We start from the raw sequence: 109,786 nt of genomic DNA on the forward strand, positions 1-109,786 counted from the left end.
AAGGGCAGAATTGTGGTAATTATTCACATTAAGTGTCACATCATTGATTTGATTATATATATATATATAGACTAATGCTAAGTTACATGCATATAACATAGAGGGATCTATATATATATATATATATATCAAATTCTGGTTTTCATTTAAATTTTCCAACTCGATTCTGGAAAATGTTCTAGACTTTAACAAGTGTCTTAATCTTGTAACAACATTGTCACCTTTTTCATAAATTCATTCAAAACTTCTCTATGAAGATTGAACATGGAGGAGAGATGCCTTCAATCATCAACCCTCAATGACTCATAAAGTCTTTATCCCTTTTTTTTCCCCTTTTCTTTCATTCATCTCTTTGGTATAAAAGATGCCTTCAATTGTCACCACCCATAAAGTCACTATCTTTGTGATGTTTAATGTTGATTTATTGACGCCATATTGCTCACCAATGTGAACTTTTTTAATTGTCAACTAAACTTTCATGCCATGTTGAATTATTATTATTATTATTATTTTCAGTAGAAGCGAAAACGTATTGTTGAAGTAAAAACTAGAACAAGAGAGTTTTAAGAAAAGAAAAAATCTTAGCAAATTAAAGAAATCCAAAAAGAACAAATTCCTTACGATATGTATGTTTCTCAAGTGATATTCTATATACTTGAGTAAGTCTCAAGCATCTTCATACGTACCAAAATATTTAAGAAAACATTTAAATCCTCTCTCTTTAATCATTTAATGCAAACAATTTAATCATTTAATTTATTGTGAATACTCTGCGGGGGTTAAAAAATAGAACTCACAAAGCATGAAAATCAGTCAAAGAGTCACTCTCAAATTAAACCAAAAATGATAATAATTCTATGACTGGATAATTGGAGGGAAAAAAATTCTCAGCATAAAAGGAAGGAAACAACTCTAAAATTGAAGCAGGGAAGATTAATATCCTCAAAACCTTTAGCTTCAATAGAAATGACTTGATATCATAATATACCCCCATATGAAATATTTTATCAAATGTCATCAATGATATCACCATCACATTTCACACATAAATAAATTTATGTGATCAATATTGAAATGATTTTGGCCAAATTCGTTCAATTTGGATTCCATAATTGACACTTGACAAAGCGGATTGCATAATGCATAATGCATATTGCAAAAACGCGAAAGATTAATGAAAAGGACACACAGCTGGACTTGACAACCCCTTGTAGTTAATTGCACTCAAATAATTTGTGTAAGAAAAGATATATTTAAAAGCACAAATGAAGTTTCCTTCCGAAAAAAGGAAAGGGGAAAAAAACAAAGTTCCTCTATAAATGGGGCTGAAACGAGTAGTACGTAGGTGGGTGACTCTTTATACCTTACGTATAGAGCTAGAGAAATTATTCATCCAAGATCTTGGACTTTTTAAAAAATATGAGAAAGTAATAGTATAATGTTAAAAATACTATTGTATTATATGGTGTAACAGTTTTTTTAACTTTAAGAAAGTCCAGAATTTTAAATCAGATGAGCTTTCTCTAGTCTAAGATCTTGGAAACTATATACATAAGTTTTTCAATGAAGATTTCTGCATTTTATTAAAGTGCAAGAACAACTTCCAGCACGTACTTTAATAAAGTGCGAGAACCTTCCTTAGAAAATATCTCTCTCTCTATTACACTACATGGTGTAATATCAAATCCACAAAAAATCTGCATTTAAGCATCACACTTAAGAAGTTCTATATGTATATATAGCCAATATCTAGTAGTAGTTCCTTTAGTATAATATGGTAAAGGACAAATTAAAAGATAGAAAAAACATAAATTTTAATATATGACAAGAAAAAATACACTGCATTGTATTGTATTTTTTTTTTATCTTTTAACTTATCCCTTATTTTTATAATATAAGGGAAGGGATCCCTTCTCGGAAATTTTCTATATATAAACACCAGATCAAACTACGTATTGGGCTTGGGCAGTCTGAATTATTGAGCATCATCTTACCGAATTTGAATGGTGTGTGTCTGCACACACACACACATGCAGACACAATAATGCAATTTGTTGTGCTCAGCATTGCATCAAATCTTACGCAAGATTTTTAGACAATAATTAGGGTGTTGCTGTTGCCATTGCTGATGCCGCGATTTGGCCACCAACAAATACCAATAAGCAAGTTATAACCATGTGATATATATATTCACCCCCAACTTACCAAATTAAAAGGAAATTAATCTCTCATTAATTTTCTTAAGCTCGTCTCTATTTGTCGGTATTAAAGTTGTCATAATTAATTTGGTTAACTTTAAATAACAAATAAATAGGCAGGCTAATTAATTATTTCTCTTCAAAAGTCTAAAGGAACTTTCATTACCCCAGTTGAAACTTCAAGCAACTGATATATTACATTCATGGGGAAAATTGATTCTACTTTTGCATAAGATAAATTATGTTTATATGATTTTTCAATTCTATAATAAAAAATCTATTATATTTTTAATAATTTTATTAAAATTATTATTTAAAATTTATATTTATTATATATTACTAATTTTTATTTCATAATTACAGTTTTTTTTCCACAATGTTATAACTTAAAAATTACAGCACCTCAATCCCAAACGCATCCTATATAATCATTAAAAAAAAAGTCTTAGTGTTGAGCTAAGTTACACTAAATAATTTATAATATATGCTTGCATACAATTAAGATTTAATTACATATTATTACTTATTCAATAATTGTAAATGACAAAAACATAAAAAGACCGACACAGAATCTAAATAAAAAAATAATAAAGTATTTCAAAACTGAGATAAAATTTGCGGATAATTAATTAAAATTCCATGCCCGTGTCAACTTTATCTTCCTCCCTAAGCAAAATCCTGATTCGCCTTTTGATTAAGATTCTTTGTCGTTTGTTTAGCAATTTTTTTTCTTTTTTAAAATTAGGCTATAGATCCGTAGGACATCACCTACTTATGATAATAATTTAAATAGAGTGATTTATGCACTGAATTTCTCATTAGAAAACAGCTTAGACAATACATGTGCATGCATGTCTTTTTATTTTTCTTTCGAATGACTTTTCGAATGACAGAAAAATAATTGCTTATGAAAAATGTCGGACTCCAATCATTTTCTGTTAAATGCAGGATCTAATTAATTAATTTCGTGCACTTCACATGCAAGTTATTGCTTTTTTTCCATATCATCCAATCAAGGGCTGCCTTTTTTTTTTTTTTCGTTTTTCTTTCTTTCTCTTTTTTTATTTAAATTTCTAGTGACACGACCCACGTACGTAGCTATTTAATTAAAGCATTATTGGTGGTTCGAGGGTCACAATGTATATTGCATACAGAAAGTCATTTTCTTCATGACAATGACATTTAATGTAACGTTTTTGGCCTGCTTTATGTTATATACATTGATATTGACTTATTATTTAAAAAAAAAAATGATATTGACTTATTTTGGATCACCATTGTCCAACAATTAGTAGAATAAGAATTGTAATGGCTTGCCAAACTTCCTGCATTTTCCCCAACATGGGGATGCACATGAACTGAAATTAACTCACTAGCTATAGCTAAATTAGCCTTCCATTATTTCCCAAACGTCAAGACACATCGAAGCAGCCACTGGGTTTTATTGTCCGGTGCCCTTAACATTTGTTGAAGGTGTGGGTTCAAAGTCCTCACGAGTAGATTTCTCCAAATTTTATAGTCTCTCTCTCTCTCTATCTATATATATATAGAAGTTTGATAGTTTGAGATCTTAAAATGTAGAAAAAATTCGGAAAAGCTTTAAAACAGTGGAGTTCTAACAGTTTAAAATTTAAAGTGCTTAAATCGCATGATTTATGTATTTTTCTAAACATTTTCACACTTTAAAATTTCAAATTAAAATATTTCTATATATAAGTAGTTTTTTAGTTCAGGATCTTAAAATATGAAAAAAGTACATAAAAATTTTAAAACAGTAGAGTTTTAAATACTTAAAACTTAAAGTACTTAAACTGCATACTTTAAGTATTTTCCTAAATGTTTCTGTACTTTTAAAATCCCGATGAGCACATGTTTTGTTTCTCTTTACATTTGTATACATAGCTAGTTGTTGTCGTCGTCGTCATTGCAAGCTCTGCCCAATAAATTAAATTTTAGTTAGATGTCATGCACAGATTAAGATGCATGAACTTGAGAATTTTGGGTAAGTTTCACTCGGAATCGGAATGTTTTGTACTTATCCACAGCGTATTATTTGGCTGTGCCACGTGTACAGTTAACATAGTGATGACGATAAACCCTACAGTTATATATATCATATATTATATATAAAAATGAAATGGATATATTTGCATGTATATATCGTAAACAGTTTAGATGATAGTGCCGTAATGTCTCATATAAAAAATTCAGGAGCGGGATGACGATTGATGCATAACATTATTGATATACAACAAAACAATTGTGATTGGGACAAGATAATTAATTGCATAAACTATTTGTCAAATTATTGAAAGAGAATAATCACTTTTCTTGTACGCCACGACTCTTAAATTAATTGATAAAATAGTTGGAAGATAATTACCTTATATTAAAAAAAAAAGTTGTCACACTGAGTGTTTTAACTCAAGCCCTCAATGTTGAGGGAGGGATTTCTGGCTATTGAACTAATAACCCAATGGCTCTCCAAAACTTTTATTTTGATCTCTTAAATTTTTGGTAAAAACTTATATACATAAATTATTTGAAAATCATCTGATCAGATTCTTGATAAATATACCTTAATATTAAAAAAAAAAAAAATCCCAACAACTCATTCCAGTACTGGTATTAAATTTTCTTAACAATTTTCAACCGTCACCTTCAAATTTTACTAACATCACATTGAATGAATGAGCAGTATGGAAATTAAATGAGAATTTTAATTTTATTACTTGTTAGTCATTTTCAACAAAAAAAAAATATTAATAGTAATAAATAATAAATAAAATCTCGGACCTTCGTGAGTCCAACCGGTTTGGCTCCACTTCATTGATCGATTCGGGTCCTACTATCCACGCGCTCTAACACTGCCGCAACATCAAAAATCCCTCTCCTATGGAGTTGGTGCGTGACCTGACGCGCTCAGAAGGCACTACAAATTTCAGCGAATCTAGAATTTTCATTGGATGACAGCTTTCAATGGCGACAGCTAAGCCAACTAACCAATACGTAATGGAAAGCGGGAGTGCGCACCGAACAGAGCCAATAGATATTGATGATGCGTGGGCTCCACTTTTGCTTTTAATCGGACCGTCAATCACGTGGCAGTGTTAGCGATGTAGGTGCGCGACCGTCACTCTATCCAACTCCCGATCGAAACAGAATTTGAACACTTTGAGTTTGACGTTGACATTTGACGAATTGACATTCCCGTGCGGCAAAAGTCCAACGATGTTCGCTAATCACAAATCTCTAATCACTAACTTCGTTTTCAATTAGAACGGATTTATTAATTCAAAAAAAAAAAAATAGAACGGATTTATCACCATTTAAAATAAAAAGGAATTAGAAACGGAGTTAGGATGGTGGCCACAATTTTCATATGTCATGTATGACCTCACCTTTGTAATTAGGATGTATATGTAAGCCTTGACAATTTAAAATTATCAGAACAAATCTATGGAAGATTAATAAAATTAAAATTTTTTAGGATTCCCTTGGTTTAGTAAAACGAAATTGAGTGTATATATATAGTATAAAAAAATTAATTTTAAAGAGGAATTTTTTTCAAATAAATTATCAAGAAATCTACTCTACCATACGAGTAAGAGGGCGTAAACTATTTTCCACAAAATTAAGGGACTAAGTAAAATTATCCAGCTATTAAGTAAAATTATCAAGCTAAGAGGTCTTTTATGAGCCATTCCTTTGTATCAGCACATAAAGGATACATTTTAATTAGGGATGACAAAATGTTATGATTGGGATCGAACATGTCTTTTGTCGGGTGGTTTGAGTTTGTTTCGGGTTGATCCTAAAAGTTGGATTTTATTTTTATATTTTTAAAAAAATTTAATTATATTTAAAAATTTATAGTTTAAAATTTTTTTATTTTTATTGGATTAAACTTTAAAATTTGGACTTAAAGTATTTTAAACTTTAAATATAAGTTATGAGTGGGTCAAATAAACATTAAAATATGTATTTTAATTAAAATGAAATATATTTTGAAGAATTAAAATAGTAATTTGTTAAATAAAAATATTTATAGAATAAAACCGTGTTGGTTGGTTGATACAAAAATATGTATGTAGGACCTTTGCAAGATTTGCCATGCTAAGTATAAAACACATAAATAAAACATATGAAACATGTTCTTCTTCTTCTTCTTCTATAACATAATATTTATTTTGAGTTTTGACCAAAACTTATTGATGACATTATGATTATATATAGTTTTTTCATTGACCGTTCTTTGCTAATTACAATTTTAATTAATAATAAAAACTTTGTGCATAACAACATCGGTGGTTTCAATATAAAACTTAATATTTTACTCGAAAACTCAAATTTCACATTTTTTTATTTAAATATTTCACGTTAGTTAATTAAAATTCAACTTATATTTTTTTAAAAAAGTATATATAAGATGACTGGTAATTACATCATAATTCAAGTATCAAATCTTTTGTATTATTCTTAAAAATACTCATATCTCTTAAAAGAGAAAATTTCTCCACTCAATTATTTAATAATTAAAAATATTTTAAGAACAAATGTTCTTCCACTAGGATAAAGCCTTACCGGTTGTACTTAGTAACATTATTCAAGAACCCGTAGGCATAGAGTTCTCTTCGCATAAATCCCTCTGATGTGCATCACATACAGGAGATATACGGTAAAGTTAGAATGAACTAAAAAGGATTCCTAATGCAAAGCAACTTTTGTCAAGTTTCTTTCACTTTCTCCCGGCAAATGTCTAGGTCATTGAAAAACAAATATTCTTCATCTTTATTGATTCTTAAAAGGATAATTTTTAAAAACCTCCCCTGAGGTTTGGACTTGTTGCAAGTAGATGGCGAGAATCTGTTTATTTGTAAAAAATCCCCTACCATCAGTTAACTTTAACATTGACCGTTAGTTGACTGTGCAAAGACAATATTACCCTCAACAACAATTTGTAGACGGAAATAACTAAAAAAAAAATTAAAATTGTTGGCACGAAAAGCACAAACCCTATTTTTTGATAATTTTATCCTTGTCAATTCTAAAAATTTACAATATCATAGGTAAAGATTATAACTATTTTATTTTCAAGTTTTTAATTTTATCTTTTTTGTAGAAACTTTAAGAAAATATCAATAATTTAAAGAGAATTTTTTAAATTTTAAATTTTATCTTTCTTGTAGGAACTTTAAGAAAATATCAATAATTTAAAGAGGGTAAAATAACCAATAATTTTAATTTTTTTTTAGTTATTTCCGTCTACAAATTATTGTTAAGGGTAATATTGTCTTTGCACAGTCAACTAACGGTCAATGTTAAAATTAACTAACGGTAAGGGATTTTTTACAAATAAATCAATTCTCGCTATCTACTTGCAACAAGTCCAAACCTCAGGGGAGGTTTTTAAAAATTATCCATTCTTAAAATATTATAATCTCATAGTTAACATATTTTCTTTCCAAAATTAATTGTCAAATAAATAGGGGCAAAAGTGACTTTTAATTCTCAAATAAATGAGGGAAAGTGGAAAGATTCCCTGCACAGACATACCATGCCAACTTTCAACTTACATCACCGAAGAAAGCCCACAGCTAATACAATGAACGCGCACACAGAATAACACACACTCTTTCTCTTTCATCCGAACCGCTTTGTTGTGGAGCGCGTAAGCCGATAAGAATGTGTTACAGCATAGCAGATGATTCGGGTCGGATTGATCCACAACCCGACGCATGGCCAAATAAATGAATATAATTACATTGAGATCCCTAATTATTAACAAAAACACATGTATATACATTGTTTTTCAGAATAATCCAACCATCAGAATCAAGAGGTTTATAAAATATTAAAATCAATGATTTGAGTATTGTATTCATATGCCCGCCGAGATCAAGAGAGTTTTTTTTTTAATTTTTTTAATTTAAATATACTATAATATTTGAAAATACTAACAATATACCTCCACTAATAATGTTATATTAATATTTCATAAGGAGGTGAAAAAATATGAATATAATTTTGGAAAAACATATTCAGTTGAATTGAGAATACTCAAAATTATTTTTGAATTTAATGACAAAGTTGAGGAATAAATTTAACAAGTTGAATTATGTAGTAAATTAATTATTAATTTACGTAGTAGAATAAATATATTTAATTTTAAATATGAGCATTTTGTACTTCCACATAATTTTTAGGCTTGTATGATAAAAAGTCTAGTAAATCAAAATCATATTTTTTAATATTTTGATTTTTTTTGGCGCATATCTAATTCAGTTTCCCGTGATTTTGTAATTTCAGCTTTATCCAAAAACATGACATTCAAATCATGACGACGAGGACTTATGTGAAACAAAACATAAACTAAATCTTATATTAAATTATTCTTAAAAATTAGGGACTTCACTATTATTACTCAAAATATAATTTTCTTTATTTGTAAAAGACGAATTAATGTCGGCTCTCGGGTTCCCTGCTTTATAAACTGAAACTGAGTAACTACGATGAATTGAACAAGAAGCTAGCTGCATCCTTTGATCCTTTCTCCTTGAGCTCCCAAAAAATTGCCATTACTATTTCTTCCCAATGCACTAACCTGGGCTCCTTTTGCAAACTCTTTAAACTAGTCCCATTTGCAATTGTTTTTTTTGCCTCATTTCAGGTAATAACCAGTGAATTAGTTATTTTGCCATTGTTGTTTCATGGGGTGTTGTTCATTGTTCTTGTTTTTTTGCTCTATTTGGTTTTTGCATTGAAGCATGTACAAACGTTCTACTAACAAGCTGTTGCAAGCTGTAAACAAAAAAATGGGATTTTTTGTTCAATGACACTATAATCTAAAGTACTATTAGCATACTTCATTTGATGAATAAAACTGATTTTTTGTGTCTCAAAATAATTTGATAGATCTATATCTTTGCATATATCACATAAATGATCGGGAATTAGTTTCCCATGTTCTTGTTGATTAAGCCCTGTATATGAATAGTTTATGTGCCAGCTTGTTATTCTATTATCCATACTTTTATTGGTACGTTGTGTTTTGTGTTTTTCCCTCTATAATGTTTATTATTTTTTTCTTGGATATCCTCAGAATGGTTGCTGCAAGAATGGGCCAATGGTTGAATCTTTTAGTATGTGCACTCATATTACTGAAAGCTGACGGCTTTAATGTAGGAATCACATATGTTGAGAATGCTGTAGTGAAAGGAGCTGGTAAGATTAGTGCAAATACAAATTGATTCTTCATTTTGTGATTTTTGTTATTGTGTATCATATTTTGTTGAATGCTTGATATGTTTTTTGCAGTTTGTTTGGATGGTAGCCCGCCTGCTTACCATTTTGATAAGGGGTTTGGTGCTGGGATCAATAATTGGTTGGTTCACATTGAGGTAATGTCCTCTTCTATGTAGAAGTGTTTGTTATATTATTCGCTCCAAGTTCAATAGTTACAGATGAAGAGTGATCAATCTTATAAATTATGAAAATAAGAACTCTGATGTCTACGTTTGCCATTCAATTCAACACAAAGTTTCAACATTTTTTCATTCTAATGTATGCATGGACATTTTTTCTTGATTCAACTTGCCTTTGGCTTTGGATTCTTAGGGAGGAGGATGGTGCAACAATGTCACAACTTGTCTTGAACGTAAGAAAACCCGTTTAGGTTCATCTAAGCAAATGGTCAAGGTAGTTGCATTCTCTGGGATGCTGAGCAACAAGCAAAAATTTAACCCAGGTATGACCCTTTTGTTTTACTTATTGGTTTCTTCTTGTCTCCACACTCTTGAGCTTCGATTTGATTGATACAAGTAAATAAACTCCACTTCATTTTCCAGACTTCTACAATTGGAATAGAATCAAGGTTAGATACTGTGATGGGGCATCGTTTACTGGAGATGTGGAGGCTGTCAATCCAGTAAGTTAATTTTCACCTAAATTCTTCAGTTAGATTTTTCTTTTATGTATGTAAAAATATATATTTGGGTTCTCTCTTTGTGTGATTTTTTAATTAGTTAGTGATTTGATTAGGCAAATAACCTTCACTTCAGAGGAGCAAGGGTTTTTCAAGCTGTCATGGAGGATCTAATGGCTAAAGGGATGAAAAATGCTCAAAATGTATGATTTATTATTATTATCATTATTGTTATTATTATTATTATTATTTTTTGGTTATGGTCATTAGATTGGTATTTTTGATAACTCATTAGGATTTATGACAGGCTGTTCTTTCTGGCTGCTCAGCTGGGGGATTGACTTCAATTTTGCATTGTGATAACTTCCGAGCTCTCTTCCCTGTGGGTACTAAAGTAAAATGCTTTGCAGATGCTGGTTATTTTATCAACGCGTAAGCTCATTTTGGATTTTCTACCGTGGTCTTTCATCGAACTTTATTTAACAGTTGCTTCAATTGTGTTGCTTTTCTAGACTCTAATTCTTGAGTGTTTTCCAACAGGAAGGATGTTTCTGGAGCAAGTCACATTGAGCAGTTTTATGCTCAAGTGGTCGCAACACATGTACACACTCTGTTTCTCACTCTCTGTCATGCTTACACAGACAAACTAATGTTCTTAACTTTCTTATGTGTGTAGTAAAATATGCACAGCTTATTGTCACTTAGAGGTCATTAAACTTGAGCATTCCGCTTCTTCCCATTGATCGTGAATTGAAATACTCCTTTGTTTTTTGGTTATTGTTAATGATAAGAAAATCCTTTTTCTTGAGGATAAAGTTCATTTAACTGTGTTTACAATCCTTGATTCTTATTTTCTCTCTTTTATAGGGATCAGCTAAGCATTTGCCAGCATCCTGCACTTCAAGATTGAGCCCAGGACTGGTACGTTTCACAATTTTGATGTTTCAACTTGTCTTCATCCTTTCATCTTAGTTCCAACTGGTTCCTTCATTTTAAAATGACAGTGTTTCTTCCCACAATACATGGCACGGCAAATAACAACACCGCTATTTATCATAAATGCGGCCTATGATTCATGGCAGGTTAGCTCAGTTTTGGCCTTCAAGAAGCATGATGAATGCTCAAATCATTACTATCGTTTTAAATGAATGCATGAAAGTTTTTCATTGTTATATGTTGTTGTGAGACAATTTTGGACTTTCCTGACTCCTTTTCTCTTAGAACAATGAATTTGTGAGATGATCCTATTCCTAGAAGTAAGATTCATATGGTTCAGACAAGTCAATGTATGCATCTGCATTCAATTTTCAGACTCGTGCTCAGTTCATCACATATGTTCGCTAAACATTCTCACTGTTATTTTAGAAAATAAAATGGCATTGACACATGAGTTTCTTGGAAGGTCATTTGTCAATATGTAATGATGTGAATTGAAGTTTTGAGTAAATGTCTAAGAATTTTTTCTTCAAACCTTTTCCTTGTAATGATTGGATACTAAATGACATTGAACATGTATTATCAAAGTGATTTCTCCCTCAAATCTAATTACTCTGTTTACTGTTTGTGAATTATATGATTATGCTGCTTTAGATCAGCAGTTCTCAGCAGTTAGTGAGGAGCATTCCATCTTTCCCTAAGAATCCATGTGCTTCCGGGATTTTTAATCGTTTAAAACTAGATATTTTTGTATTCTTAACTACAACTACCTCCTTTCATTTTCTCTAATCCTTGGACACATGGTTTATTGTACAGATAAAGAACATTTTGGCACCAGGTGTTGCTGATCCACATGGAACTTGGCATAGCTGCAAGCTTGATATAAACAACTGCTCACCTACTCAGCTGCAAACAATGCAAAGTAACTTCCAAAAACCTTTAAGATGTATTGTATTTTATTTATTTATTTGATAATTCAAAGCATTGCTAAGAACTGACAGTTATATAATTTACTTTGGATCTTATCTCGGGGTTTGCATTCAGGTTTCAGGACACAATTCTTAAATGCATTGGCTGGACTGGGCATCTCTTCATCCAGAGGGATGTTTATAGACGCTTGTTATGCCCATTGCCAAACCGAAATGCAGGAAACTTGGTTAAGAACTGACTCTCCGGTGCTGGGTAAATCGGTATGAATGCTTCATTCTTTTTTTTTCCCCCTTCACATCTTGACGATTTAATTCCTTTTTAATGATTGAAAATCTGTTCTCACAGTCAATTGCAAAGGCAGTGGGAGACTGGTATTACGACCGAAGTCCATTCCAGAAGATAGATTGCGCTTACCCTTGCAACCCCACTTGCCACAACCGTGTTTTTGATTCTAATGTTCACTCAGAAGTTTAGATTTGTGTCAAAACACAACAAAATTTAAGAGCCAAGGTCATTGAAAAGTCATGAGCTTGAGTAAGAAATAGATAAGAGTAATGATTGATCAAGTCATTGAAATAAACAAAGGCAACCACTGCACTCAACTTGTGTGCTGGGTGTCTTACATATTTTTCATGTAACTTATTGTTATAAACTCAGTGAAATATATTAATTTCTTATTATTGGATTATTGGCGGTAAAAGACCAATTATTTTAGATTGATTTTGTTCAACCTTTTTCAATGTCTTAAAGACCCTTCTTTTTCTTTGAACCTTGCCCAGTCGGTATGAACTATTATTTGTATTGCATATATAGTTATTTTATTTCATAAAAATCAGGTTTATTTGTTTCTTCAAAAAAAAAGTTAACTCTCAATTCAATTGGTTAACTCTTAACTACTGTCATTTTAACAACAGTTAAAAATATAAATATAAGATGCTCATGGGTCTTAGCCCCCCCCCCCCCCCCCTTTTTTTATTTAAGCACTACAGTTATTCAAAATTTATAAAATTAAATACTCTACAAATTTTCATAATTTCAAAAGTATACTACACAATCAATAAAACAAATCAATATTTTAGTAGTCATTTGAATACTAACAAAATCATCAATTGAAGATGAAATCAAGATAACTCTTAATATATACTTGCCATGCCTTTACGAATCATCTATCAATTACTAGTAAGAGGAACGATCTGGTACACGCAGTCGTGCACCTTATAATATGCAACTTTACGCATGCTAATATCTAGGAGAGAGAGTTATGGGATCCACAATACACTTCTCTATCTCAAAACTCAGCTCCACATCTCTCTCTCGCAAATCTTGACATGCACAGTCGTGCACTATAAGATGTGCAATTGCGTGCACTTAAACAAAATCTTTAATATCAAAATGTTAGTAATAATAATTAATTATGTAACTTTTTAAAATAGTATGTGTATATTTTTGCAAGCGGTGTTATCTAAGATGTTTCTCCTCTAACATAATTGTATCCATTTAATTTGAACAAAGAGTAATGCTATGATTAGACATTGTGATACAAAGAGTGTTTATGGCTGTGTCATTTTTTTCCATTGCTATTGCTTCAAATGCACTGACCTCATCTTCCACGATGGGACAGTTGAAACTTTAAAGCATTTTCCATTTGCTGCTACTTCGACTCCACTAGCACCATCTTCCGCGATGGTACAGTGGAAAGCATTCTCCATTGCTATTTATTCGAATGCACCAACCTGCGCTTCTTTTGCATTGTCTTTAAACTAGTCCCATTTCAAGTTTTTTTTCCCCCTCTCTATTCTTTTCCCTATTTCAGGTAATAACCAGTGAGTTAGTTATTCCGCCGTTGTTGTTTCTTTTGATATATTTTTTGACATGGGGTTGTTCATTTTTCTTGTTTCTTGTTCTTTTTGGAACTTCCATTGAAGCAAGTAAAATCATTTTACTTGTAAGCTGCTGCAAGCTGTTAAAAAAGATGGCAATTAGTTTCTCATTTTCTTGTTGATGAAGCCTGTATATGAATAAACTACGCGCCAGCTTGTCATTTTGTTATTCAAACCATTATATGGCATGTTCTGCTTTCTGTTTTCTGTTTCTTTCTTTTTTTTTTTTTTTGGGAAAATTTTCTAAATACTTAATTTTTCTTTTTCCCCTGAATATCTGCAGAATCATTGCTAGAACAACGATGGGCCAATGGTTCAATCTTTTAGTATGTGCACTCATAGTACTAAAAGCTCAAGCAGGCTTTAATGTATCAATCACCTATGTTGAAAATGCTGTAGCGAAAGGAGCTGGTGGGGATTAGTACATATTTATATTGATGCTTCATTTTGTGATTTTTCGTTATTGCGTACTACAATTTGTTAGCTGTTTAATATGTTTTGCAGTCTGTTTGGATGGCAGCCCACCTGCTTACCATTTTGATAAGGGGTTTGGAGCCGGGATCAACAATTGGTTGGTGCACATTGATGTAACGTCCTCCTTCTCTATCTAAAAACATTTCTTATATTCGCTGCAACATTAAATGATATGGATGAAGAGTAATCAATCTTACATATTATAGTCATAAGAATTCTGGTGATGTTTACATTTACCATTCATGCTATGTATGTATCATCTACCTTTTTGTGATTCAATTTGCCTTTGGCTTTGGTTTCTTAGGGAGGAGCATGGTGCAACAATGTCGAAGATTGTTCTAAGCGAAGGGATTCCTCATATGGTTCATCTAAGCATATGGTCAAGGAAGCTAATTTTACTGGGATACTAAGTAATGAGCAGAAATTTAACCCAGGTATGACCTTTTTGTGTCACTTGTTGATTTGATTGATGCAAATCAATAAATTCCCCTTTCCATTTCTAGACTTCTACGATTGGAATAGAGTCAGGGTTAGATACTGCGATGGGGCATCGTTTACTGGAGATGTAGAGGCTGTCAATCCAGTAAGTTAACTTTCGCCACAATTTTCTTATATACATGTTTTTGGGTTCTCTCGTGTGATGTTTAGTTAGTCGGTGATTTGATCAGGAAACAAACCTTCACTTCAGAGGAGCAAGGGTTTTTGAAGCTGTCATGGAGGATCTATTGGCTAAAGGAATGAAAAATGCTCAAAATGTAAGATCATTCTGTTTTTGTTTTTAAAAATATGTTCATTAGATTAGTATGTTTGATAACTCATTAGCACTTATGACAGGCTATACTTACTGGTTGTTCCGCTGGGGGTTTGACTTCGATTTTGCATTGCGATAACTTCCGAGCTCTCTTTCCCGTTGATACTAGAGTAAAATGCTTTGCAGATGCTGGTTATTTTGTGAATGCGTAAGCTCCTGTTCTTTCACCAAACGTGATGTAGCAGTTGCTTCAGTTGTTTTTCTTTTCCGAAATCTAATTACCCAGTGTATTTTTCAATAGGAAGGATGTTTCTGGAGAAAGTCACATTGAGGAGTTTTATAAACAAGTGGTCGCATTACATGTACACACTCTGTCTCTCATCCTCTTTCACGCTTACCGACACAAAATAATGTTGTTACATCTTGTGTAGGGATCGGCTAAGCATTTGCCAGCATCCTGCACTTCGAGATTAAGTCCAGGATTGGTGAGTTCCACCATTTTAATGTTTCTACGTTCTAGTCTTCATCCATTCGTTTATGGACTGACAGATTCCTTTTAAAATGACAGTGTTTCTTCCCAGAAAACGTGGCAGGGCAAATCAAGACACCACTATTTATCATTAACTCAGCATACGATTCGTGGCAGGTTAGCACAGTTCTTGAATATCTAAGATTAAATGTCAGAAAATGTGATACATAAGCTTAGTGCAAGAAGGTAATTTTTTGTACTTAGTGACATCTCAAGCGAAGCTTGATTCTTGGGCCTTCTTGTACATGCAAAAAGAGACTGGCGGAAGATTTGACACATTTTTAATATGTTATATCCGAAGCCATTGAATAGTTTCAATAAATTATGTGCAATTTCAAACTGGTAATATTGTTACGAGCGGAAAATGACATACACAGATATCGAACATTTTGGTGCCGGAAGATGCTGATCCAAAAGGAGCTTGGAGCAGCTGTAAGGTGGATATAAAAACCTGCTCATCTACTCAGCTGCAAACTATGCAAGGTAATTCCCCAAAGCCCCGGATTACTCCTTTCCCTAAAGACGTTTTTTCATTTTATTGTTGATCATTGAAAGTGTCAAGTCTCTTTGTATACCTTTCAGGTTTCAGGGTGCAATTCCTGAATGCATTGGCCGGACTTGGCAACTCTTCATCCAGAGGAATGTTTGTAGACTCTTGTTATACTCACTGCCGAACCGATTATCAGGAAACTTGGTTTAGTGCGGACTCTCCGGTGCTGGATAAAACGGTACGAGTTATGATTTCATCATTTTCACTTGTTTCCTTTAACATCTTGAAGTACTACCGATTCCCCTTTTTAATGATTCAAAATATGTTCTACGCAGCCTATTGCAAAGGCGGTGGGAGACTGGTATTACGACAGGAGTCCATTCCAAAAGATTGATTGCCCTTACCCCTGCAACCCATTGCCAGAGAGTTGCTTTTGAATGGACCTATTAATGTAATGTACACACACATAAAATTACAGATCTTGTGTCAAAGCAGAACAAAATTTAAGAGTCAAGATCATTGAGTAGTCATCAATGAGCTTGACTGAGTGAGAATAAAATGGATAAAGAGTATATGATTGATTGATCAAGTCAAAGAAATAATTAAACAAAGGCAAACCACTGCACCATGTGCTGGGTGTCTTCTATCATTTTCTTATGTAATTTATTGTTAGAACTTCAGTGAAATAAATATTCATTACTTGTTGTTGGATTGTTTGCAGTAGAAGATCAATTATTTAGAAATCATTTTGTTTAATTTAGTAAGGGAGAATGTCAATTTCTCCCCTTCTGTAATTAATATATACCATTTATCCTCCTATTGTTTTTATAATATCCAATAACCTTGATAGCATAAGTTCACAATATTGTCATTATTTTCAAATACATTTATATTTATATTTATTATAGATTAAATAAATTGCATAAATAGAAATTAAAATGAAAAAAATTAACTATTAAAAACAAGAAATATATATTTTGATATGAACAAAAATAATATTTTTTTTGCTTGTACCTTTTGATTTTGTAAAAGTTTTCTTATAATAAATATTTTAAAATATTTTAAAATTAAATGTAAAAACTTCAAGAAAAATATTTTATTATTTATTTTATAATAATTTTTTATTTATCATCAAGTTTTCTTATAATTAGTTTTTTATCATTTTATAATAATTTTTGTTATATATTTTTCTATAAGAAACTGATTATAAAATAAAAAAGTACAAGGAAATATTTTATTATTAGTTTTTTTCACATCAAAACATATATTTCTTATTTTTAATAGTTAATTTTTTTCATTCATGTGATTTATTTTATCTATAATAAACATAAATAAAAATGTATTTGAAAATAAGGACAATATTGTAAACTTATACTGTAAGGCAGTTTATTGGCTATTATAAAAACAGTAGAGGATAAATAGTATATATTTATTACAGTAGAGAGGAAATTGATAATCTCCCAATTTAGTAATGTCTTAAGACCCTCCTTTTTCCTTTTAACCTTTCATAGTAATGGACTATTATGTGTATGCATAGTTATTTTTTATTGCATAAATACCAAGTTTAATTAAAGCTAATATTATAAAAATAAAATGCTCTTGGATCTTGGCAACTTTTTTTCCTTAAAAAAAATACACTAATTATTTATTTTTTTAAAATTAACTACTCTAAAATTTTTTATAATTCCAGAAGTATTTTATGCAATCAATAAAATAAGGAAAATTGTCATTGCCCCACCGTCCTTTTACCTTTTGTTCATTTAAGCACACAAAATTTTAACATGTTCTTTGCACCATCTTTCTTTTTAAATTTATATCAATTAGCCACTTTTACACTAACACCGTTGAATAATTTAAACGAAATAACAATTTTACCCCTAAATAAATTAAAAGACCATTTTATCTAATTTCTGGATTGTCATTTCGTTTAAATTATTCAACGGTGTTAGTGCAAAAATGACTAATTTATACAAATTTAAAAAGAAAGGTGGTGCAAAGAACATGTTAAAATTTTGCAGCGGTTAAATGAACATAAGGTAAAATAAATGTGGTGTAATAATAAATTTCCATAAATAAATAGTAAAATAAATGTGGTGTAATGATAATTTTTCATTAAAAAAATAGTATTTTTTTTGGGGAAAGAAACAAATAATATTTTTTGAACAAAAAAATTCATCAATTTGAAGTTCAAATCAAAATAACACTAAAAGTTCACTCTTCATGTCTTTAAGAACATAGATCAATTATATTACACCCCAACATTTGAGTTCATACTCCCAAATATCCCCCCCAAAAAAAAATAATGTGATAGACATCTATCCATATCTTAAATTTCATCTTAAATGATGTGTCATTCAATAAATTAATTTTTTATAATAATTAAAAAATTAATTTTTATAATAAAAAACCTTTCAATAATTAAAAAGAAAATACCAAGAAACTCCAGCTCTTGACATGAGCCATAAAAAAAAAAAATTATAATGTGCCGTCAAGATACATATCTTATTGGGTTTAAAAATGGAGTGACCTGATTTGTAGACGGTCCAAATTTGAAGACGGTCCATCCTTGGCCCACCCCACAATTTCACCATTGCATACTTACATTGACAATGAATACTCTTCTCTCGGGGTTTTTAATTAAAGATGCCCAAAAAATGGGATATTTAATTAAATATATCTTATGGTTGAAAATTATTTACATATATTTTTTTATACATTACATTATCTAAAATATCCTTAAAGAAAATATGAAACACATATAAAATATAAAACACATAATTAAAGATGCCCTAAAAATGGGGTATTTAGTTAAATACCGACTATTATCGTGTATTTAAATTAAATATTCCTTGAATTATGTGATCATCCTATTATATCACATAAATTGTACAAAACTATCTTGTTGTCTTTGAATATTACACTTAACAAAAAATAATTTAACATTACCAGTTGGAAATACCTGACTGTAATCTTGTGTATATGAAAATACCTAATTATAGTTGTGTACCTATAAAAATACTTGACTGTATTAATGTATTTTAGCCGCTCATTCCTTCAATATATATGAACACCCTGATATATAACAAACATTATACAAAACTATCTTCTTTCTCAATAATATACTTAACCAAAAAAAAAAAGTGAATACTGATGTAAAATCATCTTTAATGATATCAAATGTCAACAACATCTCCATTGCAACTATTACATCTCATGATAACTAATCAAAAAAATACCAAAATCACAACAGAGTTTTTAAGGGTATGACACTATGTAGTTGGTTTTAACGACATGTGTCCAAATAATTTGACAACCAATGCTTTTCAAAATTGTTTAACATTATCCTATTGACAATATTTTTTGCTGTCAAGGCCATGGGTTAGGACCTCCAAGTACTACAACAAAAATACTTCACAATCACTACTAATAAAATTCATATACATCAATAATAAAGTCACCATTCTTATTGAAATATATATATATGATGTACTCAATTGCATCCCTTGATTTTATTGCGGGATATTATGTACTCACTAGGATGATCTTTAATTATGTCTTCCACTACATCTAGTGATAATCGATTAGAAGTCTTTGCTTTGAAGTATTCAGATTCCTTAATTTTCAGTTCCATTTATAAACATAAAATATTTTAATTATAATATAAAACGACTGAAACGTTGCATAATAATATATTCTAAACCAATAAAAAAAATTACATGACACACCAGTCGAGTAAAGCATTCATTACACGACTATTGTCGAGTAAAACATTCATTACATGACTATAGCCGAGTAAAGTATTCATTACATGATTATAGTCGAGTAAAGCATTCATTACACGACTACAACAAGCATCAAATATGTTTTGACTTCTATATTTCCTTGGATTTAAATCATTTCATGATAAAACATAATGCTTACAACATAAAACTAAATAAAAGCTAAATATGTTTGGACTTCTATAGCTCCTTGGATTCAAATCTCTGTACATAATTTTAAGTGAATGATAGTATGGAAAAGAATTTACTTTAATATGGCTTGTCAATGAATAGAGAGAATGAAAATTTTGTTTATTATAAAAAATATAGTGATGGACCATTAAAAAGCCAAATGGACATTTAATCATTAACATATTATTTGAAATCCATTCAATATGGGTAAGAAATAACTAGAATTGTAAATTGAAGATTCTATAGCAAATAATAGAGAAAACCCAAATTGCGACAAAATGAATGCATACGGAGCTGAAGAAAATTAATATATAATTCCCACGGATGAAGTCCAGCTACAAACAACAAATAAAATTAAACGCATATCTAATAGATAAATCAGTGTAGCCATAACCGAGTAGTCACAAGGATAATATTTGCTCTATCCAATTCCCTTTGAATATTTAATTAGGAACTCCGATAACCATTACAAGGAGAGTAAGCTCCCTTGAAATCACTCTCTTCAATTTCAAATCCACAAGTTCAAAAGGCTTCATTACATGAATCAGGAAGAAACATTATCAGCAAGCATGCAAGTGAAACAAATAACTCGGCTAACTACAACAATGACCAAAATCACGTGAGCAATTTTTTTTTAAACCCTAATGCATATAAACCCAACAATTATGAATCCTAAATTCTCTTTATGAAGTAAAAATTAAGTGTAAATGTGGTAAATAACCTTTAATTCGGTGAATTTCCGGCCTATAGTTTGGTGAATTTCCAATGAAAGTAGCGGATTTGTGGTGTTAGAACCAGCAGCAGAAGTATCTTGGGCGTTGAAATATTAGATTTTGAATTGGGCTAATTTTGTAATTGCACATTGAAAAAAAGCATATATGAGAACATTTGAATTATGATGGTGTATTTAGGTAAATACCCTACTTTCGGGGTATGGCGTGGACAAATTCCTGCTTCTCTCTCAATCTCAAAAACACAACCTTCGCCCTTCGGTTGCGGTTGCAGTGTTAATGGATTGGAGTTTTGTACACAAAACTTGGGAAAAATGGGCTTCTACCAGTGTTGGCTCTTCCGGTAATGTACCCTCCAAGAACCCCCTCAGGCTTTTCATTATTTTAGTTATTACCACGTTAGATATATTAGATTTATAATTTATATAATAAAAGGCTGCTGATCATGCCAATGCAAGAGCTATAGAGTAAGCAGCCATTGATTTTTGTTTGTAAATTTTGCTTGTAGTTGAGCCCTTGAAGGCGGCTTTGCTTATCAACCAGGACCCCACTGGTCCCTCTCGTTTGTTATCCACTATGTCAGCTTCGTGCTTTCTTTTTTTTTTTTAATATATATTTTAAATACCCTTTTATATATATGTTTTTCTGTTCATAAGCAGTGAAATTTTGAAGCTTCGTTATGGTTTGTGCAGTGCAGAACAAGAAAGGTATCAAGGCCGACGCGATTGACTTGACTGAATTTGTTCATTTTGTCAAACTCAATAAACTTCAGACTGACTGCTTTGTTATTGGACAAAAAACCAATGTAAGCTATTCGTGTCTCCTTTACATTTGTGAGTGAAATTCAATTGTTGGGCTTGAATTTTGCGGTGAATTATTTATTATTGCTAGAGTTGCTAGTAAGTTGATCGTAATGGTTTTATCATATTAATGACAACTAGTAAATAGAACCGCACTTCGTACGGCTTTAAAAAAAGAATTTAGTATTATCTTTTTTTTATTACTTTACACTTGATGAAATTGATAAAAAAATATGAATTAATTTTTTTTAAAGATGACGCAGCCTTATAAAATTAATGTTATTCATGAAAGTTAATTATTTTGTTGTTAACTTTAAAAATATATATTAATGTGTATAGTTAAGTGTACATAACCTTTTCATCAATAAAAATTATGTTCACACTAATCAACTCTCCATTCTTTTTTGTATTAACAGATTCCCACATCTTACAAAGTTTAACACTTATCATCCAACTATCTTTATCATTGTTTAACTCATGAAGAAAAGAATACTCCATGAAGCACACAATACAAAAAATTTAAATAAGTTAAAAAATAAAAACACAAGAACATTTCTAAAGAGGATGTTGGTTAAATAATAAAAAAAATCCAAACATAACAAATCTTAAATACTTAATATTTATAGAGTTTGAAGAAGCCAAAAGACACTAAATAAAAGGTTGCATAATTAAATATGAGATTATGGCATTAAAATTAGGTCTTAGTAGCATTGGTGAGGGAAGATGAAGGAACCTTCCTTCCTATATTAATTAGTTGATGTATTTTAAACCACTAAAGTTTAGTTGTTGGTTTAATAAAATAAATGAATGTTTCAAAACTATAATTAATTTATTATTAATGGTTACATATTGTTAAATTTAAATAAAAAGAAAAAGAGACATGTAATCTTTTATAATCTACTAATTATTTTCTATTTTTAACATTTTGTAATGTAATTATTTTTTAATCTCAACCAATATAATAGATAATAGAGAATATAAAAAGATGAGAAACAATAATGCCACAAATCTTAACTACTTAATATTTATAGAGTTTGAAGAAGCCAAAAGGTACTAAACAAAAGGTTGCATAATTAAATATGAGATTATAGCATTAAAATTAGACCCTAATGGCATTGTTGAGGGAAGATGAAGGAACATTCCTTCCTATATTAATTAATTGATATATTTGAGCCACTAAAGTTTAATAGTTGGTATAATAAAATAAATTAATGTTTGAAGACTTATAATTAATTATTATTAATGGTTACATATTATTGAATTTAAATAGAAAGAGAAAGAGACATGTAATCTTTTATAATCTAATAATTATTTTTTATTTTTAATATTTTGTAATGTAATTATTTTTTTAATATCAACCAATTTATTAGATAATAGAGAATACAAGAAGATGAGAAATAGTGATGCCACATCACCTCCTCTAGTCCCAACTTTATATATATATATATATATATAGATTATAGATTTTAATATTTTGTAATGTAATTATTTTTTAATCTCAACCAATATATTAGATAATAGAGAATATAAAAAGATGAGAAATAATGATTCCACAAATCTTAAATATTTAATGTTTATGGAGTTTGAAGAAGTCAAAAGGCACTAAACAAAAGATTGAATAATTAAATAGGAGATTATGACATTAAAATTAGGCTCTAATGGCATTGTTGAGGGAAGATGAAGGAACATTCCTTCCTATATTAATTAATTGATGTATTTTAAGCCACTAAAATTTAATTATTTGCATAACAAAATAAATGAATGTTTCAAGACTTATAATTAATTATTATTAATGGTTACATATTGTTGAATTTAAATAGAAAGAGGAAAAGACATGTAATCATTTATAATCTAATAATTATTTTCTATTTTAATATTTTGTAATGTAATTATTTTTTAATTTCAACCAATTTATTAGATAATAGAGAATATGAGATGATGAGAAATGGTGATGCCACATCACCTCTTATAGTCCCAACTTTATATATATACTAGAAAATATAACCGCGCTTCACGCAGCTTTGAAAAAAAAAATTAGTATTATCTTTTTTTCTTACTTTACACTTAATGAAACTGATAAAAAATATGAATTGATTTTTTTTAAGATGAGGCAGTCTTATAAAAAAAAAGCTATTAGCTAGCAATACAAATAAAGAAGCAACGCAAGATAAAGAATAAAATGAGAGAATATATTATAGAGTGATTTTATTCATTCCAATTATGTGTGTACAAAACAAAAAGATGAGCTCTCCTTTTATAGTTACATAATCACTCCATGAAATTAATGAAAAATTATGGATCATAATTCCTTGTGAGATAGTGGAAGTTATAGGGAAGCTAAATGTTGCTAATGGGAGATAGTGGGGAGACTAAGAGATATATGTTATGAACATCTACATTTATTTTAATAAATTCATAACACTCCCCTTGGATGTTCATTACAAAGAATATGCCTCATTAAAATTAAAATCTTTACATAATTGTTATTGTGTAATAACAATCAAATAAACTATGAGAAGATGAAAAGTCAAATCTAAAAGAAAATTTCTCTATTTATTAGATAATAGAGAATATACAAAGATGAGAAATAGTGATGCCACATCACCTCCTCAAGTCCCAGCTTTATATAAATATATAGATTGACGCAGACGTAGTTACCTCGATTCATGAGAATATGACAATTTTTATAAGAGGAAAGGAGAGAGTCGTTCTCTTAATCAAGAAAAATACCATTAAATCTAGAATATAAAAATTAATGACTGAAACATTAACATGTGCGTGATCTATGGTCAAATATTCTAAATCCTTGAAATTAAAATAATTTGAAAAATTAATATTGAAAAAAAATAAATGAAATTGTCACTTTCGATCACATAATCAATGAAAATCAGGATATAATCAACACCTATTTATTTTATTTCTAAATTATGACTTTTTCATTATTATTCAAACAAGGGAGTTTTTCTTTAAAAAACTCTCACCATAATATAAGTGGCTTAAACCTTTTTTTGTTTTGAAATATAAATTAACTTAAAAGCAAACAAGTAATAAAATTATCTTTTAAGAAGGCTTTATATATGTAGAGGGGACTAGTCCACCTATGTCAATTCTTCCAAGTTAGTGAAATTGTGACTTTATTTAATTAGAAGGAGCAACAACTTCAATCTCTATTTATACGTCATTATCCTTTAGCTATATTTGTGCGACTTTATTTATACGTAGGGAAATGAGTTAACAAGTTATATTTTCCAAGCACCAAGGTAAATTACTCCTTAGGTCATTATGGTCAATAAATGAGTCTTCATTTTACAATTAATAAATGTATAAAATATTTGAACTAATTAATAGTATAGTATTATATATGTTAAATTCTTCAAAAAGTAAGATAGAATGTATACTTGATAATTTCGTTCTACTAATTTAAGTTAAGTTTATTGAGTATTCCAGTTATTTTAAGCTAAAATGGACATTTTCATAATTTTATCACATAATCAAACGAATAAGTGTATATTTTAAGATGGTAAAGATAGTCAATAGGTAAACTTAAAGGAAAAACTAATGGCAAGGTTGGTTTAATGACTTTTCAAAATATTGGTGGTGGAATAACGATAATTAATTTATGGCTAACCCTATGTTACGATTGGATGTAACATACACTCAAAGGTAAAAATAGCTGTTAGTACCCCTACATTTTATGGAAACTACATTAATTGAATTAAAAGAAATACTTTTAAATCTTAAAGAGGAAATGAGAGAAATAAAACAGGAAATAGGAAAAATAAAAATAGAATTATCAACAATTCAGATAAGTCAAAAGAAAAATAAAAAAGTTGAGAAACTTGAAATAATAAAATCAGGAATAATAGGGACGAGCATTGAAAAACATATGACAAAACCTCAACCAGGAAGCTATGATGACTGGTTTATAAAAACCCAGTATCCAAAAATATTAGAGGAATCAGAAAAGTTAAAAGCAGAATTAAAAAGAGAAGAGAAGGGAAAAGAAAAATTAGAGATAAAAGAAAGTACACCTAGTGACACAGAATAATGGAAAATACATTAGAAGAATTAACAGAAAAATTTAGTGATATTAACCTTAGTGATTTAGAAGAATTTGAAAAAGAATATCAAATAAAGATGAATTTCGCTGGAGGTCCAGAATTGAAACCTGATATTGGAGAACCCAGCCACAGATATGAAACAAATAAAAAGAAAAATAGGCCTTTTTATGAATACTATCCACCCATTAAAAATACCCCTTGGAAAAAAGATTACCAACCTAATAATGACCATTTGATGCCAATAAGCAATGCAGGTACATTTTTAGACTTAGATTGCAAAATAGACCCCCGAAAAGCTTTAGTAGAATGGGGAATGCAAATGAAGTTATTTTTTATATTCAATGGATCTAAAGATGATTGGAATGTAGACACTGAAGAAGAAAAAATAAATATATTAACAGATATTCTAATAGCAAGTTTTACAGGAAATGTATTTAATTGGTGGAAAGGATTAAGTGAAGATACACAAAAATTAATAAGAGATTCAACCAAAATAGCATTAGGAAAAGATAAGGGATTAGGAATAGAAAGAATAATCGAATATATTGCTAGTGAATTCTTAGGAGAAGATTGGTTACAAAATACAGAAAATGAAGCAAAAAATGATAAATTAAATGCTAGAATGAAATTAATAAACCTGACAATCTGTAATATGTGTTTTGTAAAAGAATATACATGTGAATTTAGTAAATATTATTATACACAATTCATGAGTCATGAAGACCAGAACATTTATAAAAATTTATATTATTCTAAATTACCTTATCCATGGAATGGATATTTTATAAATGAATATGAAAAACATACTAATAAAAGCGATAGTAGAATCCCGGATACATTAGGATCTAGGATTAGATTTTTAAATAACAGATTAAGTGAAATTTGTATCCAAAGAAGTTTAATAAAAAAGAGTAAAAATATAACAAAAATATGTTGTGAAAAGACAGATATGCCTACCCAATGGGGATGTTATGTACCCCATAAAAAACGAAGAAAATCTTATAATAAAGAAAAGAGATATAAAAAATATAATAATTTTAAGAAAAAATATAAAAAATCAGGAAGAAAATATTATAAAAGAAAATATAAAAACCAGAGAAAAATATTAGATAAGTCCAAATGTAAATGTTGGAATTGTGGAGAAATAGGGCATATAAGTACAGATTGTACAAGAAAGAAAAAAGTTAAACTCTTAAAAGAAGATTTTGAAAATATAGAAAGTGACTTAGAAGAAATAAATAATTTATCTGATTATATAGGAGAGGAAGTTTATATGGCAGAAGAATCTGAAAATGAATCAGAATAAAGAAGAGTTATTAGATAATGAAAAAATAGAAGATATAGAAGAAATAGAAAAAGAAGAAAACAAAAGTGGATACAGCCTTGTTGCTACTTTTAACAAAGAAAAATATAATAAACTTTTAAAATTAAATATGGAAAAACCAGAGTATGGAATAATCCATAGATTTAGAGATATGTTTAAAAGAAAACGAATAATATTACATGAATATTATGAACAAGAAAAAGCTGTGACAATTACACAAGCCGAAGGAAACATTAGATTTAGTTTAATAAATAAAAGATCCATAGATTTAGCACTGAGAAAAATAAAAAGTGAATCAACTAAAGAAAAAATTCAATATGTATATCTTGCTGAAATACAAATCTTAATAAAATCTCTTTTTAAAGAAGGAATAGATAGCCCAATAGTTTTATCATTGCATGATCAAAGATTTATAGATCCTAATATAGGACATCTTGGAACAATAGAAGGAAATTTATGTTATACTAAATTATTATTTACTTGTCACCCTAGATATTGTGTACATATTAGAGATAAAAACATAGACGAAACATTAAGCTTACACTTTAAGCTATTAAAGAAAGATTTAATGAAAGAAGGTAATAGAATAATGACAATACATTACTCAGCTTTATACAGTTTCTGTAATTCAAACTACGGAGAAATATATGGTAACAAACCTTACATCGAGATAAATAAAGATTGTGAAGATATTGCAACATTTATAGAACCTGTAATCCAAGATTATAAAATCCCTATAACTTATGAATTAAATATCGATGATAAAAAACAATTTTTAAATAATAGTAATGAAAACTCCATTATTCCTATAAGCTTTGCTGGAAGAACCTTAATAAGAGGAAGTTCTTCTAGAAGATTAAACACTGATAAGCAAATAATTAAATCAGTACCAACAAATAATGTGATAAAAATACTTGGACAATACTTTAACGGAATAGATTACACAGCAAAAGTACCTATATTATTAGACACTGGCACAAGCCATAATTACATGAATCACACAAAAAATAAAGGACTCTTAGTAAAAGAAAAGGAAATTCCATATGAGTATACTGACTTCAATGGGAATAAACATATTTGTAAACAAGAGGTTAAAGTCCCCATAATAATAGAAGGACTTAGAATAATAGTAGCCTGTTATATAGACTCATTCATGACTACAGACCCAGAAAAACATATAGTACTGGGAAATAGTTTTTTAAATGATTTAGAGTATTACAAAATTGAACCTAATAAGATAACTTTCTTAATCCAAGGCCAAACAATAATCTGTTACACATGTTAAAACAAGCTTATGTAAAATACCCTATGTCTGTATATATACAAATAAACATAACCGAAAAAGATATAGATACTTGTGCTTTGTTAGACACTGGTAGTGAAATAACCATTATGAAATCCTTTTTATCTAATAAATGGGAATCAAATGGAAAATTAAAAATTATTGGTATTACAGGAGATAAACAACATGTCAATCAATCTATTTTAAACTTTGAAATCTTACTAGGAAGTAAAGTAGTACGTATTAACCAAATATTCCAATACAATAATATGGATTGTGATATCCTTTTAGGAAATGACTTCATACAGCAGTTCCAATATTACCAACAAACACCCTATATGATCACTTTAAAAACCCCTTGTAATCATATTCTACGCATCCCTCGCGAGTTCAAACCCTACAGAGTTCAGCCAGCCCAGCGTGGTGATAAGTATATTTATGAAAAACATTATTTAATCCAAAAAGGACAAAGTTATAATATACAATTAGAAACAATAAAATCACAGCTTGAGCAAGTTTATAAAGAAAATCCTTTAGCATTATGGAAACCAGATCATCCTAGAGCAAAAATAGAATTAATAGAAAATAGGATTATAAGACTTAAACCTATGATGTATACAGAAGAAGATAGAGAAGAATTTAAAATTCAAATAAAAGAATTATTAAATTTAAAACTTATTAGAAACAGTAATAGCCCGCATAATAGCCCAGCTTTTATGGTCAGGAAAAGAGCAGAACAGGTTAGAGGAAAAGCAAGAATGGTAATAAATTACAAAGAACTAAATAAATATACAAAATTTGATGGATATTTTCTCCCAAATAAGGAAGTACTGATAAATCTTGTAAAAAATAAAACATATTATTCAAAATTTGATTGTAAGTCAGGATTTTGGCAAATAAAAATGGAAAATGATAGTATCCCATACACAGCTTTTAGTACCCCACAAGGTCATTATGAATGGTTAGTAATGCCCTTTGGATTAAAAAATGCTCCACAAATTTTCCAAAGTAGGATGGATAAAATATTTAAAGACTACAATTACATTATAGTCTATGTTGATGATATATTGATAGCTTCAGAGACAATAGAAGAACATAGACACCATTTGAAAGAATTTGCAAATACATGTATAAGAGAAGGGATAGTACTGTCTAGTAAAAAAGCAGTAATAGAACATAAGAAAATAGAATTTTTAGGAATGATACTTGATAAACAAGGAATCAAACTCCAGAGCCATATAGGAAGAAAAATAATTGAGTTTCCAGATAAATTAGAAAATAAACAACAAATACAAAAATTCTTGGGATGTTTGAATTATGCAGAAGGATTTATAAAAGACCTATCAAAAAAGAGAAATACACTCCAAAAATTATTAAGAAAAAATAATACTAGGGGATGGAATGAGGAACATACAGAAACTGTAAAAAATTTAAAAGAAGAATGTAAAAACCTTCCGACTTTAAGACTACCAGATGAAAAAGATAGATTAGTAATACAAACAGATGCGTCTGACCTATATTGGGGAGCAATACTCAAAACTGATATAAATGAAATTTGTCGATACACCAGTGGAACGTTTAACCAAGCTCAGGTTAATTATCCTGTACATGAAAAAGAACTCCTTGCAATATACAAAGGGATTAAAAAATTCTCATTATTTTTGCTCCAAAAACAATTTACTGTAGAAACTGATAATTCTCAGGTAAACTCCCTTATTAATAGAATTTTACCAAATGAACCTCAGTATAGAAGATTGCATAGATGGCAAGTTTATTTGTCATATTATAATTTCAAAATTGTCCATATAAAAGGAATTAACAATTTTCTTGCAGATTTCTTAAGCAGGAACATAGAATTTGGAGAATGAATCCCGAAGTTAATAGAATCATCGGGAAAATAGAAGCTGAGGTACAAAGGCTCAAAACAGAAGCATCTGATATAATTGATGCAATAAACTATTTGAAAGAAGCTTCTGAGGCTCATGAAAAAGGAGTAAATTTGTTAGAGTCATACATAGACGACCTAACAAAAGCTCTCTCTATAAACACGAGCCCAATAAACATTAACCCAATAAATATCGGAAGCAGTAGTGGACCCTTCAGAGAAGATAAACCAATCTCTGACCCAATTCCTAATAAAGTCATATCCATAGAAGTCGAGTCTCCAAAATCAGAACTTCCAAAAAAGTTCATAGAAATAAACAATCCTTATACAGAAGAAGAGGAGAAACCCCTGAATTCAAAAGAAGAAGAATATAAACAATTTTCTACATGGGTATACTCCACTTGTTCCCACAAGAATACAATTTTCAAAGCACCAGGAAAAAATATGTATCCAAGAATGATTGCTACAAAAGGAGCAGACCCACTCCTTGTTGGAAAAATAGCGAAATACGGGTATTTAGATCTAGTTTATCCAGATATAAATCTTCAGGAGATAGCCAGTCTTGATGACTTGTTAATAAAAGAAGTATCAAGGTTCGCCCAAAAAAGACCCATATACCTAAAATTCTACACTATAAGCCCAGAATACTATCAGAACGTAGAATATCAAGCCTTTTATATGATCTCTATAGGTCATCTCACTAAGAATTTCAAGGTCGAAGTTGGGACAGATTATACAAATGTTCCACACATAAACGAACCGTGGATCAGAACACGAAGAGCCAGAGGAATAAAGGCTATATGGAGCATAGCTAAGGATTTATACAAAAGAAACTTCAGAACCATCATTAAATTCCAGAACTACATTCTCATAACATCTGAAGACAGCCATACACCGTCAAATCTGCTATTAGACTTCATCAATGAAATAAGCACTATGCGTTTTCCCAGTAGCAGTAAAACTATGGAGCAAGCTTTTCAACTCATGGAAGTGGCAGACAGCATAAAGAAGATGCCTGATAAGAAGTGGCAGACAGCATAAAGAAGATGCCTGATAAGAAGTGGCAGACAGCATAAAGAAGATGCCCGACAAAAGCATAAAGAAGATGCCCGACAAAATAAGGAAAAAAGTAAGTGATATGTAACGTCAGCAATGATGTAAGAAGCCCAATCATAGAAGGGCAATAATGTAATAGAACGAAGGCAATATTGTAAAAGTCCCAAACATAAGAGGGCAAGAATGTAATCTTTTTTCATTATAAAATAAAAGAAAGGAGAAAGAAGGCTCTCAGAGCTTCCATTACGAAATCAATCTTTTCCAAAAACTCTCTCAAAAATGAAGAACTAAACAACTCTTCAGCTCAAAATCCAGAAATCAAGGCATCAGAAATCATAAACAAAACAACACCATAGAAAGGAAAGAGAAACCTAAATTTGTTCAAAATTTCCGAGCATAACGATCAAAATCCATACAGTAAGGCCGCTCGAGTCCGCTGATCCCGTTGAGGCAAGGAGGCCGTTGAGGGAATAAGGACAACCAGGCTGAAGGTCACTGGAAAAGGATCGGAAGGCAGAGAAATGAGAACAACTCTAGGTAATAATTCTCAAACCTTATCTGTTGGTGGAAGTTTGTTGATGATTGATGATGAGGAGATTTATGGAAGAAGAGCTGTCAATTTAGACATGAATAACGATATTTTACTTGGGAATTCTAAAGAATATATGATAAACTCTAGCACTAGAATAACATATAATGACTATATGATGATAATAGACTTTAACTTAGGATCTTTTAAACAAAGTTCATATCTTTTAAGTAAAACAGAGCTAGTTAGAACAGAAGATCTACTAGCAGTATATACTCTTAATTTACCAAAAGAAATAAAAAGAAAAATTATAAACCAAATCGAAACAGATAATTTAAAACATAATATAATTATGTTAACAATAGAACAAGGAATTAACATAGCTTTGGCATATATAGAACATGAAAGTCGAGAAATTGGACCATCATATATAAATTACGTTGAAAATTCAGATAACGAAGAACTTGAAATATAGGAATCTAGTAAAATAAGACAAATAAACTGGTTGTAAGGTATATCGGCAAGCAACCCATAACGTAAATTGGATAGACGATCCCTATTGGGCGTTAGTATCCTCTGCACTTTGGGATAACAAGCCACGTACCTGTAATTAGAATATTTTATAAAAATAGATACCCAAAGGGAAATTAGATACTATTTTAGTATAATAAATAATAATATATACTTTATACAGATAGAATTATTTTATGATATGACTAATAATCCTGCATATATTTTAGAAACTAATAATAATTATTATGATTTTTATTTTCCTAGTTTTCTTAATAATATACCTAGAATTATAGAAGGAGAACAAGTTACTGCCTTATATGTAAGGAATAACAGTAATAGCTATGATATGTATACCTTATAGAACAAACATTTTTGTAATTCGTTATTCTATTATTTTTTGTTTAGTCATATTTTCATTCTTTACCTTTTTGGTTTATTTTTATTTTTTATTAATTTGTTAATATTAGTTTTTTTTTTAGCACACAGTGCAAGATGGTATCAGAGCCATAAAAACAAATTTATGGACCCAATACAGTCAATAGTTAATAGTCTGTATACATTAAAGGTATATAATAAAGAGGAGATAAAGAATTTGATAAAAGCTTTAAAAACTGATAAAAATAATATAAGAAATATAGAAATGGAATTAACTGAAGAACTTATAGAAAGAAATATAGATACCACGGGAGGAGAAATATTGATAGAAAAGAAAATGAAATTTATTGATAAATTTATACAATTCTTAATATATTGGTATAAAACTGAAACATTATGAACCAAGCAGTTAACACAATACAGGAATTAATAAACAGCACAGAGCATATGCATCTAGGATGGGAAAATATAGTAAGCACATATATAAATTTAATAAATCAAAAAATAGACTTATTAGAGCAAGAAAGAATAGGATTAATAAATTTAGGACCAGAAATATATTCTGAATTTATAGATCTATATGAGTTTGATAACCACTTGTTGCTATTAAAAGAAATAAATACAACTCTAGAAAGGATAAAAAATAGATGTAGAAGAGATGGAAGGAGACAAATACTCCCTCAATTATAGAAAATAAAGAAACATCAAGGGACTCAAATGAAAACTACCAAGAAGAATAAAACAAAAAACGTAAGGTACATTGATCGCAACTTAGGCGCTCCCTTAATTTATTTAGGTGTGCAATTGAATTTTGATATGTACTAGTGGTGCAAAAAAATAATAAATTCAAGTTGAGTCAAAGGCATGGTAAGAACGCAGACTCCCCAAAGCCCACGACATAGATTATCTTTTTTTTTAATTTATAAAATTAAAAAAAGAGTTAATGTTGACTTCGTTTTACCCAAAAAAAAAAAAGTATGACACTATTAGGCATCAATTTCAAAATAACGCGGTTTGATCAACTCCAATTTATGATGTTATTATCAAATGAGAAAATTTTCTAATTTTTAGAAGTCGTTTCTTATCAAATAATCAGGGATTGAAATAAATAGCATAAAATAACAAAAATAAGAAAGTTAAGTTGATGTCCACTGATTTGTGTAAGTAAAAAGTTTGACTCTTAAAAAGACATTAATTTCATGAGAGACAATAACGCCATTATGATCCTCTCTATAATTAATGATGTTATTTTCAAATAACAAAATTATCTAGCTTTTGGAAATCTTGGAGTGAAACTAATTTGGTCGGTTTCTTGATTAATGATTTGATGGTCATCGAATAATGCATGACTTGGAAAGATCTTCCCCCGTTCTTCAAGTTATTATTTGACTTTGTTAGTAAAATGAAAGAAAAACATAAAGAGAAATTAAACAGAAGCTGTACTCTAGAAAATTCCGGGAAATTTACAAAACAAGCCAAAAAAAGAAGGCATTTTTCAACTTTAACCCCTCAAATTTTTTTCTTTCAACATTAGCCAAATCACCACATTTTGGACGAAATTACCCTCCTCATTCTCACGTTTCCCTCAAGCAAATTCCTTCCCCTCTCACCAAAATCTCATCACCGGAAGTTCTATAGATTGTCGGCGGCAGCGTACATCGGCAGTGGAGAAAGTTGTTGGCACTTGAAAGAAGCTAAATCACGTTGAAAATCTTCGGAGATCTCCAAAATCAAAGAAAAAAATTGAAAACCCTAGGTGAGTTGTTATTGCCATTTTTCTTGTTGTTGTTGTTGCTGTTGTTGTTTGGGATGTTGTTGTTGTTTGGGTTGTTGTTGTTGTTTGGGATGTTGTTGTTGTTGGTGGTGTTTTAATGGCGGTGGTGGGTGAGATGCATGTGGGAAAGGGAAGAGAAGAGAAAGGGGGGAAGCCAACTCGCGCTGCGTCGCACGCGAGATGCGCGCGGCGTGCGCACCTCGCGCGCGCGAGATGGGCGTGCAGCGCGCATCTCGCGTGCGACAGGCGCATCTCGCGCGCGCGATGTGCGAACGCCGCGCGCGAGATGCGCATGTCGCACGCGACATGCGCGTGGCATGCACACCTCGCGCGCGCGAGATGGGCGTGCCGCGCGCATCTCGCGTGCGACATGCCCATCTCGCGCGCGCGAGGTGCGCGTGTCGCGCCCATCTTGCGTGCGACAGGCGCATGTCGCGCGTGCGAGGTGCGAACGCCGCGCGCGAGATGCACATGTCGCACGCAAGATGGGCGCGACACGCGCACCTCGCGCGTGCGAGATGGGCATGTCTCACGCGAGATGCGCGCGGCACGCCCATCTCGCGGGCGCGAGGTGCGCATGCCGCGCGCATCTCGCGCGCGGCGTTCACACCTCGCGCGCGCGACATGCGCCTGTCGCACGCAAGATGGGCGCGACACGCGCACCTCGCGCGCGCGAGATGGGAATGTCGCACGCGAGATGCGCGCGGCACGCCCATCTCGCGCGCGCGAGGTGCGCACGCCGCGCGCATCTCATGTGCGACAGGCGCTGCGTCGCACGCGAGATGCGCACGTTGCGCCCATCTCGCGCGCGAGGGCGCGGCCTCGCGCGAGCGAGTTGCGCTAGGCTCGCGCGAGGGAAGCCAAGCGCGCGCGAGTTGCGTGCAGGCAAGCAGCTCGCGCGCTTGGCTTCCCTCGCGCGAGCCTGTCGCACCAAGAGGCAGCACCTCTTGGTGCGACGGGCACCACCTGTCGCACCAAGAGGTGCTGCCTCTTGGTGCGACAGGCTCGCGCGAGGGAAGCCAAGCGCGCGAGCTGCTTGCCTGCACGCAACTCGCGCGCGCTTGGCTTCCCTCGCGCGAGCCTAGCGCAATTCGCTCGCGCGCGGCCGCGCCCTCGCGCGCGAGATGGGCGCAACGTGCGCATCTCGCGTGCGACAGGCGCTGCGTCGCACGCGAGCGAGTTGCGCTAGGCTCGCGCGAGGGAAGCCAAGCGCGCGCGAGTTGCGTGCAGGCAAGCAGCTCGCGTGCTTGGCTTCCCTCGCACGAGCCTGTCGCACCAAGAGGCAGTGCGCAGTGCTGCCTTAATTTTTTTTTCTTTTGTTCATAATTTTTTAATGTGTGATACTTTTAACTTGTACCAGATAAATGGGCAAATCAAAATTAGCATTGCATAACCCACCCAGACCGATTAAAGAACCGGGAATGATGAAGATACCTTATGTTGATCACTTCCCTGGGCGTATCAGGAGTATGTGCAAATTAGATGTCGTTGTTAATGCCATCCGGGAAAAATTAACAAGGCAACAGTTGAAGCTATTCAAAGACGATATATTTGGGCATTTCCTACAGTGCCGGAGCTATCCGTTCAGTGGCGTGATTGTGCACAATATATTGCTTCGGCAAGTGTCACATGGCGATGGAAATGACAAAGATGAGTTATGGTTTCAAGTTGGCGACCATTTGATACGGCTATCGATTGGAGAGTGGTGCCTAGTAACGGGACTTTGCTATGGCGAAAAAGTATTCCTGACGAAGCATAAAACAAATCATAGGTTACTTAATAAGTACTTTGGAGGCAGGATTCGCGATATAAATCTTGGCCAGTTCGAGGAAATATTTATGAACTTACGCTTCAAGACTATGAATGACACCGATGCGCTAAAAATTGCCATGTTTTACTTTGCTGATAGAGTGCTACACGGAAGAAAGGATCATTGTCAAATCAATTTCAATTTACTTAATGAGGTAGATGACATAAATCATTTTCGAAGTATTCCGTGGGGTCGTTTGTCATGGGAAACAATTTATAAAAGCATTGATAATGTATTGAACGGCAAAGCCAAAAAATTTAAGAAGGCAAGCGCAGAAAATCCATTGCATAGAATTGAGAAATACAACTTTTACGGCTTTACGTCGGCAGTGCATGTGAGTGAAGAAGTTTTTTTTATAACTTAGTTTTGTTATAATAAATATTTAATGACACGTTTTTTTACTTCATATCTTTCCTTGTTGAAGGCATGGATTTTTGAAGCGATCGAAGGACTACCATTAGAGTGGGTAGAGAAAATTAAGAGGAAGGGTGCTCGGATCGTGCGATGGAAGCCTGTGGCTTCTTCAAATATTAACTTCGGCGAAGTGTATTCATACCTGAACGAGCGTCTTGTAAGTCATTTATATGTATGTCTGTATATAAGTATTACATAATATATGGTTATACTAATTGGAAATTTGGTAATCTTTACGACAGGATGACACCATTTTCCAAACCCTGAAACCGGATGCAAAGGAGAGAGCCACAAATTATTGGAAGAGTGTCGAGGATTACGTGCCATATTTGCCAAGTTGGGTCCGTAATGTGGGTATCATCTATAGTATCATTGAAAACTGGGTGCAAAGTCATTTATATGTTTGTTTTTTAGGTATTTATTGTTTTCTGTTTTACTTGGTGCAGCACCAGCCTTCAATCAATGCGCCATCCAGTACAAGGCCAAACGAGGTGGATCCTGACCCCACGAGCCCAATAGGACTGGAGCAGAGTCCTGTTGAGGATGCCGGTGCTGCCGACGACCATTATGAATCCGCACATGATTCAGATGACAGAAATGAGCCAGAGGTAACTTCTGTCGTCCTGAACATTTACAATGCACATATACCTATCCGACATTTTGTCATTACTTTCTTATTTGCGTAAATTGTAGGCAAGGACTAAGTTCCGCAATGATTATTTCGTTGGACGACTGGATAAAATAGAGTCTTCCATTCACGAGTTGAGGTCGGAACTTCAGACTGGACACAGTTCCATTAACGAACTGAGGTCAGAACTTATGGCGGAACGCAGAGAAGCACAACAATATAGAGCAGCGGTCATGGAGTTTATGGCTTCATTTGGCGCGGGTGCTTCAAAGGGCGCGTACAGTGATTCTCCGTTTGGCCCCGCACCCTCGGTGAGCAAGTTTCGTATGTTTTCGTTATGTTATTATGATTTCAAACCCGAACTTATGTTAATATGTTCATCTCCTCGAAACAACAGGCCCCAGATTGCTATGGTCCGAACGTTGATGCTGGCTATGGTACGCATACTGATGCTGGTAATGACGACGAGCACACCCCTATGTCCTTGTACAGTCTACATGGGGACATATGTGATGACAGTGTACAGATATTCACAGAGGCACCTCCCGGCGTTAGTAAGTTTGGGCGTCCGTACCGACCGTCGTATATATTTGGCAGTCCTTACTTCATTCCTCCTTTCAAGAGAGTTAGGAATGTCAGGGCTCTACCCGCACTCAACATTACGGACTATGAAATTGATGAAAGATCGAGTGTGGATATGAATCCGCTTAGGGGACTAGAAGACTCAAGACTATGTGAGGAGTTTGATCAGTGGTTTGCCGGCAACATTTCCGTGGATCGGCCTGTCCAACAGTCTCGAAATTTCTTTGAAATACTCATGGGCAATGCTTCGATGGGGTGGCTTGGTGACGAGGTAAGCGTGTTTAATGGTCAGTACATTACAATACACAATAATATTTCTGCTGGCATGGATATTGATATAAATTAACTTGGTATAATCCCTTCACAGCATATTCACACGTATTACCGCTTGATCAGCGAGAAGCAACGGCGGTTTCCAAATGCACTACCACAACGCGTCACGCATACAGATACATACTTTTGGGCATGTTTTTAAATTTTATAATAATTAATTATAATTTCGATGTTTTAAATATCTCGAAATGTTATTAATTTTCTACTCATCGTGTAATAGGTGTTCCTAAAGCAATTATGGAACAATGGTAGTTGTGATGTCAATTCATTACAATATGGCAACAACTTGAGCAGCTATATGGATGGGCGGGAAGATCTCATGTCCAAACCGTTTACGGATGTCGATATGGTAAGAATTGTCACTCAATCTTATGGTAATTGTGTATAAAATATACTAATTTACCAATTTATTTATGTAGATATTCATCCCTGTGAATTTGGGCGGCGATCATTGGGTACTAGCTCGAGCGGACCTTCGCGCGAGGAGGATGCGGATTTACGACTCGTTGGTTACCTTTCGCAAGGACAAAACATATTTGCGTAAATTCAAACCTCTTCAGGTCGTCTTCCCTCAATGGCTTCAAGATGTTGGATTCTACAACCTTCGATCTGAGCTGCAGAGTGCCGACCCTTGGAAAGTAAGAATCGTTAAGGATGTGCCCCAACAATCACCTGGAAGTGGTGATTGCGGTGTATTTATGTTGATGTTTACAATGTATTTGATGTTCGGGCTAAAACTTGATTTTGATAGTAGCCACGGGCATTACTTCAGGAAGAAAATTGCTGTAGATATATTCACGGGCGATATTGCCTTGTAAGTCGTTGTATTGTATTAAGACTTGATGTATGGATGTAGATTGTTTTTCTAATAGATATAAACTTTTGATATATTCATATATTTAGCTATAAGTAATTATTGATCAACTTTAGTACTCATTATGCAAATGAACATAACATAATATACCTCATTACATATAATTGTAATATAAATTATAATAAGAGTTCATAATTCATAATTAGTTACAACGACACAGTCAGTTTGGATTTGACACAATGGGATTTTTACATCTCTTGCGGTTATGACCTGGTTGGTTGCATCGACCACATCTCACAGTTCTTCGGTTAACATCCTCACCGATAGAAGGAATTCTTAACTCTGGACGACGACCAGGTGGTGGTGCTTCGATCGGTGGGTTAACTCTGATTTCCTGGATTTCTTCTGGAATGTCCCAATCTGTCATGTCCCCAACCGGTTCTACTGGTTCTGCATATGCCATGACCAATGAATCTTTAGAGTAATAATCAGAGCAAAGACTTATGTAATCCACACGGACGATCAGACAAGCAGCAATTGCATGCGCACAAACAAGCTGATCGAGTTGGAATACTCTACAGGAGCAAGTTCTTTCATGAATGTCAACTATCCCTTCCTTCATACCACCACCCAAAACATGAAATCGATGCTGAGACACTGGTCGAACGGTCATTCTTTCGGCCAAAATTCTCCTTTCGCCGACTATCTCATCTGCCCACGTCGTTAGACGAGTGCTCATCGATTCAGCGACAATTTTCCTATCATAAAACCATTGCTGTAATGTTTTTCTAAAGTGATCAACAAGATGAGTAATAGGAAATTTTCGCGGTTCCCTCATTAAAGAATTCACGCTTTCTGCAATGTTGGTGGTAAGTATGCTGTATCTCCTACCTTCAAATTCGGACCTTGCCCAATTACACGTGCCCACATTATTCTCTAAGTAATCAGCCGCGGCCGAGTGGAGCATCCACAACCCTTCAAGTTGTCTTTTAAATTCTTCGTGTCCATATGCCTTTGCTGCATTAATAAAAGCTAGCTCGAATTGATCCCAAATAGCTTTGGACATCCTGAATTTAGACTTAATGTTGCCTTTGACATGGTAAAAACAAACTCCATGACTAGCAGTGTGAAATGCTTTTAAAACGGCTCGCTTGATGGCAGTGCATCGATCAGAGATAAATACTAACTCTGGCCTATCGCCAATCACTCCGTGTAACTTCGTCATAAACCATTCCCAAGCATCATTGTTTTCTGAATCCATGACCCCAATAGCTAACGGATACAGTTGATTATTACCATCCAAACATGTTGCTACAAACATGCTTCCACGATATAGCCCCTTCAAATGAGTGCCATCTACAGCAATCACAGGCCTTATGTACTGTGTGAAGCCCTTAATGGAAGATCCAAGCGCAACAAAGTAGTATAAGAAATTATCATCTCCATCCCGCTGGAGGTGTGTCACTGTGCCCTCATTCGCTTTGGTCAAAACGTGAGAGTATTTGGGAAGTAAGTTGTATGACTCTGCAGGGTTCCCTCGTACTATTTCAAGACCGACTTCTTTAGCCCGATATGCTTGCTGATATGTTAACTGGACCCCGTATTCTTGCTGCATGTCTGTTCTAATGTCATTCGGCGTGTATATCCATTTATCCTGAATAAATTTATCCGCAATAAGATGGCCAACAACCCGACTCCTAACTTGGCGGAGGCCACTAGGCAAAACCTCATTAGAGCACGTATGAACATTGTCAACTCTTCTCACTACCCAAGGAACATTATGCTCATCCGAACCTCTTGTTGCGCGAAGACGCCAATTACATGATTCCGAAGAACAATGAGCCTCAAAGCGTGTCGTTGTGGACCGTGCAATCTTGAAATCAAATTTTTCCCGCAAGGCCACTTTGCGCAATTCCAGTATTAACTCATTCTTCTCAACGAACAACTTTCCCACACCAATGTCGGCAGAATTACAGCTTCTAACTAAGTCTGGAGCAACCAAGTTTGAAGGCAAAACTGGAGCAAGACTCACCAGAGGATCAACTGTTGTCCTCCTCCTCGAACGGGCCATCGGAGGAATAGGTCGATTCTCTCTATTGTTAACAGGAATATCATACTGATGCTCATCCTCATTATTGATAGGAATATCGGAATGACCAGTGTCCCTATCATCAACTTCAGTATTGGAGTTCATGCCTTGCACATTATCAGCTTCTGTGTTGTTGGTGTTATAACCAGGATCATCATAACTGCGGAACTCATTATTTTGAAATGGAGAGTAATGTTGCCCTAACAATGTCCCTAATGGTAACACATTATCTTCAACATCCGCTATCGTAATGCCATTATCATCAATAGTGTCATTGTTTTCGTTGACTGGTGAGTAATGTTGTTGGAACGACATTTGTTGTGGTAACACCTCTTCCTCAATATCAGGGACAGACTCGTTTGCTCTAAACGAACTTTCACTTTCCACAAGTGGCTCAGGATTTTCGGCCGGAACTCGAGGATGTGTGGTGACAAATATAGGGATGCATCCATAATTGACCACATCAGAGGCCATGTGCAGCACAACATTAACCATTTCATCATTAAATATATCCATAGGTAGTGAACATGCACGATACATTGTGTTACTAGATCTCAAAGTTGTCTTCATCGACAAACTATATTCAATAGGATTTATCTGTAAAACTTCATACACCCTTGCCATAAATTGCTCAAACGTACAATCTTTCCGAACTAAAAATGCTGTATTCTTCGCATTCACGTACTCCGTACGGCCATCTGCTAATGTCTCCCACCAACCGTCATAACATAATTGAAGTACAACGGAATCCATTAAACCTAAAAAAAAAGGAGAGAGCAAACGAGATAAGATTTCACGCTACAAAACCTAGTAAAAATGAATATGCAGTACATTTATGTGGATGATATGAAGTATACAATTTTTGATTTACTTCGTCTCATCGTAAGCTTCGAAATGATATATTATACGCCTAAAACGGACACATGTAGCCGAAGTTATTACTTTCGGAAAATAACTTAAATTTAGTGAGACAGGCAGTGGGACATGTGCCTGTCTCACATAAAACCAGCAAATTTATGTGAGACAGGCGCCTGTCCCACTTGCCTGTCTCACATAAAACCAGTGGTAACAAGTGAGACAGGCGCCTGTCCCACTTGCCTGTCTCACATAAAACCAGTGGTAACAAGTGAGACAGGCGCCTGTCTCACTTGCCTGTCTCACATAAAACCAGTGGTAACAAGTGAGACAGGCGCCTGTCTCACACGCCTATCCCACTTGCCTGTCGCACATATTTTGGTGAGACAGGCAAGTGAGACAGGTGCCTGTCTCACATAAAACCAGTAGATTTATGTGAGACAGGTGCCTGTCTCACTTGTTCTGGGCTTCTGTTTCACTCGATTTTTCAGGGGTTTCAATGATTGATTTTCATTTCTCAACTCAAACTAACTACTTTAACAAGTCACATTGTTTTGTTAATGAAAAATAACAACATTTGCAATAAAAACTCACATCAATTTCGAACTCAAATGATAAAATCAATAGATTAAAAGTTTAGGTTATGGTAAGAGTATAAACTAACCTTAAGAAGCTTTCCAATTGATAATTATATCTTCAATTATGTAATACTTGTTTGATGAAATTTGCTAATTTATTGAGAGTAATGGAGTTTGTTGAGTGATGAAATTTGTTAAGTTGAAAAGGAAAAAATGGTGGAAGTGCTGGAATTAATAAGGGAAAGTGGCATGCCTTTGTAAATTTGATGAAAATGATGAGGGTAATGTAGTCTAAAAATAGGGTATTTGGCTAGTTATGATAGAAAAAAGTTTGAAGGGTTAAAGTTGAAAAATGACTAATTTTTTTGGCTATTTTTGTAAATTTCCCGAAAATTCCTCGGCGGCCTAGCAGAAAGGTTTTTAAATTCTGGTCTTCTGAGATTAAATTAAGTCACAGTTTAAGTTATCTCAAGAATATGGGTTTGGTCAAATTTTTCTCAGTTATCTCAATATTGTTGCTAATTCATTGGCTAATCAAAGACACAGTTGCAAAAATTCCTCTTGGAGAAAATTGAGGAAAATCTTCTTGAAGATGGCTAAATTATAAAAAGATAGTACATGGTGGCCGGACGGATTATAAATTAAGTAAATATATATAACTTCTTTAAAATTAAAGCTTCATAAGACATAACTAATGCTCTGTATGATTTTATTATTGGCTTCCGAAATTGCACGATGGGACAGTTGAAAGCATTTTCCATTTACTACTTCTTCGAATTGACTGTTAGGAAATTGGTAAGTGAAGCAAGATCGCAACTAAAATAAAATTGGAAGAAATAAAGAATAAGCACAAAAGAGAATACCAGAAATAACATGGTTCAGCTTTTAGCCTACGTCCATGGGCGAAAATAGAAGGAAGTATTTTATTAGTGAAATAAGGATTACAAATGTTGTAATATTTTGGCTCACTACCCAAAACCCCAATACACCCAATCTCTCACTCACTAATTACACAAGAGTATTAAAACTCTTAATCTTTCACACAATTCTTTCTCTTTTACAAAACAGAGAAGAGAAACTTAAGGAAAAAATGGAATGAATTTGCTCATTCTCTTCGTTTCTATTTATAGAGAAAGCTTTGGCACTATTCATCAATTATATATTATTATTTTCTTTAGACGGCACCTCCCATTTTTTTCTTTCTTTCTTTCTTCTTTTTCTTCTTTCTCTTTTATTTCCTTAAATTTGATTTTGGCTAGGCCACCACCGGCTTTGACATTTCTCCCGCTTGGAGATTTGATTGAGAATCAATCAATCTCCACACCATCTTTTCTGCTTCGCCATAATCATGTTACCCACGTTTCTGCTAGGCCACAAGAAGATCTACTCCAGACAAACTTATCAGTATTTATCGACTTAGTCAAAACATCTGTCAGGTTCTCCTTCGTATGGATGTTCTGTAAATCCACATTTCCGTCTTCCACTACTTCTCGAACGAAGTGATACTGAACTCCTATGTGCTTTGTCCTGGAATGAAAGGCTGGATTCCTTGCAATGTGCAAGGCACTCTGACTGTCACAAAACACAGAAATTTTCTCTTGTTTGTGCCCGAGCTCCTCCAATAACCTTTGTATCCAAATAACTTCCTTGCAAGCTTGTGTAGCTGCCATGTACTCTACTTCTGTTGTAGATAAAACCATAACAGTCTGCAGTTTCGAAACCCAGCTTACAGCTGCTCCTGCAAATGTAAACACATAACCAGTAGTGGATTTTCTTTTGCCCAAGGATTTTCTTTTATCAAGATCTCTTGCAAAATCTGAATCCACATAGCCCCTGGCAGTAAATTCTGATCCTCCATAACATAATGCAACATCTGAGGTTCCTCTGATGTATCTCAGAATCCTCTTCACAGCTATCCAATGTTCTCCACCCGGATTTGCCATGTATCGACGGACTGCTCCCACTGCTTATGCAATGTCCAGTCTAGTACATATCATAGCGAACATCAAACTTCCCACTACTGATGCATACAGTACTCGAGACATTTCTTTCCTCTCCGCTTCATTGCTAGGACACATACTTGAGGATAATTTGAAATTAACAAGAAGTGGGGTAGAAATTGACTTACAATCTTGCATGTTGAAGCGCCGCAAGATTTTCTTCAAGTAATTCTTCTGCGAAAGCCAAATTTTCCTGTTATTTATGTCTTGGTGAATTTGCATCCCTAGAATCTTGTTTGCTGGTCCCAAGTCCTTCATTTCAAACTCCCTAGCCAACTGTGCCTTCAATTCTTGGACTCGATCTTTGTTGGGGCCTGCTACCAACATGTTATCCACGTACAACAGTAAAATAATGAAATCATTATCTTCAAACCTCTTGTAATATGCACAATGATCTGAACTGAGTCTATTGTATCCAAGGCTTATAATGAAGGAATCGAATCTCTTATACCAATATCTCGGCGCCTGTTTGAGACCGTATAAAGATTTGTTCAACCTGCAAACCAAGTTCTCCTTTCCTTTTTTTGCAAAACCTTCTGGTTGGAGCATATATATTTCTTCTTCAAGTTCTCCATAAAGAAATGCAGTTTTCACATCTAACTGCTCTAGATGTAGGTCAAATATAGCACACATTGTCAACACTACTCTGACTATTGTGAGTCGAACCACCGGTGAAAATATCTCGTTGAAATCAATACCTTCTTTCTGAGCATATCCTTTCACCACCAATCTCGCACAATACCGCTCCACTTGGTCATTGCCATCACGTTTGATCTTATAGACCCATTTATTTCCAATGGCTTTTCTTCCACGTGGTAGTGGTACAAGTTCCCATGTCTTGTTCTTGTGTAGAGCTTCAATTTCTTCCTGCATTGCTGTCATCCACAAAGCAACATCTGAGCTTTCTAAAGCTTCATAGAAAGTTGATGGCTCTCTATCTTCTGTTAGAAGACAGTATGCAACGTTGATCTCTGTGACATACTTCGAGTGCCACGTTGGTGGTCGTCTCTCACGAGTTGAGCGACGAACTTCTGGAGCCTCGGACTCGACTAGTTCTTGTTCCTCGTGCTCTGGTGCTGCTTCAGAAGAATCTGAATCTTCTGGATTATTTTCGACATATACCGGCACAATCCCTGATTTTTCTTTTACAGTGCTATCACCTTCATCTTTCATTTGCAGTTGATCTTCTACAAAAATAACATCTCTGCTGATGACGATCTTGTGGGCAGTGGGGTCCCACAGACGATACCCCTTTACTCCATCAGCATATCCCAAGAAGATACATCTTTTAGATTTTGTATCCAGCTTTGTTCTTTCTTGGGCATTGTACATCACGTACATAGGACATCCAAATACATGTAGGTAGGAATAATCAGCTGGCTTTCCAGTCCACATCTCCATCTCTGTCTTCAGCCCAATAGCTGTAGATGGCGATCGATTTACTATATAACAGGCCGTTTTGGTTGGTTTTGCCCAGAATGAATTGGGTAAATCAGTAGTCTTCAACATAGCTTTTATTCTTTCTGTAAGAGTTTTGTTCATCCGCTCCGCCACTCTGTTTTGTTGAGGAGTGTATGCCACCGTGAACTGCCTCTGAATATCTTTTTGCTTACAGAAAGCAAGAAACTCGCCGTCTGTATACTCTCCACCATTATCCGTCCTCAAGCACTTGATCTTTTTACCAGATTCATGTTCCACCCGCGCTTTGTATTCTTTAAACACTAGAAATACATCTAACTTTTTCTTAATTGGATACACCCAACATGTTCTGGAATAATCATCAATGAAAGTCACCATGTACTTTGCACATCCTATGGATATATCCAATGATTCCCAAACATCAGAATGAATCAAGTCTAGAATGTATTTACTTATAGCAATAGATCTACTGAATTTTAATCTATGCTGCTTACTTGTAACACAATGCTCGCAAAATGGTAAACTTACCGATTTGAGCCCCGGAAGCAATTTTTGCTCAGAGAGAATCTTCAAACCTTGTTATGATATGTGGCCAAGTTTGAGATGCCACATCATCGTTGACTCTTCTCCATTTGATGCGACACACGTATCAGCCTCCTGTAGTGTTTCTCTTTTAAGCATGAATAGATTAGCACCGATCTTTTCTGCCTTCATCAATACAAGCGCTCCTTTAATAATTTTCATAATTCCATTCTCCACATGAGTTTTGTACCAATGACTATCCATTTGTCCCAAAGACAATAGATTTTTCTTCAGGCCGTTGACATGTCGTACCTCCTCAATTGTGCGAATTGTACCATCAAACATTTTTATTTTGATAGTACCAGTACCAGCGATCTCCAAGGCATGATCATCTCCCATATATACAGATCCTCCTTAAATAAGTTCATATGTGTGGAACCATTCTCTCCGAGAGGTCATGTGCCAGGTAGCTCCTGAGTCTATAAGCCAGACATCAGATAGTCGTTTTCTGCCTTCTGAAATAGTTGTTGCCTCGCTGTAGAGAATTTCACCATCATTTGAGGTACTTGCTACACACCCCTGAGCATTTGATGACTCAGGTTCTTTAACCTCTCTTATCTTTTGGTTACTCCAACACTCCTTTTTGACGTGCCCTTTCTTGTCACAGTTATATCATTTAACATTCTTCTTACTTCTGGATTTTAATCTACCATGATTTTGACTCCCACTGAGGCCACATTCCGTTGATCTCCCTCTCGTCACCGATAGCGCCTCCGCTTGCTGTGAACTTGCTTGTCTGTTTTCTTTATTTTTCTGCCTGCTCTCCTCATTTAATACGGAGGCTGTAAAATCGTCGAAAACTAGACTGTCCACTGGATTGTTGTTCGTCAGGTTGATGATGAGTTGATCATACGAATCTAGTAGACTTTGAAGTAGAAGCTCTGCACGTTCATTTTCCTCTATATTATGACCCAACGTTGTGAGTTGTGAAAATAGAGTCTTTAAGGTGTTGATGTGGTCGGTCATCATTGTAGATTCTGCCATTCGAAGAGTATAGAGTTTTCTCTTCAAGAAGATTTTGTTGTGTAGTGACTTGGCCTCGTACAATTTTGTGAGAGTATCCCATATTTCCTTTGCTGTACTTTTCTCTACCACACTGGATAATATTCCATCTGCAAGTGCCAAGTGTAGATCAGAAATGGCGTTGCCATCTATCTCGTTCCACTTGTCATCAGCTATCTCCATGTGCCTTTCTCCAATTGCTGCCAAGCAATTATTTTTCCTCAATACAGCTTTTATCTTCATTTTCCACAACGAAAAATTATTTTCGTTAAACTTCTCAATTTTATACTTTGCCGCCATTTTGTTGATAAATATCGCACACAAGTTAGTGTACCACCTTGAATAGTTGTGAGTATGTGTGAGAATTCACACTAGGAAAGTTCCCAAGAAAGACTGGAGGAGTCACAATAGTCCCACTTAAAACCCAGACTCCTTAAGCTCTTATCGTCTTTGTGACAGAACTTTCCTAGACATGTACAAAAACCACACAGTTGTTTTACTCACACCACTATTCCCTGCTTTGCACCGCAAAATTCTTGGACCGCTCCCACCGTTTCATGTGAATAGTACAGTATACGTGAATAGTATAGTATATGTGAATCATACAGTATATGTGAATAGTATCGTATACGTGAACAGTGCCATATACGTGAATAGTACCCCTGACGTGAACAGTACCTGACTCCAAAAAAATACAACCAATAGCTCTGATACCACTGTTAGGAAATTGGTGGGTGAAGCAGGACCGCAGCTAAAATAAAATTAGAAGAAATAAAGAATAAGCACAAAAAAGAATACCATAAATTACATGGTTCGGCTTTTAGACTACGTCCACGGGCGAAAACAAAAGGAAATATTTTATTAGTGAAATAAGGATTACAAATATTATAATATTTTGGCTTACTGCCCAAAACCCCAATACACTCAATCTCTCACTCACTAATTACACAAGAGTATTAAAACTCTTAATCTCTCACACAATTCTTTCTCTTTTACAAAACAGAGAAGAGAAACTTAAAGAAAAAATTGAATGAATTTACTCGTTCTCTTTGTTTATATTTATAGAGAAAGTTTTGGCACTATTCATCAATGATATATATTTTTTTCTTTAGACGGCACCTCCCATTTTTTTTTCTTCTTTCTTTCTTCTTTTTCTTCTTTCTCTTTTGTTTCCTTCTTTGGGCTGCTGCCAAAGCCATGTTTATTTCTTTGGGCGGCTGCGAAAGCCAATTTGATTTTGGCTAGGCCACCACCGGCTTCGACATTGACTAGTATCATCTTCCTCGATGGTACACTAGAACGCATTCTCCATTGCTATTTATTCAAATGCACTAACCTGGGCTTCTTTTGCATTGTGTTTAAACTAGTCCCATTTTAAGGGGTTTTTTTCTGCTCCTCTCTATTCTTTTCCCTATTTCAGGTAATAACAAGTGAATTAGTTATTCCGCCGTTGTTGTTCCTTTTGATATATTCTTTCACATGGGGTTGTTCATTTTTCTTGTTTCTTGTTCTTTTTGAAACTTCCATTGAAGCAAGTAAAGTCATTTTACTTATAAGCTGCTGCAAGCTGTTAAAAAAGATGGCAATTAATTAGTTTCTCATTTTCTTGTTGATGAAGCCTGTATATGAATAAATTACGCTCTCGCTTGTCATTTTGTTATTCAAACCTTTATATGGCATGTTCTGCTTTCTGTTTTCTTTTTTTTTTTTGTGAGAAAATTTTCTAAATACTTAATTTTTCTTTTTCCCCTGAATATCTACAGAATGATTGCTAGAACAACGATGGGCCAATGGTTCAATCTTTTAGTATGTGCACTCTTAATACTGAAAGCTCAAGCATGCTTTAATGTATCAATCACCTATGTTGAAGATGCTGTAGCGAAAGGAGCTGGTGGGGATTAGTACATATTTATATTGATGCTTCATTTTGTGATTTTCCGTTACTGCGTACTGTAGTTTGTTAGCTGTTTAATATGTTTTGCAGTCTGTTTGGATGGCAGCCCACCTGCTTACCATTTTGATAAGGGGTTTGGTGCCGGGATCAACAATTGGTTGGTGCACATTGATGTAATGTCCTCCTCTATGTAAAAACATTTCTTATATTCACTGCAACTTTAAATGATATGGATGAAGAGTAATCAGTCTTACATATTATAGTCATAAGAATTCTGGTGATGTTTACATTTACCATTCATGCTTGTATTCATCATATACTTTTTTGTTGATTCAATTTGCCTTTGGCTTCGGGTTCTTAGGGAGGAGCATGGTGTAACAATGTCGCAGATTGTTCTAACCGAAGGGATTCCTCACATGGTTCATCTAAGTATATGGTGAAGGAAGCTAATTTTACTGGGATACTAAGTAATGAGCAGAAATTTAACCCAGGTATGACCTTTTTGTGTCGCTTATTGATTTGATTGATGCAAATCAATAAATTCCCCTTTCCATTTCTAGACTTCTACGATTGGAATAGAGTCAAGGTTAGATACTGCGATGGGGCATCGTTTACTGGAGACGTAGAGGCTGTCAATCCAGTAAGTTAACTTTTGCCAAAATTTTCTTATATACATATTCTTGGGTTCTCTCGTGTGATATTTAGTTAGTGATTTGATCAGGAAACTAACCTTCACTTCAGAGGAGCAAGGGTTTTTGAAGCTGTCATGGAGGATCTATTGGCTAAAGGAATGAAAAATGCTCAAAATGTAAGATCATTCTGTTTTTGTTTTTAAAAATATGTTCATTAGATTGGTATGTTTGATAACTCATTCGCACTTATGACAGGCTATACTTACTGGTTGTTCCGCTGGGGGTTTGACTTCGATTTTGCATTGCGATAACTTCCGAGCTCTCTTTCCTGTTGATACTAGAGTAAAATGCTTTGCAGATGCTGGCTATTTTGTGAATGTGTAAGCTCCTGTTCTTTCATCAACCATGATGTGGCAGTTGCTTCAGTTGTTTTTGTTTTCCGAAATCTGATTCCCTGGTGTATTTTTCAATAGGAAGGGTGTTTCTGGAGCAAGTCACATTGAGGAGTTTTATAAACAAGTGGTCGCATTACATGTACACACTCTGTCTCTCATCCTCTTTCATGCTTACCGACACAAAATAATGTTGTTACATCTTGTGTAGGGATCGGCTAAGCATTTGCCAGCATCCTGCACTTCGAGATTGAGTCCAGGATTGGTGAGTTCCACCATTTTAATGTTTCTACGTTCTAGTCTTCATCCATTCGTTTATGGACTGACCGATTCCTTTTAAAATGACAGTGTTTCTTCCCACAAAACGTAGCAGGGCAAGTCAAGACACCGCTATTTATCATCAACTCAGCATACGATTCATGGCAGGTTAGCATAGTTCTTCAATGTCTAAGATCCAATGACAGAAAATGTGATACATAAGCTTAGTGCAAGAAGATAATTTTTTGTACTTAAGTGACATATCAAGTGAAGCTTGATTCTTGGGCCTTCTTGCACAAGCAAAAAGAGACTGGTGGAAGATTGACACATTTTTGATATGTTATATTCGAAGCCACTGAATAATTTCAATAAATTATGTGCAATTTCAATCTGGTAATATTGTTACAAGCGGAAAATGGTATGCACAGATAAGGAACATTTTGGTTCCGGACAATGCTGATCCGAAAGGAACTTGGAGGCGCTGCAAGAAGGATATAAAAACGTGCTCATCTACTCAGCTGCAAACTATGCAAGGTAATTCCCCAAAGCCCCGGATTACTGCTTTCCACAAAAGACCTTTTTCATTTTATTGTTGATAATTCAAAGTGTCAATTCTCGTTGTATACTTTTCAGGTTTTAGGGTGCAATTCCTGAATGCATTGGCCGGACTTGGCAACTCTTCATCCAGAGGAATGCTTATAGACTCTTGTTATACTCACTGCCGAACCGTGTTTCAGGAGGCTTGGTTGAGTGCTGACTCTCCGGTGCTGGATAAAACGGTACGAGTTATGATTTCATCGTTTTGACTTGTTTCCTTTAACATCTTGAAGTACCATTGATTCCCATTTTTAAGGATTGAAAATATGTTCTACGCAGCCTATTGCAAAGGCAGTGGGAGACTGGTATTACGACAGGAATCCATTCCAAAAGATTGATTGCCCTTACCCCTGCAACCCATTGCCAGAGAGTTGCTTTTGAATGGACCTATTAATGTAATGTACACACACATAAAATTACAGACCTTGTGTCAAAGCAGAACAAAATGTAAGAGTCAAGATCATTGAGTAGTCATCAATGAGCTTGACTGAGTAAGAATAAAATGGATAAAGAGTATATGATTGATTGATCAAGTCAATGAAATAATTAAACAGAGGCAACCACCGCACTCAACTTATGTGCTGGGTGTCTTTTATCATTTTCTTATGTGATTTATTTTTCTTATGTAATTTATTGTTGTAACTTCAGTGAAATAAATATTCCATTTCTTGTTGTTGGATTGTTGGCAGTAGAAGATCAATTATTTAGGAATCATTTTGTTTCATTTTAGTAATGTCCTAAGACCATCCTTTTTCCTTTTAACCTTTCACAGTGTGAACTAGTGTGTATGCATAGTTATTTTTTGCTGCATAAATAACCAAGTTTAATTAAAGCTAATATTATAAAAATAAAATGCTCTTGCGTCTTGGCACCTTTTTTTCCCCCCTTAAAATAATACACTAAATTACTTAAATTTTTTAAAATTAACTACTCTAATTTTTTTTATAATTTCAGAAGTATTTTATGCAATCAATAAAATAAGGGAAATTATCATTGCACTACCTTCCTTTTACCTTATGATCATTTAACCACCACAAAATTTTAAAATGTTCTTTGCACCACCTTTCTTTTTAAATTTATATCAATTAGCCACTTTTGCACTAACACCGTTGAATAATTTAAATGAAATGACAATCCAGAAATTATATAAAACGGTATTTTAATTTAATTAGGGGTAAATTTGTCATTTTGTTTAAATTATTCAACGGTGTTAGTGCAAAAGTGGCTAATTGATACAAATTTAAAAAAGAAAAGTGGTGCAAAGAACATGTTAAAATTTTGTGGTATTTAAATGAACATAAGGTAAAAGGAAGGTGGTGCAATGATAATTTCACGTAAAAAAATAGTATTTTTTTTTGAAAAAAAAAATAATATTTTTTGAACAAAAAAATTCACCAATTTGAAGTTCAAATCAAAATAACACTAAAAGTTCACTCTTCATGTCTTTAAGAACGTAGATTAATTATATTACACTACAACATTTTAGTTCATACTCCCAAATATCCCCCAAAAAAAAATGTGACAGACATCTATCCATATCTTAAATTTCATCTTAAATGATGTGTCATTCAATAAATTATTTTTTTATAATATTTAAAAAATTAATTTTTTATAATAAAAAAATCTTTTAGTAATTAAAAAGAAAATACCAAGAAACTCCAGCTCTTGACATGAGATATTAAAAAAAAATTATAATGTGCCGTCAAGATACATATCTTAGTAATGGCGTGATATCATTTGTAGAAGGCCCAAATTTGAAGACGGTCCGTCCTTGGCCCACCCCACAATTTCACCATTGCATACTTACATTGACAATAAATACTCTTCTCTCGGGGTTTTTAATTAAAGATGCCCTAAAAATGAGGTATTTAGTTAAATATATCTCATGGTTGAAAATTATTTATATATACTTTTTTATGTGGTACATTATCTAAAATGCCTCTAAAGAAAAATATAAAACACATAATTAAAGATGCCCTAAAAATGGGGTATTTAGTTAAATACCAACTGTAATAGTGTATTTAGGCTAAGCATTCCTTAAATTATATGATCCTCATATTATATCACATAAATTGTACAAAACTATCTTGTTGTCTTTGAATATTACACTTAACAAAAAATAATTTAACACTACTAGTTAGAAATACCTAACTATAATCTCGTGCCTATGAAAATATTCAACTATAGTCGTGTACCTATAAAAATACCTGACTGTATTAATGTATTTTAGCCAGTCATTCCTTCAATATATATGAACACCCTGATCTATAACAGACATTATACAAAATTATCTTCTTTCTCAATAATATACTTAACCAAAAAAAAACATGAATACTGATGTAAAATCATCTTTAATGATATCAAATGTCAACGACATTCCCATTGCAACTATTACATCTCATGTTAATTAATCCAAAAAATGGCAAAATCACAACAATGAAGTTTTTAAGGGTATGACACTATGTAGTTGGTTTCAACAACCTGTATCCAAATAATTTGATAGCCAATGCTTTTCGAAATTATGTAACATCATCATATTGACAAAATGTGTTCACGTCAAGGCCATGGGCTAGGACCTCCAAGTACTACAACAAAAATGCTTCACAATAAAATTCATATACATCAATAATAAAATCACCATTCTTATTGATATATATATATATATGTGTGTGTGTGTGTGTGTGTGTGTGTGTGTGATGTACTCAATTGCATCCCCTGATTTTATTGCAGGATATTATGTACTCACAAGGATGATCTTTATTTATGTCTTCTACTGCATCTAGTGATAATCAATTAGAAATATTTGCTTTGAAGTATTTAGATTCCTTAATTTTCAGTTCCCATCTGCATAAACATAAAATATTTTAATTATAATATAAAACGACCAAAAAGTTGGATAATAACATATTCTAAACCAATCAAAAAAATTACACGACACACCAGTCGAGTAAAGCATTCATAACATGACTACAGTCTAGTAAAACATTCATTACGCAACTATAGCCGAGTAAAGTATTCATTACATGATTACAGCTGAGTAAAGCATTCATTACACGATTACAACAAGCATAAAATATGTTTTGACTTCTATATTTCCTTGGATTTAAATCATTTCATGATAATACATAATGCTTACAACATAAAACTACATAAAAGCTAAATATGTTTTGACTTCTATATCTCCTTGGATTCAAATCTCTGTACAGAATTTTAAGTGGATGACAGTATAGAAAAGAATTTACTTTAATATGGCTTGTCAACGAATAGAGAGAATGAATGAAAATTTTGTTTATTATAAAAAATATATTGATGGACCATTAAAAAGCCAAATGGTCATTTAATCATTAACATATTATTTGAAATCCATTCAATATGGGTAAGAAATAATTAGAATTGTAAATTGAAGGTTCCATAGCAAATAATAGAAAAAACCCAGATTACGACATAATGAACGCATACACAGGCACAGCTGAAGAAAATTAATATATAATTTCCATGGATGAAGTCCAACTACAAACAATAAATAAAATTAAACATATATCTAATAGATAAATCAGTGTAGCCATAATCGAGTAGTCACAAGGATAATATTTGTTTTATCCAATTTCCTTTGAATATTTAATTAGGAACTCCTATAACCATTACAAGGAGAGTAAACTCCCTTGAAATAACTCTCTTCAATTTCAACTCCGCAAGTTCAAGAAGCTTCATTACATGAATCATGAAGAAACATTATCAGCAAGCATGCAAGTGAAACAAATAACTCGGCCAACTACAATAATGACCAAAATCACGTGGACAATTTATTTTTTAAAACCCTAATGCATATAACCCCAACAATTATGAATCCTAAATTCTCTTTATGAAGTAAAAATTAAGTGTAAATGTGGTAAATAATCTTTAATTCGGTGAATTTCCAGCCTTCAGTTTGGTGAATTTCCAATGAAAGTAGTGGATTTGTGGTGTTAGAACCAACAGCAAAAGAAGCACAAACTTACAGCAGCAGAAGTATTCTGGGCATTGAAATATCTGTGATTTTGAAATATTAGATTTTGAATTGGGGTAATTCTGTAATTGCACATTGAGAAATTTTAGGGTCTAGCTATGGTACCACTGTAGTATCATGTGTCAGTATAGTTGGATTCAATGGTTGGATTCAGCTGTGGTATGGTACCGTTGTGGTACCATAGTTTTGCTCGAAATTTTGAATTATGAGGATGTATTAGGTAAATACCCTACTCTTGGGGTATGGCGTGGACAAATTCCTGCTTCTCTCTCAATCTCAAAAACACAACCTTCGCCCTTCGGTTGCAGTTGCAGTGTTAATGGATTGGAGTTTTGTACACAAAACTTGGGAAAAATGGGCTTCTACCAGTGTTGGCTCTTCCGGTAATGTACCCTCCAAGAACCCCCTCAGGCTTTTCATTATTTTAGTTATTACCACGTTAGATATATTAGATTTATAATTTATATAATAAAAGGCTGCTGATCATGCCAATGCAAGAGCTATAGAGCAAGCAGCCATTGATTTTTGTTTGTAAATTTTGCTTGTAGGTGAGCCCTTGAAGGCGGCTTTGCTTATCAACCAGGACCCCACTGGTCCCTCTCGTTTGTTATCCACTATGTCAGCTTCGTGCTTTCTTTTTTTTTTTTAATATATATTTTAAATACCCTTTTATATATATGTTTTTCTGTTCATAAGCAGTGAAATTTTGAAGCTTCGTTATGGTTTGTGCAGTGCAGAACAAGAAAGGTATCAAGGCCGACGCGATTGACTTGACTGAATTTGTTGATTTTGTCAAACTCAATAAACTTCAGACTGACTGCTTTGTTATTGGACAAAAAACCAATGTAAGCTATTCGTGTCTCCTTTACATTTGTGAGTGAAATTCAATTGTTGGGCTTGAATTTTGCGGTGAATTATTTATTATTGCTAGAGTTGCTAGTAAGTTGATCGTAATGGTTTTATCATATTGATGACAGTTGACGCAGACGTAGTTACCTCGATTCATGAGAATATGACAATTTTTATAATAGGAAAGGAGAGAGTCGTTCTCTTAATCAAGAAAAATACCATTAAATCTAGAATATAAAAATTAATGGCTGAAAAATTAACATGTGCGTGATCTATGGTCAAATATTCTAAATCCTTGAAATTAAAATAACTTAAAAAATTAATATTGAAAAAAATAAATGAAATTGTCACTTTCGATCACATAATCAATGAAAATCAGGATATAATCAACACCTATTTATTTTATTTCTAAATTATGACTTTTTCATTATTATTCAAACAAGGGAGTTTTTCTTTAAAAAACTCTCACCATAATATAAGTGGCTTAAACCTTTTTTTGTTTTGAAATATAAATTAACTTAAAAGCAAACAAGTAATAAAATTATCTTTTAAGAAGGCTTTATATATGTAGAGGGGACTAGTCCACCTATGTCAATTCTTCCAAGTTAGTGAAATTGTGTGACTTTATTTAATTAGAAGGAGCAACAACTTCAATCTCTATTTATACGTCATTATCCTTTAGCTATATTTGTGCGACTTTATTTATTCGTAGGGAAATGAATTAACAAGTTATATTTTCCAAGAACCAAGGTAAATTACTCCTTAGGTCATTATGGTCAATAAATGAGTCTTCATTTTACAATTAATAAATGTATAAAATATTTGAACTAATTAATAGTATAGTATTATATATGTTAAATTCTTCAAAAAGTAAGATAGAATGTATACTTGATAATTTCGTTCTACTAATTTAAGTTAAGTTTATTGAGTATTCCAGTTATTTTAAGCTAAAATGGACATTTTCATAATTTTATCACATAATCAAACGAATAAGTGTATATTTTAAGATGGTAAAGATAGTCAATAGGTAAACTTAAAGGAAAAACTAATGGCAAGGTTGGTTTAATGACTTTTCAAAATATTGGTGGTGGAATAACGATAATTAATTTATTTAGGTGTGCAATTGAATTTTGATATGTACTAGTGGTGCAAAAAAATAATAAATTCAAGTTGAGTCAAAGGCATGGTAAGAACGCAGACTCCCCAAAGCCCACGACATAGATTATCTAATGATTTTTTTTTAATTTATAAAATTAAAAAAAGAGTTAATGTTGACTTCGTTTTACCCAAAAAAAAAAAAGTATGACACTATTAGGCATCAATTTCAAAATAACGCGGTTTGATCAACTCCAATTTATGATGTTATTATCAAATGAGAAAATTTTCTAATTTTTAGAAGTCGTTTCTTATCAAATAATCAGGGATTGAAATAAATAGCATAAAATAACAAAAATAAGAAAGTTAAGTTGATGTCCACTGATTTGTGTAAGTAAAAAGTTTGACTCTTAAAAAGACATTAATTTCATGAGAGACAATAACGCCATTTTGATCCTCTCTATAATTAATGATGTTATTTTCAAATAACAAAATTATCTAGCTTTTGGAAATCTTGGAGAGAAACTAATTTGGTCGGTTTCTTGATTAATGATTTGATGGTCATCGAATAATGCATGACTTGGAAAGATCTTCCCCCGTTCTTCAAGTTATTATTTGTCTTTGTTAGTAAAATGAAAGAAAAACATAAAGAGAAATTAAACAGAAGCTGTACTCTAGAAAATTCCTCGGCGGCCTAGCAGAAAGGTTTTTAAATTCTGGTCTTCTGAGATTAAATTAAGTCACAGTTTAAGTTATCTCAAGAATATGGGTTTGGTCAAATTTTTCTCAGTTATCTCAATATTGTCGCTAATTCATTGGCTAATCAAAGACACAGTTGCAACTCCTCTTGGAGAAAATTGAGGAAAATCTTCTTGAAGATGGCTAAATTATAAAAAGATAGTACATGGTGGCCGGACGGATTATAAATTAAGTAAATATATCTAACTTCGTTAAAATTAAAGCTTCATAAGACATAACTAATGCTCTGTATGATTTTATTATTGGCTTCCGAAATTGCACGATGGGACAGTTGAAAGCATTTTCCATTTACTACTTCTTCGAATTGACTAGTATCATCTTCCACGATGGTACAGTAGAACGCATTCTCCATTGCTATTTATTCAAATGCACTAACCTGGGCTTCTTTTGCATTGTGTTTAAACTAGTCCCATTTTAAGGGTTTTTTTTTTCTCCTCTCTATTCTTTTCCCTATTTCAGGTAATAACCAGTGAATTAATTATTCCGCCGTTGTTGTTCCTTTTGATATATTCTTTCATATGGGGTTGTTCATTTTTCTTGTTTCTTGTTCTTTTTGGAACTTCCATTGAAGCAAGTAAAGTCATTTTACTTATAAGGTGCTGCAAGCTGTTAAAAAAGATGGCAATTAATTAGTTTCTCATTTTCTTGTTGATGAAGCCTGTATATGAATAAATTACGCTCTCGCTTGTCATTTTGTTATTCAAACCTTTATATGGCATGTTCTGCTTTCTGTTTTCTTTTTTTTTTTTGTGAGAAAATTTTCTAAATACTTAATTTTTCTTTTTCCCCTGAATATCTACAGAATGATTGCTAGAACAACGATGGGCCAATGGTTCAATCTTTTAGTATGTGCACTCTTAATACTGAAAGCTCAAGCATGCTTTAATGTATCAATCACCTATGTTGAAGATGCTGTAGCGAAAGGAGCTGGTGGGGATTAGTACATATTTATATTGATGCTTCATTTTGTGATTTTCCGTTACTGCGTACTGTAGTTTGTTAGCTGTTTAATATGTTTTGCAGTCTGTTTGGATGGCAGCCCACCTGCTTACCATTTTGATAAGGGGTTTGGTGCCGGGATCAACAATTGGTTGGTGCACATTGATGTAATGTCCTCCTCTATGTAAAAACATTTCTTATATTCACTGCAACTTTAAATGATATGGATGAAGAGTAATCAGTCTTACATATTATAGTCATAAGAATTCTGGTGATGTTTACATTTACCATTCATGCTTGTATTCATCATATACTTTTTTGTTGATTCAATTTGCCTTTGGCTTCGGGTTCTTAGGGAGGAGCATGGTGTAACAATGTCGCAGATTGTTCTAACCGAAGGGATTCCTCATATGGTTCATCTAAGTATATGGTGAAGGAAGCTAATTTTACTGGGATACTAAGTAATGAGCAGAAATTTAACCCAGGTATGACCTTTTTGTGTCGCTTATTGATTTGATTGATGCAAATCAATAAATTCCCCTTTCCATTTCTAGACTTCTACGATTGGAATAGAGTCAAGGTTAGATACTGCGATGGGGCATCGTTTACTGGAGACGTAGAGGCTGTCAATCCAGTAAGTTAACTTTTGCCAAAATTTTCTTATATACATATTCTTGGGTTCTCTCGTGTGATATTTAGTTAGTGATTTGATCAGGAAACTAACCTTCACTTCAGAGGAGCAAGGGTTTTTGAAGCTGTCATGGAGGATCTATTGGCTAAAGGAATGAAAAATGCTCAAAATGTAAGATCATTCTGTTTTTGTTTTTAAAAATATGTTCATTAGATTGGTATGTTTGATAACTCATTCGCACTTATGACAGGCTATACTTACTGGTTGTTCCGCTGGGGGTTTGACTTCGATTTTGCATTGCAATAACTTCCGAGCTCTCTTTCCTGTTGATACTAGAGTAAAATGCTTTGCAGATGCTGGCTATTTTGTGAATGTGTAAGCTCCTGTTCTTTCATCAACCATGATGTGGCAGTTGCTTCAGTTGTTTTTGTTTTCCGAAATCTGATTCCCTGGTGTATTTTTCAATAGGAAGGATGTTTCTGGAGCAAGTCACATTGAGGAGTTTTATAAACAAGTGGTCGCATTACATGTACACACTCTGTCTCTCATCCTCTTTCATGCTTACCGACACAAAATAATGTTGTTACATCTTGTGTAGGGATCGGCTAAGCATTTGCCAGCATCCTGCACTTCGAGATTAAGTCCAGGATTGGTGAGTTCCACCATTTTAATGTTTCTACGTTCTAGTCTTCATCCATTCGTTTATGGACTGACAGATTCCTTTTAAAATGACAGTGTTTCTTCCCAGAAAACGTGGCAGGGCAAATCAAGACACCACTATTTATCATTAACTCAGCATACGATTCATGGCAGGTTAGCATAGTTCTTCAAAGTCTAAGATCCAATGACAGAAAATGTGATACATAAGCTTAGTGCAAGAAGATAATTTTTTGTACTTAAGTGACATATCAAGTGAAGCTTGATTCTTGGGCCTTCTTGCACAAGCAAAAAGAGACTGGTGGAAGATTGACACATTTTTGATATGTTATATTCGAAGCCACTGAATAATTTCAATAAATTATGTGCAATTTCAATCTGGTAATATTGTTACAAGCGGAAAATGGCATGCACAGATAACGAACATTTTGGTTCCGGACGATGCTGATCCGAAAGGAACTTGGAGCAGCTGCAAGGTGGATATAAAAACCTGCTCATCTACTCAGCTGCAAACTATGCAAGGTAATTCCCAAAAGCCCCGGATTACTCCTTTCCACAAAAGACCTTTTCCATTTTATTGTTGATAGTTCAAAGTGTCAATTCTCGTTGTATACTTTTCAGGTTTCAGGGTGCAATTCCTGAATGCATTGGCCGAACTTGGCAACTCTTCATCCAGAGGAATGCTTATAGACTCTTGTTATACTCACTGCCGAACCGAGTATCAGGAGGCTTGGTTGAGTGCTGACTCGCCGGTGCTGGATAAAACGGTACGAGTTATGATTTCATCGTTTTGACCTGTTTCCTTTAACATCTTGAAGTACTACTGATTCCCATTTTTAATGATTGAAAATATGTTCTACGCAGCCTATTGCAAAGGCAGTGGGAGACTGGTATTACGACAGGAGTCCATTCCAAAAGATTGATTGCCCTTACCCCTGCAACCCATTGCCAGAAAGTTGCTTTTGAATGGACCTATTAATGTAATGTACACACACATAAAATTACAGATCTTGTGTCAAAGCAGAACAAAATTTAAGAGTCAAGATCATTGAGTAGTCATCAATGAGCTTGACTGAGTAAGAATAAAATGGATAAAGAGTATATGATTGATTGATCAAGTCAATGAAATAATTAAACAGAGGCAACCACCGCACTCAACTTATGTGCTGGGTGTCTACTTACAACATAACGTTTACAATGTGCTGGTTTATTGTGAAATTTCAAAAAAGAGATGAAGAAATAGTTTTTTTCTTAAGTTTTTGCCAAATGTATTGATAAGGTTAGGAGTTGGTATACATACAGATGTTGTATGCACGAAGCATGCTGTGAAGCATGTTGTGAGACATTGTGGATCAATATGAATGGTTATTTGTGACTTTATTATGACAGTGCTATATTTATAGCAAGATATCTAAATAATTTTTTGTATTACTAGAATGTTTGACAGTAAATGGAAGTCGAAAGGTGATGCAGCGGAAGTTTAATGTTCAAAATATTCCGTTGATTCTAGAGAATACCGGAATAAAAGAACAACTAAATTCACATTGATTCAAAAGAATACCGCGAACTTAGGGGTTAAGACTCGTTGATCCCACAGAATACCGAGAATTAACTGTTCAAATACTCACAAAGAGATTTGAAAATTGAAATATTATTGAACTCAAAATTCTCTGCCTTCAAAGGCTACAAGAGGGAGCTATTTATAGTAGTAGTAATTATCCTAATTCATGAAGTAAAACAAAATCCTAAATTGAAAGGGAAACAAAATTCTAAATTAGAAAGGAATTTAAAAGTCTTAAACTTTAGTTAATAAGGAAACTAATCCTAGTATAATATGGATTCCTACTCTTCATCATTCCCCCCAGGGTGGAGAGAAATCGCCCTCGAATTCGGATTGTCAGCAACAACATCTTCATCATGATCACCTCTGTAAGGAATAAGATGCTTAACATTAAATACATCTGCGGTGCGGATATGACTAGGAAGCTTTAATCTGTAGGCATTAGGATTTATCTTCTCTAGAATCTCCAAAGGGCCGATTTTCCTGGCAGAAAGCTTGTTGTACTCACCAACGGAGAATCTATCTTTAGTTAGGACAGCCCAAACAAAATCTCCTACTTGAAATTCCAAAGCTCGACGTTTTTTGTCTGCCATAATTTTATAACCTTCGGTCGTCTGCTTCAAAGACTCTTGCGTAGTTTCATGAATCTGCTGAAGCTGCTTAATAAAGTCTTCTGCTTTACCGCTTTTGCGAACTAAATCTGGAACTGGAGCCAAGTCGATAAGAGCTCGTGGATTATATCCGTAATTCACCTGAAAAGGGCTTAAACCAGTACTACGCTTAACTTCACGGTTATAAGTAAACTCGACTTGATATAACTTCTGATCCCACATCTTCAAGTTATCACCAACTAGACTACGTAGATGGTTTCCTAAAGAGCGGTTGACAACTTCAGTTTGACCATCTGTTTGTGGGTGGTAAGCACTACTAAAATTCAGGCGAGTGTTGGTCAATTTCCACAAAGTCTTCCAAAAATGGCTAAGAAATCGTGTATCTCGGTCAGATACTATAGAACTTGGTAAACCATGCAATCTATAGACTTCCTTGAAGAATAGGCGAGCAACAGTCAAAGCGTCTGTAGTTTTCTTGCAAGCAATGAAGTGAGCCATTTTCGAGAATCGATCAACAACAACAAATATTGAATCCATACCCCTCTGAGTGCGGGGTAATCCCAAAACAAAATCCATGCTAATGTCAGCCCAAGGTTGTGTAGGAATCGGCAGCGGCATATATAACCCAGCATTAGTTGCTGCACCCTTGGAAACTTGACAATTGCGACAAGTCTCAACATAGTGATGGACTTCACGCCTCATAGTAGGCCAAAAATAAGTGTTGGCGATTAGAGCCAGAGTTTTGTCACGACCCATGTGCCCTTCATTATGTAACTCTGAAATGATTTTCAATCTCAAACTTGAGTTAGGAACACACAACTGATTACTCTTGAAAAGGAATTCGTCATGTAAATGATAATCTGAGCGAAACCCTGCAACAACGTCTTCTAATATAGGAGCAAAGTAAGGATCAGAAGCATATAACTCTCGAAATGTGTCAAATCCAAGAACTTGATTATGCATCTGTGTCAATAAAGAAGCTCGTCGACTAAGTGCATCTGCTACCCGGTTGGATTCACCAGAGGTATGCTTCACTACAAAAGTAAATTGTTGAAGGAATGCTGTCCACGTGGCATGGCTGTGAGAGAGCTTGTCTTGACTATTGAGGTACTTTAACGCGGCATGGTCAGTGTATAAAATAAAGTCTTTATGAATTAGATAATGTCGCCAATGTTTTAACGCTTGAACTACTGCGTAAAATTCCACGTCATAAGTGCTGTAGTGTGCCTTTGCTCCATTCAACTTCTCACTGAAATAAGCTATAGGCTTACCTTGTTGGCTAAGAACAGCTCCAATGCCGACCTTAGAAGCATCACAATGTATCTCAAAAGTGAGCGAAAAATCTGGTAGGGCAAGTACTGGGGCAGTAATCAACTTTTCTTTGATAATCTTCAATGCCTTAATAGCTGCTTCTGTCCAAGAGAATTGTCCTCCTTTCATGCAATTCGTGATTGGTGCCATAATAGTACTGAAATGAGGAATGAATCGCCTGTAAAAAGAGGCCAATCCATGGAAACTTCTAGTGGCAGATAAAGTAGTTGGTTGAGGCCAATCTCGAATAGCATCCACTTTTGATTGGTCAACAGATATACCATCCTTCGACACCACATATCCCAAAAATAATACTTTCTCTGTCAAGAAAATACACTTGTTTACTGCTGTGTATAAACTTGCTGCTCTTAAGGCTGAAAGCACTTCTCTCAAATGTTGTAGATGTAACTCGTGACTGGTGCTATATATAAGTATATCATCGAAGTAAACAACCACAAACTTTCCAATGAAAGGGCGAAGAACTTGATTCATGACTCGCATAAAAGTACTCGGAGCATTGGATAAGCCAAACGGCATTACCAACCACTCGTATAACCCTTCGCGAATTTTAAAAGCTGTTTTCCATTCATCTCCAGGCCGTATTCGAATTTGATGGTAGCCACTTTTCAAATCAAGTTTGGTAAAAATTGTTGCTCCACTGAGTTGATCTAACAAGTCATCTAATCGAGGGATTGGAAAACGATATCGAACTGTAATTTTATTGATAGCTCGACTGTCCACGCACATCCTCCAAGAACCATCTTTCTTTGGAGTCAATAAAGCAGGAACTGCACATGGACTAAGACTTTCACGGATAAATCCCTTTTCTAGTAACTCTTCCACTTGGCGCCTTAATTCCTCATGTTCTGTAGGACTCATACGATAATGAGGTCGATTTGGTAATGTAGAACCTGGTACCAAATCAATTTGGTGTTGTATATCTCGAAGAGGTGGTAAACCCTGTGGTAGCTCATTAGGGAACAAATCTTGAAATTCCGCCAGAATAGGTGTCACAGCTTCAGGAATCTTCGAATCACCGTTACTCTCTTTTCCCAATAAAATGTAGACTCTCTTTGTCTCTGCTACAACATCTATAAATTGCTTCTTTCCTAACAAATAATTACCCAAGTCTTGCTGGAGAGTAAACTCTTTGTTAGGTAGGAGAACGATCTTGGTGTTGTTAAACATAAAGCTGTAGGTGTTTCTCTTCCCATCATGCACTACGTTTCGATCATATTGCCAAGGTCTACCCAGTAATAGATGACAAGCATCCATAGCCACAACATCACACCAAATTTTGTCTTTATAAATTGAACCAATGGATAAGGAAACTAAGCAACGTTTCGATACTGTCACTTGATTTCCCTTCTTCAGCCATGTGAGCTTGTATGGAGTTTGATGAGGTTCTGTCTTTAAATTTAGCTTTGTTATGGCTTCTTCCGAAATGACATTCTCGCAACTGCCGGAGTCTATGACCATACGACATACTTTACCCCCGATTGTGCAAGTAGTTTGAAAGATATTCTGTCGTAGCCACTTGTCTTTGTCTTGACCTTTAGGAGTGAAGAATGTGCGGTTCACGATCAACATTGGATCGCTATCACTATGTTCTTCAACAGATTGAGCGCTACCACTACTATCAAAAGTTGGCTCTACAGCGAACTCTTCAGTTTCTTCCTCCTGGTAGTCTTCACTTTCCTCTGTGCCTACGAATAAGCCTTTACCATATTTTCCTACCTTTTTACATTCTGTCATTCGGTGCCCATTTTCTCCGCAATTAAAACAGCGTAATCCCGAACCCGAGGATTGAGTTTTGCTGCTTTGACCGATTTCACTAGGTTTACTAGTTTTATTTGGAGGATTTGAAGGAGTGAAATTACGAAATTGGGAAGTTGGGTTTGAATTATCACGAACAACACTTCGAGCACCCCGAAAGCTTGAGTCATTAGTACGTCGACTAAATTGCTTCTCCAACTGCAAGGCTTGTTGGTGTGCCTCTGAAACAGAGTATGGGTCAAGTAAATTTAATTGGTCTTGAAATTGAGATCGTAGGCCTCCAATGTAGCGGGAAACCTGTTGTTCTTCTGTCTCTGTCAAGTCATTGCGGGCCACCAACCAATGAAATTCTGTAGTGTAATCATCCACTGATCGATTACCTTGCCTTAAATTCTGTAGCTGTTGGTATAACAGTTTGGCGTAATTATGAGGCAAGAATGCTCCACGCAAGTGCTTTTTGAACTTTTCCCAAGAATCAATCTTCTTTTTGCCTTGCCTAATCCTTGTGAGCTTAGTTTGTTGCCACCAAGCTGCTGCTCTTCCACGAAATCGAGTTGCAGCAAGCGAAACTAGTTTATTTTCAAGAACTTCTTTGTATTCGAAAACTTCCTCAATGGCGTTAATCCAGTCTAATAATTCTTCAGGTTGACCACTTCCTTGAAATTCGGGAATGTCAATTCTCAACCCAGATTCCCATCTTCTGTCATCAGTAGACTCAGTTCTAGGTCGACGCCTAGAGAATGGGTTAGCAAAGCTTACACTTGATTTGTCTTCACGTTCTGGAGTACGATGGCGTTCGTCAAGTAACTCTGCTATTCGTGCCATTTGTGCAGCTAACATATCAATTCTGGCTGTCATACTAGCCAGGGATTCATCTTTCGAAACATCTTCTTGATTGTAAGTTGTAGTATGAGCATCACGAGCTTTTCTTGGAGACATTTTTTCAAATTCGGGTTTAAAAAGGTAGTGGGGTTAAACTGAAAGTAAATAAAAATTTTAGGCCGAAACTGTAATTTAGCAATAAGTTTTAGATTGCCTATGATGGTGGTCGGAAATCAAGTAAGGGTGGGTGGATCTGAAAGATTTTGGGTTGGTAAGATGATGGTGGTGGTTTGTCTGAAAAAGTGGTTTTTTTTTTTTTTAAGCTAAAAGGAAAAAATCAAAAAGGGAAAAAGGAAAGGTTTGGTGGTAGATGGAGTTAGGTTGGTGATACCAGGTTTTGTCTCTGATACCAAGTTGATGCAGCGGAAGTTTAATGTTCAAAATATTCCGTTGATTCTAGAGAATACCGGAATAAAAGAACAACTAAATTCACATTGATTCAAAAGAATACCGCGAACTTAGGGGTTAAGACTCGTTGATCCCACAGAATACCGAGAATTAACTGTTCAAATACTCACAAAGAGATTTGAAAATTGAAATATTATTGAACTCAAAATTCTCTGCCTTCAAAGGCTACAAGAGGGAGCTATTTATAGTAGTAGTAATTATCCTAATTCATGAAGTAAAATAAAATCCTAAATTGAAAGGGAAACAAAATTCTAAATTAGAAAGGAATTTAAAAGTCTTAAACTTTAGTTAATAAGGAAACTAATCCTAGTATAATATGGATTCCTACTCTTCATCATTCCCCCCAGGGTGGAGAGAAATCGCCCTCGAATTCGGATTGTCAGCAACAACATCTTCATCATGATCACCTCTGTAAGGAATAAGATGCTTAACATTAAATACATCTGCGGTGCGGATATGACTAGGAAGCTTTAATCTGTAGGCATTAGGATTTATCTTCTCTAGAATCTCCAAAGGGCCGATTTTCCTGGCAGAAAGCTTGTTGTACTCACCAACGGAGAATCTATCTTTAGTTAGGACAGCCCAAACAAAATCTCCTACTTGAAATTCCAAAGCTCGACGTTTTTTGTCTGCCATAATTTTATAACCTTCGGTCGTCTGCTTCAAAGACTCTTGCGTAGTTTCATGAATCTGCTGAAGCTGCTTAATAAAGTCTTCTGCTTTACCGCTTTTGCGAACTAAATCTGGAACTGGAGCCAAGTCGATAAGAGCTCGTGGATTATATCCGTAATTCACCTGAAAAGGGCTTAAACCAGTACTACGCTTAACTTCACGGTTATAAGTAAACTCGACTTGATATAACTTCTGATCCCACATCTTCAAGTTATCACCAACTAGACTACGTAGATGGTTTCCTAAAGAGCGGTTGACAACTTCAGTTTGACCATCTGTTTGTGGGTGGTAAGCACTACTAAAATTCAGGCGAGTGTTGGTCAATTTCCACAAAGTCTTCCAAAAATGGCTAAGAAATCGTGTATCTCGGTCAGATACTATAGAACTTGGTAAACCATGCAATCTATAGACTTCCTTGAAGAATAGGCGAGCAACAGTCAAAGCGTCTGTAGTTTTCTTGCAAGCAATGAAGTGAGCCATTTTCGAGAATCGATCAACAACAACAAATATTGAATCCATACCCCTCTGAGTGCGGGGTAATCCCAAAACAAAATCCATGCTAATGTCAGCCCAAGGTTGTGTAGGAATCGGCAGCGGCATATATAACCCAGCATTAGTTGCTGCACCCTTGGAAACTTGACAATTGCGACAAGTCTCAACATAGTGATGGACTTCACGCCTCATAGTAGGCCAAAAATAAGTGTTGGCGATTAGAGCCAGAGTTTTGTCACGACCCATGTGCCCTTCATTATGTAACTCTGAAATGATTTTCAATCTCAAACTTGAGTTAGGAACACACAACTGATTACTCTTGAAAAGGAATTCGTCATGTAAATGATAATCTGAGCGAAACCCTGCAACAACGTCTTCTAATATAGGAGCAAAGTAAGGATCAGAAGCATATAACTCTCGAAATGTGTCAAATCCAAGAACTTGATTATGCATCTGTGTCAATAAAGAAGCTCGTCGACTAAGTGCATCTGCTACCCGGTTGGATTCACCAGAGGTATGCTTCACTACAAAAGTAAATTGTTGAAGGAATGCTGTCCACGTGGCATGGCTGTGAGAGAGCTTGTCTTGACTATTGAGGTACTTTAACGCGGCATGGTCAGTGTATAAAATAAAGTCTTTATGAATTAGATAATGTCGCCAATGTTTTAACGCTTGAACTACTGCGTAAAATTCCACGTCATAAGTGCTGTAGTGTGCCTTTGCTCCATTCAACTTCTCACTGAAATAAGCTATAGGCTTACCTTGTTGGCTAAGAACAGCTCCAATGCCGACCTTAGAAGCATCACAATGTATCTCAAAAGTGAGCGAAAAATCTGGTAGGGCAAGTACTGGGGCAGTAATCAACTTTTCTTTGATAATCTTCAATGCCTTAATAGCTGCTTCTGTCCAAGAGAATTGTCCTCCTTTCATGCAATTCGTGATTGGTGCCATAATAGTACTGAAATGAGGAATGAATCGCCTGTAAAAAGAGGCCAATCCATGGAAACTTCTAGTGGCAGATAAAGTAGTTGGTTGAGGCCAATCTCGAATAGCATCCACTTTTGATTGGTCAACAGATATACCATCCTTCGACACCACATATCCCAAAAATAATACTTTCTCTGTCAAGAAAATACACTTGTTTACTGCTGTGTATAAACTTGCTGCTCTTAAGGCTGAAAGCACTTCTCTCAAATGTTGTAGATGTAACTCGTGACTGGTGCTATATATAAGTATATCATCGAAGTAAACAACCACAAACTTTCCAATGAAAGGGCGAAGAACTTGATTCATGACTCGCATAAAAGTACTCGGAGCATTGGATAAGCCAAACGGCATTACCAACCACTCGTATAACCCTTCGCGAATTTTAAAAGCTGTTTTCCATTCATCTCCAGGCCGTATTCGAATTTGATGGTAGCCACTTTTCAAATCAAGTTTGGTAAAAATTGTTGCTCCACTGAGTTGATCTAACAAGTCATCTAATCGAGGGATTGGAAAACGATATCGAACTGTAATTTTATTGATAGCTCGACTGTCCACGCACATCCTCCAAGAACCATCTTTCTTTGGAGTCAATAAAGCAGGAACTGCACATGGACTAAGACTTTCACGGATAAATCCCTTTTCTAGTAACTCTTCCACTTGGCGCCTTAATTCCTCATGTTCTGTAGGACTCATACGATAATGAGGTCGATTTGGTAATGTAGAACCTGGTACCAAATCAATTTGGTGTTGTATATCTCGAAGAGGTGGTAAACCCTGTGGTAGCTCATTAGGGAACAAATCTTGAAATTCCGCCAGAATAGGTGTCACAGCTTCAGGAATCTTCGAATCACCGTTACTCTCTTTTCCCAATAAAATGTAGACTCTCTTTGTCTCTGCTACAACATCTATAAATTGCTTCTTTCCTAACAAATAATTACCCAAGTCTTGCTGGAGAGTAAACTCTTTGTTAGGTAGGAGAACGATCTTGGTGTTGTTAAACATAAAGCTGTAGGTGTTTCTCTTCCCATCATGCACTACGTTTCGATCATATTGCCAAGGTCTACCCAGTAATAGATGACAAGCATCCATAGCCACAACATCACACCAAATTTTGTCTTTATAAATTGAACCAATGGATAAGGAAACTAAGCAACGTTTCGATACTGTCACTTGATTTCCCTTCTTCAGCCATGTGAGCTTGTATGGAGTTTGATGAGGTTCTGTCTTTAAATTTAGCTTTGTTATGGCTTCTTCCGAAATGACATTCTCGCAACTGCCGGAGTCTATGACCATACGACATACTTTACCCCCGATTGTGCAAGTAGTTTGAAAGATATTCTGTCGTAGCCACTTGTCTTTGTCTTGACCTTTAGGAGTGAAGAATGTGCGGTTCACGATCAACATTGGATCGCTATCACTATGTTCTTCAACAGATTGAGCGCTACCACTACTATCAAAAGTTGGCTCTACAGCGAACTCTTCAGTTTCTTCCTCCTGGTAGTCTTCACTTTCCTCTGTGCCTACGAATAAGCCTTTACCATATTTTCCTACCTTTTTACATTCTGTCATTCGGTGCCCATTTTCTCCGCAATTAAAACAGCGTAATCCCGAACCCGAGGATTGAGTTTTGCTGCTTTGACCGATTTCACTAGGTTTACTAGTTTTATTTGGAGGATTTGAAGGAGTGAAATTACGAAATTGGGAAGTTGGGTTTGAATTATCACGAACAACACTTCGAGCACCCCGAAAGCTTGAGTCATTAGTACGTCGACTAAATTGCTTCTCCAACTGCAAGGCTTGTTGGTGTGCCTCTGAAACAGAGTATGGGTCAAGTAAATTTAATTGGTCTTGAAATTGAGATCGTAGGCCTCCAATGTAGCGGGAAACCTGTTGTTCTTCTGTCTCTGTCAAGTCATTGCGGGCCACCAACCAATGAAATTCTGTAGTGTAATCATCCACTGATCGATTACCTTGCCTTAAATTCTGTAGCTGTTGGTATAACAGTTTGGCGTAATTATGAGGCAAGAATGCTCCACGCAAGTGCTTTTTGAACTTTTCCCAAGAATCAATCTTCTTTTTGCCTTGCCTAATCCTTGTGAGCTTAGTTTGTTGCCACCAAGCTGCTGCTCTTCCACGAAATCGAGTTGCAGCAAGCGAAACTAGTTTATTTTCAAGAACTTCTTTGTATTCGAAAACTTCCTCAATGGCGTTAATCCAGTCTAATAATTCTTCAGGTTGACCACTTCCTTGAAATTCGGGAATGTCAATTCTCAACCCAGATTCCCATCTTCTGTCATCAGTAGACTCAGTTCTAGGTCGACGCCTAGAGAATGGGTTAGCAAAGCTTACACTTGATTTGTCTTCACGTTCTGGAGTACGATGGCGTTCGTCAAGTAACTCTGCTATTCGTGCCATTTGTGCAGCTAACATATCAATTCTGGCTGTCATACTAGCCAGGGATTCATCTTTCGAAACATCTTCTTGATTGTAAGTTGTAGTATGAGCATCACGAGCTTTTCTTGGAGACATTTTTTCAAATTCGGGTTTAAAAAGGTAGTGGGGTTAAACTGAAAGTAAATAAAAATTTTAGGCCGAAACTGTAATTTAGCAATAAGTTTTAGATTGCCTATGATGGTGGTCGGAAATCAAGTAAGGGTGGGTGGATCTGAAAGATTTTGGGTTGGTAAGATGATGGTGGTGGTTTGTCTGAAAAAGTGGTTTTTTTTTTTTTTAAGCTAAAAGGAAAAAATCAAAAAGGGAAAAAGGAAAGGTTTGGTGGTAGATGGAGTTAGGTTGGTGATACCAGGTTTTGTCTCTGATACCAAGTTGATGCAGCGGAAGTTTAATGTTCAAAATATTCCGTTGATTCTAGAGAATACCGGAATAAAAGAACAACTAAATTCACATTGATTCAAAAGAATACCGCGAACTTAGGGGTTAAGACTCGTTGATCCCACAGAATACCGAGAATTAACTGTTCAAATACTCACAAAGAGATTTGAAAATTGAAATATTATTGAACTCAAAATTCTCTGCCTTCAAAGGCTACAAGAGGGAGCTATTTATAGTAGTAGTAATTATCCTAATTCATGAAGTAAAATAAAATCCTAAATTGAAAGGGAAACAAAATTCTAAATTAGAAAGGAATTTAAAAGTCTTAAACTTTAGTTAATAAGGAAACTAATCCTAGTATAATATGGATTCCTACTCTTCATCATTCCCCCCAGGGTGGAGAGAAATCGCCCTCGAATTCGGATTGTCAGCAACAACATCTTCATCATGATCACCTCTGTAAGGAATAAGATGCTTAACATTAAATACATCTGCGGTGCGGATATGACTAGGAAGCTTTAATCTGTAGGCATTAGGATTTATCTTCTCTAGAATCTCCAAAGGGCCGATTTTCCTGGCAGAAAGCTTGTTGTACTCACCAACGGAGAATCTATCTTTAGTTAGGACAGCCCAAACAAAATCTCCTACTTGAAATTCCAAAGCTCGACGTTTTTTGTCTGCCATAATTTTATAACCTTCGGTCGTCTGCTTCAAAGACTCTTGCGTAGTTTCATGAATCTGCTGAAGCTGCTTAATAAAGTCTTCTGCTTTACCGCTTTTGCGAACTAAATCTGGAACTGGAGCCAAGTCGATAAGAGCTCGTGGATTATATCCGTAATTCACCTGAAAAGGGCTTAAACCAGTACTACGCTTAACTTCACGGTTATAAGTAAACTCGACTTGATATAACTTCTGATCCCACATCTTCAAGTTATCACCAACTAGACTACGTAGATGGTTTCCTAAAGAGCGGTTGACAACTTCAGTTTGACCATCTGTTTGTGGGTGGTAAGCACTACTAAAATTCAGGCGAGTGTTGGTCAATTTCCACAAAGTCTTCCAAAAATGGCTAAGAAATCGTGTATCTCGGTCAGATACTATAGAACTTGGTAAACCATGCAATCTATAGACTTCCTTGAAGAATAGGCGAGCAACAGTCAAAGCGTCTGTAGTTTTCTTGCAAGCAATGAAGTGAGCCATTTTCGAGAATCGATCAACAACAACAAATATTGAATCCATACCCCTCTGAGTGCGGGGTAATCCCAAAACAAAATCCATGCTAATGTCAGCCCAAGGTTGTGTAGGAATCGGCAGCGGCATATATAACCCAGCATTAGTTGCTGCACCCTTGGAAACTTGACAATTGCGACAAGTCTCAACATAGTGATGGACTTCACGCCTCATAGTAGGCCAAAAATAAGTGTTGGCGATTAGAGCCAGAGTTTTGTCACGACCCATGTGCCCTTCATTATGTAACTCTGAAATGATTTTCAATCTCAAACTTGAGTTAGGAACACACAACTGATTACTCTTGAAAAGGAATTCGTCATGTAAATGATAATCTGAGCGAAACCCTGCAACAACGTCTTCTAATATATGAGCAAAGTAAGGATCAGAAGCATATAACTCTCGAAATGTGTCAAATCCAAGAACTTGATTATGCATCTGTGTCAATAAAGAAGCTCGTCGACTAAGTGCATCTGCTACCCGGTTGGATTCACCAGAGGTATGCTTCACTACAAAAGTAAATTGTTGAAGGAATGCTGTCCACGTGGCATGGCTGTGAGAGAGCTTGTCTTGACTATTGAGGTACTTTAACGCGGCATGGTCAGTGTATAAAATAAAGTCTTTATGAATTAGATAATGTCGCCAATGTTTTAACGGTTGAACTACTGCGTAAAATTCCACGTCATAAGTGCTGTAGTGTGCCTTTGCTCCATTCAACTTCTCACTGAAATAAGCTATAGGCTTACCTTGTTGGCTAAGAACAGCTCCAATGCCGACCTTAGAAGCATCACAATGTATCTCAAAAGTGAGCGAAAAATCTGGTAGGGCAAGTACTGGGGCAGTAATCAACTTTTCTTTGATAATCTTCAATGCCTTAATAGCTGCTTCTGTCCAAGAGAATTGTCCTCCTTTCATGCAATTCGTGATTGGTGCCATAATAGTACTGAAATGAGGAATGAATCGCCTGTAAAAAGAGGCCAATCCATGGAAACTTCTAGTGGCGGATAAAGTAGTTGGTTGAGGCCAATCTCGAATAGCATCCACTTTTGATTGGTCAACAGATATTCCATCCTTCGACACCACATATCCCAAAAATAATACTTTCTCTGTCAAGAAAATACACTTGTTTACTGCTGTGTATAAACTTGCTGCTCTTAAGGCTGAAAGCACTTCTCTCAAATGTTGTAGATGTAACTCGTGACTGGTGCTATATATAAGTATATCATCGAAGTAAACAACCACAAACTTTCCAATGAAAGGGCGAAGAACTTGATTCATGACTCGCATAAAAGTACTCGGAGCATTGGATAAGCCAAACGGCATTACCAACCACTCGTATAACCCTTCGCGAATTTTAAAAGCTGTTTTCCATTCATCTCCAGGCCGTATTCGAATTTGATGGTAGCCACTTTTCAAATCAAGTTTGGTAAAAATTGTTGCTCCACTGAGTTGATCTAACAAGTCATCTAATCGAGGGATTGGAAAACGATATCGAACTGTAATTTTATTGATAGCTCGACTGTCCACGCACATCCTCCAAGAACCATCTTTCTTTGGAGTCAATAAAGCAGGAACTGCACATGGACTAAGACTTTCACGGATAAATCCCTTTTCTAGTAACTCTTCCACTTGGCGCCTTAATTCCTCATGTTCTGTAGGACTCATACGATAATGAGGTCGATTTGGTAATGTAGAACCTGGTACCAAATCAATTTGGTGTTGTATATCTCGAAGAGGTGGTAAACCCTGTGGTAGCTCATTAGGGAACAAATCTTGAAATTCCGCCAGAATAGGTGTCACAGCTTCAGGAATCTTCGAATCACCGTTACTCTCTTTTCCCAATAAAATGTAGACTCTCTTTGTCTCTGCTACAACATCTATAAATTGCTTCTTTCCTAACAAATAATTACCCAAGTCTTGCTGGAGAGTAAACTCTTTGTTAGGTAGGAGAACGATCTTGGTGTTGTTAAACATAAAGCTGTAGGTGTTTCTCTTCCCATCATGCACTACGTTTCGATCATATTGCCAAGGTCTACCCAGTAATAGATGACAAGCATCCATAGCCACAACATCACACCAAATTTTGTCTTTATAAATTGAACCAATGGATAAGGAAACTAAGCAACGTTTCGATACTGTCACTTGATTTCCCTTCTTCAGCCATGTGAGCTTGTATGGAGTTTGATGAGGTTCTGTCTTTAAATTTAGCTTTGTTATGGCTTCTTCCGAAATGACATTCTCGCAACTGCCGGAGTCTATGACCATACGACATACTTTACCCCCGATTGTGCAAGTAGTTTGAAAGATATTCTGTCGTAGCCACTTGTCTTTGTCTTGACCTTTAGGAGTGAAGAATGTGCGGTTCACGATCAACATTGGCTCGCTATCACTATGTTCTTCAACAGATTGAGCGCTACCACTACTATCAAAAGTTGGCTCTACAGCGAACTCTTCAGTTTCTTCCTCCTGGTAGTCTTCACTTTCCTCTGTGCCTACGAATAAGCCTTTACCATATTTTCCTACCTTTTTACATTCTGTCATTCGGTGCCCATTTTCTCCGCAATTAAAACAGCGTAATCCCGAACCCGAGGATTGAGTTTTGCTGCTTTGACCGATTTCACTAGGTTTACTAGTTTTATTTGGAGGATTTGAAGGAGTGAAATTACGAAATTGGGAAGTTGGGTTTGAATTATCACGAACAACACTTCGAGCACCCCGAAAGCTTGAGTCATTAGTACGTCGACTAAATTGCTTCTCCAACTGCAAGGCTTGTTGGTGTGCCTCTGAAACAGAGTATGGGTCAAGTAAATTTAATTGGTCTTGAAATTGAGATCGTAGGCCTCCAATGTAGCGGGAAACCTGTTGTTCTTCTGTCTCTGTCAAGTCATTGCGGGCCACCAACCAATGAAATTCTGTAGTGTAATCATCCACTGATCGATTACCTTGCCTTAAATTCTGTAGCTGTTGGTATAACAGTTTGGCGTAATTATGAGGCAAGAATGCTCCACGCAAGTGCTTCTTGAACTTTTCCCAAGAATCAATCTTCTTTTTGCCTTGCCTAATCCTTGTGAGCTTAGTTTGTTGCCACCAAGCTGCTGCTCTTCCACGAAATCGAGTTGCAGCAAGCGAAACTAGTTTATTTTCAAGAACTTCTTTGTATTCGAAAACTTCCTCAATGGCGTTAATCCAGTCTAATAATTCTTCAGGTTGACCACTTCCTTGAAATTCGGGAATGTCAATTCTCAACCCAGATTCCCATCTTCTGTCATCAGTAGACTCAGTTCTAGGTCGACGCCTAGAGAATGGGTTAGCAAAGCTTACACTTGATTTGTCTTCACGTTCTGGAGTACGATGGCGTTCGTCAAGTAACTCTGCTATTCGTGCCATTTGTGCAGCTAACATATCAATTCTGGCTGTCATACTAGCCAGGGATTCATCTTTCGAAACATCTTCTTGATTGTAAGTTGTAGTATGAGCATCACGAGCTTTTCTTGGAGACATTTTTTCAAATTCGGGTTTAAAAAGGTAGTGGGGTTAAACTGAAAGTAAATAAAAATTTTAGGCCGAAACTGTAATTAAGCAAAAAGTTTTAGATTGCCTATGATGGTGGTCGGAAATCAAGTAAGGGTGGGTGGATCTGAAAGATTTTGGGTTGGTAAGATGATGGTGGTGGTTTGTCTGAAAAAGTGGTTTTTTTTTTTTTTTTTTAAGCTAAAAGGAAAAAATCAAAAAGGGAAAAAGGAAAGGTTTGGTGGTAGATGGAGTTAGGTTGGTGATACCAGGTTTTGTCTCTGATACCAAGTTGATGCAGCGGAAGTTTAATGTTCAAAATATTCCGTTGATTCTAGAGAATACCGGAATAAAAGAACAACTAAATTCACATTGATTCAAAAGAATACCGCGAACTTAGGGGTTAAGACTCGTTGATCCCACAGAATACCGAGAATTAACTGTTCAAATACTCACAAAGAGATTTGAAAATTGAAATATTATTGAACTCAAAATTCTCTGCCTTCAAAGGCTACAAGAGGGAGCTATTTATAGTAGTAGTAATTATCCTAATTCATGAAGTAAAACAAAATCCTAAATTGAAAGGGAAACAAAATTCTAAATTAGAAAGGAATTTAAAAGTCTTAAACTTTAGTTAATAAGGAAACTAATCCTAGTATAATATGGATTCCTACTCTTCATCAAAAGGGAATCAGGGTTTGCATCATTTTCACTTCTTAGAGCACTAGCGTACAGTAACTATTTGCATGTTTAAGGCTGCAATCAATGAGCAGATCAAGTGGCTTCAGTCTATTGTATGTTGCTATCTCTTTGAAATTCATTTTTCTATATCATTTTATCTTCTTTTTGTCTTTATATCAATTAAGTTATTACTTGTCTTTTTGGGTTTGTGTTATAGTGTGGAATTCAACGTGCTTTATGTACCACCCCATGTATGCCTATAATGCTTAGGATAATTTTGCTCTCAGGAGCCTTGCCTAGCAATTACTTAGAACTCATATTTTTCCTAACTTTGTCGCTACTTTGATTTTATCAAGCGATGAATAATGTCCTAATCAGAATTTTCGAGGGGGAATTGGGGAATATTGACCCCTTCAGAGTTTGAAAAACAAGAGAATGAAGACTCCTTGTATTGTATGGTACTATGATATGCTCCGTAAGGCTTTTTTTTAACTAAACAAGTGACATTAAATTTTATTTTTTATGTCGATGATACGTGGGTGTAACTGATATATAGGGAGTAATTGTAGTAGTGCCTGAAGAGAACACGAAATATAGTCAACCTAAAAAATAAAAGCCAATTTTGTATTTATTTTTTATTTTATTCCATCTCACTCGAATTTTATAAAATTAGTGGGTTTGTTGTAACTAATCTTATTTGTCCCTTTGAAATAACTGATAATACTCTTATCACCGAATGTTTAACAGACTCGAAACGTCGTAACGTAACTACCACGTCAAACAAACGCGCAGCTTGAGCCGTGAGCTACAACCGCATAACCGTTACATATGTAGAGCAGTACGAAGCGGTGCAGTTAAAGCAAGCGTTTAAGAAGTGATTTAAGCTGATGCAGGCGTAAAGTATAAGAAGAATAAAACAACATGCTTTTACTGTAGCCAACAAAAAATGGAGCTTTCTACCAAGTTATTGTATTCAAAAGCTTCTGGGCTGTGCCATTTGGCTTTTGAATTTGGTCAACAAAATTTGATTATGTTGATTAACAGTCAAATTTTGATTTTAGCTCCTTGAGTCATGTGGAGCACACATGTTGTCTGTAAAGAAGTATAAGGTCTACCTCTCAAAGCTTCTTTAAAATTTGATTTTTAAATAATAATTTTGTCAAATATGGTACAAAAAACTGTATTTTCTAGACTGAAGTTGCAAGTATTTACCAAACGGAGCTTAATGTATGTTGAACAATTATGATGGTTTCTATGGTTTTATCTGAACAATAATTTGGAATATATGCTATGTAGAACAGCATTTTCAGAGGAATATTGTTCGTGGCATTGAAGGGTTTGTTGCAGTAAGCTTGAAACAAATGGAAATAGGTTGTTTGTTTGCTCTTGCTTTCGTTATAATATTTGATTTTTTTTTTATTTTCTTGACTAGTTCTTGTGTACAATATTTTTGTATTCAAATATTGTAGCGAGAAAGTTGGCTGAAGATTGTTGCAAGTATGGAGCAGAGAATCAAAGTGACAATTCTTGCGTTGCAAGAGCTGCTCTTCAATTTGGCACTTCACATGATTTGATGGAAATGAGAGGGAAACTTTGCTCGGGATTCTTCGTGATCAGGTTAGTTCATCCCTAACTAGAAAATAATTCAAATATAGAAAATTATATGTAAAATTATTATCGAAACTATTATCTTCTCATAAGGAAACTTAGTTCTAAGATATTGAATAAAAGAATCCATTTTAAAGTTACAACTCTGAAATATTTAATGTTTTATATTAAAATCATTGCTAGTGACATCCATGACTTAATAATTTTATTGGTTCAAATGTTGAAGAGACCTTGTGACTTCTTACATCACTAGCAAACACTAGCGTGTGACAAGTTATTGGCCATGAGTTCTCTCAATTGACTCCAAGCATTTTCGATAAAGACACTTGCATCTATAGTAAAATCAAATCCATGAGACTGAAGGATGTATGTGGATGTCTTACAGGCCTAATTTAGATATTTGCATAGGTTTATTTCTATTTTAACCTTAAATACAGAAGAGAAGAACAATAACCTAATATCAATCATCCTAAGACCCAAAATTGCAGAAATTATCCTTATATATATTCTTAAAGTAGGCCCAAATTCCATGATTATGTTGGAGGAACTTTTTAATTGAGGTTTCGCTCTTTCTTTTCATTTTTTAACTATGTTACAGGTTTTTGGACATGTAGGTATCTGAACCACTACGGGCGTTAATCAACGGAGCACCTTTGGAAGATGCTCGACACCTGACTCATCGTTATGAAAAACTTCGACATGAAGTTGAACCCCAGGTAAGCTTTGAGGTAACATATGCAAGTATAAGGCAAGATGAGAATTATGTTAGATTTATATTGAATATTTTCACCAGGCAGCTGAAGTATTTAGGCGCCGATCAAAGATTAGGGAATCTGATATATCAGCAGAGAGTGCTGTGAAGCTTCGAAATGCAGAAGCAACATTGACCGAGCTTAAATCTACAATAATGGCTCTTGGTAGAGAAGCGACAGCTACCATGCTGTCGGTTGAATCACAGTAGCAACAGATGACAATAATCTATAAGTTAATACTTTCATGTGTGTGCCTATGCATGTGCTGACATTCTGCCTCTTATCTTCATGTTATTGTCAAGTTGAGTCACATGTCATTTTTTCCGGCCACTTCATGATTGCATGTTGGTCCAAGTATCATTTGTTTGAGCTGCTACTTTGGCTTAATTAAAAGACTACACGTGGTTTGTCTTTCGTTGGATGCATCATATTTAAACACTCTTCCTTATGCATATTCCAATCAAGTCTCGTAGAAGCTAAAATCTTCACGCCCAAAGTTGATCAACGTAGCTTTTAAATAAATTAAAATATGCAAATGCTAAAATATAGGAAATATTAACATTGTAATTAGAAAATTTTTAATATGTCCTCTATTTTAATGTTTGCATAATTTATTGAATTATTGTTCAGTGCTTTTAACAGTTCAAACAGTTGCTCGCTTAGTTTTACTGCAACCCAAATAAATCAGGGGAGTGATGAAAACTCATCCTGCAAATGTAATATGTTTACATCCCTTGATCAATACAAGGACAATCACTTTGGTTTGAGAGGCTTTCTTTTGCTTCTAAAAGCCTATCTTTCCAACAATGTTGAATTAAGTCAACACTTGTTCGAAATGTTACAATAGCGAATGGTAGTTCTAAACAATATGATTGGGGTTTGTTATGTCTTAAATTGTGCTTCTTGTCAAGATTTATATCAGAGTACTGATACAAACGGAGCTGATTTGCAAACGCATATTAATCAGAATGACGTCTACTTTATAGCAAAAGTAAGGCTTCTGCTCTCTTGCATAGGTGAAAGTCCCTCTATTGCCCTCCTCCTGGAAAATCTTAAGAAATAAGATGCGCACAAAATTGACTGCTGTCTTTTAAGATTTTTTTTTTTTAAAAAAAAGAAATTTGTTGTATTTTACCATGAAAGTTGTTAATTTACTGAATTACAAACTTATCAATTAATTTGATGTTGCACAGTCTTTTGCTTAACATATTGCATTCTTATTTTAATTTTGGAGCAATAAATTTTTTTTCTACTATCACTACCATCTGGTCAGGTATTTGTATTATTGCACAACATCTACGGAAGTAGTGATTAGTCTTAAAAGTTGAAGATGTCTGTCTGTATCCTTTCATCCTAGATAAATTGTCATATGATCGTAGGACAAATTGTAATTATTTTTTAAAAAATTTATTAGTTAACACCTTGAAAATTCTTTTCCCTCAAAGAAAATTACTCTAAAAGTGTCCAAATGTGGTGCTAAGGAAGTCATTCTTAGGAAACTTTATTTAGGAGAACAGGACTTTTAAGCATGAGGTTTAGCAAACACTAATGAATTAAAAAAGAGATAGATGTCGGATGAGCTAGATAGAATGCATGGGCTAGAAGTATCATGTGTCTCTACTATCAATATCTTAGCAACATCAAAGTTGAGTTAGGCATGCCAAAGAAAGCCAAACCACTGAAAGTTGTGTAGCCACTCACGACGTAGCAGGTGATGTAAAGTCTTGATATTGCTTATAGATACAAGACTGATAGCTCAACATCCCTCTTTTTGAGATTTTCTCTTAAGTTAGATGGGCCTTTTTATGATTATTTCTGAATTATGATTCTCCTTACTTGGTTTACCTAGAAAACCTATGTTTATATGGATGTGACTAGGGGGCAATCTATGTATTTGATGATAAATCTGGCCGAGAAAACTTAAATTATTAGGCAGAGGAAATTGACTGACCATAAGCTGTCATGTTAAATCCATCACTTAAAAGATGTCGGACACTTGTAATCCTCATTATCTATGACTTTCTTGTGCATAGGCCATGTTTTGTGGAGAGCAGTCAAAATTTCAGATTTAAAATCTGATCCATAATTTAAAAATGGAATTTTGTTTCTAATATATCTTTGTTGGCCATAATCATAGTAGTTACAATGAACGTTGCTGCTACTGCTGCTACTTTTGTTATGCTTTTTTTAAGATTAAGTTCTATTTATCCCATTATCTTATAGGTTATACATCCATTTGACGCTCAAGCAAATAGGGAGCTAAGTCTTTCAATTGATGATTATGTTGTGATTCGCCCGGTACCTTCCCCTCTAAATAACAAGACAGATTTTTCGACTATGCTATTAACTTATCCTTCTAACAACTTATGATATGTGGAATTTAGAACTAATGCTTATACTTATTTGATGTTCAAAGCACATGGCATTTTGTTCTTAAAATTTTGATTGAAAAGCAATGAGTTAACAAATGATGGTTGGTTTTCTTTCTTCCTACCATATTTTCCCTTTTATATTGAAGTGCAAATCAGAATATAGTAGGGTTGCTAGCTCAGTTCTAAACCACCCAGTTTACCCTTATAGATATGTGAATTTATATCTTGTTATGCTTCCATGGTTAATGTTGTTATTTCAGTAATCACAACTAATTCACTCCTTCTATGTAAAATAATTAGTTTTCCCCTTAGGTCTTTGAACGGTCAACTTTTGTTTAATTCACCTTTTTAGTTATAACTTCTCAAGGTGGCTCTTATGGATGGTCAGAAGGTGAATGCAAGGGCCAAGTTGGTTGGTTTCCCTCGGCATACATAGAAAGACAAGAAAAAGCCCCAGCTAGAAGGATATCAGAAACAAACTCCTCACCCAAATGTGATGCGACTTCTTAATAAACTCTTGCCAAGTATCTATATGTTCTTTTTCCTGTATTATAATTGCCATTTTAGTTTATAGAATGACTGCGACAATTGATAAGTGGTTTGATTGCTTCTCTTAATTAAATCTTACTAAGCTCCAAGTAATATGTGTGATCATATGCATTTTAATATTTGTATTTATCTCCAAGTTGAGGAGAATATTTATAGTAACAACTGTGTTTCCAAATTGCCTAAAAAAAAAAATGCACATCATGTTTAGCAACAAATTTTTACTATTATTTCTTCCCAGTTTTAATTTACTTTCTCCCTGAATTAAATGTTATATTAGTAGCTTGATTAGAAAGTAACTCATATCAATCAAACTACCTTGATGCAAGAGATTGAATTTAGAATTTCTGTGTCTTTGTGAAACTTTCCAATCATAATGTTATGAAATCTGTGGGCATGAACTTTCTAATTTCTAGTTGCATTTGGAGTATGTACAATATAATCTGAATCACTTGCATAATGTTCTTCTTCATCTTCCACTTGAAGGTAATGAAACTTCTAACTAATGAAACTTTCCAATTTTAATATTATGAAATATGTGGGATTGAGTTGGAAATTTTTGTTAACATCTAGAGAATGTATGGTATAATTTGAATTCATTAGCATAATCTTCATCTTCATTGATTTGTAAATTATGAAACTAATATATAAAAAATTAATGTTAAATCCTAATTATCTTTAGTCCTTAAAATTGTTGAGGAGATATGAAATTCTGGTGGTGGATGTGAGAGTTTTAGCTTTGAGAATACTACTTCATCTCTATTTTGATGTTTTTGTGCCCCTTGTTATGGCAAGGCATTAATCTTCCTAAATTTTTTGTCAAGCTTCAACTTTATTAGATATATACCTTTCTTGATGAAATGTTTGGGTCCATCGCTGGATTTGGTGTTAATGTTGCTAGTGAAGAAGATGATGATAGCACCATAATCGTTCTTATTCAGAGTAAAATAGGTGATCAAGTGCATCTAGGCGTTTCATTTCTTGTGTATGATTATTAAACGACTCTCAATATAGTTTCTAAATGAATGTTATATAGTGGCTGCTTTTAACATTGGAGATGGTTCTCTTATTTAAGTATGCTGCACAGTAAAGGAAAGTTATAAGCTATGATAGACAAATATGGGTTTGGATCCATCCTGCTCCAAATCCAAATCTGCAAAACATGATCAATCATCTTTTTAAGTGTAGAGAAAAATGTGAAGTGCTTGGAAGTTGGAAGCTATTTAATGCTAAATACTAGTACAATTTTAATAAAAAATAAAAATAAATTTATTTCCTAAGCAAACTTGATTAGTACTTAAAGGATTATAATTAAACTACTTGTTAATTTCAATGACAAAATCTTCTTGGAATAAGATTGTCTACAACAGAATAATAACAAGAACTTATCCACATTTCAATAAGATAAAACCATCTACGTCGCCAATAAGGATTTACATATAGAACAACAATGATTGCGAATATCACAATTACGTATGATGGTGTAAATGTGATGAAGAAACTGTCGATGTCAATTAAATTATCATCTCCTTCATTGCTAGTTGAAGCCTCTGACATAGTTGCTGGTGATTTGCAAATGGGCAATGGAAATCCACAAAGAAAAGTATTTCCCTCATAGCTACTCTCGTTGAAGGTTGCAAATTGTGCTTTCCATTTTGGAATTTCGTCTAATAAGTTATTGTATGCCACACTGAAAACAGCCAATGCCTTTAACTCCACAAGTTGATGAGGTATTTTCCCAATCAATTTGTTGTAAGAAATATCCAAACTTTCAATTTGCTCTAAGTTTGAAAATGTTGATGGGATCGATCCTATCAAGCTGTTATGTGATAGATTCAATGTTTGAATCCCTGTCAAATTTCCAATTTGAGGAGGAATATGACCAATTAACTTGTTGCAAGAAAGATCAAGTCCTGCTACCAGGCTAAGCACTTTTCCTTGGTAAATGTGCTCAATGTTCTTTGTTGTGAATTCAAAACTTTCAAGGATTTTTTGTTCTTTGGTTAGCCAACCGTAAAAAGATGTTTCAAATGGCTTAAGACTAGAGCTATTGTTGTAACTTTCACGAAGTGTGGTGTTATCAAAGCAATGGGGAACAGGACCGTGAAGATTATTATTAGAAAGATCTAACAATTGCAGTTGGTTCAATCCGCACAATTGAACTGGCACTTCACCTTCAAGATTATTGTGACCTAAGATAAGGTGGTTTAGTTGAGAAAGCCCATCAAACCAATCTGGAATGCTGCCATTCAAGTGATTATAGCTAAGATCTAATGTCACAAGGGAAGAGCAATTAAAGAATGTACCTCTTTTTAGCTGTCCATGTAACATATTTTTTTAAAGATGAACTTTTTTGATATAGAGAGGATGGAAACAAGATGGTAAACTTCCAGATATATTATTGTCTGAAATGTCCAAAATATGAAGCGAATAAAGTTGACAAAACTCCACTGGAATAGGACCTTCAAGATGATTCTTGGGCATTGTAATATCTTGTAAACTTGTGAGATTGCCCAACTATCGTGGAATCTTACCCGAAAGACTGTTATTATTAAGGTACAATCCTTCTAGTGAGGAGCATTTAGATAAACTTTGTGGAATCTCTCCTATGAAGCGATTGTCCTCCAATTGTAACTGTCTTAAGTTTGCCAGGTTAAAATTTCTACAGAACATGTGACCTTTTAGGTTGTTGTTTGATAACGCTAGAAACTCCAAGTTGACGCAACCGACGGCCAAGCGCTCAGGGATTTCACCAGTCAATTGATTGCTAGATAAGTCCAGAATTCTGAGGAAGTTCATATTACCAAATGAAGAGGGAATGCTACCATGCAAGGCATTCGTGGAAATGTTAAAAGAAAATAAACTTGGTAAAATATCTCCAATTTCTACTGGAATATGGCCTTGGAAGTTGTTGTTGGAGACATCCAAGAATCTTAACCGCCTGTGTGGATGAATTGGCAATCGAAAAGGTCCTCCAATAGAATCATTGATGAGAAAAAGAGTTTCTAATTTTGCGTTGTTTTCCAGCAACCAATTTGGAAATTCTCCATTCATCTTTATATGTCAGAGATGAACATCCTCCAGGTCATGTTGATGGTAAAGGAATTTGGGGAATGTGACACCATCTCCATAACCGGAAGACAACAAGAGAGATTGTAATTGGAAGTTTGGGGCGGTCAAAGAATGTGACTCAGTTATTTCAGCTTTTATTTCATTGTTGTAAGCCCATAATCTCTTGAGTCTTGAGTGATTGAAAAGTGGTTCAAGTGAAATTGGGATCTGGAAGTGATTGTTTGAAAGATACAGCTCTTCAATGGATGTCAAATGAACGAGGGGAGATGAGGAGATGCTTCCAGTAAGTTGATTAGAAGAAACATCTAATATTCGGAGGGATGTCATATTTGCCATGCACCAAGGCAAGCTACCTCTTAAATCATTGCTTGCAATGTACAACTCTTGTAGATGCACCAGCGAACAGAGGCCTGAAAATTTATTAATTCATCCATCAGTACAATAAAAAAATTAACAAATGAATATCATTTTTTTATAAGTGATTGGTTTGTGTAATTATATTAAATCAAAAACTAATATTATAGATTAGCTGGGGAGGGTGGGAGCATCTCGTTAACCTTGATTAAGAGTCTCGCTGCTGTTAATGCCAAGAGTATAATATGACAGTGATAAGTACTTAAGAGAAGACATCGATTCACTGATGATTTGAAGAAAGCTGGTGTTGAGTGCAATGCGCATGAATTCCATGTCCAAATGTTCCAAACTCTTGGAATGAGGAAAGTCTAGCAGAAACAATAAAATAAATAAATAAAAATGTTGAACACGTAAGATGACATTGAGTTCACAATCAACACTTTTCTTTTACCTTGACCACGTATGACACCATTGACTTCACAACCAATCATCGACAGATTTTTTAACAAAGGGAATATTGATGCAATGCTTTGCAGAAGGCTTATATGGAGAGGGGAATCGTCCAATTTCAAATATTCCATGTTGGTGAAATTGTGCAACTCTGTTTCGAAGCAATAAATTTAGCTTTATTAACAGTACGGAAAAATAATTAATTATTTAACAGTTTATTTATAAATTTGGCCACATATGTACCGTTTATTAATAATATGGATAATTAATTAATTAATTAGTTGCTTATTTATAAATTTGGCCACATTTGTACCTTTTACTTACCTTGAGTAGTAATTGTCACTGTTTCTGTAAAATTATTAGACGAAAGGTAAAGACTGTTGAGGGATGAGAATGATCCTATTGACTGTAACAACTTGCTTCCATCTCTAACTCCAACTCCTGATAGATCAAGGCTTTTCAACTTCCTCAAACCGTTGTAACCTATTTAATAACAATAATTAGGATAGGATTTAAGAAAATCAAAATTCATTGTCTAAATTTAGAGCTAAACAAAATAAATGATTAATTTAATTGGGAGTCAATTTGTATTTTATGCTTTGGGCAAAGATCAGTATCATTTTTCAATCGCTGTAAAGATTAAAAAATTAAAATGAAATCTTTATTACATTTTGTTTTTGAAATAATCATATTACGTCCTGTTTTTGAAATAATATAAATTCTATGTTTCTTTATTTTTATTTTTATTTTTTTGTACCTTTTGGGCCTTCCCTAATCAAATGAATAAAATTTATGTAATTGAATAATATTTTAAGTGTTTACCTTGAGGAACCACAAGATTGTTGATTTCATTGAAGCTCATGTCCAACAATTCTAAGTTGTTGAAGGAATCGAATTCTGCAAACATAAACAGACTTAAGACTTAAAACAGAGTAAATTAATTAATTAATTTAAAGAAATTAAAACGTCATTAGAATTTCGTCTAAACCAAACCAAATAGTATTTAATTAATTGATTGACAAAGTATGCTTAATTTGTATGTAATTCCTTCAGGCTAATCAAATTAAATATTAAATTATGTCGATAATACAGAAGTCTAGCTAGCATATATAAAATGAGAAAGCAGGGCTTAGACTTACCTCGAACGTCGAATGTTCCTTTGAATCCTGTACCACTTAAACTAAGAGACTTCAATTTACTCAAACCTGTAAAATAATAAACCAAATGGCAAAGAATCCAGCTAATTTGTATAAGTTAGCATTTTTTTTATGGTATTTGTAGTACCTTTTGAGACCACAAATTTGTCAATCTTGTTCCCGCCAATGTCTAGCTCCTCTAAATCTCTCAAAGAATCTAATTCTGTAATAAGTACAAATTGAGTTGAATGTTTCAAACCTCACCACATAATAAGTTGTGGAGGTGTTTGGTTCACTATTGGAGTTTTTTTTTTAATCTTAAATTCAAGACATATGAAAGTACAAGATGAAATTACGAGAAACATTAAAACTTGTATTTATAAATTGCTTAAAACTGTTTTTTTTAATATTAATCATTAAAAAATTGAATTCAAAGCCTTGAATCTTATTTTAGCAAGTTAATGAAAGAGCTTGAAGTTTTAATTATGTACCTTTAACGTCAATACTTCCTATTCCAAAATAAATTTAATGATCTTAATTATGAAAGATGAGTTAGAGATGATAAAATGCTATTATTGAACGAGTTTCCACTTAAATTAAGCATCTTCAAGTTGTTCAATCTTGATAGCCTCTCTATACCTGCAAATAAAAAAAAAAAAAAAGATCATAGATACTGGTGTAATTTCAAAATTAATCATTTAAAAAAAAGTCAAAATTGTCGACTAAATAAATATGCATATAATTGCTCGGTCTTGATATTCAACTTAAATTAGGGGGGGAAAGTAAATTAATTAAATTAAACGAAGCACCTTCATTCTCAACACAACCGGCTATTTTGTTGTCAGTTAAATCAAGTGACTCAAGTTATTGGAAGGGAGTAAACAAAGAAGCATTCAGATACCAGTACTCTCCCTCATACGTGTCAGAAAGGTCTAGCGCTATCACTCGACTTGTGGTGTTGCTGCACTCAACCCTTTCCCACTGACAACAATCAGTAGCTCCCTCACCATCTCCCCAGTCGTAAAGAAAATTATAAGGATCATTGAGGAAATGTTTGAGTCGCAAAAGAGCAAATCTCTCATGATCCAAACATCTCTCACTCCACCCACCTTCAAATATTATTAATAACAAAACAAACATTATCACCATTTTTTATTTTGAACCACCCATTCTAACAATATCTTTAAGTTTTAAAAAACACACACACTCTTTCTGTCTCTGTAACCAACCAGCGGGCTATACGCCATTTGTTTATAACGCATGTAACTATTTATACACCCAACTAGCTTATAGTTGACTTATTTAGTTGTTTTCTCCAAGTCCTTCATGCATTAATTTTCTTCCCTTTTTTTTCCATCTTTGTCATTTTGCTATAATTTGCAACAGCAACGCGTTTTGAGCTAGCAATAAAGAATAATTGAGAGAGATTGAGATGACAAATGGATAGAAACTAAAAATATGGGTGTTTAATACGAGAACGATTATACCCTTTTATTATATTTCAACCTAAAAATTTACTCTAAGCATTTATAATAAATAAAAATATGATAATAAAAATAATAAAAAAATATGAATAATATATATTTGTAAAAAAAAAGATTTATGTGTCCATTTTGAAAATTAGAGAGTATATGTAAATGTGATTATCAAAACAAATCATAGAAGTGTTGTTATTTTTTTCCTTTTAAAAAATCCACCATTATGAAAAAGCCCAAAGACTTTTACATCTTTTAGAAGTCTTTGGGCCTTGTTTTTTTTACCTCTTTTTCTTTCATTTGCATTTTGGTCCACAAGGCCAAAAATTAAATTCCACACGTTTGGCATTTTGTGGAGATTACATTTCCATGTTTTTACTTAGAAAGTAGCTGGAGACGTGGAGTCAATGCCGTCAAGTGCTCAATTATTGTTAGTTAGCAAAATGGAATTTTTGGCGAGATGAATTTGTTGTAAAAAAGTTTTTGGAAAAAATAATAATCATGGGAACTTGTCTTTATGTCTTTATAACAATTTACTACTGCCAAATCCTTACAGCTGCACATCTCTAGTTCAATTATCACCACAAAGGCACAAGTACGTCCATATGTAAACCAATCGATAGAGATCAAATTTCAAGCCATGAACTTGTATTGTCAGCAAACATCTAATCACTTTAGATATTTGTATCGTTTAATTAATTAATGATCACTCTAAAATTACAGAGGTTGGTCGAATATTCCCCTAAAATTAATTAATTTTACCGAAAGAGAATTATTAGACAGATCCAGTGTGTCTAGTTCTTTTGTTGTTTTGTAACAATCAATTTGGAAACTCTCCACTCAAGTTAACGTCTGAGAGATCAACATACTCCTAGTGATGTTAATGGAAGAGGAATTTATAAGAGGAGAAGAGGGAGTAATTACCCTTGATCAAGAAAGGTATCATTAAGTCTAGAATATGATAGTCAATGGCAGAAAAATTAACAAGCGTGTAATCCATGACCAAAGATTTTAAATCCTTGAAATTTATATAACCTAAAAATTAACATTGAACAAGAAATAAATCAACAATGTCACTTTGATCACGTAATCAATAAAACTTAAGATATATAATCAACACATGTTTATTTTTACTATTAAATTACTATTTTTTCTGTATTATTTGAATAAGGGAATTGATTTGGAGAAACTCTCACTATAATCGATGAAAATGATATAATCAATACATATTCGTTTTATTTTTAAATTAATACTTTTCCATTATTATTTGAAGAAGGGAATTGGTCTCAAAAAATCTTACTGTAATATATGTAACTTAAACTTTTTTTTTCTGAAATAAAAATTAACTTTTAAGAAGGCTTCATATATGGAGAGGCGACCAGTTCATTAATGTCAATTCTTTCAAGTTAGTGAAATTGTGCAGCTTTATTTAATCAGAAGGTGCAACAACTTTAGCTTTAACATATCTTATTTTTTAGACTACTAAAACTTTTAAATTCTGTCCACATGCCCACCCTATAAGATCCACAAAAGTAGCAGATAAAATGGAAGAAGTATGCTAAGGGGCTGTTTGATTTTAGTTGTGGCTTACACCAAAAATGCCCCGATCAGATGTTAATTAAACAAATGTACTTTTCCTCAGTTTATTATTTATTTTTACATAGATATATATTTTCTTTTTCAACGTAGAAAAGAGAATTAGGGGACAGATCAAGCGTGTCTGATTTTGCGTTGCTTTCTAGCAATCAACTTGGAAACTTTCCACTTAAGTTAACGTGTGAGAGCTGATGGAAGAGGAATTTGGAAAATGTGCCAACAAGTTCGTGACCTGACAATGAGATATATAGAAGTTATATAATTAGAATTTGGGGGACCAAAAATCGTGACTCTAATTTTGCATATATTTGATTATTTCAACACTTGATTGGTTTTGAATGGTCCAAGAATGGCCAAGTGACAATGAGACTTGGAAGTGATAGTTTGAAAAAGTGAGGTATTCAATTGATATTAGATAAATGACAGTAAATGAGGATATATTTCCAGTAAACTTATGGAGAGAGACATATCAAACTTGAAGTAAGAAGTCATATTTTCTAAGCACCAAAGATAATTTATTGTATCCGGAATATAATTATGGTCAATAAAAGAAAAAACTTTTGCAGATACATCAACTGATTGGGTTGAAAAAATAATTCATCCTTCAACTAATGACAATTAATGAATGCATAAAATCTTATATCTTTTAACATAAACATTAAATATTAATTTTATTAATAGTCGCAATCTTAGGCAGGCATAATTTGGTCATGAAAACAATAAAGCTATCCATTCTTAAAGACTATTAACTATAATAAGAAATCAATTAATATAATTTTTATAAGAGAAGAAGAGAGACTAAGTACCCTTCATCAAGAAAGGTACCATTAAGTTTAGAATATGATAATCAATGGTGGAAAAATTAACATCCGCCTAATTTATGACCAAATATTTTAAATCATGGGCGGACCCAATTAAGGCTCAGGAGGGGCTTCAGCCTCCCTGGACCATTAAGTTTTCTTTTAAATGTACCCCAAAGCCCCTTCTGAAAAAGTTAGATAAAATAATTTGGACACATTTTTCATATATTAAAAGACTTGTGGTTCAATAGTAAGAGTGTTATTTAATGATTTTAAAACCTTGGTTCAAATCTCATTAGCCACATTATTTTATTTTTTAAAATATTTTGTGGAAACTACTTCGAAAAATAATATTTTCACGCATTTAAAATACTACTTTAAAAAATAATATTTTCACGCATTTAAAAATAATAATTTATTACTATTATTATTTAGAATTTTAAAAAAAAGTAATAAAATTTGAGTTTATAAGACTTAAAATGTATTCGAGTGAACATTAAAAAAATCTAAATTAAATAAAAAATTTTGAACTAAGCCCCCGCTCATTTTAGTTTCTGGGTCCGCCACTGTTTTAAATCCTTAAAAAATTTAACAAGTTATTTCAGTAAAATATGAATCACCTTCCACACATTTTAGAAATCTTATCATTTTTTTTCTTTTTTCGTTAAATTATGTTTTGGTCCACACGGCCAAAAATTAAATTCCACACGTTTTGCATTTGGTGGAATTCTATGTATTTTTTTTTATTTTACAAAACTTTTGTCAGTGGAGTCAACGGGGCTAGAAATTCATTGAAGGGTCCCGAGAATCAAAGGTGCTTACTCAATTATTATTTGTGAAGTTGTAGACTTGTAGGGTAGCTACTGGAGTCCACACGTTGTAATGTTTGTTTACTGTCAATTTCATTGTTGGTCGTGTCCAACACGCTCAAGAATCCAATTATGCATATACGCCAAGACATAAAATTAAAGACTTAAAACATAGTTTAAGTAATTAATAATTTAACTTGAAACAAATTAAATAGGAGGATTTAATTATTAAATTCGACATTGTGCTACTGAAAATTAGAAAAAAAAAATTGTTGTTACATCAGTCAATTAGATAATCACTACAAATCAGCAGCTATGGACAACAACTCGCAATTAGATATTCAGCACCAAAATCAAAGCGTAACAGTTTTTTAAAGGAAAAGTGATGATTCTTAAATCTGGGGGGCATGCAACAGTGGACCAGCATCTCTCAGAATGTATTTAATTTCTGAAATCACCTGCACAACCTTTTTCTTCTACTTGAAGTAGTAATGACGTATACAACTAACCCCCAAGAACAATGATTCGTCATTTAATAAACGATTATTATCAACATTGATCCTGGAAAAGTAAATGGACTGTTATTATTGCCACCTGATCCTGAGTAATTTGAATTAGTCCAGCCGTTTTTATTCATTGGAGGATATGTTAATCTTTTCCGTTGTTTCAGGGCAAACTTGAAATCGAAAGTCACACCATAACCCAAAGAGCAGTGGACAACACCTTGCACATATTCAAAATCGCTGCAGTAACAACTTTGTTCAAACAAACACTCATCTTTCGTTTCTCGTAAAACCTCAACGACTTCAGCCATCTCAGTACATCCTGTAATATTTAACGTAGCTGAAGCCTCTTTTCCTAATGAAGTTATGCTCTGACCTAATTGCCCTGACCCAATTGCCCTGACAGCATTATAATGATTGGCATGCAGCGCCATTAACTTTTCAACGTCGCTCTTGCTAGAAAGCTTTGGATTAATGATGACAAGTAATGTTGCACCCTTTTCATCAAGACAGGAGCAGGTTTTTGCAGATTAACAACCAGCCACTCATAATCTGACAAAGTAGCTTCAGATAATGGCTCCAAAAACTCACATCTGGCCAGAATTTCAGCCGGGAGTACTCCAGCAATTAAGTTAGTATCCAGACTTGGTTTACCCTCCAGAATTTCTTCAGGCAACTTAACCAGCGTGACGAATTGATAAACAATGGGGAGGAGCATGGGCATTCTACATATTGTTAGACATCTTGAAGCCCCCATAATAGGATTGATCAAATGTTAGGTAACCTAAAAGATGCGACAACTATCTTTCATATTACATGTGCCCTTAACTCAAACCGGGCAAAGTATACAATAACTAGAACTTATAGATGATTCTACTAGAATACTATGCACAGTAGATTTATAATATTCATAAATCAAAACCTATCATCGTTCACCTGAAAGACTCCTGAGTTGCACAAACCAATTTCACTACGCCATACCAAAACTTTGTTTAACTTTCCAGGATCCACCTGATTGCACCTACTATCCCCCTTCATTACAGCTAATAACCACATAATTTAATTTTTTTGAAATTGGTCAATTACAAACTATTTGGTGGAATTCTGTCAAATTTTTTTTTTTATTTTCCAAAACTTTTGTCGGTGGAGTCAACGGGGCTAGAAATTCATTGAAGGGTCTCGAGAATCCAATTCTGCATAAACACATAAAATTAAAGACTTAAAACAGAGTTTAAGTAATTAATAATTTAACTTGAAACAAATTAAACAGGAGAATTTAATTATTGAATTCCACATTGTGCTATTGAAAATTAAAAAAAAAAAAATTGTTGTCACCTCAGTCAATTAGATAATCACTACAAATCAGCAGCTATGGACAGAAACTTGCAATTAGATAATCTGTAGTTACGAGTTTGATTTCAAATTTCCTGTATCGGAGTTCAGTAAGTATTAAGCACTAAAATTAAAGCGCAACAATTTTTTAAAGGAAGAGAGATTTATTGAATGCACTTAGTTTTAACTCAATTAAATATCATGAAAATTAATAGATTGATTTGCATAATGATTTTAAACTATATGTTAATTGATAAGATTATCTACAACGAAATAGTAACGGGAAGTCATCCATATTTTAATAAAATAAAACCACCAATGGCGCCAATAATAGTTCACATGTAGATCACTAATGCTTCCTAACATCACAATTACATAAGATGATTTAAAAGTGATATGGAAACTGTCCATATCAATTAAATTATCATCTAGTTGAATCTTCCAGCACAGTTACAGGTGATAAATTATCATCAAAAGATTCTTAAATCTGGGGGCTTGCAACAGTGGACCAACATCTCTCAGAATGTATTTTATTTGTCATTTAATAAACTATTAATATCAACATTAGACCAAGTCGTATCTGATCCTGGAAAAGTACTCGGACTGTGCATTGTTAATAAACTGTTATTATTGCCAGCCGATCCTGAGTCAATTAGGTAATCAGAACTGGTCCAGCCGTTTTCATTCATTGGAGGGTATGTTAATCTTTTCCATTGTTTCAGGGCAACCTTGAAATCGCAAGCCGCACCATAACCCAAAGAGCAGTGGACATATTCAATATCGCTGCAGTAAACATCTCCATCCCCACGCGAAGGGTGATTTCCTGTGTGGGTTGTGATTTCAAATTCTTCAATATCAAGATCATATTTACCCAATTTCAGTATTTGTTAACGATTATTGTATTTAGTTTTTACTCGATTAAAACTCATAATTGATCAATCAAGATCATTCAGTTAAATTTAAACACTTTCATGCTATGAAAGCATCATTGCTGATGTAACAAAATGCTTAATGATATGTTAACATCATAAAATCTACCTTGATAGGGTTCTTGCCAGTGATCACCCTATTCCTTCAAGACAAATCACAAAGACCACATTCAAGGAAGAAAACTTCCCTCTTTCAGCATATCACATCTGGTTAATTCTTCAATGTCCTGTACTTGAGAAGGGAAAAAGCATATGCATAAACAGCTTCAAATGAGGAAACTTCAACTATGGAGGCTACAATGATGAAGAAATCGGTGGCATTCGCTTCGTGATCTTTCTTCTCGAACTCTGCAAGATTGGCAACAACTTTGTTCAAACATACACTCATCTTTCGTTTCTCGTACAACCTCAACAACTTCAGCCATCTCAGTACATCCTGTAATATTTAACGTAGCTGAAGCCTCTTTTCCTAATGAAGTTATGCTCTGACGTAATTGCCCAGACCCAATTATAATGACTGGTATGCGGTGCCATGAACTTTTCAATGTACCTTTAGCTAAAGATTAATGATGACAAGTAACGTTGCACCCTTTTCATCAAGACAGGAGCAGGTTTTTGCAGATTAGCAACCAGCCACTCATAATCTGACAAAGTAGCTTCAGATAATGGCTCCAAAAACTCACATCTGGCCAGAATTTCAGCCGGGGGTACTCCAGCAATTAACTTAGTATCCAGACTTGGTTTACCCTTCAAAAGTTCTTCAGGCAACTTAACCCGAGTACTCTCAAGGGCAGAGGCAGATGCGCTCAGGATAACCTCTTACTTGAAAGGCAATGCTCTCGCTGTTTGCAAGCAGAATTCTATCCATTGATGGATTAATGGAAATGGACCTCTGACTCGCCCTCCAATTTGTTTTGTTTCAAGTCTTGAGGCAGCAGGGATTGCCTATAAAGAGAATGCGAACTTATTAGTCACATTATCGTGTTTACTGATCACTAAAATGAAGGAGATAACAATGTGAAAATTGAAGTAGAATGGCAGGCATGGGTATACCCAAAGATCAGCCCATAAGCTAGCACCAGACTTGGGAACAACAACTGCAACATTAGACATACGTTCGACAGCAGGAAGAACATCACTACTCCACCCAACAGCAATCCATACATCTCCAATTCCAAATACCTTCAGATAGTGTGTTCTGTCAAACAGTCGAACCTATGTAAAACCAAATAAACGCAGATATTATAATATTGTTACCGGTATCGACAAAGATATTAGCATCTAAAACAAATTATTATATAAGATAAACAATGGGGAGGAGCATGGGCATTCTACATATTGTTAGACATCTTGAAGCCCTCATAATAGGATTGATCAAATATTAGGTAACCTACAATATTCGACAACTATTTTTCATATTACATGCGTCCTTAACTAAAACTGGATAAAATAGACAATTTCAATAACTTGAATTTATAAATGATTCTACTAGAATACTATGCACAGCAGATTTATAACATTTTTAAATGAAAACTCGTCATTGTTCATCTGAAAGACTCAAGTTGCACAAACTGATTTCACCACACCAAACCAAAACTTTGTTGAACTTTCCTGGATCGACCTGACTGCACCTACAAACCCCCTTCATTACAGCTAATAACCACAATTTAATTTTTTTGAAATTGGCATGCCAGACAAATTTGTTCAGTTACAAACCTATTTTTGCTTAAAAATGCATTCATCAAACGACAATGACTTGTTATTATCACTCCATTTTTTAAGTCTCTATTGCTTGCTAAGTCACGTTGAGGAAACAAGCCAAATGTCGCCAATTTATCCACATCACATTAATATGGGTTTTCATTGTTTTGGGTTTTTGTTAATTTAATGAGACAGAATATCACATTCCTTGCCATTTCTTCAGCTAAATTTAGAAGAAAAAGCCTCTATCGCATCCATCTCAGAAAAGAACATGTTAGAGTGCAATTTATGCACTAGTTTTGCATTGTTTACTTCCCTTAATATCAATGTTTTGCACTTAATAATAATGTTTTACTTGTGTTTTACTTTTGTAGGTGCAATTCTATTGATTGATGATAAAATTGAGCTAAAAGATGATGTTTAAGGAGGATTGTTCTCTTGGAGAAATTTCTGAGCGTCAGAAGAACTTTGTTGATAAGGCGTGGGCGCGTGCTGTCAACTGCGGACCTGCAGTTTTTAGTTTAACGTGTTTTGTATTTTTTGTTATTTTTGTAATTACGAATTTAATATTTCAGATATTAGTATTTTATTTTAAATAGAATTCTAAAAGAGAAGAGAGAGAGAGTATTTAAGAGAGGAATCTATTGTGAAAAAGGGGGGATTTTGGATTGGAGAAAAAGAAACCCTAGATCTAATTTTTCTCTTCTCTCTATGAGGAACTAAACCCATTTTTCTGGTTGAAGGTTAATGAAGCTTTGATTCATCACTACTGTGAGATCTTTCTTGTGCTTTAATTGTTTTATTACTTTTTGGGTATTTGTTTATTCTCTGAATTATTTTCATGATTATGTTTGTTAATTAGGTAATTGGCCACTATTTAATTATCAACTTAATCTATTGTCAATTAAAGGATTCATCGTATGAAGAATTTAATGTTTGTGACAAATAACATAGCAGAGAGTTGTGTTGTGAGAATAAACAATCTAATTTAAATGAATCATCATATGTGTTGATTAGGATTTGGGTCTCTCTGGTTTTTCAGGCTGTCAATTGATTAAATTCTATGATCGTATCTAGGGTTGTCTATTGATTAGGGAAATAACCAACGGTCGTACCTTGGTTATCGACTAGTTAAGGAGAGATTGGCTATTAGAGGGTCTCAGTAGCTATAACCGGTCTATTCATGAGTAATAATAATCTATATTTGAATCAATGATCAGTAGTCGAATCAAGCTGAGTTAATTCCTTCAACCAGAGCTTTCTCCAATTTGAATTACAACTTTAATTTGCATTCTTGTTATTTTAATTTGATTTTTATTATTGTCAACAATTCCCCTATTTTACGTTTTACGTTTCAAAAGGATTTAATTAATTACCGATCTCTGTGGACACGACCCTGCTCAATCACTATACACAATTTATTTAGAGTAGGAATTTATTTTTGTTGGCTTCGACACCCATCAGAACACCAACATATGCATTCATATTTATGGAAAGGAGAAGACAACACTAACATATGCATTCATGTGTATTAAAAGGAGAAGAAAACACTAACATATGCATTCATATGTATGAAAAGGCAGACTTTACAAACAAAATCAGCTGTCAGGCAATAATATGCATTGACCAGATATCGTTTCTTTAAGAGTACCTGGTTTCCCAGTAATGCCAGATTCTGCTGAACAGCAATCCTCCCAGCAGCAACTTGCTAATCAATGTCATTTGAATTGTATGATGCTCCCATATACTTCAAAACTGTACCAATAACCTCTCTGGGAGAATTAACCATTGAAATCCTTCCTGCAAGCTCGGGCCGCCACAGATCTTTCCAGTCCTTAAACCCATTTTCATTAATCACGTTATGGTGCATAGAATGCAGATCTCTCAAAAAGCATCAACAACTATCTCATTCTAATTTCCAATTTGAATATATTGTGTAATGACCAGAGCATGTCAACATATATAACAACTCTGAAGCCTATTCCTTCCCATTCCAAGCAGACACATGCTTAAAATGAGGAGAACAGAGCCATCAAATGCACCCAAGAAAAAAAAAAAAAAACTACCATTTTGCAGTTCATTTCAGAAAACAACTTCAAACAAGATCTCACTAATTGATGACCAAAGAAACTTCACGTCATCATTTCTACATTGCACAATGAACAACATTTAAACATCAATAAACAGGATCTAACAAGATTTATTACGTTTTTGGATCATACTGATAGACTCACACGAAGATGATAAGGAACTGTAAATTACTTCACTAAAGATGTTACTTTTTCTTGTGAAAGCTTGGTCAACGTTTATTTGAGTGGATGAAATTTTTATTTTAGTTATTAGAAGGAGATCTCCAGCGAGCAACATATAAAGGTTGAGAAATATCCGGGTATAAAAAGGAAAAGAGGAATGACGATTCCCTGTCCTTATTCACATAAATTTTGACCATGTTAGAGATACAGCTCGTCGACAGAATTATAAACTACTGAACTGTTTCTTCCCATTAACTCCCATATTCTTCATTTTGAGATATGTTCTCCAAGCTAACCCACATATCAAAGCTTACTTCATGCATTAGAAAAATTCTCCATCATGGTGGGACATGGGTGAGGTGAGACATGAGAGACACACCGTGTGTTTGTTATATCAAAATCAAGTTAGTTGTTAAACGATATTGACACTGCTCAGTGACAATATGCAGATCAAGATTGTGTAATTTTTTGGGTCAAAATGGACATAATTAAAACATAATAATCAACCTACAATAGGAGATAGTAGTTAAAACAATTGCTCAATCTTAGGCAAGAAGAATTCAGTGCTACTAATCGTCTATCCCATTTTAAGGTGCTAAAGTTGCAATCTGACGTCAATTAGCAAGTTTCAGTTACATTGACCAAATTTATTAATTGTTTGACATTAGCATCAAGCAGGAGGCTAACGGCACTCTAATAGGATCCTGGATGATGTCTACTATATGGCCTTAGAAATTGGGAGATACCTCCACCTTCATAACTCCCTAGACATTTTAATGGATATTTTAACTGGCGGTCAATAGCTTCTCATGGTTATAGTATCTCAAGCTCTAATATTAACCCTGACTTATGAGCTAGCATACCCAGGGAGAGGGAGACAATATTTAATTTTTCTAGTTCACATCATAGCAACTCACTCATTAAGTGCCATCACTACATGCTACAGTGGCATAGCTTCTTGTTGTCCTTAGTGTACATTTAACTACATCTAAGAAGTTTAATGAACCATTTGCAGACGATAATATCATTGAGTTTATAGACTCTTTAAGGTATACCACGATTACCCGTCAATGAGATGCTTCTAAAGATATTATCATCAAAAATATTGAAGAGAAAGGCAGTCTTGATTTTGTTTCATATAAAACTAAATGAGCTTAAAGACAATTATTACCTCAATCGGAGCCAAATTATGCTTTCGAAATTTACTTTTCTTGTTTCATTCTTTTTTTTAACATAACTTTAAAATAATATGTTAGTTATAGTAATTTATAATCTATTTCTTAAAAATTCTACACTGTACTAATAAAAAATATACGTTAAGCCTTAAATGCATTATTTACTCTAATATCTTTATCAACATATAATTAGACAAAATTCGTTGATGAAATAAGTGGTGAGTGAATGTTTAGACAGTGAAATATTCCAAGTGGCAAACTTTAGACACCGAAGTTTCCTTCTTTTGCCTAGTTCTTAGAACAAAGTAGAGAGCTGAAGTTAAAAATATATACCTTTTGCTAGAGACAAACAGTCAATAGTTCTGTTGACACATAACTTTGCGATTAATAATTCTTACTTTCAATATATACATTCCAGGATGATCATTGTCTATTCTAAGGGCTTGTAATAGTATTTAGTAGCCCTGATTTCCAATCTTAGTGTTTTGTGGCTGTTATCTACCTCTCTCTATTACATTTTGTAAGTTTCAATGCTAAATTTAGTAGTTAGTCTTATGAAGGATGCACGCACCATAACATTTACTTCAAATAGTAAACCGGCAGTGCACCGATGAACTTAGAACTATATATATATATATATATATATATATATATATATATATAAAGCTGAGACTAGAGGAAGTGATGTGGCATCACCATTTCTTATCTTCTTAGAGCATCTCCAAAAAACTCTATAAATTTTACTCTTCAAATATCTATTTGCTTACCTATGTGGTAAATAAAAGGGTAAAAAAATATGATATTCTCCAAAAGACTCTTCAAATATAAATAACTTAATATTATTTTAATCAAATAATTATTTTTTAAAAGAAAAAGTCAATAGCAATTAAAACACTTCTCTCTTTTTCTCCAATGAAAAGTAATAAAGTATAAATTGAAGAGGGAGAAATCAACTCTCCAAATTTGAAGAGAGTGAATCATTTCTTATTTAAAGAATCTTAATTGGAGTGTCTTTTGGAGCCTTAAATATTGAGGTAGCTCTTTAAATAATTAATAAAATCTTATTTGAAGAGTCTTTTGGTGATGCTCTTATATTCTCTATTATCTAATAAATTGGTTGAGATAAAAAATAATAATTACATTACAAAATATTAAAAATAAAAAATAATTATTAGATTATAAAAGATTACATGTCTCTTCCTCTTTTTATTTAAATTCAATAATATGTAACCATTAATAATAATTAAGTATAAGTCTTGAAACATTCATTTATTTTATTATGCCAACAATTAAACTTTAGTGACTTAAATACATCAATTAATTAATATAGGAAGGAGGGTTCCTTCATCTTCCCTCAACAATGTCATTAGGGCCTAATTTTAATGTCATAATCTCATATTTAATTATGCAATCTTTTGTTTAGTGCATTTTGGCTTCTTCAAACTCTATAAATATTAAGCAGTTAAGATTTGTAGCATCATTATTTCACATCTTTTTATATTCTCTATTATCTAATATATTGGTTGAGATTAAAAAATAATTACATTACAAAATATTAAAAATAGAAAATAATTACTAGATTACAAAAGATTACATGTCTCTTCCTCTTTCTATTTAAATTCTATAATATGTAACTATTAATAATAATTAATTATAAGTTTTGAAACATTTATTTATTTTATTAAGCCAACAACCAAATTTTAGTGGTTTAAAATACATCAACTAATTAATATAGGAATGAAGGTTCATTCATCTTCTCTCACCAATGTCACTAGGGCCTAATTTTAATGCTATAATCTCATATTTAATTATGCAACCTTTTATTTAGTGTCTTTTGACTTCTTAAACTCTATAAACATTAAGTATTTAAGATTTGTTATGTTTGAATTTTTTTATTATTTAACCAACATTCTCTTTAGAAATGTTCTTCTGTTTTTATTTTTTGACTTAGTTGAACTTTTAATATTGTGTGCTTTATGAAATACTCTTTTCTTTATGAGTTGAACAATTATAAAGATAGTTGGATGATAAAAGTTACTCTTTGTAAGATGTGGGAGTCTGTTAATATCAAGAAGAATGGAGAATTGATTAGTGTGAATATAATTTTTATTGATGAAAATATTGTGTACACTTAATTATATACATTAATATATATTTTTAAAGTTAACAAAAAATAAATTAACTTTTAGAAATAACATTAGTTTTATAAGGCTGCGTCATCTTTAAAAAAAATCAATTCATATTTTTTTATCAGTTTCATCAAGTGCAAAGTAAAAAAAAAAATACTAAATTCTTTTTTTAAAACTACGCGAATCGTGGTTCTATTTCCTAGTTGATAATAAAGCTCAACATAGGCTAACAAGTGCTTGTAAAATTGCTTTATGGTACATTTTTTGAACTATATAAGCTAATCTATGATTATTAATGGGCTCCTGATCCAACCATGGGCGGACTTAGTGTAGGCCTAGGAGAGGCTTCAGCCCCTCCTTATCTTTGAAATTTATTTGAATATATTATAATTGGTCCATTTAAAAATTTAAAGTTTCTTCCAAACTTTCAATTTTTCCTTTGAAAATATTTTATATGTTTGGCTCATTTTTTAGTTTGTTATATATGTACTACACTTGAAAGGAGTGTTTAAGTGATGATTTAATTGATTGACATAATTGTCATCTTATAACTTTAAATTTTTAAAAATATCAAGGCAAAAGTCATTGGTTTTTAGCTTTTTAATTAGTCAACCGGTTTCATCACTCTTTCAAAAATAAAATTGCACGGTCTTTTTATCACATTCAAATAAAAAACGAAGGAAGTGTTAGGATTTTCTCGTATGAATTAAACACGACTAGTTGAGATAGAGTTATTTGATCAACTAAATTTCTTACTATTTTTGGTAACCTTTTTTTTTCCTCAAATAATTATTCTAATTTAAGTCATTGCATGAAAACAACAAAATTTCAAATTGTTGATTAAGTTGATAATGAAATTATTATAATATGTAATTGTTTTAAAACTGAAAATGAGTCGAGGATAGTCACAAATATGTAGAAAATTATTAATTCAATGAAGTTCAATAATTTGGCACTTGTTGATTTTGTTTGATTTTTTTTCGGTGTACTAAATCATCTGATATTCAAAGACCACATTGAGCCCGACTAATTCAGATACGAGCCGGGTAGGACCATTAGGGCGGTAAAACTCTCCCAACAAGTATTTAACGCAGTTGCATTTCGAAGTCTCGAATCGAGTACCTTAGTTAAGTTAAAACAACCTCATGCTGACTGATATACATGCTTGTTGGTGATTTTTTTTTTTAATTGTATTGTACTAAGTCTCTCCTAGATAAAATTTTTGGGTCCGCCACTGGATCCAACCCCATTATTTAGATATACATATGTATAATGTTAGCATCAATATGTTATGAGACATCCCAAAATAGCTAATCATATATCTTTATCCTTTTTCTTAATTTGCCTTCCTCTACTCTTGCACTAAACTCAAAAAAATCCAATGCACCTAAAAGCAACATGAAAAATCTTATAGATAATTCATGACCAATTCGAACATAGTAGCAATTATGGGAAAAAAAAATTAAAATCAAGGATGCATATAAAATAATCAAGCTGCTAATAAATAATATGGGGGTGAAATATTTATACTATACCTTCACTTATTAGGAAGTTTATTTTGCTATTGGGTGAGATCAAGCTCTCTGCAGATCCTATTGGCAAAAGAAAATCACACACGTGGTGATGAAACCGCCGTTAGGCTATAATTTAAAATTTGCATAATCGGGGATTGAAATAATTAACACAACAAAGTTCAAGCTGATATCGACTATAAAAGAAGTCAGCTTCCCTAAGGCCAAGGACATGGGTTAAAATCAAATGGTCTTTTTAATTAAAAAAAAAAAAGTTGATGTCCGCTAGGTAATACAAATAAAGTGTGACACTAATAGGCATTAATTTTAGGAAAGAAAATAATGCGGTTTGATCAACTCTAATTAATGATGTTATTATCAAATAACAAAATTTTCTAGTGTTTGGAAGTCATGGAGAAATAAATTTGGCCCGTTCTTGATAGTTGCTGGTCAAATAATTGAGGATCGGAATAATTAACAAAATAACGATAATAAAAATAAGTTCAAGTTGATGTCTATTAGTTTGCATAAGTATGACACTTCTATTGCGTTTACTTCCTGAATTAGCAAATCAGAATTATTGACAACATTTACTTAGTCGAAAATCGGAATCAGAATCATGTGGTCCACCACAATTTGGGAATGAGGAACGGGAAACTCATTCTCAAGGGGGAGGTTGGAATGAGTCTCCCATTCTTAGGATTGACTATTTTGCCCTCCCTCAAAATTAAAAATGCACATACTGTCCTTATTTATAATTAATTAATATATTATTATAATTAATTAATATATTAGTAACACTAATTATTAATAATTATAGTTTTGAATAAATAATCACAATAATTAATATATTATTATTAATTAATTCATATATTATAATTAATTAATAAATTAATATATTATTAAAAATAATTATTAATAATTATATTTTTTGATAAATAATCACAATAATTAATATACTTTTATTATAATTAATTAATATTATATTATAATATAATTATTTTAATTAATTCAAATATATTATTAATTAATTAATATAATTATTACTATTAATTAATATATTAGTATATTATTAACAATAATATATTAATAATTATAATTAATTAATATACAATTTTAATAATTATTAATATAATTATTTTAATTAATTCATATATTATTATTATTAATTAGTTAATACACTGTTATAATTATTATTAATATAATTATTACTATTAATTAATATATTAATATATTATTGTTAATATTATATTAATAATTATATTTTTGAATAAATAATCACAATAATTAATATATTTTTATAATAATGATTAATATAATTAATTAGTGTATTATAATAATTAATTAATTAAAAATTTACAATTAATTAATATATTAATATATTATTGACAATAATTATTATTCATAATAATTTTTGAGTAAATAATCACCATAATTAAAGTATAAATAATAATTATGACAGTAATTCATTAAGTACTTTTTAATAATTTGTTACAATTTAACTCATTCCAATTCCAATTCTTATAGGTCAAGTAAACTCATCACCTGATTGCTATGTCACTTCTTGATGAAACACAATTGTCAAGTATGTACTTGTTGTTTCTTATTGTATGAAATTGGCATTTTAGTTAATAGACGGCTGCCGCAATTGATAAGGAGGTGGTTTGATTGCTCCTCTCAATGAAGTCTTGCTAATACTTTAAATCACTCTCATTTCTTGGGAGGGCAATATTAATATTAATTTCCACTAATTCTTTGGCTAATCAGAGACACAGTTCCATCTCCTCTTGGAGAAATCTTGTTGAAGATGGTTTAATCATAAAAAGATAGTACATGGTGGCCGGACGGATTACAAATTATACAAATATAGCTAGCACCATTAAAATTAAAGCCTCAATAGAGATAATTAATGCTCTCTATGATTTTGCGAAGGCTTTGCACCAAAAATTTTTTTTTTTTTTTTTAAAAAAGGCCAGGTAAAGTTAATGGCAAACTCCTCCTTTTTATTAAAGATTTGTAATTTACTCTCCTCTCTAAGAATGAATATCAACAAACAAGGACAAGTAAAGTTAGGATAACATATACATATAGGCCTGAGTTTAATTTAATTTGTCTCGTTTTATTATTCATATCGTTAGCTATCGGCAGCAACTCGCAACTTCATATCGTTCTCACCGCCAAGTTTTCTTTAGATGGAAAGACGATGTGTATGAAAGCAAGTAAATTAATTAAATTAAGCATCTTATCCATCCCAATATACAATTTTATTTTCTTTTTGGAACAAAAAAGGAATTTACAATTGCTCTCCAAGTTATGCGTGTGAGTGTTCCTTTAACATCAATTCTTCCAAGTTATATGCATTGTGAATCAGCAATTGTAATTTCTAATAATTTTGAAGCAAGTTATGAGTGTCATAATAATCTGGATTCTAATTAATATCTGTATTCACGTCGAATTTGAGGAGAATATCTGCTGTAAATTGAACAACTCTGTTTTGTTATTTAATAAATCACTTTCAACTCGAGACTACTTCATCCCCAATGGATCAAACCTGTAAACAGTATACACATACATCCGCCCCCTCCGAAATCTTCTTAGTTTGTGATATTACTACTAATAAATTTGTCGTTGTCACTTGATCCTGAGTCAATTAGGTAATCGTACGTTAACCAGTTCTTTGCATCATCAAATGGAGGATATCGAAGTATTTTCCACCATTTCAGGGCAACGTCAAAAGCACCGATCACAGCACAAGGCAAAGAACAGTAAGTTTGTTGATGATCACTGCGAAGACGGTAAAAAATTACTGTTAAAACGGTTAGATATACTAAGAATATTGACATGCTCTGCAGAGTCAGTTAAGTTGGTTAGGACTCTGTTTCCCGAGAACAGAGTATAAAAGTTGAGTAACTGTTTTGGCAGCTATTTTCAGAGGGACTTCTGAAAGAAATTGAGAGAACGAAAGTGTGAGATTAACCCTGTACAGTGTTCTTCAATTGGTAATCCTTTTTGGGGTTAATAATGAAGCCTTCGAGGCCGTTCATTTATTTGTACATAAGCAGGGGAAAAGCCTATGTATAGACAGCTTCAAATGAGGAAACTACACCAACAATCCCAGCAGATATAGTGAAGACGACATTGATGGCATTAGCTTCCTGTTCTGTCTTCTTGATCTTTGCCGAGGTAATGGGTAGCAGCAACTGTAACTGTTCAATGCATAGACAATGATCCCGCCTTTTGATGTATCATACCCGTGGATGATGCATTGTGTCTCTGCATTCACTTGCATAATCTGCCACTTGGAAGGAGTAACGACGTCGTAAAACTCGAAAACAAGGATTTGTTATTTAAACTTTCCACTTCAATCCACTTCATCTCTTAATAGATAATTGAAAACAATATGCCTCTCCGAAGTCATCTCATATTGAGCTATGACCACATTGTTTTCTCATGTTCAATTAACCCACTGTATAAATTGGAATACAGTGAGGTAGGTAGTAATTGCTGCCACATGCAGATTTTTGTTAGAAACAGCAGGGTAAAGATATTCTAGGGTGGTTCTAATATTCTTTTATCTAAAGATAGTTCATCCAGACAGTGATTCATATTTGATAAGTCAATATGTCTGCTGCAATGAACTCTCATATATAAAATCCATTTGGAGTCCAGAGCATTTATCATAAGGTTAGAACATAACTTTTACAATGTGCTGGTTTATTGTGAAATTTCAAAAAAGAGATGGAGAAATACTTTAGTTCTTAAGTTTTTGCCAAATGTATTGATAAGGTTAGGAGTTGGTATACATAAAGCTGTTGCATGCATAAAGCAGGCTGTGTGACACTGTGGATCATATATGAATGGTTATTTGTGACTTTATTAAGAAAGTCAAACGGCTATATTTATGGCAGGATATCCAAACATTTTTTTATTATATATTAATAGAATGCTTGACGGTACCAAACGGTTGTGGCTCAGTTGGCGGTGCAGGCTGGGTAAGTGAAAAGAGCTTTCGGGTTCGATTCCCACTAAACACACCATTTGGGAGGGGTAAAGAGCCTTAACTGTGACTACACCCCGAATCCGGATTAGTCGGGGCCCAATGCGGTCGTCGGAAATCGGGTGGTTTAAACAAAAAAAAAAAAATAGAATGCTTGACGGTAAATGGAAGACAAAAGGGAATCAGGGTTTGCATCATCTTCATTTCTTAAGAGTTTAAGGTTGCAATCAACGAGTAGATCAAGTGGCTTATGTGTACGGTATGTTGCTGTGTCTTTGAAATTCTTTGTTCTATATCATTTTATCTTCTTCTTGTCTTTGTATCATTTGAGTTATTCCTTGTCTTTCAGGGTTTGTGTTATAGTGTGGAATTCAGTGTGCTCCATGTGCCACACCATGTATGTCTATAATGCCTAGGACAATGTTGCCCTCAGAGACCTTGCTTGCTAATTACTTAGGACTCATATTTTTCCAAACTTTGTCACTACTTTGATTGAATCAAGCGATGAATAATGTCGTAATCGGAATTTTCAAGGAGAAATTTGGAAATATTGCCCCCTTTAGATTTTGAAAAAGTAAAGAACAAAGACTCCTTGTATTGTATAGTGCCATGGTGTGCCTCGTATGCCTTTCTTAATGAGAAAGTAGGAGATTCTCCTTCAATTTAATTTCTTTTTGTTCTAGGCCAAAATCAAAAAATTTTCTACTCACAAGCCGTACTTTGTTTTTGATGAACATTAGGTGGTAGTTCAAAACATGAATCCTCAAAATCAATTGTGTCAATGATATGTAGGATGATATGTGGGTGTGTCTGACATTTTTATTAATAATTTTAATAGCCCCTTGAGAAATTCTTCTATCAACAAAAATAATTTGTTCAAAAATAATTTTTTTACTCACAGGCCATACTTTGTCCTTGATGAACATTAGTTGGTAGTTCAAAAGATGGATCCTCAAATCAAAATGGAATTTTTTTTTTTTTTGTGAGTGATTCTTTAATTAAACAAGTGATCTAAGATTTCTATTTCTTATGTCAATGATATGTGGGTGTGCCTGACATATAAGAAACAATTGCAGTAGTGCCCGAAGACAACACAAAATATATTCAACCAATAAAAATAAAAGTCAATTTACTTATTTATTTTTTATTTTATAAAACTAACGGGTGTGTTGTAACTAATTTTATTTGTCACTTTAAAATAACTAATAATACTCTTATCACCGAACGTTTAACAGATTTGTAACGTCGTACCATAACTGCCACGTCAAACAAACACGGAGCCTCAGCCGTTAACTACAACCGCGCAACCGTTACACATATAGAAACAGTACGAAGCGGTTCGGTTAAAGCAAGCATTTAAGAAGTGATTTAAGTTGATGCAAGCGTAAAGTATGAGAGGAATAAAACAGCTTACTTGAAGTGTATTAAAAATTTTCTGGGCTGTGCCATTTCGCTTTTGAATTTTGTCAACAAAGTCAACCGCACGCCGCACGCTTCCACTGTCATCTTCTCCTTTCAAACTTACAATTTTTTTTTTTAATTTTTTAATTTTCTGGAAAGAGCTGGATTTCCTTGGTTTTTGCTTTTTGCCAAAATTATTCATCCCTTTTTATTTTTGTTTTTGGTTTTTGCTTTTGCTTGGGATTCTTGGTGATCAGGTAAATTCATCCCTAACTAGAAAATAATTCAAATATAGAAAATTATATGTAAAATTCTTTTCGAAACTATTATCTTGTCATAAGGAAACTTAGTTCTAAGATATTGAATAAAATAATCCATTTAAAAGTTACAACTCTGAAATAGTTAATGTTTTAACCATTGCTAGGGACATCCATGACTTTATAATTTTGTTGGTTCAAATGTTGAAGAAACCTTGTCACTTCTTACATCACTAGCGAAGTCATTTTCTTATGTAATTTATTGTTGTAAATTCAGTGAAATAAATATTCATTTCTTGTTGTTGGATTGTTGGCAGTAGAAGATCAATTATTTAGGAATCATTTTGTTTAATTTTATTAATGTCTTAATACCCTCCATTTTCCTTTTAACCTTTCACAGCGTGAACTATTATGTGTATGCATAGTTATTTTTTATTGCATAAATAACCAAGTTTAATTAAAGCTAATATTA

The 109,786-nt window shown here is 33.8% G+C and overlaps 8 protein-coding genes and 2 pseudogenes across 20 annotated transcripts; 6 read left to right on the forward strand and 4 right to left on the reverse strand.

Moving 5' to 3' along the window:
* Nucleotides 1-8,698: 8,698 nt before the first annotated feature.
* Nucleotides 8,699-12,702, forward strand: LOC102628021 (hypothetical protein). The gene is made up of 13 exons (XM_006471571.4): nt 8,699-8,868; nt 9,301-9,422; nt 9,516-9,598; nt 9,816-9,945; nt 10,046-10,125; nt 10,239-10,325; nt 10,430-10,554; nt 10,663-10,723; nt 10,990-11,043; nt 11,127-11,204; nt 11,875-11,980; nt 12,103-12,248; nt 12,334-12,702. The coding sequence occupies exons 2-13, from the start codon at nt 9,302-9,304 to the stop codon at nt 12,460-12,462; spliced, it is 1,200 nt and encodes a 399-aa protein (XP_006471634.2). The 5' UTR covers nt 8,699-8,868; nt 9,301; the 3' UTR covers nt 12,463-12,702.
* A 558-nt stretch (nt 12,703-13,260) lies between these two features.
* LOC102628310 (pectin acetylesterase 8) lies at nt 13,261-16,817 on the forward strand. 3 transcript variants are annotated; one of them, XM_052440442.1, is made up of 13 exons: nt 13,261-13,382; nt 14,152-14,279; nt 14,373-14,455; nt 14,647-14,776; nt 14,846-14,925; nt 15,011-15,097; nt 15,177-15,301; nt 15,395-15,455; nt 15,525-15,578; nt 15,662-15,739; nt 16,000-16,105; nt 16,205-16,350; nt 16,448-16,817. In XM_052440442.1, the coding sequence occupies exons 1-13, from the start codon at nt 13,339-13,341 to the stop codon at nt 16,547-16,549; spliced, it is 1,224 nt and encodes a 407-aa protein (XP_052296402.1). In that variant the 5' UTR covers nt 13,261-13,338; the 3' UTR covers nt 16,550-16,817. The 3 variants fall into 3 exon arrangements, with proteins under 3 accessions (XP_052296402.1, XP_052296403.1, XP_052296404.1); XM_052440443.1 differs by lacking the exon at nt 13,261-13,382 and adding an exon at nt 13,660-13,801; XM_052440444.1 differs by lacking the exon at nt 13,261-13,382 and adding an exon at nt 13,868-14,053.
* LOC107176215 (pectin acetylesterase 8-like) lies at nt 13,781-51,943 on the forward strand. 3 transcript variants are annotated; one of them, XM_052440447.1, is made up of 13 exons: nt 13,781-13,801; nt 49,262-49,389; nt 49,483-49,565; nt 49,754-49,883; nt 49,953-50,032; nt 50,114-50,200; nt 50,280-50,404; nt 50,498-50,558; nt 50,628-50,681; nt 50,765-50,842; nt 51,103-51,208; nt 51,308-51,453; nt 51,551-51,943. In XM_052440447.1, the coding sequence occupies exons 2-13, from the start codon at nt 49,263-49,265 to the stop codon at nt 51,650-51,652; spliced, it is 1,179 nt and encodes a 392-aa protein (XP_052296407.1). In that variant the 5' UTR covers nt 13,781-13,801; nt 49,262; the 3' UTR covers nt 51,653-51,943. The 3 variants fall into 3 exon arrangements, with proteins under 3 accessions (XP_052296407.1, XP_052296406.1, XP_052296405.1); XM_052440446.1 differs by lacking the exon at nt 13,781-13,801 and adding an exon at nt 48,647-48,787; XM_052440445.1 differs by lacking the exon at nt 13,781-13,801 and adding an exon at nt 48,770-48,918.
* On the forward strand, nt 35,757-38,977 carry LOC127902334 (uncharacterized). Its single transcript, XM_052441203.1, has 9 exons — nt 35,757-36,536; nt 36,627-36,773; nt 36,859-36,966; nt 37,063-37,224; nt 37,310-37,555; nt 37,642-38,097; nt 38,194-38,289; nt 38,380-38,508; nt 38,579-38,977. The coding sequence occupies exons 1-9, from the start codon at nt 35,757-35,759 to the stop codon at nt 38,975-38,977; spliced, it is 2,523 nt and encodes an 840-aa protein (XP_052297163.1).
* On the reverse strand, nt 39,085-42,732 carry LOC127902054 (uncharacterized). Its single transcript, XM_052440441.1, has 2 exons — nt 42,582-42,732; nt 39,085-41,820 (listed from the first exon to the last, which is right to left on the reverse strand). Exon 2 carries the CDS (start codon nt 41,813-41,815, stop codon nt 39,194-39,196), a length of 2,622 nt encoding a protein of 873 aa, XP_052296401.1. The 5' UTR covers nt 41,816-41,820; nt 42,582-42,732; the 3' UTR covers nt 39,085-39,193.
* Nucleotides 48,647-61,369, forward strand: LOC112496412 (pectin acetylesterase 8-like). 5 transcript variants are annotated; one of them, XM_052440450.1, is made up of 13 exons: nt 48,647-48,787; nt 58,783-58,910; nt 59,004-59,086; nt 59,275-59,404; nt 59,474-59,553; nt 59,635-59,721; nt 59,801-59,925; nt 60,019-60,079; nt 60,149-60,202; nt 60,286-60,363; nt 60,624-60,729; nt 60,829-60,974; nt 61,072-61,369. In XM_052440450.1, the coding sequence occupies exons 2-13, from the start codon at nt 58,784-58,786 to the stop codon at nt 61,171-61,173; spliced, it is 1,179 nt and encodes a 392-aa protein (XP_052296410.1). In that variant the 5' UTR covers nt 48,647-48,787; nt 58,783; the 3' UTR covers nt 61,174-61,369. The 5 variants fall into 5 exon arrangements, with proteins under 5 accessions (XP_052296410.1, XP_052296408.1, XP_052296411.1 ...); XM_052440448.1 differs by having other exon boundaries at nt 48,770-48,918; XM_052440451.1 differs by lacking the exon at nt 48,647-48,787 and adding an exon at nt 48,895-49,033.
* Nucleotides 61,370-77,138: 15,769 nt separating this feature from the next.
* Nucleotides 77,139-82,325, forward strand: LOC102620330 (SH3 domain-containing protein 1-like; annotated as a pseudogene).
* Nucleotides 82,326-83,751: 1,426 nt separating this feature from the next.
* LOC127902335 (receptor-like protein 15) lies at nt 83,752-85,489 on the reverse strand. Its single transcript, XM_052441205.1, has 3 exons — nt 84,970-85,489; nt 83,909-84,705; nt 83,752-83,796 (listed from the first exon to the last, which is right to left on the reverse strand). The coding sequence occupies exons 1-3, from the start codon at nt 85,487-85,489 to the stop codon at nt 83,752-83,754; spliced, it is 1,362 nt and encodes a 453-aa protein (XP_052297165.1).
* Nucleotides 85,206-88,681, reverse strand: LOC102618985 (receptor-like protein 13). Of its 5 annotated transcripts, XM_052440456.1 has the most exons (9): nt 88,257-88,681; nt 87,939-88,086; nt 87,596-87,670; nt 87,451-87,516; nt 87,134-87,208; nt 86,636-86,794; nt 86,313-86,462; nt 86,065-86,229; nt 85,206-85,917 (listed from the first exon to the last, which is right to left on the reverse strand). In XM_052440456.1, exons 5-9 carry the CDS (start codon nt 87,171-87,173, stop codon nt 85,499-85,501), a joined length of 933 nt encoding a protein of 310 aa, XP_052296416.1. In that variant the 5' UTR covers nt 87,174-87,208; nt 87,451-87,516; nt 87,596-87,670; nt 87,939-88,086; nt 88,257-88,681; the 3' UTR covers nt 85,206-85,498. The 5 variants fall into 5 exon arrangements, with proteins under 5 accessions (XP_052296416.1, XP_052296414.1, XP_052296413.1 ...); XM_052440454.1 differs by having other exon boundaries at nt 87,451-87,670; XM_052440453.1 differs by having other exon boundaries at nt 87,596-88,086.
* Nucleotides 88,682-94,910: 6,229 nt separating this feature from the next.
* LOC102618500 (uncharacterized) lies at nt 94,911-99,148 on the reverse strand (annotated as a pseudogene).
* Nucleotides 99,149-109,786: the final 10,638 nt, after the last annotated feature.

The sequence above is a fragment of the Citrus sinensis genome, chromosome 5 (genome assembly GCF_022201045.2).
Source record: "Citrus sinensis cultivar Valencia sweet orange chromosome 5, DVS_A1.0, whole genome shotgun sequence".
NCBI lineage: Eukaryota > Viridiplantae > Streptophyta > Magnoliopsida > Sapindales > Rutaceae > Citrus > Citrus sinensis.

Coding starts and splice junctions, on each gene's coding strand:
- LOC102628021 (XM_006471571.4), top strand. CDS start 9,302: ATGGTTGCTGCAAGAATGGGCCAATGGTTGAATCTTTTAGTATGTGCA. Junction 10,724..10,989: donor CTCAAGTGGTCGCAACACAT/GTACACACTCTG, acceptor TCTCTTTTATAG/GGATCAGCTAAGCATTTGCC. Junction 11,044..11,126: donor CAAGATTGAGCCCAGGACTG/GTACGTTTCACA, acceptor TTAAAATGACAG/TGTTTCTTCCCACAATACAT.
- LOC112496412 (XM_052440450.1), top strand. CDS start 58,784: ATGATTGCTAGAACAACGATGGGCCAATGGTTCAATCTTTTAGTATGT. Junction 60,080..60,148: donor AACAAGTGGTCGCATTACAT/GTACACACTCTG, acceptor CATCTTGTGTAG/GGATCGGCTAAGCATTTGCC. Junction 60,975..61,071: donor CGCCGGTGCTGGATAAAACG/GTACGAGTTATG, acceptor TGTTCTACGCAG/CCTATTGCAAAGGCAGTGGG.
- LOC127902054 (XM_052440441.1), bottom strand. CDS start 41,815: ATGGATTCCGTTGTACTTCAATTATGTTATGACGGTTGGTGGGAGACA.
- LOC102618985 (XM_052440458.1), bottom strand. CDS start 87,173: ATGAGCTTCAATGAAATCAACAATCTTGTGGTTCCTCAAG. Junction 86,795..87,133: donor CAATCTTGTGGTTCCTCAAG/GTAAACACTTAA, acceptor GTTATTAAATAG/GTTACAACGGTTTGAGGAAG. Junction 85,918..86,064: donor CAGCGAGACTCTTAATCAAG/GTTAACGAGATG, acceptor ATAAATTTTCAG/GCCTCTGTTCGCTGGTGCAT.
- LOC127902334 (XM_052441203.1), top strand. CDS start 35,757: ATGGGCAAATCAAAATTAGCATTGCATAACCCACCCAGACCGATTAAA. Junction 37,556..37,641: donor CGTTTGGCCCCGCACCCTCG/GTGAGCAAGTTT, acceptor TCGAAACAACAG/GCCCCAGATTGCTATGGTCC. Junction 38,098..38,193: donor TGGGGTGGCTTGGTGACGAG/GTAAGCGTGTTT, acceptor ATCCCTTCACAG/CATATTCACACGTATTACCG.
- LOC102628310 (XM_052440442.1), top strand. CDS start 13,339: ATGTGCAATTGCGTGCACTTAAACAAAATCTTTAATATCAAAAT. Junction 13,383..14,151: donor AAAATCTTTAATATCAAAAT/GTTAGTAATAAT, acceptor GAATATCTGCAG/AATCATTGCTAGAACAACGA. Junction 16,351..16,447: donor CTCCGGTGCTGGATAAAACG/GTACGAGTTATG, acceptor TGTTCTACGCAG/CCTATTGCAAAGGCGGTGGG.
- LOC127902335 (XM_052441205.1), bottom strand. CDS start 85,489: ATGAATGGAGAATTTCCAAATTGGTTGCTGGAAAACAACGCAAAATTA. Junction 84,706..84,969: donor TAATAATAACAGTCTTTCGG/GTAAGATTCCAC, acceptor TTGTGACATTAG/ATCTTAGCTATAATCACTTG. Junction 83,797..83,908: donor TCACATTTACACCATCATAC/GTAATTGTGATA, acceptor ATTCTGTTGTAG/ACAATCTTATTCCAAGAAGA.
- LOC107176215 (XM_052440447.1), top strand. CDS start 49,263: ATGATTGCTAGAACAACGATGGGCCAATGGTTCAATCTTTTAGTATGT. Junction 49,884..49,952: donor TGAGCAGAAATTTAACCCAG/GTATGACCTTTT, acceptor TTCCATTTCTAG/ACTTCTACGATTGGAATAGA. Junction 50,559..50,627: donor AACAAGTGGTCGCATTACAT/GTACACACTCTG, acceptor CATCTTGTGTAG/GGATCGGCTAAGCATTTGCC.